General features: G+C 40.2%; 1 protein-coding gene and 1 long non-coding RNA gene across 3 annotated transcripts; one reads left to right on the plus strand and one right to left on the minus strand.

The window, feature by feature from the left end:
• Nucleotides 1-3,682: 3,682 nt before the first annotated feature.
• On the plus strand, nucleotides 3,683-89,580 carry LOC131576916 (uncharacterized). Its single transcript, XR_009277104.1, has 5 exons — nucleotides 3,683-3,768; nucleotides 54,530-54,661; nucleotides 67,941-68,124; nucleotides 69,494-69,631; nucleotides 89,304-89,580. It is a non-coding gene; the product is annotated as an uncharacterized LOC131576916 (long non-coding RNA).
• EPAS1 (endothelial PAS domain protein 1) lies at nucleotides 41,416-118,117 on the minus strand. 2 transcript variants are annotated; one of them, XM_058834047.1, is made up of 17 exons: nucleotides 117,372-117,541; nucleotides 79,579-79,670; nucleotides 76,268-76,458; nucleotides 65,870-66,021; nucleotides 65,189-65,273; nucleotides 64,566-64,684; nucleotides 64,272-64,474; nucleotides 56,071-56,177; nucleotides 51,338-51,485; nucleotides 50,368-50,576; nucleotides 49,861-50,048; nucleotides 48,904-49,014; nucleotides 46,745-47,229; nucleotides 45,443-45,566; nucleotides 45,240-45,357; nucleotides 44,520-44,705; nucleotides 41,416-43,757 (listed from the first exon to the last, which is right to left on the minus strand). In XM_058834047.1, exons 2-17 carry the CDS (start codon nucleotides 79,608-79,610, stop codon nucleotides 43,606-43,608), a joined length of 2,610 nt encoding a protein of 869 aa, XP_058690030.1. In that variant the 5' UTR covers nucleotides 79,611-79,670; nucleotides 117,372-117,541; the 3' UTR covers nucleotides 41,416-43,605. The 2 variants fall into 2 exon arrangements, with proteins under 2 accessions (XP_058690030.1, XP_058690029.1); XM_058834046.1 differs by lacking the exons at nucleotides 79,579-79,670; nucleotides 117,372-117,541 and adding an exon at nucleotides 117,855-118,117.
• Between the last annotated feature and the right edge of the window lie 26,062 nt (nucleotides 118,118-144,179).

The following is a 144,179-nucleotide window of genomic DNA, read 5'->3' on the forward strand; positions in this document are numbered from 1 at the left end:
CGACTTTGCCAACAATAAGCATCAGTTTGTTGTGGCAACACACCAGTCATGAAGTCAGCCAAAGGCAGAATCTCTGTGGTGGTTGTGTCCTGGCCCTTGAACTGGGACAGCTGGCTTCAAATTTTCTGTATGGAAAACCTGTGAAGAAGAGTCTGTTGCCTGCTGCCTACCCTGTCCTTGGACATTAATTAGCCACGATAATAACTTGATTTATTTTCTTCCTCTTCTGCTCCTCTTCCTCAAACACAATAACAATTTGATTTATTTATCTGAATCTTTTCTAAGATATGAAACCTATGTCTTCTACCCACTTCTATAAATTGCAGCAAGTACTATAAACCTGGAAACAAGAGGTTTGACTTTCAGTTCACATGCTGAAATGTCATCCTAGTTTAGTCAGTTAAAAGGATAGAACTAGCTTCTAGCTAATAATTAGACAATACCCTACAAGTTATGATCTGACTATACTGGAGGCAGGAAGAGCCCCACTGTCTAAAGTAGATTTCCATGAAAGATTTCCTTGTTTGAGCTACAAAAGGATATTGATTATGTTACATTTTAAAGAAGTGTGATACACTCTTCTTACTTCTGGTGGCCCCTAGCCAGCTCCTCAGGGAGTACTACATAAGGGATTGCTGACAAATTCTCTCTTCAAAAGACTACAGGTGAGATTTTTAGAAGATTTACCTACATACCCATATTCAGTATAAATTTTTAAATTCATACCTAGGCAAGGAACATGATAACCATAAATAAGAGTTAAGCTCCTAGCCACTTTCCTATAGGCTCCAGTATGCCTTGTATGTGCTTACATTATCCTCAGTCACTCCTTTCCTTAACCTACATCTTTGTCAGCACATAGATATCCCCATTCTGTTCCAGACCATCCTTGAAGACGCTTTAGCATTATTACAAAAATAAGAAAAAATGTTATTAAAAAAGGCAGCTTATTATACTGTCTTTGCCCTTCTTTTTCTGCTTTTTAATTATTTTTTCCTCACTACACCAATCATACGTAGAGGATTTCAGCTATTATACACACAGTAGTCTAATTATGGAAAATGAACTGATTTCCTCAAGAAAACTGTGTCTGAGCGACATCATATCACCAACATATTTGACATCATGCAAGGGCATTCATCTATCCAAATAGTTATGCACAGTAAGAAATAATTTTGGAATGTGTTCTATTTTACCTACTTAGATTAACACTAATCTAAGTTTACCTTGGGCTCACCTTTAAAAAAATTATCCAGGATTGATTTCAGAGCTGAGTCCATTAGCTTGAAAGGAGAATTTAATTTTCTGCTACGTGTTCACTCTCTTGCACTGGGCAGGCACCTTGCATTGCCTCAGGGCTATCTGTGCCCCTGGGACAGAAGTATTTGTGCTGTGCCACTCTCTCCAGTTACACGTGGTGTCTGTCATCAGTAGACCAGCAAATACTGGGGACCGCATACATTCTTTATAGCTGAAGTATTGTGAGATTTCCAAACTGATAAGGAAAGGTATCAAATACAGCCCAAATAAAAGGTATTTTGTCTAGTGAGAACATGACTGGACCCTTTTCATACAACTTTAGTCATTCAACAGAGGATATTTCCAGCTGAGAAAAGGTAAAGAAAGAGTCATCTACCATATGGTATGTCAGGGTAAAGTACATCTTAACAACCTTTCAGTGTTGTTAGCATCAGAGCATAATTCATCCATCTATCCTCATGTACATCCCTTGCTGTCTTTTATTTAAATAAGTCTTGTCTCAGTCTGCATTCTCTGTGCATTGTGTTTTAAACAGGAAAATCATTTTAGGGCCCCTCACTGCTTTAGTCTTTCTGTGGGAGGCCGTGATTTGACTTTATTTTTTTTTTAATTTACTTAAGAGTAAGACCTGTAAATAAGCTGCTTTCCAATCTGTGTTCTTCTCTCACTGAAATCATAAGAATGTCACCCAGACAACTGGGTGGCAAAGCTGGTGCTTTGTTTTTCTGCTGAATCTGACAATGTTTCCTGTATATAACCTGTATAGAAATATGATTTATAATACCATGAGCAACTTTGAATACTTCTTTTCATTGTTGGTAATCCCTGGATTTTCATCAGCAGGAGAGATGATATCCATTTGCATCTAATATTAATTTAAGTTCACAGTCACAGATGTGAGACCACTGAAAGTTTCAGAATATAGAGTTTGCACAAAAGCATTATTTTTAACACTCATTCAATTCTAACTTTTGGGGATGGGAAGAATGAATCTCTTGTATTTTAGTTACTGTGCACAGGAGGTAACACGAAATAGTCTTAAATATATCCCCAAATCAGGGAGGAAAATAGGTTAGCCTTTCCCTAATAGGTTCTTTCTGAGATATTGTGGGTACCCATGCTATACTTCCAAAGTTATTCCCATAATGATGAGAGTGAGATTTTTAATTTTCTTTTAAGTGGCAATTTCTGTGTAGCTGCCTAGCTTCTGGGACCTGCAGCACAAAAAGCTGTTGAAAATAATTGTTGATAAAGTAATGAGAAGTAGCAATACAGCAAAGGACAGAAAGATCCAAGATCCTCCCTAAATGCTTCAGGCCCTTCTGAGCTGTAATCAGTTCTTGCCCTTCTCTGGGCTGACAAACACCCCTTTTGAGTTGCCTGGCCATGCCCTGTGTCCTTATTTTACAACAGTAGGCACACTCATCACCAAGTGTATGGTTTCATATGAAACCACAGGAAATTGTGGTTTCAGCTTTTTTAAGCCTAAAAGTGGGCAGTATTTTAAAGCTGGTTTGATTTCCAGAGAACCACAGCAGGTAAAAAAAAAAGTTTTCTAACCTTCAGGGCTGTACCTTAAGCTAAAATATTGTAAGCCGCATGAAGAACCCCAGATTCATGATTGATAATAATAATAATGCCCACATTTTTGGCAACTAATTTGTGATTTATTAGTACCCAACTTGGGTATTACTGACCTTGGCAAAACAAAAAAGGTTGTTAATTCAGTCAAGGCTACATTTCACATATTTTATTTGGCATTCTCCCATAGGCTGCTGCAAATCAAAGGGCAAATCTGGAAGCGAGAGGAAGGCGCTGACTCACTAGTTAATTTGTTTCGAATTTAGCAACTTTGTTCTGGGGCCCTCCAGCCAGAAATTTCTCTAAATTCAAAGCTGGAGGGGGCTTTAGAAGGCTATAGGGTTTGTTGCCAAGTTTTCACAGACGACTCTTAGTGAATTGGTGACTTTAGCGCTCGGATGGACGTTTGGAGCCCAGGGTGAGCTCCTACCTCTATACAGGCTTTACAAACCTGATCAAAACCTTCCTGGCTTTTTGTATTTCTGCTGTGGAAGGCTACAGAAAGGGGACGAGGACAAGGGCAGTGCATCTGAAAGGAAGACCGTTCCAGAAGATCGCCCACGCTGTTCAGTCCCAGCGCGGCCGCGCTCGGCCGGCCGGTGCTCCAGCCGGAGCTTTGCCTCCCGCCGTGCCCGCAAAGCGCAGCCACAGAACTGCTGGCGTTCTTGGAAGGCGGGACAGCACAGCCCAACCGATCCAGCAGCTCCCCGGCTTTGCCAGCGAGCACCGGGGGCTCCGGGACTGCCCCAGGACAGGCGCCGAGGGAGCCCCGCCCTGCCCCGGCGGAGCGGGGCGGGGAGGGCAGGGCAGGCTGTGCCGCCCAGGGGCGGGCTGGCAGCATCGGGAGTGACCGTCGGGGGGACAGCGCCGGCTGGCCCTGGCTGCGGGGCACAAAGTAACTTTGGAGACCTTCAGTACCATACAAGGGTGAGTGATTCCAACTCTTCTGTAACAGGAAGGAGGATGTTGTGGGTGCGTTTTCATGTTCGGAAGAGTATAATGTATGTTAGTTTCGCTTATTTTCATCAATGCAATCTCAGAAGTGTTGCTCAAATAGAAGACCTGTACTAATTTGCCAAGAATGATTTGCAAGTTGCCGTTGTGAGGTGAGATAGGAAGAGAAAAAATTATTTCTGCCAAGCTGCAGCAGTGTCCCAGGTGCTCAGCAGGGCCTGGGTGCTCAGGTGTGCTCCTTGTCACCCTGAGCATGGCAGGAACAGGTGAGGAAAGAGTGTCAGAAAGGGCAGATGGTAGGACTCCTGCCCCACTGGTTTTATGGAGCAATTTGGCTGTGGCAGAGTTTGGCATACTTGAATATAGAGTTGCTGTGGGTCTCAGTTGGATGCTTTTGCTCCAAGTCCATTTGGGACTGGCCTAAAGGCCAGTACTTGTTAGCAGTTGTAAGTACCCAGCTTCTAGGTGTAATGTATGTACTCTGGATTTTGGGGGAGTGGGGAGAAGAGGCTCTCAGCTCTTCTGAGACCGCTTTTTAGATTAACATATGCTGCTACTGGAGAAAATATTTTGCATCCTGCCTGCTGCCTTCAGCTTTATAAACTTCTTTGTAGGTCTTCCAAAATGACATAGATTCCCAGTTGCATTACAGGTCTTAGGACGACTCTCCAAAGTACAATAATAAGGTGTGAAAAGTGTGGGTTAGTGCATGCAAGTTGCTTCCTCTCAGTGGTACTGAGTGGGAACTGAAGCCTGACTAGGTAAGTGTTTTAACCTGAGATGCCACTGATCTGGTCTGGACACTGATCACCAGGTCTGGACTCAGGCTCCTTCAAAGAGCCTCATACCTTAAGTCCCAGTGCTCTCTGTCAGCTTCCATTTTCTTTCCCAAGATCCATTTAACCTAAATTTACTGTAAGGTTTTTGAATTATCCTTTTGTCTGTGCTTGTTTGTATAAGGGCTGGCTTTGACATGTGTTGCATGTTTAAAAGCAAGATACTACCTTTCTAAAAAAGTAGAAATGCACCTGTCTGCATAAACACCTGTGTTCTTGGCTTTTCTCTTAAAAATAAGGTGTCTGTAGTGCTGTGATTAGGGTAATCATCTGCATTTCTGGGATTCCCTACTTGGTTGAAGCTTGGGAACTCAAATTGCTTAGCACCTCATGGACTCAAATCCTTTCAAGTGACTTGAAATACCCAACTTTGGATGTGTGGTTTTGAAACGGGGCTTTGGCTTCTTAAAAGCCGTGACATCCTAAAATATGTTGTTACTTTATTACTGCACAGAGAATTTTAAAATCCTACCTTGATGCTTTTGTCCAAGGACCTTACCATGTAGCACTGAGGCCAGCTTTCACTGAAGCCAGTGAAAATCATTCTGTTAAACTCAGCTGACTTAGCTCTGGCTTGTAAAAGCACTCAAGAGAATTATCTCTGTAGAGATCAGGTATATTATAGCTGTAAAATTTTGTGTCATTTCAGACACAAAACTTTTTGGGTCTGCACACTGAGCACCACCTTATATAAAAGTTGTTTGGTGTTTTCCATGGTGGTGTTCTCTTGCAGCAAAGGTGGAATTTGTTGCAGCAAAGGAGTATTTGTTTGTTTGGAGGATTTTTAGTTCCCTCAGTGAGGGAAGCAAGAAAGTAGGTCCTTGTGTGTTTTCTTATGCAGCCTTGAAATTACACTAAAGAAATTCAATTTTCATTAAGATATCTCTCCCCCACATTCATTTTTTTGCATTCTTCCCCTGAAGCTTTCACTGCTATCTGAAACTCCTGGTGACTCCCATGGGTCATGGGTCATTTCTTAGTGGAGAAAAAACATGGTGTGTGACTTTCTTCACCATCTTAGTGAAATTAATGAATTTGGGCACCAACATGAACAAAGATGTGAATGCTTTAGGGACAGAAGTAGAGAAAAAGTATGAGGTACAGCTCTGAGATGATGAGGGTGATTCTGGTTGAAGGGACAAAATTCACTGGACTCCCATTTCTCAGACTGGTGAACCTGTCTGTGAGCTTCACCACCTGCAGGGCAAGAGCAGATGAATCTCACAGGTGTTATGTGATGGTGTGCATAGACTAAAGGTCTTAGCAGGAGGTTCATGGACATGAATCAGGGTCTTGTTACTTAAATAATTTGAAGTAGTGCCATGCTCACAGCTGTTCCTCCATTCCTAGTTCAGTGAGCACTTTGCCAGTGCTCCTGAGGGACAGCCTGTGTCTCTCTCCAGTGCTCTGCATGGCTCCAACACAAGCACCACTGCCTCTGATACCCAAAGCTCTGGGTGCTGCTTCCTGTGTGTCAGCAGTTGGCTCTGCCTTCAACATTGTTCTAAGTTGAGGTAAATGGATTATACAGTTTGGGTTATTTCTAGCCAGGAAATAATATTTTTGTCTTCTGAGTGTAATCACCCAAAATGTGGTGTCTCCGTAGGGCCTGGAGACCACCATCAGTTGGTGCTTTGGCTGAAGTATTAATATTGAAAGGATGTGTCTAAAGTTTTGGAGGTGTGTGGAGTGGTGGAAATTAGTGGGAAGGTTTGCATCTTTCTAGAAGCCAGTCTGTTCACTGGCAAGAAAGAAGATACTGGGCTTTATTTGGGGGCTGACACCATGGCTTTGATGAAAAGCAGAAAAGGCTCTGCTCTGGTGTAGTCTTCTCTCCCCAGTTGTTTAGGTAGTCAAGCCTCTGCTCAGAAGGAAAAATGGACTGGCATAGCCTAGCTATCTCCTAGTGACTTGAAACCAATCAAACAAAAAAGCCTTGGAGAATCTTTGTCTTTGAGGAGATGTGTTACATAAATTGCAAATTTTAAAATAATCATTTTTGCTATGCTGATATTTGATCTTGCAGAATCTGTGTGATTGTACCTCACCATGACCTTGCTGCTGAGTAATAGAAGTATAGAAGCAAAGTGAGTTGGCTTCTATAAAATTGATGGTGTGTCTAAAGATGAGCAGTATTTAAAAGCCGTGTTTATTGGACTATTTCCATGTATGGAGCACTGTTCCATACATTACAGCATCTGTACAATGGAAATATCTCCCTTCCTTTGAAACTTGCAGCAGGTCAACTTGTAGGTTTTAGATTTTGATTTATACCCAAGATTTTTTGATGGATGGTGGTATTTAAACAACATGCTTCTTAGATACATACAGTAAAAGTGGCAGAAAACAGGTGTAACTGTAACACTTTCTGTGAATCATCCCTAGACTGAGACTGCCCTCTCTTGGAGGCCATCAGTTGTTGTTTTTTGTTTTTTTTTTTTGTTTGATTTTTTTTTTTTTTTAATTTTTTTTTTTCCCCCCCTGGAGTGTGGGCTTGGTTCTCCTTCTGGAGAAATCACCAGAAAGTTTCAAAATAATTCAAGGTACTTGCTGCTGTGTTCACCCGGGGGTAGACAACTGTCTTCTAGGTATTGGGGTTTTTCCTTAATTTTTTTTTTTCCTTTAGAAGCAAGGGAGATTGATGGAAGATTAGAAATAAATCAACCTTTTGAAGCATTTGTTTTGAATCTAGCAAGGGTAGAGTTCTAAGGATCCAAAGGGATTTAGATGACCAAACCTTGCTGAACTTTGGGAGGGGTTTCAATGTCATAGGATGTCAATGCCATAGGAAATCTTGCTCTGTCTTACTATGGAGTGTCCTAAGCACTGCATATATAAAAAGTGTTCTAGCTGATCATATATGATGGTTTTGAATTGCATTCTACTTAAATGTTTCAAGTAACATCTTTTTAGTAATATGGAAAGAAGATATAAGGACTAAAAGTTTTCTTTTGCTCAAATAATGCTGAAATATTTGTTTAAATTAAGCTAGGTTGACAAATTGGTCTAGACCTGTTTATCCAGCCTCATTCTGGTACCTAAACCAAAAAATATATATTTTATTAATCTGTCAAGGTTTTAAAAAAATCATTTTCTCAGGTGATTGAGCATGACAAAAACTTGATGTGGCTGAGAACACTCTGCTGTCCTGCTGTTAAAGCCTGAATTGACAAATTTTGGTGAGCTGCTTATTATTTGTTTTAGGGAGAAGACAAATTTTAATGTTTCTGCTGGCCTAGGAGCAAATCTATTTTACTTTACTACAATACTCCCCTGAAGCCTGATTTTTACCTAATTTCATGGGATATCCTGAGGCCAGAGGAGGGATTCTTGATATTCTAATCCATGTTCCTGACCAAATCAACATTGACATTGAGAGTAATCCAACAGGCTTGTAGTCAGACTTGTAGGAGGGAAGCAATCCAGACAGGGCTGAAAGTAGCTCAAGGAAGCCACAACAGCTCTAATTGGTTTTACTTCACTTGTTTTCAGGGGCATCTGCTCAGAGTGAGCCTACCTGCTTTCAGGTTGAAGACTTCAAGGGGCCAAGTTAGTTTTTTGGTTTCTCTGTGGTCACATTATTGGGCACTTCATAATAAAATCTGGACATCCAGGATTACCTCAGATCTAGTGTCTTTGCTGAACAAAGGTTCACTCAAGCCTTTAGCTGTCGCATATTCCCAGCAGTGCTCTTTAGCTCACTGGATTGGTACGTGTTGTTGGTTTTGCTACAGCAATTCCAACGGAGAAAATGCTTTCTCTTTTCCCAGGAGAAAAAGGAAATTAATTGATTAATATTTGTTGGCTCACCAAGATCGCAGCAGCCTTCAAAGATATCCAACTTAAAAAACAATATTCTGAATGTGTCTTTGTGAAGACTAACTTTCCAAGGATGAAATAAGTTATCTTCTGTCTTTTTTTCTGTGCAACTGACAATTCCTCTCTCTATTAAGACCAGAAAATACTTGATTTTTTTTTTTTCTTTTACCCCCACAAGTGGATATCTGAGAACATTCTCCCATGGTCATGGGAGCAAGTTCCTTCCAGAGCCTGTAGGGAGTGGAAAATTATTTTGGCCTCAAACCTTAATTCAGAGGTGCTGAATAAGTAGCTGCTCTAATAGCACAAGTTTTAAGAGCATACTTCCCTAAGATGCTTTAAACTTTTGGCTATGGTGTAACAAATCTTTTAAGTTCAGTTGTTCTCCTGAACCCTGGCTAATATCAAAATTGGAACAAACGCTGTTCTGATTGAGTACAATCTAGAATAGCTGCTGGAAAATTTGGCTTGAGCTTTGAATTTATGTGGGCTTCAGTTGCTTGTAGCCAGCATGGTATTTCAGCATAGAAAATGGAAATAAGTAGTCAGTCAGTTTTTGGTAGAAATTAACACATCTCACTGGATTTTGAAGACTAGGACAACTTGTAATGATTTATATAGAGGTATCTTGTGTTCTTCTAATGTTTCCAGATCTGGGGCTTGTGGCTTTTAACCAGTGAGCTCTCAGCATATTTCATGTAAGACAAGTATTTAAACTTTTCCTCTTGTCTCCCTTTTCTTGCTGGAGAGGAGAATCATCAACACAGGAAGACCAGGGTGTCTTTTAGCTCCCACTCCACTGATGTACTGGGGCTGGTACGGTTGCACCAAAGTTCTTTTTCCTCCAGTGCCCTCTTCAGCTTGGGGACAAGGAACAGGATGGAGAGGACACGAAGGCAGCAGCCTAGTAGGGATAGCAGCTGGGAAAGATTGCTGTGGGAGACACAGCAGATGACAATATGGTGCCTTATTCCCTTTGGTAGTACAAGGACAACGGTCAGGTGCTTTTGGCCTTCTGAAAGTCAATGCCCTTTCATTCTCCTTAATGGAGAATGGAGATAGAAAAGAGCCTTTTACAGGGTTGGAAGATAGTTTAGTTGGAGGACAGACTCCTGTGAAATGTACTTCTTGGCATCACTGCCCCCAGGGGCGCTACAGAAGATTTCTGCTGTGATTTGAGACTGCAGGGTTCCCTATTCGAGACAGCAAGTGAGGGAGAGGCAGTGTCAGTGCAAAGACTGTTCTTTATAATACATGAAAAGGGCAGGTCAGGAGAAGGATTTGAGTGGAGCACAGCTACAGATTGTGCTGTGAAGTAAAATGTGACACCTTGTTTCCTGTACAGCCCCTGTCTAATGGTGTGGCTTAAGTCTGGTTGCAGTCTGTCCCTCTGTGAGGTACTCAGGCTCTTTTTTTTTCCTGTATTGTCAGGACTCTTACAAGAGCCTAATATCCCTGAGTTCTCTGTCAAATTTGGATTGGAACTGGGCAGATATTTCTTTTAAAAGGGAAAATAAAACCCAAAGCCTCTTTGCCAAGAGAGGTAATAAAGGCATCAGAAATTACTGAACAATCTGCTGCTACTTCAAAAATGTAGTAAGATTATTTTTCTTAACAGCTTTTTTTTTATTTTTTTTTTCCCCCAACTCAGTGGTCTCTTTTGATGTCAGACTGCAGAGAAAACATATCCAAAAATCCTAAGGCAGTGTCTTTAACAATGATGTTTCACACCTGTTCCAAAAACACTCGTAAAAACACATGTGAAGAGTGGAAAGTACCTAGTTTTCTCCCTGTGGGCTCTGTCCCTGTGCATGAACAAGTCAATCACCAAAAGAGTAGCAGAGTCAATGATGATTTAATCCAATTGATCTCTGATCTATTTTGCTTCTTGCTTACCTACTGTAATGATCCCTGTATTTGCATGTCTGGGGTCAGCCTGGGGTAAAAGAGTGCTTGCAGTGGCTATTGGAGAGCCACATCCAGGGTGACTGGCTACTTCCAGCCAAAAAGAATCCTAGCTAAGTTCCTCCTTTGGTTTCCCTAAATGAAGCATTAATCTGAATGTACCTCATTTTCTCAGGAAAGCGAGTTGGGATTTTGGGATCTGAGGTACTTCCCCTTCTGTGAAATTTGATGGAGATCTGCTAGCTCAGATTGTATGAATGATTAGTAATTTTGAGATTTGAAAATACTAGCACCAGAGATGAACAGACTGAACAAAATATACGTTACTTTTTTAGAAACAAAGGAAAACCTAGCAGAGCTCAGACATCCTCTTGTAAATGTTCTTTTGTTTTTTTAATTTTTTAGTTTTACTGGAAGCTGAGAAATTAAAGCCATTTGATTCTGATATACATGCAAATGCAGAACCAAGCTTGGAAATTTATGGGAAAGGTGGAGCATCCTCTTTGTTCGGCCTCTGAAGCTGTTCCCCAAAAGGTGGCAGTCTCTGCTAGCAGGAATGTGTCTCTCTCTGGAAGATGGATGCTTTTCCTTAAGGTTCATTCAGTTCAATGTTCTGCATTGGCTGGGTTTTTTTCCCTTCCTCTCCTTCCTCCATAACCTTTATCATTCAAATGACACCAGCAGCTTGCATATTTGACAAGTATTTGTCTAGCACTGTAAATGCATACAGACTTAAAAATGACCTTTGAAATAAACCAGAGCAGATTCCCACACAAAAAGGAGTTAGTTTTAGTTAGTTTTTTTTCCTAAGCTGTGTAAACAAAAGTTATTAGAATGCATGCCATGAATGCTTTATCTCTGCCTCTGTGTCTGGGCTTCCACAGCTTTTTAAAATGTCATCACAGCTATAGCCATTCCCTAAAAAACATGCCAAAGGCTTGGACCTGTACTCTCCAGTTACAAGGAAACCTTCCTGGTTTATTCAGTGTTCCCTTAGCTTGGGGTGAGACCTGAAGGACTTGAAAACATCCCTGTGTTGTAATTCAGGTCCTGTGGAGCTGGGATTCTATGTTTTGCTAGTGGAGCTGTGTTTATTTGCCAGCCTGGACTCTACTTCTCCACAAGCACAGTTTTTCCTGAACCAGTGCTGGGGCTGACAGCAGTAACAAGCCTGTGGATCTTCCTGCAAGATCCAGCCAGTGGTCACTATGGAACAAGGGGGAATACATTTCACACTCTGATGTTTCCAATTCCTCACACACATGATTGAAGAGCTCAGTGAACCTAGGGAATGGAGTGGAAAATGTCTGCAGAAGCAGATAATTCTGTCCTTCCATTTGAGGACAGAAACCCAAGTTTACCTCCTGGGACACTCAAAGGTATGTGCTGGTTATTCCTTAAAAACAAATGGAAAAACAGACTTTCCAGAATGGATCTTCTGCATTCAGGAGCCTGACATTATATTTTAGGCCTTTTTTGATGTAGGGTTAAACTAACAGGTGTATTCTAGGGACGGTTTCACTGCGACTGAGCTTTCTACTGTGCAGGCACTCTAAAGTAGCTTTGTCTTTACAGCATGACAATTTCTATGCTGGTTTGGTTGGAATAAAAGGATCTTCATAATAATAATAAATCAAACTAGCATGGTACCATTAGAAATACAATTTAACTAATCTGTTTATAACATTGGGCCTGTTTTTGGATTGTCTTATCTTTTTTAAAAAGAAATTAATTGGTTAAAAAATCTGACTCAGCCTCACTAAAAAATTATATGACTTGGAATGAAACCTTGAATTCCTGGAATTTTATTTATTTATTTATTTATTTATTTTTTATGCAGAGGGAATTTGGGACTGTGGTATTAATTTGTTTTTAAGAATGCATTTATTTGTTTGCCAGACCCTGAGGAAGTGATGAGTATAAAACCCAGCTTGCCTCACTACTGATCTTTGGAAGGGTCTTTGGTTCCACTGTTTTCCACTGCATTAAGGCTTCGCAAAATGGGATTAGTAGTCAAAAGCCAACAGCACTGAAAATGTCTAAGGGCATCTGATCCACATCAGGGAAGGTAGATCAGAGCTAGAGAAGATTCAGATTGCAGAAACAGTAATTGTCAAAGGCACCAAACACCTTCTGTACAGCAAATAGGTTTGGGACTTCCTTTCTTGGGAAAGAAGCTACTAAGAAAGGATGGACAAGAGTCTTTTGGTGCCACAAGGAAGGAGAAGATGAAAAAGGATTTTCTTGCTGCTGCTTATAATCAGAGATACAGGGAATGTGAAAAATTTTAGTGTGTTTGGGATTTAAAGCAAGGGAACATGGTTTGTAATGTCATCTAAGCAGTTGTGCAGAGGCTAGAGGTACGAGAACTACACATGGGTTCAGGAGTGTGGGATTAATGGGTGAATTGTGCTGATCCTGGCAAAGTAATCTGGTGAGGTGCTGTCACATGCTTGCTCTAGTCTTGCTTTTTTCCCTCATTGTCCAGTATTTGCCAGTGTCAGATTTACCCAGGTTGCAGAGAGTGATGTGGCCTATCTACTGTGTATGTCAGGGATTTTTAAATGCTTCAATAACTAAATTTCATGTGGATAAGAATGAGTTTGAAAGCCAAATCTTTAAAGGTTCTCTTTATCTTTAGGCAATCATGACTTCTAAGTAACTTTTCTCCTTTCAGAGAAATATTTCACAGATACAGAAGGAAACAGGATGATCTGGATTATTTCATAATCACTGTAGAATTTGCTTCCATTTATTTTTACTCTTTCCCCTCTTGGCTTGGCACACTGCAGTTTCTCAATAGGGGTCAGGTTCTAGGAGATGAATATTCTAACTTCCACAGAAAGCTTTCTGGAGGCATTTGGCAGAGGAAAAAAAAGACCTTAATTTTTTCAATTTTTTTTTATTTTTTTTTTGGTGGGGGGGTTGGTTTTGTTTGGGCTTTATTTTTTTTGAGAGGGGGGTCCTCTTTTATTTTATTTTTTTAAAAACTGATCACATTCTGGAGTATTTACTTTGTTCATATCTGAATTTCACCAAAAAACAAGGATAAAAAGGAACATACAAAGAAAACCTCCAGCCAGTAGCTTGTTCCTCTCCTGTGGACAGAAGTACCATGACCACATTGGCCCTGCACATGTTGCAGAGATGCTTAAATGCAGACAAGCTCCCACTGTCATTAAAATAATTCATGAATGTGCTTCAATTAAAGCTTTTAAAAACTCTCATTGTCTTTCTTTCCTCAGTTAAATTTCTGGGGGTTTCTGTCAGCTGACATTGGGAGACCCATTCAAACACTGGAAACCTACTTGGTTAAATGCCATCTAAAACTTGCTGGAGAGGTGGAATGATCAGTTATCTTCGTTCTGAAGACTTTTTGTGTAAGCTGGATGAAAATTACCCTTCTTAAAACAATAAATAGTCCAAGAGCAAACTAACCCAGGCATAAGGCATTAATACACTTACAGAAGTATAACCTTTTGTTGTTTTATTTTTATAATCTACTAGGGAATAAATTTCCTAATCAGATAAGGAAAGGAATGAATGTTAAATGTGCACTGCTTTAAAATAGACCTGGAGTCTTAGTTTCTTTGGATCTCTGTTGCAAAGATGTTTGGATCAAAGCTTATTTCTTTAATGACAAATAAATTGCACTAAATAAAATTATATGCCTTTCATGAAGATTCAAAGACACAGCTTGTCAGCCATGCAAATATTTTGGCATATGCATTACAGGTTTCTTCTGGGCTGGGCAACCTCTAATTTAATTTAAGAAATGAGTGGGGGAGAATCATATTTATAATAATAAAATCACTGTTTTAGAAGAAAAGGATAGGAGCCTGTTTACTGTCTTTGGTGGGCTTTAGATCAGAAGCAAAATTATCACAGTTATCTCTAATGCCCTTAAAATTATTGTAATAAACTTCCTTTTCTTCTCTTCAGTGGCCACATGGAAAATCTTGTAATCTCTGCTAATTCTGAGGCAACAGTTTTCCTGACTTTATTAGAGGCTTTCCAGAACTGTGTTAATGAAACAATGATACAGGTTGGGTCTAATAATGATCTGCCTTGGAGGTTAATGGCATTTGGCTAGCAGCCTCCAAGTAATAGGGTGCGTGTGCACTTGGTGCCTGGGTGTAGCATTACTGATTCACTTTGGTTTACTCCAGGCCCTATGAGCATCATCAAAACATTTCGCCCTTCCTTCTTCAACCCCAGAGTAGCCCCAGGTGTTTGACGAGAAGCAAGATTTTGCCAAATGAGTGTAACACATCTCAAAACAGAAATGGGATGAGAAGAGCCTTTCCCCTGCTCTTCCTCCAGGCCACAGCCTGCCTGGCATGCCTGGTGCCATTCTCTTTCCTGGTGCTCTTCTCCATTCCCTGGTGCAAGGGTGCAGCAAAATTGTGCTTTGCTGTCCTCTCCCCTGGCCCACTCTCCTGGGGGAGTGGTAGCCTAGGCTGTGCCGCTTCTACATGCCAAGGAGAGCTCAGCTTTGACAATTAAACCTCAAGGACAAAGGAGCTGAAAGGCCATGGGAAGCAGGTGACAGCAGCCTGTTCCTAGGGCTTGGAGGGATTACAAATGAATTTGCTTCAGCCATAGGGTGAGAAGGTACAAGGTGGAGGCAGAAGCAGAATGACATGAGATAGCATGAGGCAGGACGTGTCCCCAGTAACACTGGTGTGGTTGTGGTGGTGCATGGCTGCATGCACCGAGGCAAGGTCCATTCACAAATGTTATGTTTTTTGGTTCTTGTATGACTATTGGTACTGCATAGAGAGGTGAATACTGAATACAGAGAGGTGAATACAGCCTGTGAATACTGAATAATATGGATGTGTAATTAGTTCAAACCTGGAAGAGGGGGCATTTTGTTTAGCAGAGGTATGCTCCCTCTGGAAGAGAAAGCAGCCCAGAGGCTCAAGAGCAAATTTGATATACAATTTCCCTAGGTTACAATTCAAACCCTCCCCCAAATCCTGCTATAACAGAAACAAGGAAACTGAAACACCTACTTATTGCATTGACACAGCCAGACAGTCTTGGGAGTATGAATTAGAGCACCGAGTGCATATGCTGCTGGGCGGGAATGATGCTGCTCTTGAATGAGACACCACTGCCTGCACTCTGATTTTCTGAGTTAAGGAACCCAAGCACTGCCCTGCATCTGGTAGAAAAGGGCCAAGAAGAATGAATACGGGTCTTGTTCTCACCTGATGAATTTTGCATGTGGGTAAACAGGCCTTCGATGCCAGCACTCATTTCAGACCATGCTGTTGTTATCATATGGAATATGAGGAGAATGAGAATTTCTGTACTTCAGTTGCTTAACTAAGAATGACTTCCAGGGTGAAATGTCTCCACTGTGCTCAGGGAAGGGCAAACAATAATTATTTAATAATAATAATTTAATAATAATAAGTATTGTGTTTGATGTTTTTCTAGCAGAGTGATTTCTTCTTGTGCTATGATTTTTGGTTTATTAGTGCTTCAAATGGGAGCTTAATTTAGAAGACATATAACAAAGTCTTGTGGTGATGTTGTCTTGTCCAGTGATTTAAAATAGCCTCTTACATGGGAGGAGAAACTATGAGTTTACTGTGAAGAACAAATCCTTTAAATGCTATCCAGGAAAGGACAGACAACTGATTGGGAGTGAAGAATATTAAAATGTCATCACTGTTGTGTTATAGGTCCTGTTCCAATACTTTCTCCTAAAACTTCAGTTCCTGAAAAGAGTAAAGATGCTGCTCCTGGGAGGCTGCTGCTGCTCTGTTCTTCAGATGCACTGATGTCTGAAAGGGTGTCTCTAGCCAAGACTGAGGTCTGCAGGCTAACTGCATGGGAGACCACGTGTGCCATGGGATGGAGGGGGCTCAGGAAGCCAGAGACTATTTCTGGCTTTGTCAAGGTTCTGGTGCATGACCTGGGGAAAGGCACTCAGCCTCTCCCTGCCTGTATTTCCTTTCCTGTTTATATAGCCTGCAAACCCTTCAGGCAGAGTATTCTCTGACTGCTTTCAGTGTTGAAAGTCTACTTCTCCTTAACTCTGAAGGAGGGCTATGGCCCTTAATGTGTGATAGTGGATAAATGAATAGATGTGGAGTCCTTCATGATCCCAGTCAGGGATTTGGCTTTGAACAATGAATACATTTACTCTTTCCTGTGAATAATAGACTCTCATGACTCTTCTTTTCCCCAGTTGAATTGCCTCAATCTAAGTTCCAGAGACTTATTAATATAGTAGCCATTGCATATTTTTTTAGAAAGTCAGAGTGAACTTGAGAAGGCAAGATGCTGAAACAATCATTTGTTGCATATAGGTACCTCTTGATTATTAGAGTGCTTTATGAAACATACCTGTGGTATGGAGTAGTGACAAAAATTTATGTACAAGTCATTTTGCCCCATCTGTTCATCCCAAATCACCTAAATCCATTCCTTTCTTCACCTCTGGTGCCTTCTCTAACATCCTGTATAAAGTTTTCTGCAATCCCAAGTTGCTCTGCCCCGGTATTCCACAATGTGTCCAATACTTCTGGGCAGCAACCCCCCTCCATCCAAAGGACATTCTAGTGTTGATCCATCTTGGTTGGTTTCATGCCTGGGTATGGGGCCTGAAGCCCTGCTGGGACAGTCCCAGCAGGGGTCTAGGTAGTCTCTTCTTAATTTGGTTTCCTGCCCTAGTGCCTCTGTATTCCTTTAGAATTGTGAAGATCAGGCTGTGATGAGCTCATGGTCCCTGTGACTAGCCAGGGCTGGCTATTACTTGGGCTTCCCCATCTGCCACCATGTCTCTATGCTCATTTGGGTGAGTACAATAGATTTTTTATCACATAACCTAACACTGAGGTTTTCTTTTCCACTTCTTGAATAGCTACAGGAAAAAATGTGAGTAAGCAGGAAAACCCAAATCTGTAGCTGTTTAATTAATGGCTAACCAATGTGCTTAGTGCCTGAGAAATACATGTATCACCCTTGTCAAAACTATATAGCAAAACCCATGGCAAACCAGCATAACTACTTTTCCGTATTAGCAATTCTGCTCTTCCTCGCTAATTTTTTTTAAACATCATTCTTCAAACTGAAAGTACAAAACCATAATTAGTACTCAGAGCAGATACAGCAACTTCAAAAACAGAAATCAAGCAATAAACCCTGGAGCAACATAACCACGTCTTGGTTATCACAAGCATGTTTTAGAGGCAGTAATGATATACGGAAGTGTATGGCTTCATGCAGAGATGAGATACAAGGCATTTATGAAGGTTAACACAATTTCTGCACAAAAATTGAAAAATTGATGATGATGGCAACAAACTCCCAGTTTTTTCCTTGTTGTGAGTTGGGTTGCTTATCCTGCTAGTTATTTGTCAGGGTGCTATTCTATGGCAAGGTGAAAGCTGCAGATTCCCTCTTTCACTTCTGTGTCATTTAGTTAGCAAATTCTTCTACAAGCTACCAATCTCCTTGTTTGCCTGGGCAAAAGCCAGACCTGATAACAAATGCTTTTCACCCTCAGCTTTTGCAGAGATGGCTTCTTTTCCAAATGAAAAACTGAGCTGGAAGAAAGACTCACAATTTTTTTCTCTTCCATGTGATGCTGGGCAGTGGTTGTATGTTTAGCACAGAGCAGCCTTTTATGAAGAAGTGCTTGCTTCAATTTGAGCTGCCTGAGCTGAGGGCTATGCCCAGCCAGAGCTTGTGCAAAAGCTCGGTGTGGACATACAAAAGAAGCAGTTGTCTGCAAGCCAGAATCTGATAATGACAGTTGGTATCTTTGGTCTTGTCCATGCTAAAACAACAACAACAACAAAAACCAAAAAAACAAAACCAACAAAAAACCCCCACAGTCTTAACTGTTCCAAAGTATTGTATTTTATGCAGCCCACAAATACAGTTGAACTGGTAGTGCCAGTATTTGGTATTAGGGTATCTTTCCCATTATATGGAACCATGAAGGAATATTAGTGGAAGACACCTAAATGAAACTTGGTACATGTCCTTGTAGCAATGGTCTCAAACAAATGCAGTGACACAGTTACAGTGACTACCTGTTAACCATGGATGACCCTGTGTGGTGACATTATGTACAAAATACCTACAAAGCCTTTGAGTGAAACCCACCCCAGACACAGTCATTCCCCTACCCCTTTGGTGGGAAAGGAGCTGAGTGTGCTGCTCAGGTAAGGAGTGGAAATCCAGCTCTGCCCCATCAAGGAGTCTGAGAAAGGAATGAGTGGAGATGAGGATGAGATCAAAATGTGTTACTTGGGGAGTAATGTAAACTATGATCACAAAATTTGATCCTGAAACATAACCTGGAAAACAAAAGCTATGTTAATAACAATGCTTTGAGGTACAAGGGAAAGGAGGAATGGGATAAATGACTCTGTTGTTTCATAAAAATCCAAACAAACCAAAAACCCCAAACTTGTATTTTTTGGTGATATTATTTTCCAAGTGCAAACACATAAGAGAGGCGTTAAAGCAACTCTGTGAGGTGCCCTGTGCCAGAAGCCTTCTGTTCTCTTCCTGAATGGGAATTAGCTATGTTGTTCTGAGTGGTTGTAGAGGAATACTACAGTCTTTGCCCTCAGAGAACTTGTTATTTGTGATAATCAGGGTAAAGCAACAGCTCTTCAAAGTGAAGATAAAACATAGATAAAGATATTTTTCCACCTGTGACCCTATTATCCCACTCTATCTTTTATTCTCTGTTTTGGCCAGGTTGTTTCTAATTGCTTTTTCATTCTTCTGATAAAATAATTTGTGAGTATAGTTGAGGTTTCTGAGCTGAAAACTGATGTCTAGCACTTTTTTTTTTACTTTTTTTTTTCCCATGAGAATGTCTTGCTTTGTGGTTGCTTGAGGAAGTTGAGTTAAGCAATTTAAAATGTAGTCGTGGCTTACTTAGAAAGAGACACTGGCTGTTAACTCAAAAATGTATGCCTAAATATGCCAACAGGTGTGAAAGCTGCTAATCACATGATGTCTGCAGGAAACCTATTAACCATAGTGTTTGGGTTAAAGACAGGTCATGCTGATAATTAAATACAGAAGGTAAATTTTTTTTGCCATATTTTTTCTTCCTCCCCTCCTTGTTCTATGTTCCTGTGTTCTAGAGCTAATATGAAAGGTTGTGACACTGATTAAAATCAGAGACAGTCATAGCTGTACTAGGAACAAAAATAGCGGTGTGAGGTTAAGCAGATGTCAGCATCAGTATGAACTTCTGTGCTCTTTCAGGTCACAGCTTTTCAAATACTTCTCTATGTATTGCAAAAATAAATCTCTTGAAAATGTATTGTCTAGAGGTCTGATGCAAGGCACCCCTTGGGTTTGGTTTCTAGGGCTAGGACTTTTCTTTCTCACTGTAAGGAATGAGCACACACACACAAAAAATCTTTAGTGTAGATTCCAGTATTAATATGGAGGGGCTCTCTTCTATACTATGTGGTCTATCATGTCTGCAGTCTGAACATGTAAGTACATACAGCCCATGTCAAAGCTTTGTATCAGCTGGGTAAAATTTGTTAGCTTTCTACATAACAGATTTCTGTAGGTTGAGGAAACCTAGAGATTCATCCTTAGCTGTGTTCTGAAGCATTTCACGCATTTGATATTCTTGTGCTTGCTGCTTGAATGTTTGAAGTGCAGGTTACCATTTTATTCTTGCTTTTCCTCCCCCAGTCATTACTTTAAGATGATATAAATTGCCCTAAAGCTGGTTGGTGCCATCCTGCCACTCTACCTAATTTGGAATCATTAAAACATGTTTATGCAGCACATAGCTACATCTGTTACTTAGTGTAAACATTTCTGTTTGAAGTCTATTTCCAAAGGATGTTAAGGGGAAAATCCCAGCAGCATTCTCCAGTACCTATTCTTCCCGGGACAGTAAGGACATCTGCCTGCCTATAGCATAGGCAGTGCTCTCAGAGGATAGGTCCACCAAGCCTGTGTAGCAGGCTTTCCAGCAACAAGCAAGCTTATATATGGGATTCCATCCTACAAAAGGAAAAAAAATAAGTGAATCATCTGGATAGAAGGCTTCTTACTGTGTGCATCTTCCCTCATCCCCAACAGAGCAAGATGATGTGAAGAATAAGATTTTTATTTTCCAAGATGGCTTCTGATATGGTGAGATGAATTCATCCCTGTCTGGCCTCTGCCAGTGTACCATTGATCTGAAATGTGCAGCTGCAGTTCAAATGCCTTGCTTCATTAGTCAGCTTGTGCTGCTGTCCATACTTTGAAGCTGTATGGGAGATAGAAGTTGCTGGGCATTTCCCTTAGGATCATAACCATCCCATTTCTTTCAGTATTATGGTGGAAAATTGATGATGAGGTGAAATTAGTAAGAAAATGTGTAATCTAGATTTAAGTGACAATTTTTTTTATTTTCACACTTCTGCTTGAGGCTTTTTATGTGCAAGGTTGGGAATATGTGAATCCCACTTCTGTAATGTAACAAAACTTTTGTCATCCTTCATTAGACTATTTCATTGGTGTAAAATCCCATGCAAAGTAATGCTGCAGTATACAACTAACCTCTGCTCATCCACTAGCTGGTCTTCCTCTTTAAATTGCTACTTAAAGATCTTTTTATTGTAGGTGTTGGTAAGAAGTGATGACCCAATGATTAAGGGATGGAGCTCAGCTTGTTCTGCTAAAATTTTTTTCTCAGGCTTCAACACATTAGATCTGTTTGGCTTTAGAGCACATCTTCCTTGACTGGCAAGATATCTTAAAATATAAGGATGATATGAGAACTCCTGCCTTGTAGTCAAGTAGTCTCTGGTTCTTCCTACCTGATTTGTCACCACTGACATCTCAGAAACTCATCTGTGTGTTGGATAACCCAGCCCTTTTAACGCAACTGCTTCTGCAAGAATAAAACTTTTATTACTGATTTAGTAAGCAATCACTCTTATTCTCTTAATTATTCCTTCCTTATGTTGCCTAAATGTTCACATTTGCATGAACTTGATTCACTTGATTCACTTTCCTGATTATTTTAAAGATTTTTCCAATGTGATGCTTCTGTTATTTACCTAAGGTGAAAAACATGTCTAAGGTAGAGAGTCACAGAATATTCTGAGTTGGAAGGGACCCACAAGGATCATCGAGTCCGAGTCTTAAGTGAATGCCCTGTAAGGGGATCAAACACACAACCTGGTCTTATTAGCACCATACTCTAACCATCTGCATCTCCTGAATATTCCTTGGAGATTAGAGCAGCATGTTTGCTTCTCTAGATTATCCATACTTCATGTGTCTGTTTAAAGCTGCAAGGCACCACTCACTCCTGGTTACATGTATTTTAATTGTGTAGCTTTAGAAGAAACTGTAAAGTGAGCAGAAGGGTGACTTAATGCTATTGCAGCTTATTCAGCTGTGCTCTCATGTCCATTACAATACATGACTGGAGAAAGTATGATGAAAGGCTCTGCATTTTAGAAAAAGCAAAAAGAAACAACATTTTAAGCTAAATATCACATCAACCACGGCGGTTTGTTGATTTTTTGGAGTGTTTTTTGTTTGTTTGTTGTTATTTTTGTTTGGGATTTTTGTTTATGGTACTTTTGGGGATTTTTGTTGGATTTTGGGTTTTTTTATTAGCAGAAAGCAAGGGTGGAAACAGAGTTATTGGAATATTATATCATGACCTGGAAATGGGGCTGATCCAGGCAACTGAAAAGTAAAAAAAGTATTTGCATTGCAAAAGGTGCACAGTCTTCTCCTACTCAGCAGTGTTGAATAAAGCCACAACAGATGCAACAACATGAAATCTGTTCCCCAGAAAGGAGGAAGCCACCTTTTTTCAGTAGAAAAAAGTGACAAGTCATGAAGGGAGAAAAAAGACTTAATTTTTTTTGCATTTAATCATTGCTTTTTGCTCCTATATCAGCTTTAAAACAGCATCCTACTGTTGCTCATCTTGCATAGCCCCATCTATTCTATGCCTGAGTGAGGAGCCCTTAGATTCCAGAGATACAAAGTTCTTGATAGCTTGAGGGAGGCTTTGAGGCTGGCTGTACCAAAAAGCACTAATCTGTGGCAACCGCACTGCAGCTTTCAAGGCAGCTTTACCAAAAGACCTATTGATATAAGATATGGATATTACAGAGCATGTGTATATAACTTGCAGGGGGCTGAACTAGAGCCTTTAGTTTCTAAATACTTGTCCATGTGTGAGGATTCACAGGAAGCCTGTGCAGAGCTGTTATTGTTGAGTCAGTATCTGTGCTGTGTTTTCCTGGAAGCACCTGAATAGCCTATCCATCTCTTTGAGTGTCTATTCCCTTCACTCCAGTACAGACCTCCATCAAATGCAGTACTTGGTATGAACTTCTGGAGTTTGCATGCAGGTTTCCAGCAAGCATAATATAAATCCTGGATTCAACTTAGATAAAAAAGAGATTGCACTTTCCCTGTGGGATTGGGGCACACCCCAGTGATATAGCAGATCTCAGCCCTCCTCTTCACTTGCTGTGTTTTCTTTATCACTCTTTCGTCCCCTATCTCACTTTGTTATTCCTAATCTTCTCACCAAGAAACTGAGCATTGAACAGCATTTCCTGAATATACAGCTTTTGTACTTCTTTTCTTCCCAGCTTGGATCTTCCTACCAGCAGTATTAGTCTTTCTTCTTAAGAAAAGGAAGCCCTTGGAGAGTTGGGGAAGGGACAGATGCAGCTGTGGTTCAGTCTGCAGCAAGGCAAACACCATGTGTTTGGAGATTTGTACAGCTCTCTGCCTGCCATGCCTGCAGCACAGTGGAGGTAGAGCAGAGGTTAAAAACCAGAACCTCTGTTGTGCTCTTGACTGCCTGAACAGTGCAGGAAGTCTGGATTGCTGGAGCTGAGGTCCCTGTTGTTCCTTGCTGAGAGAGGCACTGTGCTAATACAGAAAAGTCAATACAAACAGTGAAGGCAAGATAATATATTTGCCCTCCAGGAAAAGGTAAAATATTTTGTTACATGGCACACAATACTTGGTTAAGCAACATATGTGAGCCAAGAGGCATGGGACAGGTGATCTTTTAGGTGTGTGAGATGTGCCAGTGAGCCTGAATGTGGCCATCAGCATAGGCATGAATCAAGTTCACCTGGTTCACTGAAGATGAATCAGGATTGAGACATGAATACTAAAAGCAACAGATATATCATAAGATATGAAGCCAAAGCACAAGAAGTATTTGAACATTGCTATGGTGCTGTTGACACAAGAAAATGCCTTTGTGCTCTACTGAATCCATGCTATTCCATAATTAAAGGCAGAATTGAAAGCCACAAGATCAGTATCTGATGTTCTTGGTCCTATTGAGCTGCTATTTATTGGCATTTCCCAGTAAAATATTTATCTTTTGGGGGGAAAAAAAAGAGTTATTTCTTGTCTAAAATACTGAACTTCCATGAGATGGGCTCTGTGTTTGGAAATAACTAGATAGGCAAAGAGACAGAACACTCTGAAATACCTGACTTAGAAAGAGGTTACACAGGTTGACTGTAAACTGGAATCTGGGTGTGCTTCTCACATTCACACTTATTTTGTGTTTAAATCAATAGCAAGTCACATAGGTATTCACCTGGGTCCTGTAGATATGCACAATCAAAACAGCTTGAGAAGTATTTTTCTTATTTCACACTGACAGCTGCTTGTGGGAGAAGACTTTAGAATGTGCTCTTCAAGTTCACAGCTTTTAAATGCTTTTGGTGAATATCAAAGGTAGGAGAACAGTTGTACACTTTGTAATGAGAATTATTACATAGAGCACTTTTGTCTCTAAGTACTTTATCTTATTCAATAACAACCAATTGTTATTTTCACTTTAATTCCTGAAAAGCTAAAGCAAAGGCTATGTAAATTTCTCTCTGAGGCTACCTTGGAGCTGCATGTTGGTGTAAGGAATAAATTTCATTCTCAGAAGCAGAAGTCTGCATTAAGACATTTTATATTTCAGCTTATATTTTAGCTGTGGATTAAATAGAAAATCACTTGAATGTTGCTTTGGCCAGAACTGAATAATTCTTTGTTCAATTTTTCCATTAATGACAAAGCAGATAGGATTACTAATGTTAGTATCTCCACTATTGTTTGGCAACACTTACAAAAGTCATTGCATATGGAGACATTCTAGGATCAGTAAACAAAAGAAGAATTGCAAGACTAATTTAAGTGATATATAGTGTTGAAATGCCTTGTAAGGTATGAGAATCCCCAATAGTCAAAGGAGTGAAGGGGTTCAGTCTTCACTTCTCATTCCTAGCAAACCATGGTTAAAGTCCATAAATTCAAGCTTGAAAAATCTTGAACATAACCGAAAGCTCCAGGAGGTGAATACTTCAACTTTGCAAAAACCCCTAAAGTCCAGAGAAGTTGTTAATGGTCATACTTAACAAGAAATAATACAGTTTTAAAATTTGGCTAATAGGTCTCAACTCTGCATTTTTCACAGGATACATAGGAGAGAGTTGATTTAGAGTGGGAAAGAGGTGAAAGAATCACTCTGGCAATAATTTTACATCGTTTTGTCCCGCAGTAACAAGTTATATAGATGACCTAATGAATAAAAAGAAAGATGGTTTGTGGAGACAAGGTACCTGTGCATTCAAGACAGGCAAGCCTTTGGCCACAAACTGTGAGTGATGTTTGAGCCTGGTGAAGGATCACTTTTGATAAAGAAGTATTCATGTTCAGAAAAGATGGGAAGGACTTCGATAGAAACTTGCCTATTGGACAGAAATCCATGTGAAAGAGGGGAATAATTCCTACCTTCTTTATCTGCCAATAAATGTTAAATAATGTAACATGAAGTTATTGCCTGTCCAGCAGCTTCTTGGCAGTATTAGAAGTTCATTTACTCCTTTTCCTTCTCAGCCTCTTTCTCTGTCATAAGTTTGCTTTCAGATGAGAAAATTATCTAAACTATACTAAATGTTACACTGGGAACAGTTCACACTCTCATGTTCCAGACAGGAGAAACCCTGATTCTGATTTCAGGAGGAATGTTGGTACTAGTATGCCCTCAAAACCCATGGGACTATCAAAGTCACACTCCATGTGGAGTGTGAAAATTTTGAGATAGCAGAGAGGTTTTGTTCTGGTATGCAAAGGATGATAGTGTGAAACTGAGTAGGAAAAATTAGCAATAAATTAGCTAGTCCAAGGTTCTTTAATCTTTTTTTCATTATGACTGTGTGTTTTATCAGTGTTTTATTTACATACTACCAGTTAAAGACAGGCCCTTTCTCAGGACATTTCAGAGGTGGCTCCAAGTAGCCCTGTGTAATAATGTCTTCTGTCTCTTGTCACTGCCAGCAGAATGAACCAGGAGAAAGACTGGTATTCAAATAATAATGTTTGGTGGTTTGGCTGTTTTAAAATACTGTACCTAAAATGCATATTAAGTCACATCTTGAGATGACAGCTTTTGCCAGATAGGTCTAGAAGGGGGGGGAGGGGGGGGGTAATTTTTCTAGTCTCTATTCATGTCTGATAATTACTGTCCATTATATGGGTAAGAAAACATACCAGAAATTGTTATTCTTGCCAACATCTCAGGAAGTTAAGCATTATAGGTGATAATTAAGTTTCTGGCAACAGGTTAAGCCAGATGTTCAGAAGCAGCTGCTGTCAACCTGTTGGCAAAGTTAGTTTCTTCATGGTATGGTGCAGTGATTCTTGGCATCCTTCTAGGGAACAAGGGCATAAAATTGAGGGGAAATAAGACTGAATGTAAGCTGCAACAATATGCTACGGTGATAGAAAGGTCTATCAGTAGTGGGTAACACAGAATCTTGAAATTGATGCTAATGGCTCTGCAGAAGATAGAAAAATACCTTCTGGGCACCATTAGTCAGTGATTTCTGCTCATCAAAATTACTTTCAGGAGTGGCATATGGACCTGTTTCAAATAGTCTAGCTCTGGATTGTGGGAATATGACCTAGAGGCTTTTCTTTCATCACAGGTACTCGAAATTCAGGGACCTGAGATTTCTTTGCTAGCAAGTGTTGTTGAGGAAAGTGTTAGAGATGGGTAATGTGATGGTTGGCTCTCACAATTAAGGGGTGAATATTATGTATATGTTAAGAAAAGTTTTATAGATGTATAGCTATGTTATTATGTTCTCCTCATAGCTCTCTTTCCCTTCCCCTTTGTAGTGCTGTCAAAGGTCGGGGCATTTGGGGAGGGCAGGCTTGTTACTAGGAGGCACAGCATGGCAACACCTGACCTTCAATCAAGTTGTAAGACAATGATCTCCACCAATGGACGGCAGAAAAGGAGTTGACTGACAAGGCTTTGGGAGGCACCAAGAGTATAAAAAGCAGAACATCCATTGTGTAGAGGAGCACATGGTGGTTTAGTCTTATGCTCCCAGTGCTGCTCTTCTCCTTGTTCAGTCTTTTGTTGTATTTTGTTAATGTTTAGTAAACCTTGGAAATTTTAAAAGTGAGCATCATTTCTCACAAAAGGAAATAATAGGTTATAGTTGGAAGGTCATAGGTACTTCACCACAGGCACAGGGGTGTGGAAAGGTTTAATAAGCTTGGGTCTAACATTTCTTAAACTCTCACACACCACTATAATTTGTGATTCTCCTTCACAAACAGCCCAGAGAAGGCATCTTGGTGATTCTGGGAACAGTTGCAATGATGATCACTTGGTATCACAATGAGGATTTTATGAATTTCCCATAGATAAGTAAGCCATGTAGGGAAATGTTTTGGAGGGACTTTGGTGCTCTGTTCTCTTCAGTGGATTCAGAACTGAGTTTCAAAAACTTGTCTTTATAGATAGAAAAATGTAATGAGGTTTTGTTTTCTTTGCATTTCATACTATGACTGAACATGTTCTGAATGGGATGGTTTTGCATCTGTAAGTCTACTCAAAAGGCCATATTATCTTAATTGTAGATTTGCATAGATAATTCAGTCTCCAGAGCAGAGTCCATTTGTGTTTGGTCATCTCTGAGAAGGGTAAACAATTCACTCTGTCAGTGAAATTCATCTTTTCTGTGGTGTCTGGGAAAACTGAGTAGCGCAGCCAAAAAAAAACGTTGAAGTGTTTTTGCACATATAAAACTGAAAGTGGCCAAACTTTATGTATTGTGTGATGTATTGCAACTGAATTCAATATAATTTTGCTTTATGCAAGTCTGAGATTTGCTTAATGAAATTGTCAACATTTATATATGCAAAACACTTGATGCCTTCAGAAACCAAATATTGACTACAGCTGCATATCATTGTGACCAAGACCAATTTCTCACCATGGGAGTTTTAAGTTCCAGTCCCCAGAACCTCAGGTGTTAAGATCTTGTTTGCACAAAGTAAGACATTTGCACTCTAAGTACCTTTGGATGAGATCCCACGTTTCAGCCTTTGGTATTTATGTGCATGTTTGCACATGAATGGGCTTACATAAACCGGCATTTGTGTGCTTCATTGCTTCACTTTCCTTAGGTAAATGCTTATGAAAAAATATGCGTGCTTCTGGGAAGAGCCAGTTAAGAACGTGTCAGCAGGGCTACACTGTTTCAGAGATCCTTGGTAGATGATGGAGTTCATTTGCGTGTGTTTTACGGTCCTTCAAATGGCAATTGCTAAAGGGCAAGCTGTGTAGAAAAAGAAGGTTATTTTTCCCAGTGCTTCCTGGAGAGGCATAGAGTTTGTGTTTCTGACTCAGTGTCGCACAGTTGTTTTTATGAAGAAACATATGGCATAGTTGCACTGGTCTAGATGCTCTTTTCTGCTTATTCATCCCAGAAGGCTTAGACTGTTGAGATTATTTTTATTAAGTATAAACACTGTCTAACCATTGGGGAGACTTTGTCCCTGATCAGATCTGCTGATGTTAATGCTTCCTGGAGGAATGAGTAAGAATACTTCGGCAGCAAAAAAGTGGTTTTATATTGAGGAAAGACTGTAGATTAAAATATACAGAAGTTTTTGCTGTGTCTTTCCCTGGAATAAGTATGAAGAGTGGATGGGTGAGAACATGTTACGAAAACTGCAAGAATATATGAGATAACACTGTGAGGTTCCTTTATTGGTTTTGGTGTTAAACTGTGTTGGTGTGTTTCATAATGTATTTGTATTCTTCTCTTCCCCAAAAAGTAACTAAATTTGGGCTGTGTAAACTTTTTCAGGTCCAAAATCTCACCTGAAATATATGGGAGGAAAGGGTGAACCTGTCTTCCCTCCCCCTCTCCAGTTATAATCACTAAAGCATATTACACTATATATTTCCCACTGCACAAGTATTCTACCTTTAAACATGTTGTTTTAGATCTAAAGCAGTTGAGGGGGGAGATGGTAATCTGGGAGTTTGAGTGTTTATTTTTCTTTTGTTTCCAAGTGCATATACCCTTCATGATATTCTGTAGCATTTCTCGACAATTTCTCTGCAGAAAATATTGGGAAAAAAAAAGTGAAATAAAATTTAGAACTTAGCTGTATATATAATAGCTGTAGCTATTATATAGCTGTATATATAATAGCTGTAGCTATTATAGTAGTAGTACAGTATCTCCTGTTTCTTGCTAAGAAAGAGGTGGATAACAATTTAGGATGGTTTTAAGGTCGATGTTCTATGTTTCAATCAGCAAAATAGTCTTTCAGTCTTTCATGTCTTTTGGTTAAATTCTGAAAGTCTCTGTGCTGAGGTCAGACTCCACTATCTGAGGACATGGAAGGGAAAAATAATGAGATTGGAAGGGTTAAGCATGAAAAATAACCATAACAATGTGACCTTTGCTGCTGGTGAGCTGTTGACTATCATTTGTTCTGCAAATGATTTTGCTTGTCCAAGCTATGTAGGATTGTTAGTTTTGAAATGGAACTGAGGCACTGTTACTTAGTTTTGTTTGTCTTTGTTCAATTTGTGCAGCTGAACTTCCTTCAGAAAGATACCGTGGTTTCTCCAGAGTATTTAAAAAACTGCAAGAACAGCAGCTGGGCTGGGAGATGGTGAAGGAACATCTGCAAGACTGGGATTCTAGATGAAATTCAGCATTTTAACTTCACAGGGCAGGTCTGTTATCTTGCCTGGGGCAATGGACAGAGTGTCTGCTGGCTGCCTTGGTTCTTGTGTCCAGGGTGGTCAGTGCATCAGGCTGTAGTTTTCGTGGTTTAAATTAATATGTATTAACTGATACTGAGGCACTCAGCCCTGCCTCTCTTTATGATTAGGATTTGGGAGCTTAGCTGTTAGTAATTGCTTAGCTACAGTGACACAAGCACTGTAGACAGAAAGGTTGTCCATCATACAGGAAGAGTGCTATGCCCTTGGGAATGCAGGGGGAAGAGGGTGACGCTGTGATGCTTTCTTTCCAGTTAGGAAATGTCCTAGTCAGCAGAATTCTGGATTATTTAGTGTGAAATGCTGGTTTTGTAGATGCAAAGGAAGACAGGCTGGGCATGAAGAGGTAACCGAAAACTGCCTGGGGGATTCATATGTAATGCTGAAGTAATGCATTGCTGAACCAAAAAGAGGTGCACACCAGTACAGTGAAAGCATTACTGGTGAGTGGTAAGTACTTAGATGTGGAGGCTGATTTAAATACCTCCTCTACATTGTCATCCTGTGACTAAAGTTCCTCTTTCTTGCTTAGTATAATATATATATATATGGAAAGCTGTAGAGCCACAAATGCCTTCAAGGTATCATTCTTGGAGATACTTAGAAAACCAGCATGTAGCAGAAAATCCCTGCACCAGAGATTTTCAAATCTGTAGGGATCAGTGAGGCAAGGAGGACAGGGTCCCTGTCCCCCTTATCCTTCCACACCTTGGGAAGTGGTTCTTCCCAGGGTGGCTGCAGAGCCTCCTTCCTTCCCACAGTCAGCAGCCAGGAACCTGCTGCTCCCCGTGCAGAGCACCCACTCAATTTCTGAACCTAGCATCCAGAATAACCTTCAGGACCTCCCTCAGCACCCTCAGAAGGTCTGCAGACCTGGTGCTAAAATAAAGCAAAAGCTGCTGTTGGGGATTATTTGGCCTGGTCACTATTTCTCAGTTCTGCTGCTACAACTGATACTCCTGCCACTTGTCCTGGTGATTTTTGGTGCACCCAGGAGGCTCTTGTGGCCATGGAGAGAGAAGGTGAGCCCCTGTATCGTTCTGGGGTACAGACTTTCTAAGAAGAGGTGCGATGTTGTGGTGGGGATGGTGTTGTTCCTTCTCCTCTCTCTCCATGCTGCTTTTTGGCCTTCTCTGTTGTGCCCGCCATCCCTCCTGTGACAGTGCGTGCCAGTCTCCCCTGGCCGGAGCAGTGCCCAGCTGGGCCATGCAGCTGGAGCAGTGGGGGCAGGATGTGGGGGCAGCCCCCGTGCCAGCTGCACCCTCACACAGGAAGGTCTCCACAGGCTGTTCCCACATCTGCTGGAGAGGAGACGTGTCTGCCAGTTCACCAGTGGCGTGTGGCTTGCTGCCCTTACAGCTGTGCCAAAGCTGTGGGGCTCAGTCCTGTCCTCCCCCTGTGGCCCCACGGGAGGATAAGCATGCCTGGGGATGCTCACAAGGTGGTGACTATCTCCTGCTGTGCTTAGTGTGGGAACAGCATCCAGCAGCACAGAAGGGACATTCTTCAAGTTGGTAAAACAGATTGTGCCAAAAAGCAGAGACAAGTCAGGAGGTGTAGTAGGATGGTAGAGGCTGTGCTCCCTTGCCTTGAGGAGTGCCATCATCCTTTTCCATTGCTCTTCCTGTGTCCCTGATGGCTCTAAATGATATTGCATCTTCCAGCTTTAAAGTCGCTTGAGCGTGCATTGCCACATTTCCCACTCTCCAGCCGCACACTCAGTGAGCTTCCCTTGCAGTGCTCCCAGCACCATGACTAGTATTTTTTCAGCAGAAGGTAGTTTGTCTTAGGGGGGAGTATTTCTTACATTGTCTTCAATTAATATCTGACATCAGCACTGCTGAAAGAAAATGGATCCCACCTATAGTGCAGCAGATATAATGGGGCTTCTTAAACAGCATGATTTGGGAATAACCCAACTCCTTAATTAATGCTCTTTTTCTATGGTAAACCCAAGCTGCTCAGGCAGTTTTATTCTTTTCCCATATCTGAGAGGCAGAACAATGTTTAAGGACTTCAGTAAAGCTACATGTTGATTTTTAATGGCACCTGTGGTCTTGAGGCTGGTTGTGGGGGATCACTGTCCGTCATTAGTCAGGCATCTTGTTCAAGCTTCCTAACCAGTTTGTTTACAAAAAATACCACAGTTTTGGAAGAAATCTGACACCTTTTTGCTTTATTTCTTTAACAGATTAGTTTTCTTTTCTTCAGCTTCTGTGCAAAGGGCGTCTGCCACTCTAGAACTGAGCTCCTGTTCGAAATACCTAGCATATACCTATGAAATATTCATTAAAGAATTCAGGCTTTTTGTTTGCTCTTTAATTATTCCTAATTAAACATCAGAGGGTCATTTGAGACAGTTGAAAGTTAAAATTATTTTTCTGCACAGAATTCTTCAGATCAGTCAGCTCTCAGTTATTTTCCTGCCAAGGCACTGCTAGTGAGGCCTCAGGTTTGTTTCCTATAAAGGAAAACAAAAACACTTTTGAATGTCTGGTAACTCTGGGTGGTTGTAGGCTCTGGCTAATGGTCATGCACACATGCTGTGATGGTAGCAGCCATCAGATTTGTGCTGTAACCCACCGTGGACTCTTCCCCACATTGTTTCTGCAGCCAGGCTCCAGCTGATATGGAGGATGCTGCTATGTGATAGGTATTTTTGTTCCAGAAGTGGGAAAGAGCAGGAGGTGTAAAGCCTTTTTTGTCTTCTCACCAGTGGTGTTCCTCCTTTCCCTAAGGAATGTGCTGAAGGTTAACCAGGCAGAGACCATACGGAGTAGTGTTGGCTCCTGCCGTGCAGTCTGTGTAAATTCGTCTTCTGACATCTTCATCCCTTCTCAATGGACTGGTTGGGGGCAGGAAGGTTAGCAATTGGTACCTCTTAATTCCTAAATTCCTAAATCTGCACTAATGTTCTTGGTGATCTGTGAAGGACTTAAAACCTCTGTAATAGCCTGGGAAGTATCGTAGCAGGAATGTGTTTCTATGCACAACTTAGAGCTTTAGGAGGAAGTGGATTGCTTGGATTTTTTCTATGGATACTTTGCGCTTTGATTGGGACCATAGTCAGATGTAAATCATGGTGCTGTGCTGCTTGTGCTGTCATCATGCTACAAGCTAAAAAAAGGAACTTGCCCCCTCTCCATTTCCATGCCCCTTTACAGGCATATCCAGCTTCTTTCAGAGAACCCTGAACTACAGTTGAACCTTATATATTTATTCTGAGCAGGCCTAGTGACACTCACAGTGAACTTGGTGGATTGCTCTGTGATCCTCTAAGTGCATTGTACTTGTCACTTGCTCAGCATGTGGTCTGGGCAGCTCCTCAGGCATTTTGAGGACCAGAAACAAGCCTTGCTTGTATGTGATGTTAAAAAAAAAAAAAGCACAACCTCAGAGTGAACAAATTAAAGTCAAGATTGTTCAGATTGTGATTTCAAATTCATCAGAGCTGTTGGAGGGTAGATAGTGTTGCCTCTTGTGGTACTGTCCCATAATTGAGTGTATTCCCTTCTAGATCTCTTGGTGCATCTCTCTGTGTTCCCACTGACACATGGCAAAAAGCTCCAAGGAGCGCTGGTGGGTCTGTAGTGTGGCCTGGGATGCCTCTGTAATGAATCTCCAAGTAGGAATTTCCATTCCTCACCTCTAGCTTCTGTCTCATGCCGTGAGTTATCTGTATATGTGTGGTTGATGATTTAGATGGGCGTAGGAACCAGGAAGCTCCCAATCCCAAGGCAGGTCTTGGACATGCTGCACACAGGTGTGAGGGAATCAATGACTCCATGTGGGAGTGTGCTCAGCACAGCACAAATACCCTGCTGCCTACAGGCAGGCATTTACTCACTGGACCTTATTAAGCCCCAGCTTTGGAACATATAGAGCGTATTTGTGACCCTACCAAAGCAGTTAATAAAATTTTACTTTCATTTAAGCATGCTTACAAAATGGAAGACACTGTGACTCCCTTACAGGAACATACAGCCTGACATCCTGTAAATTACAGAGGATGTTGTACTGAGAAGGCTTTCTATCTTTAGGGTTTAGCACAAAAATTCTGTAATGCCTTTTTTTTTTTTTTTTTGCTATTACTTGCAAACAGGAAATGAATAAGCAAAGAAAGACCATTATATTGTGGTATCAGAAGCTGTTCAGTTTGAAACAAAGGGATTTCTTCACATTCAACCTCATTAGTCTGATTAGTGGGCTTGTAAAATGAAGTATGAAAATTAAACAAGACAGACATGAATTGATTGTACTAAAATCTACTCAAACTTCTGCTTGGAAATGAAAGGATGACAGACATCTTCTCTGAGCTGTTTAAAAAGTTAAGTTTTCAAAGTAGCTCATTTTCTCAGAGCATGTAAACTACATTTCTGTAGCTCTTAACAGGAGACACTAAGAAGCTGAAAAATTCAAACAAGCATGTCAGGTGATTTTTTTGGTTGGTTCGTTGTGTTTGTTTTTTTAATAGAGCAGAGAAACACAAAGATGTAATAAGTTATCAGTAAAAAGATATATTAGGCAGGAACACGCTATAACTGCATGGAAATGGATGACAGGCTACTGATTGTTCCCTTTTAAAAATCTGAGAGAATACTTGGCGTTATTTTTAGAAAGGCCTCTTTCTAGCCTGCTGACTTCTGCCTTCAAATGCACCGTCCTTTTGCCTTGGTTATTGTAAAAAATAATACCTGTTTGTTTGGATCATGATGGGAAATCCTGAAGGATTTTTCTCTTTCAGCATTAGACTGGCACTGGGTGATATAGGTACAGCAGTCTCTTGTTTCTAGTGTTACTGGATAACTACAACATATTATCTTGAAAATTGGGGTTTGAATGCCTAGTTTTATTAACAGATTAGTCCCACAAGCCTGTACGTCTTTGGGTATGAACTGATTTATTTCTGCATGAGTCTCATACTGTCAAAACTAGGTCTGTCCAACTGCAGTGTTAGTGCTGCACATGACTATGTGACTGTCCACGTCCTTTTTCTTATGTAGCTCACCATAAAAAAAAAAAAAAAAAAAAGTATGTTTCAGTGTATTTCAAAGAAGTATTTTGAAATACTGCTTTCAAAGATTAGTCACACTAGTACAGTTAAGATCCCATAACTCCTTTTGTAATTGTGGGGTCTGCATTTCCAGTAAGAGCATCTGGAAAAGGATTTCTAAATGCTGTTGGACATTGTGGAAAAGTGAGCTGGAGTTGTTTTCTCAGGAGAAGAATTTGCCATCTTGGTAGTGAGGAAAGGAAGGGTCTGGCTGGAGGGCTCCTGCAAATTGGAGAGGTATGTGATCACTGTGAAATATTGTGAGGGGCTGTGCACAAGTGTGCTTGGGGGACCCTGTCCTGCTGCTTTCAGCCCTAGCAAGTTGCTGCCATTATGGTTTGGCTCATTGGGAAGAACAGGGTAGGATATTGGTGTAGGAGGTGTGCTAAATTGTTGCCCTTTGGGCAGTGAAGCTTGGGGGTTTAGTGTGAAAGTAGAATGCATAGGGTTTGGAAATATTCCTGGGGCAATTTCCTGTTAGGCAAATTTTGCCATGAATGATGTTCTGTAATGCACAGCCACAAAGTATTTCCATGAACCATGGAAGTAATGCATTGCCAGGCTTATTTACCCCCTTGCTCCATACATAAGTGAATTGTGCACTATTTGCTTTAAACCTAAGTAGACCTGGTGTTGTGAAGGTGACCTGTGTTGGAAGCAGCACATGAAATGCAGCTTCTTCAGCTACTGTGCTTCTGGCCCACAACTCAAGGAGCAGCAGTGTCTGCTGGGCACAGCCACAGCCTGTTGTGCAGTGCTCCCATGCCAGGACCAGGAGTGCCTATGGAAAGCATGAGTTCCTGCCAAAGGCTGCAGAAGACCCATTTTTCAGCGTCTTGTGGATGGTAGCACCTTAGCAGCCGCTTTGTACCATAGGTTTTGTAGGCACATGGGATTTATTTCCTAGGCACGAGTCAGGACATGATTTTGCCTATAAGAATCAAAATACCCTTCGAGATGTTTCCATTGGAAGTGGGGAAGAAGGAGGATCACATCTTTGAGCAGGTTTTGGGACAAGTGTTTTGAGTATGGCCATCATGGCAGTCTGCCATCCAGAGGCACATGTTGTGGCTCTTGAGTGCTGGGCACGGGCACTTTTCACTCTGTTTTTTATTTTCAGCATAGGTTTGTGGAATTTGTGTGATTTAGCTGTGTGTGTGTTTGTGTTTCTAATACAAACCTCAGTGCAAACAAACCCTGCCCAGCAGGGACTGTTTCAGAAAGAAGAATGAGAGAGAGTACTGTTGACTTGAATATTCCCTGTTCCCTGTCTTTCCAATGAGTTTCAGATATTCCATGGGTTCCTGGTACCTCTGCTGGATAACCAGACAAGTATTTCAGTGACTTTAAGATGATTTCTTTGTTTTGAATGAGGGGAGGAGAATGTTTAAGGGGGGAGTTTGAAGGAGTCCCTCTAAAAATGAAAGTAGAAGTTAAACTGCTTATTAGGTATATTAAGATACCATTGATGGATAAAATAGTCAGGTTTATGTCCACTTTTCAGAGTGCTTGGCTGGCTGTTCACTGTGGATCTGGGGAAGGCAAAAAGGGATGCTGGATAAAAGCAAGCCCACCATGCTGTTGTTCAGGGTGTTGCCTGTTGTTGTTTAACTCTCTTTTGCAGAAGAGAGGTTTTAAGAGAGAAGGGGGAAGTTCACCAAGAATTATTCAGTGTCAGTGTCACGTTTATCTTTGAGATTTCTGTGGTGATCAGAATGGCTCTGAAATAGATCATACTGTGTGCTCCAAAAACTGACTAAAGATTAAAATGGGAGTTGTGAACAACAACCTGTGTTAGAAGGTGTAAATATATTAAAAAATAGCATTTCTATAGTTGAGAAAGGCACAGGAAAACTCATTGCGATGTTTGCAGCTGAAGTTAAAATAAAGAGGAACTTGTTTTCCCAATAAACTTCCACTGGTTTGATTTCTGTGAACTCCAGTGTGTTCTGGGGACTGCAGTTAAGGACAATACTATCTGTGCTAGCAGTAAAGCGATAGACACAATTAGTATTGCCTGCTCTTCCACGAAAAAAGCCAATGGATGTCATGGGATGGGTCTAAAAATGGATGGTGATGACACCCATTTTATGCTTCATTTGATCCAGTGTAATACTGTTGTGGGCTGCTGTTTGGAGGAGGGGCAGAACTAAAATAATATGTATTTGTATTGATCAAAAGGCTCATTAAATGAGGCAGTTTTTGTGGTTTGCCACTTAAAAATTTGTGCAACTTTTGCTACAAGATAATGCCAAAGAGCTGTGTGCTTTCGTCTGGGGGTTTGAGATTTGTGGGGTTTTTGTATTTGTGCTTTCCCCTTCTATCTCAAATTTGGTGTTTACCAACATCTTGAGAAAAAGAGAGCAAGGCTTTCAGGCTGCTGGGTTTGTTTGATGTTCTATTCCCACTAGAGAATACAAAATAGAATTCAGTTGCATAAACAGTTGTAACTGGGAAAATGCATTCCTGCCAATGTCTTTAAAAAGAGCTTTTTTCTGGAAAACTCTGCTGAATTGACGCTATAATCGCTTTCCTGTCATCCAGTGGATATATAAGTGGGTTTTAGTTTGCCTGCATGAATCTTAACCTTTGATTTTTCTGACTTACGGGTTATAACTAGACAGAGAAAGATCCCTATGGATCGCTCTCCTCTGGGACACCCCAGGGTACTCCAAATACTGGGCAGCCAAACTCTGAAATGAGTGTATAAGGGTTGCTCAGGGCTGAAAATACTGATGGATAAGTTGGACTTGGAAATCACACCCTTTGTGATCTTCTTGGTGTCTGTTAAGTGCATAGCAGCATTTGGCAGCTGTCTAACAACCATGTGTACCTCTCAGTCTCAGGTTTAATTCTTGTCCTGAACAAGCAAGTGTTTGTATGGGAAGAAGGTTTGGGGAGACACAAATATAGTGTTTTATTAAATAACTAGTGTTAGATCTGTGGTGCTGAGAGGACTAAAAGAGCAAACCCATCCTGCTCCTCTTATGGCTGGGAAATTGTTCTGGCTTTACAGATCAGAGTTCAGCCATCTGGGGAACATGTTCAACTCTGCTCTCATTTCCAAAACTACAGGATAAATTATGTGCACATCTGAAATTTGTTGGGATTTTTCTTGAAGCATTGTGTCAAGGGGCTGATAAAAGAGACACTATACTTTGTGAGCCAGCAGAACCTTTTTCATTCATACCCCACCACTGCTTGCTTGAATGGGAACAAGCTGAGAAAAATGTCTAAAATGACTCAGGGGTGGTATTGGAGCTCTTGGGAGGATGCGCTAACTTCTTGTGAGTTGGAGCATTAAATCTGCTTTCATGTCAGGGAAAGGATTGCCATCTATTACACCCAGTGGTTAGAGTGGGAACAGGGTATGGGCATCTTTAACTTGAGTTCAACCCAAGAACCAGAGAAGCTGAGGTTTGGGTGAAAATGGCTGGGAGTCTGGCTGACCATTCTATCAAACAGGCAGCCAAGGCAAGGACATTATGAGAAAGAACCCACACTGCAAGTCCCCAAATCCTTGCTGAAAACTGCTGCCTGCAATGAGGACTATGTAGAGTTGGGAGCCATTGGAACAGGTTTGTCAGGAAGGGAAGGTGAGCTGGGCAAGGGGAAGGCAGTGTGAGGCAGAAATCAGAATTATGAAACCACAGATATATGTATAAACTGGAGGCTAGTGGAAGGAACGGCATCATGGTTAGAGGAAAGGGCATGAGTCAAGACTAATTGTCTGCAGTTGCTTGCTGCAGCTAAGAAACATGTTCATCTGTTGAGACACCAGAGGATGAACAAGCCATCAAGATGGTGTTGCTGTGCTGCTGTGGTTTATGTAGGACCTTTGTTCTTGGAACTATGCACTGGAGGGGGACACCAATAAGCCTGGAGGAGGCAATGCTTGAGGTAGTTTTCTTCTGGTTTGCCTTTGCCAGTGCTGTGGAGAGACAGCTTCAGTCCCTAGAGCTAGTGCCAGTCCTTCAAAGATTAAAATATGCCTGGTGTGACAGTCACTCTGGTTTCTCGTGCTGGTGCCTTTGAGGATCTAGCTTGCTAGTTTTGTCTGTAATTCCAAGACCTAAACACAGACTTTTCAAGTGAGAAGTTTGGGGGATGTGGTTTTTGTTTTGTTTGGTTTTTCTTTTACTGAAACTAAAAGGAGTTTGGTTTTTTGAGATGGAACCCAAGTACAGTTAAAATGCAGGAATATCCATATCAGATTGTGCCCAAGGTGTGACACAGCTGCTGCTGCTTCCAACATGTCAGGGGCTGGTGTTGGTTGGCTCACAGATAGTCCTTGCAAGCCAAGCTCATGAATATGCTGCTGTTCCCTAGTCAGACATCCTAACCACATTCCTAACTAGGAGGCATGACTGAAGAGAATTAAGTAATTCCTTGATTACAGTAATTTAGGACTTCTTCAAGGAAAATGTTCCATGTGAGATCTGTGGCACATCACAAACTTCCAAAACTTCAAGCTGGCATTCAGTCAAACAACAACAACAAAACAGTAGTTAAGGTGTTTCTCACTTTTAAAAATTTTTTGTTTATTCAAATACATTTTTAATGCAAACACCCAAAACTGTGATATGTGATATTACTGGAACCTTCTGATGGTGCTTTTGTTCTATCAGTTAACTGAGGAAATATCAATGACTTGAGTCTGGAGCAGCAAGAATTCATGCCTGCCTCCCCTATGGGCATGGGTGGGATCAGATGCAGCCCCAGGAAACCAAAAGGCAGCCTTTGTGTGTTGGTTTGTGCTAAGGGAGCAGGACAGGGGTGTGTGACAGACCTTGTCCTAATAATAATATTATTAAGGACTTGGTTTTTTTCTTAGAAATTATTTCTTCCTCCCCTGGGAAGCCTATAATTAGGAGCTGGAGGGGAAAGAAAAAATAAGCTGTTTATTTAGATGTAGAGGAATGTTTCCAGTTCTCCAATGTAGCTCTTAAAAAAACCCCAAAACAACACCCTTCCCCCTCCCCTCACAATGTATGTGGCATGTCTGTGAATAGCTTTATAAAGCTCCTCAGGTAGAAGTAACAGATTAAACCTTTACCACCTAGAACGGGAGCATTTGTGTATTAGTTTTCTATGTGCTCTGCCTGCTGCTCTGAGTGAATGTGACGAATCACGTAGTGTCTGCAGATGTCAGAATGGCTTAAGAACCCATGTCTCCAGTGAAAAGACAGTTGGACTTTGTTATCCAAGTTCTCTGGGCTTTCTTATATTTTTATTAGTAATCACATATTGAGAATGTCCTACTGTATTTTGTTACAAGCATTTATTTTATAAACATCATGAATCTTACCTGAGTGAATTCTGTGTTCTAGGAAAAATGTTTGCTTGATGATTTTAAAAAGGTGATAGATTTGATAATCAGCAAGAGACTGAGACCGGCCCAAGTCATGAGAGTTTGGCAAAACAGGCTGATTTTTCAGCAGAATGTAATGAATGTTGAACAACATTGTTGGGATCAGTGCTGTGCTGTTAGAGATACAAAGTCTGATGCCAAGAAATGGTGCTTTTAAGCAGTGAAAGATGATGTATGCTGAATTTTAAGCACTTCTGCTGGCCTACTGGGAAGAAAAAAATAATTAAAAAGCCACCAGAAATCCCTGTTCAGCAGAACAAAACCCAGCTATTAATTCATAGGTTGCATTGTGTTTCTGATCAGGGTTTGGGTCTTTTGGGTATGTAAATTGTGCTGTCAGAGTTTTGCTGTCCAGGGTGTTCATATATGTAAGGAAAAACCAGTAAAACTCACTAACATGAGAAATGCTTAGCTTCCCCTAGTAGAGGGGGAAAGAAAAAAGGCAGCTCAAGGCACTATCAGTATGTTCCTTTTGAACGTGGGAATGGTGAATGCAGGACTCTCTTGAGTGTGTGAGCAATCAGCTGTTTGGACACCCCAAAAAATAATGCCTGACAGCACTAATTTATAGTAACAGTTAACTATTGCACTCTTCAAAAGATAGAAGGTGATCTTAATAAGTTAATCTCTATTTCAGAGATTTTTTTTTTTTTTTTTTTTCCAATACTCAGTTGGATTAGCATCTGTGGTGCTGAGTTAGTCAGGGGACAGTTGTACAAAGACTAAGGGGATACTTTAAAAGCAAGAATTTTGTAGAGTTAATGTTAATTACAACAGATTTAGAGGCAAGGGTTTTGTTTCTACTCCTATTAAGTGTCCAGTCTAAGAAAGGAGGTAATCGTAGCCCACTTTTGCAGGCCCTTCACAAGATTTGCTACTGCTTGAGCAGCTCAGTGGCACCTGTATGGGCACTGCATCTTTTAAAGGCAGTTATCAGAAGGGTTAAGCATTAACAGCTTCCACACAGCGCTGACGTTTAGGTGCACGTTTGGAAATTTTTTTTAATGTGTCTGTCCTACTATGTGATCAGTGTAATTACACAGGCAAAACCAGCATTTTCTATATGGAAAAGGACTGACCTGTTTAACAGCAGCATTGGGATTAATGACCACTGTCAGCATGAAGCAGAGGCTTGGAAGGATTTGATGGGGAAGTCCATTAGTCAGGAGCTTGCCAAGACTGCTAGAATATGATGGCTTCTGTTTCTCCATTAAAGCTCACGTTGGGAACTGTAGCAATTCAGCCTCTAAACTGTGATTTGGTGGACTTAATTCTCCCTTCTTTTTTATTTTTTTGTAAGGGTAGCATTACAAAAGGCACTCTCAGCTCCTCAGATAGAAACACGGTTTTGAAATGGAAGCAGCAGTCTGAGCCACAGGATAAGTTCCAGAAGGGCAGGGGTCTGCAGGGCATTCTTCATTTGAGTAAAAAAAAGCAAACTACAAAGCAGTTGATAGTATGGACCTTTGGCAGGCTTCTTCCCAACTCTCAAATATGGGTAACATTTGATTGTTCTTTCAGTCTTCAAAGATCAATGCAAACCTTTATTTTCTATAAATAATTTAATAAATACTTTTGTTTTACAATGATACAACAAATAACAAATTCATAGCAAATGAGTCACAAAGAATTTAGGATCAGTATACTTTAATAAGGTATCAGTGTCAAAATACATTTCCTTATCAAGTTAAAGTTCCCATACAGTTATAACAATGTCATTAAGAATTGAGCAATATAGATTATGAAATAATTATGATAGAAAGTATGATTAATATTAAGACATGGTATATTTTTTCAGAGTGTTTTAGTAAACTGTTAGGGTATAACATTTTTAATGCTGAAACTACACAAATAAGAAACAGAAGAGCAGTATTCAAGTGTCTTTAATCCTTGAAGCCTTAAGTCTATGCCACTGCAAATTTATCAAATCTGGATGGCCAATTTTCACCAGATGTTGATTAAAATGAATTTTTTCACACAATAGTAACTTCACTTTACGAGTAGATAATTTTTGGTAATGAACTCTTGAAAGACTGCCTACAATAGGGAGTATATTTTTTTACATCATGTACCCATAACAAAAGGTTTTTATCTTTTCTAACTATATGTGTGGTTAAAACTTGCTTAACACAGCGAACTCTGAAGTGCTCTACGAACCCAAGGCTCTCTCTATGCAAGTGTCAGTGCATGATATAAAGCAATTTTATACACCAGGCTTCAGCAGACTCAGAAGTCTTAAAAATATATTTTTGTTCTAAGTTTCTGGGCCAGATTTTTACCTTTTACCTGTGCCACTGTTTCATTTTCTTCGGTGAATCTACAGTGATTTATACCAGTGGAAGAAACAAGATGGATCCCAACACAGATTTAACTCTGTATGTATTTTAAAGCCAGAACTTCTCACCTGCCTTTTATTGTAATATTTTTTGCTGTTTAGAGATGTTGTAATTTAAACTTTCAAAACCCTTTGAAAGCATTCAAAGCCCTGTTTTTCAAATATGTGCATAACAATTAATGATGGTTGGAAAGGAGCTCTTAAAATGTCTGGCTGCCTTTTAATGACGTTTTAGCTACTGATTAAGGTAAGGCAAGTCAAAATGAGAGACCTCCCTGCTGGCTATTCATCTCGCTATGCAATCCCTAATTCTTTTTGTCTAATTATAACTGAGTTAGACTAATACACTGGGAAATACTATTTGTTGATTCAATATTGCAATTATATTGCTAGCTAGCATATTAAATGAAAACGGGTAACATTAATCAGGTGTTAGTACTGGCCACTGCTCTGATTCCTGAAATATCAGCAACATCATAACAAATACTACAAATTTCTAGCAGAAACAGCTCTTAAAGTAGTTGTGTCACAGAAATAGCAAAAGTACCAAGAGATGATTAACAAGTGACCCAGAGAGAGACAATAATTAAAAAAAATCTGTTTTGTGTAAAAAATAAAGGCAGCAACAAAGAACAAAACAAGAAACCTCAACGCAAACACAGGCCTAAAATCCTCCACTGGGGCAAAGCTGTAGGACTCCCTTGGCTGTAGAGCTAAGCCAGGTTAAGACAGCTGAGAATGTGACTTGCTTCTGAGGAAAAAAAGCTTAAAACGTGCAACTTTCACAGATACCCACAAACATTGCATTTCACCATTCACATTTCTTTCGATGAAGTGTATAAAAATGAAGGAAAGGGATGGGAGGCAGAAAGCTGGGATTTTTCCTTAGTATGCTTTTCCAGAAGTTATTAAAGTTACAATAAAATAAATGCTGGAAAACAGAAAGACTCAAAGGATTTTAATTTGGCAGATCAACAGAAAACTGTGGTTGGAGATCAAATTTTTTTCATTCATCTTTGGCAATAAAAATATATATTTGCAGTACTGCAGCCAAAGTATCACATGATGAGGCATTCATACCACAGCTTTTTATTAGCATGAAATTAAGAAAAAAAACCATTCAGAATATAAATTACAGGTAATGAGATAAGGGGAGGGTAATCAAACTCTAAACACCATTTTAATTGCAATAGAGAAAATACAGTAGATGTATTTTTTTTAATATGAATAATAAAGTGAGTAACTTCAAAGGCCACTATTTGGTAATGTGGACAGGTTCAATATCTAAGTAAAATCCTGTAAAAGTGTACTGGTATTAGAAATTGTCTACTTGCAAAAATATATTTAAAAACTGAAGCTGTTCTGAAGAGTATAGGCCACGGAACATTGTGGGATCACTCAGGTCGCCTGGTCCAGTGCTCGGAGCAGTTCACTGCCCTGCAGCAGCGTCGAGCTGCCCAACACCGGCACGTTCACCTCACAGTCATATCTTGTCAGCTCAGGCAACAAGTAGGGTTCAAAGGAGGGCCCCAGCAGACGACTGGTCATACCTGGAACACAGCAGTAAAGTAAGTTATGGTGCTGAGACCAGAAAGGGCATTTGTTTCCTCCCACCTCTTCTGTTTACACCACTTTCATTCTGTTTTTATGTCAACATGCTTCAAACCACCAGCAGTTCCAGGTGTTAGAGCAAATCTGTGCTCTGCCCTTCCTTGAACTGCTGCAAGGGTGTCACACAAACAAGTGAAGTTTTTCACCTCTACCCCCACACTGAGATTGTTCTGAGAAGAACTGTATTGGTAAAGACGAGGAAAGCTGTAGTAAAAGACATGGTTTCTGAATTGACACCACTCCTCTTATGTACTAAAAAGAACAGATACACGTCCCCTTTAGTTACTTATTTCAGCATTTAGAAGGCACACGTTAAGACTCTAACATACAAACTTCCATATCAATGCTGTTGGTAAACAAAGTTGTTACAAAGTATTGTATTACAAAGATGTAATAATCAATTTTGTCACAAGACAAGAGTATTGATGGAGGATGACAGGCCCTCAAGGTGAAAAGGTTTAACTGTTTAAAGTTTAAACTGAAATGAAGGGTAAAAACATTTTTTGCATATATTACAAATGTAAATGTTACAATTTCACACTAAACCACAAAACTAACTTTTTTTTAACACTAAACCACAAAACGAATTCTATATTTTGATTTTTATCATCCTCCACATTTTTTGTGTGGTTTCTCTTTTTCCATGGAATCAGTATTGGAACAAAAAACATTTTCCAATCTCTGTGTTTGACAGCTCTTACCTGATGCTTTATGAGCTGGCTGGACACTGTAGTCCTGACAATGGGAACTGTAAAACAGAGGGGAAAACGCTCCTGCTTTCAAATTTTCACCTGGACTGTCACAGGTGAGTTGATGCTGCTGCTGCTGCTGTTGTTGCAGTTGATTCATTGGCTGGCTCAGACCTCTTGAGTTACAGAAAAATTCATCTGTTATTTAAATAGTAGGAAAATAAAAAGTTAAATGGAGCCAGTGTAATAGTTATAGTAGACAATACTGATCCAAAGCAAAGTGAACCTCGATGTGACGATGTTACAGCATAGGCAAATCTGCATCTTATCACTAAGGAAGTCTAGAAACAGCCCCAGCTCTAGCAGCAGTACTGCAGTCAAGATATGCTTGTGTAAGGAAACACAGTGCTGTAGAGGAACAGTATCTGTTCCAGCTCTGAGATATTCACACCTTGGGTCAGCAGGAGGTAAACACAGCTCCATTAAGCTGATTTCTGTTCCCTCTGAAGGAAGTGTGTGGACATACATAAAACCAGCTAAATGGTATTTATCAAATACACCTTTAAATTGTTCAGCTCTTAGTGATACAACTTGATCTTTAATTTTAGCTTAGTGTAATATTTACAGAGCTTATTTACATTTCCTTTTGAAAGAGCTTTTTTCCTCTATTCGACCTGTCTTAAAATGGTGTTTCAATTTGTTATATTGGAAAACCACTTTCTTTTGTCTTACCAGTAAGAACACTTGTGCTGAGAGACTTCTTTTCTGTAATCAAGGAACAGTTTTCCCCCTTGAGAAATTTAATTCTCTTCCACATTAAGTGAGATGGATTAATGACAGATGGATCTCCCTAGAATAAGAAGGGAAGCAAAACAATTACACTGTTGACCATGGTGAATCCAAAGTTGTGAAGGGGATGCATTTCTTATGATTACCCCACTCAGCTGTTGCAAGGCTTGTTCTTCATAATCCAATTGTCGCTTCAGTTTCAAACTGTTAGACAAAGCAAGTCTTGCTGGGTTTACATCTATGCCTCGTTGTCCAAAAGCATCCAGGGGCCTGTGGAGAGTAGATCTTTGTATGTGCACACGAAGGCAAATCAAAATCCTGTGGTTCATTTATACAGATTCTTCTTTCATTTAAAGACATTTAAGGTGTCTGAGACTTGCCAGTGGACAAATCTCAAACCTCAAATGTTTTTATTTCCTTTTATTAGTCATCCCACCATCTTTAGAAACTTTTGATGTTTGGGATCAAAGATGTATGAACGTTGAGCATTAACAGCCTCTAGGGATCGATCTCCAGGCAGAGAAAAAAATGGTGTGGAAAAGAAAGTAATTTAATTCTTAAGAATGGGATTTGAGAGCCATGCATGGCCCCTCAATTTACATGCTAAGTATGACCCACAAGGTCTGACTGGGGACAAACCTTTTCTTTCCAGATGCATATTCAGACACTGGTATTTCTGCCAACAAGAAATCCCGAAAAGCAAACTGCACATCTTCATGTTTTAAAGTGACCATTGCTATTTTGTGTACTTTTTGAACATGTCAGTGTGAGCAACATTGATAACTCAAGAGCTACACAGAAACTTCTGGCTATGAGGCAACTTCTAGGACTGCACCCTCTGATCTACATCTCCTCACATACTGTTCACCTGTGTAAGAAAGCAAACAGGTTGTAGAAAAAGAGCCTGCAATTTAAGTCTTGGCTGTAGTATTTACATATGCCAGCAATAATCTACTTTCATTCCTTTCTCTTCCCCATTTTTTGTTGTGCATACATTTATACAGATTCTTCTTTCATTTAAAGACATTTAAGGTATCTGAGACATGCCAGTGGACAATATACATAGAAGGTAAGAAAGTACATGTGTGTCCCTGCTTCTCTGGACCAGTAAGTCTTTTTGGTACTGTTCTTAAATTGCCTGAAGTCAAGTATGCTTTGCAAAATTACTGGTGTAATTTTAACCAGACCAGCAGGAAATTCATTTGCGTATCCTTACAGGCAATGAAAAATTAGCCCACTTCTGCTTCCTCCAGACTCACTGTCACTGGGACAGCACCACATTAATTTCCCCAGAGCTGCAGTCTGATGCTTATCACAACAAATTGTTTCAGCTGAACTGAGAAAAATTAATTTTCAAGATTATGACCCTTCTCATTTCCCAAAATATTTTCTGGGTAAATATACATAGTTATATTATATATATTATATATACATAGTTAGTTACATACCTTTTTTTATATATGGGCACCCTCTGAGAAGTTATTGGTGGGCCTGAGGGAGAACTTGATAGGGATCCTGAGTATTTATCCATGAGTCTCCATTTTGCAGGAACATATTCTAATGGGGGATCGGGTGGCCACTGGGTGTTTGGTCTTCCTCCCATTGAAGACAGGGGAGTGCTGGCTTGGTCATGGTATGGTGGCAGTGATGACCTACTCATATTGTTGAAGAACACCGATGACAGGGACCCATGACAAGAGTTAATTTTTTCATTTGATAGTTGTGGGCAGTATTTCTCTGGGAGGAACTGATTCTGTGAAGTAGGAGCAAGGGGCTGGAAGATGGTAGTCATGCTACTTAGACTCTGCTGGGTATTTTGTGCACTTTCAGAGAGAGGACGTTCTTCTTGGCAGATGGGACTGAGCTGGAAATCTTCTCCATCCATAGGAATGTAAGGAGCCAAGGTTTCAAGATCCAGTTCATTAAAGTCAGTCTGTGCAAAGATAAAGTAAGTTCATAAAGAAACTATAAGTTAGTAATAGTTGTGGCAGTTACTGTGATGTGGAATACTAATAGATGCAAAGCTGAAAAATCAGTGTGCCACATTTACCTAATGAAACTGGTCAGCTCCTGTTTAAAGATGTCTTGTTTCTACGCTAGCATACATGTTCATCATATCATCAGTAGAAAAATTAGGATAACAAACTGAAGGAAAAAAACTCTGAGGAGCAGTATTTGTTAAAGCAGCTTGTTTGCAGCCTCCAGCATCACTGTGATCTGAAGATGATGTTGTTTCACCAAGCTTTGAATAACTTGTCTGCCAAGACTCTACAACATGTGGCATGTAGTTCAACCTCAGGCCTTTTCATGTTAAAATAAAAAACACAGCTTTCTCATAATCCAGCTGCATGAAAAAAAAGATGTCTAAAAAATGCGAGGGTTGAAAAAATTTAGCCAGAAGGACACTACCACACTTTAATCTGTATTCTTTCTTCCCCTGGAGGACTAGCCATACCCACACTCACTTCTCTTGGCATTTGACCAGAGCTGAACAGAGAGGATAATCAACACCTGCCCCCCAGTCAGCTCATAACACCCCTGCCAGCACTTTTATAATACTCATTTTTTTCCACCAAAGCAGCTGATGTGGTGGGACAGACCTGTGCAAGCAGATGCTGAATCTGACAATACTGAAGTTTGGACATATAATGTCTTGCAGTGAGTTTCATCCTGCCTCCACACTTGCCTCCTATCTGTCCACTATTGCTTTCATTTCCATGCCCAGACTTAGACAAAATTTCTTCAGAACATCGATTACAGCCTAAGCCTCCAAACTGTTGGCAAACTGAAGTACCTAATTTGGGCCCCAACACTCCAAACTTTCTGTAGGATTAATAGATAGAGATGAGTGTGAGGTCTACGCTACCAATCAGCAGTGCCTATTCTTTTCTCTCAACTATGAAGTATCAGCTCTTCACAAAGGCATTTCAAGTATCTAAAGTTAAGTAAGCTGAATCAGGCCCACACCTTTTACTCAGTAGCTCACTTGCTGTAATGTTATAATAGTGGGTTTATTTATTTACAAGGGAAATTTCTACACTTACATCATTATTAGAATGCAGAAGACTGAGACTATGTTACTTTATGTGCATGTAATTTTCAACTCTCTCTGAAAACCTCTGAGAGGCAAAAGAGGAAGCATGTATCTAAAATGAGTTTTCATTTTGTAGTTAAAGGACATATGTGCTATGAGGGGCATTCCTCTCTCATTTGGTTGTTTTGCAAGAATTGGTTTGTTTATATTTTGTTCTAGAAAGGATGTTTATTCATTAGTCATTTGGCTGGATTTAAAAACAAATTGCTGTTGCTTATACTCCTTATCCAATCTACAGAAGCCTCCAAATTTTGAAAGCTCTCTGGTGATCCTTTCTTCTTAGCACTGCCACCACAGTGACACTCCAAACCTTGTGTTTCAGAGAGTTAGGGGCAGCGATTGACCTGGCAGCTTTTGGAAGTGCACTGTTTTGTTAATGTGCATCAGAGATTTGATGTGCACATGCAAATGCAGTTTAAATGCTGCATCCCAATATCTGTACACACAACATGTAGCTGTACTGTCTACTAGCAGGACTGATGTTGGTGGCTTTTGGAAGAGAAAGTTCATTACCTGGGAGGTGCACTGACTTTTTGATTCTGTGTCCATGGCAAAAAGTTTTTCAATCACCTCGATCTTAAGATCTTCATCCACAGAAGTGTAATAATCTCCTGGGCTGCTGGGCTGCATGGAAATAACCACTTGTTATAAGCAGGAAGACAACCACAGCTCTGGCTGAGCATCGTGTCATTTACACTATGCTGTTATTCAGTAACAGATCTTTCCTATGAAAAGTGAATGGGAAGATGATATATTTAGTGTGCTCAGCACCCAAAACTGTCCACTTCTATCAGAAGCTTTTCTCTGACACAAGATTGTCAGTACAAAACATAAGCACCCATTACAGGAACCTAGCTGTCATCCTATTTTAGATGCTTTTTGGCAGCTTAGTCCAGGAACAAGAAATGTACACCATGAAATACTTTTGTCAAGAAAGAAGATGCTTAACAATACCTCCATGCTTTTCTTAAGACTGGATGCCCTCTGGTTCCAGCTCTTGAAGGCAGTGCCATGGAAACATGTTCATTTCTTCAGTGGGAAACTCCATGGAGCTGCTCTCAAAAGCCTGACTTGGCTAAGCTTCCTAAAAGCTACAGCTTCTACTTAACAGAAGGAGGATGGGTCTGGGATAATGATCCCAGTGGCCATACAATTTTACACTGGCTTTTTAGATAAGGCTAAATCCATGAAAGGTGGTAGCATGTTCTCCTACTAGTGGTTTTATATGTTACAGTAATTACTAAGGGACAGCTGGGAGACAATGAGGACTGCAGTGTGAAGCCAGGATATTGCTTCCATTTGATAGTTTTGCTGCTAATTCTTAAGGCATGATGCGGTATAGGAAGGCTAGAGATATTCTAGGCCTTGCAGTGAGACAGGACTGCCAACACAAAAATGTTGTCTACATATATTGATGGGATTTGCATACAAAACGTAACATGCTTTTAATGTTTTTTAAGCTCTTCTTACCGTGGAACAACTACTGTTGCTGCTTGCACTTGGAGTACTGCTGCCAGGTGCAATCTGAGGCATTGTAAAGGATGGTATCGTCAGTGTTTCACCTTGAGCAGGATGGCTTTTCACTTCCACTGGCCATGTTTTGTTTGGTGTCAAAACAGCATTGGTGAAGGCAGGGGCTTCCTCAAACTTCTGTGTTCCTGGATAGGAATTTAACAATATTAATGAATATTTTTAGCTGGTGCAGTGCTATGATATAACTGCAGCTATTCATTAAAAGTAAACACTGCTCCTAGTTGCCATGACAATAAGTTGGCATAGACTTAATGCACGTTATTTAGTCAGCAAGAAAGCCTGATACTCATTCACAGAAATTTTCCACTGGTGTGAGCATGTGGGCTCTTTTAGCCATTACTCCCAATTTGTGCACACAGCAAACAGACCTTGTCTATTAAGTTTCTAAATGTAGGTTCACATGTGGTTCTTTGTTGCACAAAAATAATTTATACAAATACTAACCAAAATCCAGGGAAATAATGGCATCACCAGGTGTTGGTGCCAGCTGAGCAAGTTCCTCTGGTTCTTCCTTTAGCTTAGTAAACAAGAAGTCACTCTTTTCTGTTGCAGGGATGCTGCTGTCAGAGGCAGTGTTCATTGTTAGCAGGTGAGGCTTGAAGAGTGATTCTGTTTGGTCCATGGAGAACATAACATCGTTCTTCTCAATTTCACTAATGAGAGAATAGGTTTTAGGCATTTTGCACCATAAAGATGAAAGATGTGGATAAAGTAGGCAGTACAAACTCTCTGAAGCTGGGGCTATAGGAGAATTTTGGCCTCTCAGTTGCGTGCCAGGCTCTTGACAGGCGAGGCACAGTTCCAGCGTTGCTGAGCACCACCATTTCGGATGACGCAGAGAGTGTGGTCAGGACTTCTGTGGGAATACTCAGGGCTTTGTTGCTCTGCTTTTTAAAGGGATGTAGTCAAGGCTATAATGACCCAGACTATCACTCAAATAAGTATTTCCTATTTTGGCCCCGACTAGGACCAAAAAAACTTGAGTTTTGCCAAATGAAGGCAAACCTTGTGATTGGTCGTGATTTTTAAGGCTGTAAATAGCTTCTCCTAGCAACATACGATACAGTTACTACTTCGTTTTATCTCTTGGTCACAGCATTAGAAAAACAAAACACATTAGCAGTTGTGTTACACAATAAAGTCTTAAAAGCAGACCTTATATTCTGTTGTATGAGCACAGCAGCCACTCTGCAGAGGAGAAAGGCTGTGGTGTATTTCGACAGCGTGTATGGGAACAGGCATGCCACATATTTTATCGATGTCTAATATCAGTAAACAAGACTGAACAAACATGACTAAACTGATTTTGGAACAACAATGTTGAATAAATAGACCCTTAAAAAGCTCCTCCAAATATTGCATTTCTCCAGCACATGAATGCACATGTGAATTTTGGTGTGTTCCCTGTACCCACCTCAGCACGTAGTTGACGCAGACAATGCACTGGGGCTGCAGGTTTCGGGTATTGTAAATCACCGTTCCTTGGGTCTCCAGCCATACATATCCCCCGTGCTTGGCAAGCATACGGTACTGGCCTGTCACTACTTGACCTTTTGTACACACTGAGAAAAGAGGGCAGAGATATAAATAATGCATCAGGACAGGAACACTCAGCATGTAACACTTGTTTTAAATACACCAGCTCCTGAGTTTTCATTATGCAGAAGTGCACAAGGCATTTGTGGACAAGGATGTGCTTACCTTCAGGGAAATTCAGCCATTTTAAACATGAAAGGGGCTGCTCATTTCAGGTGTCTACTCAAGACTGTAAATTTGAATTCTGGCATTTGAATTCTTGAGATGGTCTGAATGTTCAGATCAGAATGTGGAGTTTTAAAAATTTAAAAATAATATAATTTATAATTTAAATAAAATTTAATATAATAATCTCAACTCCCAAAATAATGCCTGCTGACTGCTGCCTACTGACCCTGTTGTAGAAGTGTCTCAGTGTGGGCTCCCAGATTGATCTGTAGAAAAGAGAATTTATTGAGGAAACTATAGTTTCCTTATTTGGGTAATTGATAAATATAAAAATCAGGTGATTTTAAAACTATATTCACTAAGATTTATTTTTTTTTTAAATCTAAGATCTCATGATAGTAATATCATTCTTAAAAAGGTATCAAAATTAAGAACAGTAAACAGGACTGCTTTGTCTAGACAAAAAGCTGAACTACTATATTTCTTCCACTGGTTGAACTGGTTGATCTGTGTTCTTCCAACCTCCATCCCAAGAGCTTGGAATTAGCAGCCTAGAAGAAACCAAGACTCACATGACCAAATCAAATAATGTTTATTTAACTCTGTTTTTTTAAACTATCTTGTGTTTCTCAAACAATAAACTGACAATAGTAGAACTTAGGTTTAAATATTCTAAATGATTGAAGGCTGAAATCTGTAGCCCTGCTACCCTCCAATATTTTGCAATATTGGCAGAGAATGAGTTTTCAGTGTGGAGCTTTGGACTTCTGAAATGTAAGGTTTTATGATGTCCTGTCTGTTGTAATTTAAAGCTGTCAGTGAAGGAAAAATAATGTTCATCAATGGCAAAAAAAATAGGGCTAGAGTAGACAAGCTGTACTTGCACTAACAAGAGCTTGTACCTGTAAGCAGACACAGTCACACTGAATAGCAGCTGAAGTGGGAACTGGACGAACTAAACCTTGGACCACACATTGACAGCCTTTCCTGTAAAACAGCTTTTACATCCAAAAGAAGTATGCCATCAAACTAATGCCCTAGAAATAATGTAGTTTGACTCAGGAGGACTGGAAAATTGATACCATGGTCTTTTTACAGAAAAATTCCATGTGAATGTGGCCATTAAAAGAAGCTGTTTATTGTCAGCCTCTCCTACATCGCCACTATACAAATGTACAAATCCAGGCCTGTGAAATACAACAACTGTTTTGCAGATAATTGTTGCTGTGTTTATCCTTCTATTTCTGAAGTTTGTTTGTTTTCTTCCTAGGAGTATTTAATCATCCTTCATTTAATTCATTTAGACAAAGTAGAACATTACTTTTATTGATTAAATACTTCTGGTGGAACAAAATCAAAAGGCTTTCATTTCAAAGTGTTTTAGTGACTGGACTGTTCTGCTCTGTTTGTGAAACATAATTATGCTGCTTCCTAATCATCAGCTCATCAATAAGAGTCACAGTGTAGGCGCCTGTTACATTACAAAGAAGCTTTTTACTGCTTTAATCTTTTTTATTATTATTATTCAAAGCATGTCATGTTCTGATATAATAAAGTACAGCAGAATCCCTCCATGGGGTAATCTCATAAATTACTAATACACTTGTAACTGCCGACTTTGTTATCAATGCTACATTTAAGGTTCTGCCTTCAGTGTGAACTTCTCACGTCTCTATTTTTTTACTTTTTATAAAGTATACATTACCTGTATCTGTACAGAACTAGTTACATGACAATGAAATACACTCCAATTATATTCCTTACCTTTGTGTGGAGAGAGGGGGAAGATGGGGATGAATTTAATAGAACACAAACCCATGATTCCCTTGTAAGGCTTGCTGAAATTCTGCTAACTAGTGGGCAGCATCAGAATTATGACTGCATTATTACAAGGAGCTGTATTCTATACAGAGCATATTTCTAATAAATATTATTGTTTAATAAATGCCAGTCTGCTGAACATGAATTTTGAGGTAGCTATTTCCAAATACAAAAGGACATGGCCTTTTTATGTTTTGTCAAGTCGCAGCTTGCTGTCACTTGTGGTTGTTCTCTGACTTGGTAAGAAGCTGATGGTCCCAGAAGACACAAGAACTATTAATCTTAGCAAAACTAAAGGGGTCAAATTTGATGGCGATTTAAACTGAGAGTTCTGTTGTGGTAAATTGCATTTATCACTGCAATAGACTTTGGCCCTGTGCTTCCAACAATAAAAAGGTAATCAATACTGACCCTATGCTATCATAAACAGAACTGTGGAACAGCTTGATCCTAAACATTTTTAACCTGTGCAGTGCCTTGAGGACTTTTGCTGGTGTAATACCACCCATCTAAGACTTACTCATACTCTCATTCTGCTTCTTGATCAGACCTGGTACCCTGCAGCAAGTTTGTAAGACATGGCCTTTTTCAGTGGGCACAAACTGTATCTGGACACACACTCTGCGCTACGTGAGGGTAACTGAATTGCTGGAGTCAGGAGCAACATGTATTAATGCCTGGTCACTGTAGATACTAGAAACTCTCCAGAAATCTTTGCATGGACAAGTAACTCAGTGCCCCCATTTCATTAACTAGATGGGGATAACCAACAAGGGCTTGCTCACCTTCCCTTTCCCATTACCAAATGGATTGCCAGCTCCCATTTTATTCCCTCCCTGGTAGTGTCCTATTCTTAGAAATCCAACTCAATGATTCAAAAGCACCAGTGCAGCACACCGCCCTGATTTCACAGGATGACTTTCAATAGCCCAGCACAGGATATTAACATCCTATCTATAAATATCACTTATTCATTTTTACTGGTAAAAACACTAACATATTGCCTAAAAAACCATTTTAAAAATTACATTCCCAGATAACTCTGAGTATGGGCTGATCTATTTTTTTTTCTTTTAAGCAGCTTTGGAAGCAGAATGATTCATATCAACACTGTTTTACGGTATACAACTTTCATCACTGCCAAACACTTTTTCAAGAAACATTTCAACTTAAAACTGTCCTGAATCTTTGCCATTGGAGCTAACCCCTTAAGGTGAGACAGCTATTCTTTGCTGCAACTTTTCTCTGGGAAGTACAGAAATACCTTCTGTAATTCTATTTGGTGGCCAATTCTCTATAGACATGACTTAAGTCATGGGCTTTTTCCTGAGGACAGAGGCCTTCATCACAGCAACTACAAGGTATATGGGGTTTGGTTTTTTATCTTGTAGGTTCCAGTCTAGCTGCTTTGCTTTGTTTCTATTAAAAGAGCATCTGCAGAGGTTTTAGTGATGTGCTGCTTAGAAGTCTCCAATAAGCTGGTTTGGGGGTTGTAACAGTCAAGGGTGGGAAATGTTACTCGTACATTAATGCACTAACTTGTCTCCAGCCAAAGCACTAACTCTTAAGGACAGAGACTGAAGATTTAAATCCAATTATTTTAAGACACCTGATGTGAAAGAGATGGAAATTTTGTGGCCTGCTGAAGAGAAGAATCTTGGATTTGATCTCTGCTCCCAGAATAATTCAGATACTTTACTTAAAGTACAGCTAAAACTAGCAGTTCCCATAGGCATAATAACAACAAAAAGCATCTGTTCCTGGAAGTAGGTCTTGTTTTCACAATGAATACCCCTTTAAGAAAATCTCCTTGCACATCTACTTTGGATGGGGAAGATAGTTGTTATTTGGTAGCAAAAGAGAGACATTCAAAAAAACACTATTTCCCTTTGGCTCTGTCTGCTGAGTCCAACAGCACATGAGAAAGATAATCACAGAATGGCTTGGGATCTTTAAAAGACTTTAAAGAGATCATCTAGTTCCAGCCCCTGCCATATGCAGGGACACCGTCCACTAGACCAGGTTGCTCCGAGCCACGTCCAACCTGGCCTGGAGCTCTTTCAGGTATGGGGCAGCCACAGCCTCTCTGGGCAACCTGTTCCAGTGCCTCACCATCCTGATATTGAAGACTAAATTACTAATATCTCACATAAACCCACCCTCTGTCTGTTTGAAGTCATTCCTCCTTGTCCTGTCACCACATGTTCTTGTTTTTCTTCTAGGCTCCCTTCAGATACTGGAACGCCACATATAGGTCACCCCAATACCTTCTCTTTTCTTTTTGAACAATTCCAATTCTCTGGACCATCAGGAAATGCCCTTCTCACCAGGCTAGAACTGCCTAACTCAGCTTTGCAAACTTTCAGCTGAACCTTGCACTATACCTTACAGAAATAGTGATTCTCCTCTCTAACATCCAAGTTTAGTTTTAGTTATGTCAAAACCCAGACCCCCTGGAAGGGTCAGCAGATTTCAGCTAGGCAAGCACAGTAATCTGGTGTAAATACTGCTCTTGGAGAGTATCTGCACACAAAATGCAGTTGTATTTTCAACTATGTATTGAGGTACACACAATTTATGCTTTACATGCAAACAACAAAGAAAAATAAGAATGTGACTTACAGTTCTGATGACTTTTGGTCATACTCTCTGAGTCCAAGGCATGGTAGAACTCATATGCTGAACGACCCAGCAGCTCCTCTGGATGGTATCCAATCAACTCTGTTATTCTTGTTCAAGAAAAAAAAAACAAGTATTTAAATTCAGGTCATTGTAGCCTTATGCTTACATGTGCAGGGCAGCTATCAGCTGAAGTCCTTAAACTAACAGAATTAAAAAAGCAAAATGAGAAGTTCTAAGCTTCCAAATACATAAGGAGCTATAGAGGACTTCCGATCACATTCTGAAATAACCGTGTTGAGAATAAACTGCCTTGTCCTACTACTGGAATAAAAATTCCTAAAGATATTAATGTGTGCACTGCAAATTCTCCTATGCCTATTGCATGCTATCTCTAATTGAAGGTATCAACTTTTGCTACTGACAGAGCTCTCAAGCTTCCCACTACATGCAGAAACTCCCAACAACCACCATTCAAAATCAAATACATGTGAGAGGGGTCGTGGTTACTGCCACTGTATGTGTACATTTTAAAAACATACACAAAATGGTTAAATCACTACTTTGGGCACTGCATTTAATAAAATAACACTAGGTGAGAAATTATGGGCAGTTAAAAGGAAAAAAAAATGCTCATCTATTTAATTTTTCCTCAATCATTTGAAAACTCTGGCATATGGACTAGGTTACTTGGGTGACTAATCCACAAACTAAGTAGGATTTTACACAAAGAAAGCTATGATCTCAAAAACTAGATCTTTTTTCAGAGTCTTTTTTTGAGGCAAGACAGGATTTCTCAGAAGTTCCTGAATCAATGAAAATAGGTCATCAAACAGTGCAGATGATTTTCTCTAATGAGGGGGTGAAAGAACAGCACTTTATTTCAGTTGGAAATACCATCACACACAGCTTTACAGGAAATGCGGTAAATTTTAAAAGTAGATAAAAAATTAATTCAAAAGCAAAGATTATCTTCTGGTTTACAAGACAGTGACACTCTTGGATACATCTTCCTACCTCTGAAATTGTTATAATAACCTGTAAAACAGAGAACAGCAGAAGAAAGGACACAAACTGATTGTGAAGCTGTCATAAACCTTTAAAAGCTGGAAGGTTTGCAAATAATGGTCACATCTTGCAGCATTTCACAACTGTCAATGGCAGGGACCAGGTTTTATGCCACATCACTAACTCACTCGGAATGGTTTTATCTGCCACCACCACATTTGATTTGTGGTGTTGCTACTTTTAAGAGGCATCCTCAGATTTTATACTCCCTGTAAGGCTAAGCCCTTTGGACACAAGCATGTCTTTACAAGACAGACATGTAAATACTGTAAAACAAACAGCAAGAGCATGGCATTCATCTCCTGCACCCCCCTACAGCAAGGAAGACACAAAAGATGGGACTATTTTGTGTATGGCTTGAACACCAAGGTGTTGAGTCAGCTTTTCCCTGCCTCTACCTCCACAGAACTCTATAGCTCATAGCCCCAGCACCACTTCGTTTTGTCACTCTGAAAACTACTCTCTGTCCTGCTTTCCACGGAACAAATCTGGGTTTATAACTGAGCGAAAGCTGTAGCTTGTATTGAGTTCCCCTCAAAAACTTACTCTTCTGTTTATGTTTCCAGTTTTATTTACATTTAAAATTAGACCAACAAAGGGGTAATGTTTGAATCCAGGTTTTAAAGAGTTTTTTTACTCTCTTCACTGACAAGCTTCTGAGCTTTTAAATTGTATCCCACTCAAATCTAACTTTTTCTCTGAAATCGCAATTGTTTTTTCTTTGTTATTGAAAAGTACTTCTCATAATGAATTGGTCATCAAAGCTGAATCATCAGAAGAAAACAACAAATACTGAAAGAGCCCTAATGAAATTAAGGCTCAAAATACAGTTGCTGCTTGCCTTTACACAGCCAGCTGGGACACACTGGTGTAAGCAACCAGATGCTTTTGCCAGGACCAATGTAAATGGTCTTTAAAATCAGAAACTATGGCCTTTGGCTATATAATGGCACAATACCATAAAGCCATTCCAATTAGTTTGGAGCTCATCAAAAGGGGAGGGATTTTAAAATTCAAGAAGTTGAGTATTTACTCTTAATCCAGTCATTGGGAGCTGAGAGCCAAGTGGGGGTTGAGCAGGGAGAGGGAAAACAAAATAAAAATAATGGGGTAAAAACAGAAGCACCATGCACCCAGCAGCAGCAGTGCAAATCCAAACCCACATTAGAGCCTTCATGGAAGTCAACAGTGGAACTGAGCAAACAAAAAATGCACTTTACAGCAGGCTGAGTGACTCTTCTCATATGGGAATTGTAATTTCTTCAAAATTTATGTATTCCAGTCCTGTAATTCCCCTCAACCTGTTCCTAATGAACACCCTCACCGTAAAATTACTCTTCTTGTCATTCCATGGCACAAAATGACTTGTGGTACAATCCTGCTGTGACAATGTCAAATTGAATTAGATCTAATATAATCTTGGATGGCAGTTAGCAAGTAGTGGGTTTTACTAGAAGCAACTGCATGAAAAGCTTACATTAAAAGATAAAAATAAGAGATAAAAAAATTACCCACAAACCCCTCAACACTGGCTAAGTTCTAAACCCATGCCTGGTAACAGTGAAACACTAATGAAGAGTAATTGTTTTAAAATAGTTATTTTAAAAAATAATAAAAAATGGCTAAACAGCCGCTATGCTCTCATTGACTGATCTGTTCATCTGTTAACACTATTCAGATTCATTCCACTTCTCTTTAAAGACTCCTCAGATTGACATGATTTTTTTTTAAAATATTGTAGAATGTTTCATTTTCCCACTCACAAAACCCCCCTAAAACTGGCTGACAGTGTTTCCTAAATACATTTTTAAATACCACTATTTTATAAAAAAACACTCTCTCTCCAATAGTTGTTACCTCTATTAGTTTTGGGTGCATAAATTGGCACTTCACACCCTCCTTTATTCCTCCCATGGTGCTGCTGACCCTGAAAAGCTTAAAAAAAATTTTGTAGGCTGCAGGCTGTGCAGGGCTGGAAATCAGGTTAGCATATTTTGTGCCACATTATGTGCCAGGGTTGAAGTGGGCAGGTATCCCTATACTTATCACAGCCATCCTGTGGCTCTCCCAAGATGTTTGTGGAAGAAGACTGGGCAAAGCCAAGAGCCTGACCACCCCCTGGTCCAGGAGGCAGCGAGTGTTTTAGCACAGGTCCTTCTACTGACCTCACCTGAACATTACTTTGAGGTTTGCCAGTGAGGTGCGCCCTCTAAACTCTGTGTGCTCTCCACACAAATCCTCTTAGCAACACAAGATGCCACGTGAACGCACTAGGCATTTAGAGGACTAAATGCAAAGGAAAAGGCACCCCATGGAGCTATGAGGAGGAGGAGTACGTAGCTAAGAAAGTCAGGAAAATGTCTTCATCCCACAATACCAAAGGATCATTTACAAAACTGAGTTCAGACACAAGACTTCTACTTTTGTTTAGACATCAGACAGAAAATTGCTCTTTGTGCAAGCTGCGGAATGACAAAATTAGAAAACAACCTGTATGGTGGTTTTAGATGGCATTCCTGTCATGGTAGGCTTTGTGTTTCCTTTGCATCTGTAGAATACTAATTAGTAAGATAATAATACTTTTTTGCTGAAGATGAGAGGTGGGCTATGAGGCTGTTTATTTTCCTATTACCAACTTGTTTCTGAGAACACAAATACCTTTGGGGGAATCTTAACTTTTGCCTGACTGGCATTTCAGTTTTCTAAGCTAAACTTGTCATGATATACAGAGGTCAAAATCTTAGAAATCTTAGTGAAGAGGTGGGCAATAGCCATCTGCAGTAGAAGACCTGTCCCAACTGCCTCCACTAAGTGTGTTTTGAGCACTTTTTCAGTTTCCTTTAAATATACAATATATGTAAGTATCTTAATATTGGATTTTAGGGACAGGGAATAAATGAAACTTTTGTGCCTAAGGTACGCAATTAACAAACAAGCGATCTGAATTCTATTTCTAGGTTTGTACAACTTTGCCCTATTTTATGTCTTTGAGACATAGCAAAGCAATCAAAACACACTGCTTGGAGGCTGCATTTTCTACAAGATGAGCTAGTCCAAGTATTTTGTTTTTTATTAAAATTGTGCTTTTCTGTCCCTTTATAGGAGCACAAAGCTTGTTATTGTGTACTTTTTCTTGAGTTAAAACAGTATGGTAAGAACCATCAGGACTGCAAAGTCAGGCCCTGTGGAAGACTGCTCTAATGTTTACTGCCTATGAAAAATAGCTGGGTGTATATTCATCGGGCCCTGTGTGGACTGTGTGTGAGGGTATGGATCACTTAAAGTCTTTCTGTATTTAAACTGTTACCAAGTTATTGATGTTAAATTGGTCTTGAAGGGAACAAACAAAATGAAGTTATACTTAAAGCAGAATGAGTTAAAAAAAAAAGAGAGAGAGAAAAAATAATAAAGCCTAATATAGACACTTAGGCCTGGTGTAATGCACTCTGTCAGCCTCCCAGAGTAGGCAGTGTGACAGTCTTGCCAACTAACCACATTTCCTCTCAAAAATATTCATGGCTGCTTCTACTCTAACCCTGGCCAATGAAAAATAAAACCAAAATGCAAAATCCTGGGACCTGGGGCCATTACTGAGCAGGATGGATGGCCTGGGAAAGTATATCTGCCCTGCGAGGCAAAAAAAATACTTGTATACGTGAAAATCTTCACCAGGACTGTCACTCCCACTCATTTTGTCTACCTAAATCAAGATTTTGTTATTAACAAAAGAAGTAGCTCACATTTTACTCTTAAATATGACATATACCTAAAGTCAGTTTTGTCAAATGTGGTTCTTTGGCTTCAGATATCACCACTTCACTTCTCTCCATACTGCATTTTTCCCTCAGCAGGAATAAAAGGACAGGAGGTCCATTCAAATGCTTCCCTGTGTTCTCATTTAACTTAAAAATATTCCCCAAGTATAGGTCAAATAGCAAATTGACTTATATCCTCATCCAAAGTCCTGTGCCTACATATTTCTTATTTACTGGGAGGTAACTGGAAACACAATAAAACTCAGTTTCCTATCAGTTGGGCACAGTCTGGATCCCACATGAATATTTATATGGGAAATCTAACTAGGACCGATACTGTAGCATTGTATCTTCCTGCCCCATCCTATTCTGATCACCACATATCCTCTGCTACTCTTTTTGTCTTCTTCAACTCTACTGTTAAAATGTCTCAGGGAAAAGGAGAAAAGGATATATAACTAATCGGGTTTCTAGTAACCAGGGACATACAATCCCCCACAGCAAGCCATGCCTTCAAGCAAGTGCAGATGCCACCAAGGTAACAAAATTGCCTTCGTACAAAGACATGCCTTTTCTTCTGACTAAAACACCCTCACTGGCAATCCTTCCTGACACAAATGCATTTTGCAGCTGAACTAAACCCTCACTTGGATTATTAAATTGTACCACTGATCAGCATTTCTGTATTACAGCTAAAATAATCCTTCCTCTAAACCACTTAGCCAAGATAAGTGGAGCAAGGGAACAGTTTTAAATCACTCTCCAGGAATGGCTGAAGCAGGCACTTAATAGAACAACCCTTATTTATTATTCATATTCATGAACTTGTCTCTACAGGCTCATCACCTTGCAAAAACTGTTTTAAGAATACAAACATATCCCACCTAACCACTGTCAAGTCATAGGTGCATATATATAATTTATTTTTGGAAGGCAAATTATTCGGGCTCTGTCTCACATGTTTTAAATGATGGCCAGTCTTGTCTGCTTCTTATTACACCTACCCTATACCCTCCTAAGGAAAAGCCAACTAGTTTATGTCACAAAATACTGTAAGGTAGCCAGCCTATATTTTTCATGTTGCTTTGTGACAGACAGAGACTATGAGCTTTCCTAAGGAGATTATACTCAGAAATCCACGAGTTTCTTTGATTGAGTGCATTGAAAATAAAAAATTAATGCTCCCTGGAAGCAGACCTGCCCACACCAGATGAACTGCAAGGAGGATAGCAGGACCACTGCAGAAGCCTGGTAGAGGAGGCACACCCCCCTCAATGATACCAGCCCTGAACTGGAAAGACACTGTCCCTTATGGAGTAATGAACTGTGCCAGCCCTGCTGCACTGCTGCAGAAAGGACAGAGTACGTATAAAAGAGTTTAGGCATTTGACTGGCACATGCTGCCTCCCTCCTCTGCTCCCCAGCCTGGATTTACATTCTTGGCATAAGCTGCTCCTTCAATGCAATTTGTCTAGCAGCACTGTATTTGATAAGAACAGCTGAGTGTTTTGCCTTTTTATGTGTCTAGTGATGTGTCACCTGCTGGAGAGAAACCAACATCCCTCTGGGAGGAAAGTGGGGGCCAGGTGGATCTGCTGTGAAGAACCTGAAAAGTTTGTGAGGTCTCTTCCTTCTCTGCCCTGGCTATCTTTTTGCAGCTTTACCAAAATCTGAATAATACAGGAATGAAACATCCAACCAAAACTATCCAGTAAAAGATGTGCTACTTTTTAGTCTGGTTTTAGAGAAAAAATCTCTAAAATCCCCACAAGTTCAATCCTCCAGAGGAAGCTGTTGTATTTCACTGCCATGTGAAACATTTTACCTGTAAATCAAACGTTCACTATTTAAGACAAGGCATAATATTTAATTATTTTTAAAATAAGCATGTGTATCTTTAATGGGATGGCATCAGTCCCTCTAATTCTCATTTATAATGGTTTGTGCATTAAGTCTTGCAGAGACATGTGAATGCTGCAATAAAGCAAAATCCTCTGCTACTCTCCTGTAGCCCGGCCACTGAATGGCCCCAGTAATTCAGAGCACATTGTTTTTAATAATGAGTCACTACCATATTGTTGCTTCTCCCTCCAGCAGCAAAATCCTATTGATAGCTCAATAGTTTCATGCTGAAAATATTACCATGGGAAAAAGTTTGATTGTGATTACATCAGAGACCGTTTCTAGTTACTTGCTGCTCGGTTCTCAGAGAGGTCAGAAGGTCAGTTGCAAGTTTGACACTTGCAATCTTGCTTTCATCCACAGCTGCTAACATGACAAGTTTATATGGCTGCTTCATCACATTGTTTACAAAATAATCTTAGCAGTTTAAAAAAACCTTCAAAGGTTGAAGAAATCAACAAAAATGTTGGTTCTGTGAGTTTCTGCATAAATTGCAAGCATGTGTATAACCTCACTGGTAACCCTCCAGACCCCAGAGGTTGCTAGCATCTCTGAATTTCAGGAGACCAATTTCTTTAGGCAGAAAAGTTCATCTTAAATTTAGAGATGACCTCATAAACCTAAACCCAAAACAAACCCTAAATCCGCAGCAGTAAAGACAGGACTTTCTGGGCAAATGGAGCACAGGAAGATACTTCATGGGGAGGGATCTCTGGCATGGATCACTTGCATGCATAGAAGATGGTTATCACAGTACACAGACAGGGAGAAGAGGCAGATGGCGTGAAATGCCATGGAGATCCCAGGACAAGCCTGGCAGGTGGAGACTAGAGGGACCTCCATTTTTTCCACTCAAGAGTGAAGTGTGGGGAGCAGAGGACAAGCCCCTTGCCTGATCCAAGGTCCTCCCCCTCCCCTTCATTTCGTCACTAAAAGATGCAGGGAGAAAACCAATAAAGGCTGTTTGCTTTTCATTGAGCAAGAGGCTGCAACTCCATTTCAGAGCAGCAGGTACTCTGGCTACCCTGGCAATTCTTGGTTAATGTAGAGCATAAAGTACTTGCCAGCTAACTGATAACAGCATCATGGGCCAAACCAACGGTAAAACAGACCTTGACTAAAATCTGTACAACATGCCATGGGACACGCTCTCTAAAACATGGGAACAGGAATCCTGTAAACCCTTCAGTTTGTTAAACCCCGAGAAGCTAATGTTTGTGCCTCCAAGTTGCCTCATCTTCTGCCAGTAAAATGGAATTCCCTACTTGGCAGGATGAGGAAATACAGCAGGAATAGAGTTTCACCCAAATTGAAATTTTTGAGGTGGATTAAGTGAGCCACTAAATAGCTGTTTTGGTAACAGGCTGAATTTTCTTCTAGTCCTTGCTGACCAGGTTCACAGAGGACATTTGGAAGAGCTGCTTGCTTTGTTCAAGAAGATAAAAACATCTCTGGAAAGAAAAAAGCAGAGCAGCATACCTGTCATCACAGTAGGTGAATTTCATGTCCATGCTATGGCGACTCAGGAAGGTCTTGCTGTCCAGGGGGATGTCAATGTTTGAAGGGTGCTGAATAGGCTCGCACATTATTATAAGGCAGGTGAGAAGAGGTTCCTTATACCCACAGAGAGTGTGAGGAGGGCAAGTGTTGTACACTTTGACTTGTCCAGTGCAGTGCAAAACCTGAAATAACAAGAAACAAAGGATGTATTTTCTCTCAACATCAAAATGTCTGCTAAAATCAAACCCACTTAATTTGGCTCAAATACTGTACCTTCCATGTGGCAGACTTGAGGTTAACAGTTCTGCCTCTGTTGGTAACAGTGCATTTCATCCTCATGAAGAAGTCACGCTCAGTTGACACCTCTTTGCTTTTCTTTCCAAAGCCTGGACCTGTATAAAGGCAAATTAAAGCAAATTAATTTTCTCATTTTCTTTCTTGATTTCTTCTACTTATAAACATGAAGGATTCAAGAGAAATAACAGATCAATTCTCAGATAATTTACCTGCAGAGACCATCAAAGATGCATTGACCATTGCAGAGCAGTTTGTAGAGCTCAGACCTAAAACTTTAAGTGGAACTTAAATAGGACTTTGTGCATTTTAAACCTATGTTTTAGCTTGCAGCACATGAATCTTTCCACAGTGTTACAATTGAAAACATTACACCTGTCTACACTTGATGAAAGGAAAATACTAAACAAGTTCCTTAGTACTATCATATTTAAGCAATATTTGGCAAAACAAAATGAATCTGCAAAGCACTGAATAACAGTTAATAATTACTGTAGGAATGAAAATTCCTTTTACCATGACAAACAGATCTCTGCTGATAATCATTTACTTAATTTGGTTATTACAAAAATGAACAGGGATTTTTGTATTTTCATTATTACCATTTTTCAGACTCAGATTCTCTCGAATTTCTTCATGGTCACATGGATGAGTGAAGTCAAAAATGCTATGTCCAGTGAGTTCCACCTGTATGGAAGTAAGAGCTACATGTAGCTAAATCAAAGCAACTGAAAGTATTTATCTGTTTTTAAATGTGACTGAAATTAAACTGGTCCCTAGAACCAAGTGCATCGACAGGATGCTTACAGACACAAATCCCATGACCCTCCTTTTGTTTATCCTATGCATAACTTCTCATTTTCTCCCCAGGAGGATTCTCTTATCTTTGAATTTGCACAGTGCAGTTAACAGTCAACACCAATACTGTTAATTTCGACACAGGAGAAAACTCACAATCCACAAAGCAGAAAAGGGGGGAGTCCAAAAGAGCAGCTCTGTCCCATAGTCTAAGGCACAAGTAGAATAAATGTTTTCTCATCTCCCCTAGTATGATTCTAGGAAGGCAACTTTGAAGTCACCAAAGACACTACAACTTGATAGGATGGGACAGGGAACCTAAAACCTTGTGTTGTCTGCTGTGCACAGTATCTGCCTGAGAAATTAAGACATTTATTTCCAGTCTTTTTTGCAGTGACATACTGCTGGGTTTTCTGCCTTTAGACATGAGAGTTGTTTCTGTGAATTGTATTACAAAGAGAGGAAAGCGTAAGGGAACAAGTTACCTGGGTAAGACCCATATATTTGTTGACATTCTCTGACAAAAAGATCATGTCTCCATCCTGTGTCACCACAGCAATAAATCCCTCCAAAGCTTTCAGGTACAAGTTGTCCATCTGTTGGTCTGCCTCTTGTTCATTCTCATTGTCAGCACATACTGAGGAAAAAAAAAGCAAAAAAAGCACTTCAGCACTTCAGCCAGCCTTTTTCAATGCAAGCACATACAATTACAAGGCAACAAAATATTTTTTTGCTGTTAGAATTTCCTTTCAACAAACCTCTTCTGGTGGGACCCCTGAACAGCATATGAAAAGGATGTCCTTATCTCTAAAAAGGCAGGAGATGCTGTTCTCAATGTTTTGGCAAATGCCAGACCCTCTCTTCACCTTTAGCATGTTTCTGCAAGATATGTTTTCAGTCACTAACACCTGCAGACACAAATTACTGAAGTGCATCTTCTTTGTGCACGTTCTCTTGGCCACTTGCAACATTTGCACCTCCTAACAGGCACAAGGTAGAGGGCAAGCCTTATAAACGCGACATAAATCTGTGCATCCTTAACATACATCTAACAGGACTCTTTCACTGGGTTAGGCTTTCTAAGAAGTTCAAATGCTGCTCCTACAAAACATGCCTAAATAGACCTCTTCACTCAGTACAGACACATCTCTTACCACTACTTTGGATAGAAAAAGTAGAAAACTGCTCCCTTGAAATAATTCTGGTTAAATCTCTTCATCATCCTATAAATCTCAGTATTCCTTGGAAAACCACAGATCCATCTCACTGATACCTGCTTTTTCATCTGCAGACTTCAGAACTTCCTATGACTCCATTCCAACAAAGTCTGACAAGTTTCATCACCCACTCACACTTCCCCTGTCCTGCCAGGAGAGCCTCAGACTCTGCATGTGTCCTAAATATTTGCTTATGCAGATTCATGAACCCAGTGCACCTTACTAATTTCTGGGAAACACACTGTTCAGCTGAAACCTAAGGCCATGCTAGAATATTTATTACAGCTATTTTTTTTTTTTTTTTGGTTATACATTTTCCTGGTACCTTTGGGCTGCAGTGCAGCGACAGTCGATGGCACCATGATGCCCTTACTGTGTGCTCCATGCAGCCCATCTCGTGCCATGGGAAGCAGCATATAGCAAAACTGCAGGTGGGGGGGAGGGGGCAGGCACTGCTCCTCCTGATGCCAGTCACACAAATGCCCATTTCCCTTCTATGTTTTTAAGTATGCCTCAGCTCCATGAATAAGAAGCTGTCAGGGAATGACACACAGACAGTATCAAAAAATTTCTGTGTAGGAGCTGGCCCATTAATTTCTTGATATGTTTTATGTAGAACTTCTGGAATTGTTTTGCAAAAAAACACAGCTATTGTATCTGGTCTGTGTACCTCAGACATGCTGTGGTATGCTTATCTTTACAGTTTTGTCAGTTAGCCTGCACATTAGTGGTCAGTCATTGCAAATGTCATGGTAAGGCTCTGATTTTGAAGGGGAAAAGCAAGTAAAAGAAGAAAAAAAAACCCCACCTTATTGTCTCAGAAAAAGGAATAACCAGCTCCAAGATGAAGGGCCATGGGTAAGACCCATCTAGATCGAAGGTGCCCTAGAGCCCACGGCAGCAAGGATGATGAGAGAAGAGCTGAAGTGATTCTGCTCTTTGTGCTCCTTCCTGGTGGCACAAGAGTGCCCCAGGCTGGGCCCACCAGCAATTTTGCTGTCTAGAGGATCCAACCATAATTGCATCAGCCTTACTTGCAAGAACTGTGCGACACAAATTTCTTGGAGGAGCTGCTCTTTGGTGGTTTAATGCTGCAATTTCAGCTTACAGTTCTGTATTACACATAACCATACATACACATTAACTAAAAATAACACACAAGAGTTAGCACTTGAGAAAAGTAAATAATTTTTGTTCTTTTCCTCAATGAAACAGCATATTGATCATATTCCTTCATGTTTCTTGTTGAAATACTAATTTTTCAAGAAGTCTAGAAGCAGGAATAGGGCATTGCTTTGTAAAACATTACATGGTTTGGGTTTGTTGTGTTTTTGAACAGGGAAGAGGCTGAGCCAAACTAATGCAGTTTTTACTTTGAAGCACTAATGAGTGATGATTAACAGGTAAGTTTGATCTATACATCTCCTGGAACTGCATCTGCTAGTGCCTGAGGATAGACTGCAAGCAAACCAAGAGAGATAAGCATTCACAATGCGGAACCCAGCAAGCACTGTTTGGAACAGGTAAGTGGTGACAAAAATGATGATGGCTGCTGTTGTTGCCTCCTCCTGTTCCTCAACATCCCGCCCTGGCAGCAGCCCATCACACAAACAAGGGAAGAAATGGACTCAGCCCTGGAACTATGGAGAGCGCTTGGTTTACCCCTTTGCCTCTCAACAAGACTGGTAGCAGGTAAGAGAGGACGCTCTCTGGGGATGGCCAGCACAGACTGGGGATTTATCATTTCATGTCCCTGCACTGCAATTCTAGCTACACATACGGGGGCCAGTTCCTCTTCAGTACAAAGCAAATTACTTCAGGAAATTACATCAAGACTAGCATTTAAAATACAGAAAATATACAATAATATATTTGAATAGTATGCACTTTGACTGAAATGACATTTAGGGAAGGAAGAAAAAAAAAAAAAAAAAAAAGAGGTAAGTGACCATCTGCTCCCAAGCTTGTTTCTGCCGCATAAAGAATGTCAAGGATCTTTTTTTACTTTTCCAGAAGCAAACAAATGGTTTATTCAGTAAGGGCTCATGGCTATTGCCCAAGACAATCAGCCAAGTGTGGGTTCAGAGAAAAAATGACTTTTCAGCTCTAACCCCAGACCCTCCTTTCCATTTTTTTCCCAGCTCATTAAGTTTGCATTAACAAAACATCACCATTCAAAGGCAGGAAGGCTATTCAAAGCATTTGTATTCTTAAATGCCTCCAACAGTGAAAGACAAACACTTTACATGTATTATCAGATTATTAAGTTTGCTTTTCCATGTATATAAATTATATTACTTATACAAACACACATAGAGGACATGGATCAGGGGACATCACATCAGGGCTGCAGGTTCAAACCCTTACGGTCCGAGCTGAGTGCAGCACTTAAAGATACAGTCAGTTTTAAAGCATGTGGTTACAGGGGTTTGTGGGATCAGAGTTCACTGTTTTTATTAAAATTATCTTTGTCCAGCTGGACGCATCTGTGATGTGGACAGGGAGGAGAGAGAGAAGATTGTTTGTGCTGCCACGCACCCCATCTAACCTAACCCAAAAGCATGACCAAGGTGTTTTGCAGACACACTCCAGCCTCTCTGGTAACTCAATAAACCTGAGTGCACCCCATCCTTTCTCCTCAGCAGCCCGGCAGCAGTAGGAAAGGGGAGCTGGCAGGTACAGGTTTCTTGTAGTACTTAATAGGGCGTGCTCACATTTCAAAGAGGAAACGGCAGGCACTATCAGGCACATAAAAGTGGATGCCAAGTACCTCCAGAGCCACTCTGCTGCTGTTGCCCATCTATTCCTTGCCTGTCCCCCCAGCAGCCTACTCAGTGCAGCTCAAGGGCTGGGGAACACACCAAAGGCGCTCATGTCTTGGACTGTTTCCAGGTTCTTTGCAAACACAGCCCCAGAAGGTGTCATCTGTGCTTACCCGCTGAAGCAGATCAGCTACCTGAGGATCCTAAGTCTGCAGTAAAGAAAATATGCTGGGCTGCACTGTGGCAGCCCTGCTATGCCCTGTATCAGGTAACTTGGTATAATTATAGTAATATAAATAATAAATAGGAGTCCCTCCTATGGCTGCAGTGACAGCATTAGAGCATGTTCCCCTTCTCTGTGGAAACCACTAGCTACTAATACACAGAGGATATACACACTTTAGGAGAGAAGAAATTCAGTCATTGCCACTAGCAAGAATCTGGTCTGCTTCACAAAGAAGCTATTTTGCAGATGCAAAACAAATAATGGCATGGCTACTGCAAGCTCCTCTCTGAAATCCCTATTGTGTTTCACTTTGCTTTAATTTGTCTTCGTTAATTTACCTTGGAGGTGAACTAAAGCATTAGCATAAGAAAATTCAGCTTCAAATGGAAAATAATTGAGAAAGCTGGGGCCAAATGGAAGTGGCAATGGAGGTTAGCATAAGTAGGTGAGAGCAGAACTTCAGCCTTGGGTTTACAATAGATCTGAGGTCACTTTATCCAGAGAGCAGCACTTCATGTAGACTTGACAGGTTTTGGCAAGTCTTGGGAAGTATAACAGTGAGACTCAGTTTCTACCGATTTTTAGGGGTGGGTTTTTTTTTGTTTGATTGGTTTTTTTGTTAGCATTGCATTTCAAAATAGCTGCTAGCTAAATTTTGAAATAAGGATGTGTTTCAGGGTTTTTTCCTACAACTTTTTCCACCTCACCTCAACTAAAGGGAGTACCTTTGTTCAGGCACCATGACAGTATAGCAGGGAGACTGGACTGCAAATATACCAGTTTAAATTAACAGCATATTCAGCAGAATGAAATAAAATTGTTGTTCATATTATAGCTCCTTGATAGAGCCCAGCCAAGACTGCATTCATGTAAAGCTGTAAAGTCTATACAGGAGAAGAATCCCTGTCTAGGGGACATTGGGAGATGTTGAAACATGTCAAAAAGCCTCATAAAACTGCTGCTGTGGCCTTCCTGGGACTGTCAGAGCTACAGGAAAACCAGGAACAGAGCAGTGGTGTACCATGTCCCAATATCTGAGGATAATCCACTGCTCACTTTGCCCAAAGGCAGTATTTCTTGAATTTTGATACAGCATTTTTCAATCCATGTCTCTGTCTGTATTAAATTTTGGTATTTACTTTGACAAATTTTCTAACCACCAAATTGAATTTATTCATTGATAAGAAACTTTGAACTGTTATGGCAAATGCTTTTTGCAGTGTTTATGATAACCTTTTATGCTAAAAATAACTTTTGTAAACAAGCTTTGATTAATTCTCACTGTCAGGATGTGCACTGTTCCCAAGTTTAAGAACACTTTTTCCGTAGATGCTTGCTCATTTCCTTCAGTCCAACCTCTTGGAACAAGTCAGAAGGCTCAAAAATCAGGCTTCTCCTTAAAAGAAATAACTACACAGGTATAAACAACCTCTCAGCAAACAGCCTGTAACTCCTCTCAACACCTTTGATCTAACTCAAAGGGGTCTTTCTGGTCAGTTCAGAGGCAGACAATGATAAAATGTATTTCTACTGGAGGTCACAATCATTACCTGCACAAAATTTTCCTGGCTTTTTCTCTCATCATACTTACATCTCATAAGTACCAGTAAGCTGCTTACATATTGTGCATAACTGACACCAGGCTACAGCTGCCACTCCAGAAGAGGGTTGTAAAATCTGCCTGATGTCCACAGGCAAAAGTTAGGGAAGATCTAACAGCAGCTTCATCCTGCATCAGAGAGAGCAGCTTTCAGACAAACTTGTCTCTTCCTGGTTTCTTGTTTTCCATCAAAGGAAAGTGACTGATTTTTTTCCCCCTTTTTTTCTGTCTTGACAGGGCAGTACATCCTGTTCAAGGGGATATTTTCAATGTGTTCAATAAAAGCTTTCAATTTAGATACATCAAGAAAAAGCTACTCTTAAACTTGAAGCTTCCTGAAGGGCTCTTATCTCCAAGTGCACAAGCAATCCTGGATAAAGAAAACACTTATGTTAGTGTTGTTTTGATTGCAGAGTTTGTATTTAGCCAAATCATTCAGATCCTACTCCCAGGAACTTGCTTGGAGTCCTGCAGACATCAGTGTTGCACATTGGGAATACAGCACCTCATCAGACCAGGATTTGAGTCCCATGGGACCTTTGGGTACACCTTCCCTTAAAAGGGACATCACTTGAAGCAGCTGAAGCACTCAGCACCTGACTCACTCTCATTCCTAGCAACATGGTTGGTATAAAACTATTTTTCCAATTTAATAAAAGCAATCAAGTAGACATGCTATTTTTAAAGCACTGTTTTATGCCACAATGGCCTGACATTAGATACAGCTTGTCCAGACATTCAAAAACAATGCCCACATCAGTTCTCCCTACAGTCTGTCCTCTCCCTTAAAAGCCTAGAGAAAAGCTATTTTTTCCCCTTCTGCTCCCTGCTGGCTTTCCGGCTCTGTTGTCTCCCTCCCTTGAAACCTTCACACTGGCTTCCTTGTGGCCTCCCTTCTCCCAAACAACTTCCTGTCTGTATCCCTGTTCCCTCCCCATTTCTGCTGCTGTCTGCCTGCACAAGAACAACTCTCAGCCAGTTTCCTTTGCTGGATTTCTGCACAGAAAAGACACCCGGGTGACCACATAATTGGGATGGGATTAAGGCAAGCCAAAAAAATTGTGTTTGCCTGATTAGCCTGATTAAAATGTCCGTAGTACTTGCACACAGAAACTCACTGCAGAGAGTTCTGGTTCCTGTAACACCTTTAGCATCAGCATGGTTCAAATAAACACTTAAAATTATTGGCACTGTGCATACAGGCTTCCTAAAATGGATTCTCCTCCTCATAATCAGACCAAAAGAGGATACCTGAGGCAGCCTTAGCATCCATCACAATGTTAGCTGTTAACCAAGGCAGCCACTCTTTAGCAAAAGCCATTATTTCTCTTTTGCCAACTATTAGCTTCCCAAGCAGCATTAGCCTTACTTACTAGCTATACTAGGAAATAATATGGGAAAAGTACTGCTAACAGTTTTTCTGACCACACTAAAGGACATAAGATCCCAAATCCAAAAGCTCCACTACTGATAAGCATCTGAATGCCTATTTTCAGCAGTAAATTTATGGGATCAAAACCTTTACCTGAGATGAACAAAGATCAGTTCTAAATTTATCCCAAACATCTGAACGTGACGATGGCAAAAATGTATTATGCCAACAGAATTAGGAGACATCTTGAAAAATATTTAAGATTATCATAATTAAATATTTCTACCTAGCATTCCAATTATATGGTGTACTGTTCTGTGCACAACATGGAAACAGTATTATAAAGCCATTGTTTCAGTTTGCTTCCTGTGATACTAATCTCAATCAGGCCGTCAGACGAACAGCCTGCATTTCTAAATGTTAAAGGCTTCCTCTCCAACATTCCCACACAGAATTGCCTACTGTGAAAATCAAAGGGAAATGTGTTACTAAGTAAAGCAGCAACTTTTATAAAGCAAAACCTGGTATTTTTTACCCTTTTGAACTCTGAGATATACAACCAGCTATTTCCTATTATGATAGGATCCAAGGGCCAAGCTTGGGCCCTGCAACGCCTGCAGGAGACATGCACTCTGCAATCCAGAAGTCAGGATTTTTCGAGGCACGTAGTGGGAGAGCTCTCAATGAGGGCTCAGATTCAGGGGCTCTGTCATTCACCTACTGGAAGAATGTGGGTATACATTTCCCTAAGTCTTGGCTTCCCAACAGATCATTATGCAGACACAGCTAATAAAACAGATCGAGTTACACAAGTGAAAAGCCCTATTCTGACTCAGGGAGTAATAGGAAAGGGCATGAGACACTAATGCCAGCATAGTGAGACTGGCAAGTTGCCTATCTTTGGCCATCTCCAAAATCCCACCTGGAGCATCAGCTTGCAGAAAGATGAGGGTACAGTCCTGGGAAAGGCCTTGTTCTCTCTACATCAGGCAAAATTGCCTTAAAACAGAGAGATGTGTTTGAGAATCATGCCCACAAACAGTAACACAAAATAAAATATGGTGTGCTAGTAGGTTTTGATAGCCTAAATTAGAAACAAACAAAACAGTGATAAAGCAGTAGTTTTTTCCCTATCACATTTTGAAGTGTTTCTTTCAAGCTGCAGCAAATGTTATTTCAGTGTCCGAATTACTGACAGAACAAATACACTCACTTAACTCCAGTTTACAGTGGATGTCCACCCCAAATAATCAAAACCATTTACTAAAGACAACATAAAGCAAAGAGGGTGTTTGCAGCCTGGGGTGGGCATTTGCTTCTATGCACTCCCACCTCCCCATTTCCCAGTTCATCTATCAAGAGATGACACAGTGTTCCCCAAGCTCCCTGACAGTCAAGTCAGACTTCTCAAATACAATAGTATATTTATGGTGAAATTCCAGGCTGCTAAACACATACATGAAACCTTTGCTGTAGCTTTGCTTGGGGCTCAGAAAGGGTCCAAAGCAGAAGCAAGAACAGAATGGGCACAAACATCACCCAAGCCCATGTTCCATCTTGTTTCACACTCATCAAAACAGATAAGCAGCAAACCTCTTGACCTGTAAGCCTCCAGCTGCATCAAAAACCTACCACTCTGAATTAAACTGGATGGCCTTCTAGTGAAAGCCAGGGTCCTTATAAAGATTGACATTATTCAGAGGTCTACAAGGATAAAAAATTCAATTTATATGTTAGCTATACTCAGATAGTAGAGGAGCAGCAGACAAGGTTTTCTGACTTGAGTTCTTTAATTATAATGTATTTTCATTATCAGAAAATAATACCCAAAATTTCCAGATAATCCATCCTTTTAAAGTACCTAAAGTTCAGTTCCTCAGAATAGAAGCATCTAAGATTTTGAAACTCTTATCTACACCTCTGGTGCCTAAAGATGCAGCCACAGCCAAATCTGCATTTGACTAACAACACAAATTTTAATGAGAGGATTTACTCCAAGTAAATACTTGGACTGAGGAAGTGAATGCATCAGATTTAAGGCTAAGCAAATAACTAATATAGAGAAAGCATGAAATATTAAAGCACAGCCTCTCGCTATTCTAACATTTTATTTCCAGGTTCTTTTCTCCTGCTGGGTACTGGTGGTACTTAAAGAAAATTGTAAATTGTCTACATGAATCACATTATTTTTCAAACACTGTCACAGAAATATGTCTCAGAAATATAGTATCTTTATGTGCATGTATGAATATTATACACATATACTGAATTGTCATCACTATCAAATAATGAGTCTAAGCCTTAACAGTATAGAAGCATCAAAATATATGTATTAGTCAGTAGATTTTTTCCTCACTGAGAAATGTAAATTAATTTGAAAAGTTCACTTTAAACTTAGCAGGTTAGCAAATGTATTTTTCTGATGATGACTGCATCCAACTATTTCATGTCAATTTTCACAGGCACGCACATTACTTATATTATTGGTTACAGCCTCTCAGAAGTTTACTTTTCGTATGGTGTTTCAGTCTTCAGTTCATTCTCCAGTTCATTCCATATAAATATTTGAAAAGCTGAGGCTGTGTTTTTATGAGAAAGTTACTAACAAATTGGCTTTGTTTAAGAACATTTACCTATTTACGCAACTTCTTCAAGTATTAGTTACACGACGGAATCAGAGATGATTTCCAAACACTGTTCAGCACATCAACTTCTCTTTTCACAGAAGTACATGATAAAACCACATTCTATAAGCTAAGATAAAATACCTACATTTTATACAGTGGGCTTCAGCAAAAGCCAAAAATGCTACAAGAAATTACCGAGCACATAGAAGCAGAATTGAATTTGCTGTATCTTTCAGACTAACCAACAACAAACCAACAGCAAATTCGACAACAAAATCGGATGCTTCCTAGTAACATTTATTAAAGTAACTGCTCTTGTATGACTCAACTTTTCTAAGTAGAGGAAGTGCAATCGTGACCTTATTGGGAGTCTTGCCATTAATCAAGGAAAAGACAAAATTCTGGGGTTACCATTCACAAACAATGCAAGCATTGTTTTCTTAATGTATTCTCAACACTCATAGGTCACCGTGTGAAAGTTCTGGAAACATCAGTTGTTTTCATTGATCTTACAGGCTACTCAAGCCACATATTTCCATCAAAGTGGTTATTCAAGTATGGGGCAAAATAAGAATAGTTCTAATTTTATCAGTTTTCATGGGCTATAAAAATTATGCTTGTTCACATTTTCTACTAGACCAACATGAGAGAAACTGATTGTGTAGAATCCACTCACATCAAGTATTTAGAAATTGTTTTAGTTATCTTAGTATAGCTACCTACCTACTACTCTTGGCCAGTATTACTCCTTTCAAACCAAGTACTGGACCTTCAGAGCATCCCAGCTGCTACTTGAATGTGCAGGCATGAACATGCTTGCCGCACCAAATCAAAAATTATTTGCTTCAGTATGGAAGCTTAAGGCATATGTTTGAATTCTGATTAAACTTTTGAAAACTCAAAATCTCGTAACTTGAATGTCACCACATTCAAGATGTCTCAGAGGTTTTATTTAGAGACGCAAAAAACCTGTGCTAATTATTCTTTTGGTAACCCTGTAGTCAGAGAACAGCATGCATAATCTTACCAAGCTGCCATCAGCCAGCCCAGACAACTAACTTCTTTTAGCCAGATCTTACCTGAAGACAAAAGCTTATGAGTCCGTAGGAAACTGATTGCCAGGCGCATTATGGATGCCTTGTCCAGGTGGGAACTGATGTTGTGGGGCAGGGGCAGCTCGTGTGCCAGTTCATAGAAAACCTCAGTCTCTTTGCTTCTTCTGCATCTTGCTGCATCTCTCGATTTCTCCTTCCTCCGTTCGGAACTGCTCCTGACAGGTAACAAAGAGAAAGAAAAAAAAAGCATTTCTTCAAATGCAATTCAGAGCTTGTGAGGCATTTATAAGAGCACATCTTCCCAGCAATGAATCTATTCTATCAAGTGTTTGAAATCAGTTGGCCAGGCTTTAATACCTATTTGTGCCATCTGAATAGGAATTAGGAGAGGACTGCCACAGCTGGAAAGGCCTCCAATTGCACATGAGTCAGCCTTTGAACGCCCTGAATCCCCATGCAGTACAACAGGATTGAAATCTGCCTTAGGCAAGAGATTCAAAATGAAACAGCAAACTACTACTTCTGGGATTCAGGAAACATTAAAATATTTTTGTTTCCCTGTTCAATCTAAATTTATTTATTCTGAGACAGAGTGGCAATACATTTTAATGCTAGAATAGTTATAGTGAATATAGGTATGACATAGATGCAACAATGTTGCGGAGTTTCAATGACTGCAATCCACATTAAAATAAAAGTAGTAATAGAGTACCAAATTGTGTTGGTCTTGAACTGTCTCAGCTCTTAATCCAAAACTTGTCCAGAAAGCCATCTTTCTTTGACCATGAAGAGCGCAAAATGGAAAATACTGCTGCTTGCAAGATAGCCCTTCTTTGGAGAAGCTGTTCTAATTAAATCACCATCTCTCCGTTGTCTAAGAAAATAGATTCCTTCTTGAGTATATCATAATATCATAACCATATTATAAATATCATAACCAACAGGGCCAACCTTCTTCAAAATTCATGAAGAACAGAAGGGCAGGAAATAACAAAGGGGAAAGCATTTTATGAAATAAGTATGCAAATTTAAGCCAGCAAAGGACATAAAGCCAAATTTAACATGTGAGAAGCGCAAGGAATACATTTCTAATGGTTCCGGGATAGGGCATTTTAGGAGTGATCTCTACTGACTCTAAGGTACTTTAATGAAGTACAATTCTTATTTCAGAACAGGAAGCATCTGAAGCCATTTAAAACCATGAGCCATTTCAACCCCACTTAGCTCTGCTGATACTACGAGTGCCTACACTTGCACTAGTTGAGGTTTTGCAGTTGAGGATTATAGTCACACCAACACAGAATACATTTCTTTTCAGGCCGACTCCTGCAACAGTCCACCAGTGCCACGTGACTGAGCACAGAACAGGGTGCTAAGCAGAACAGCTGCTCTGCTTTTGCTGTTTTGGCTGCACATTAATTTCCAGAATCACCAGCAGCATCTGTGTCCATTTGTGGGGCTCCCAAAAATGAAGCAGATTGCAACTTGTTTTTTCCAACATCAATAGAAAATAATTGAGCCTGTAAACCAAAAAAAGGACCAACCAAAAAACCCCAACCTATCAAAACAAGGAGTTTTAATAAATGTATTCTGTTGCATGAAGATTGAGGAAAACAAGTATTAATCACATTACTTAATCCTAGAAACTGTTTCAATCATGATCGGTCTCACGCAAAACTGCCTAAAATAGAAAAAGAGTATTAATCCATAATAGAGTATTTGTTTCTTGAAGACCTAGACAGTCTGCAGGAGCTTCTAGCATAACCACAGGAGGCTTCATGAATTACTAAGAAGTAGAAACAGCCAGGATGTGCATTAAATGCCAAGAGTAAAGTCACAATAAGGTATTTGCTGGGGCTCAACAGGGCTGGACACTCAACATCATCGCTCAAAGCAGCAGCAAGATCACAACAGATCAGCAGAGCCCTTGTTCTGTGAAACAGAAGAAGCTGGGCACGTATGTGGGATCAGACAGGTGCTCACTAGTGGGTATGCTAACAACAGGGCAGGAGGGCTCACATTCTTACAGTATCTTCTCAAGATCCATGATCAGCCCTCAGCAATCTTCTTTCACAATTATTTTGCCCAAGGTGATTGTTTTATAACATGGTCTCTGTTACAGGAGGTGTGAGCTGGAGGAAACTGACACATTCCAGTACATAATGGCAGGATCCAACTTCAATAAATAGTTCAGGGGTATTGCTGAAGCATCCATCAACCTACCTAAGTTTAAATCTAAAGGAAATGCACAAGGTGACACTAACTCATGACTTTTCTCCTTGCCAAGTAAGAGTCATACTATATCCATGTAAAAAAAAAGTCCCTTCTTACAACTATCTGAGAAAATACAACAAAAAATGTCCCATGTTTTCCTGTGGCTGGTGCTGGCTACAGGAGAGTCATGTATAATACTTATACTGATGGTACTTTTAGAAACACGTCTTGCTCTCTTCTAAAGAAAAACGTGCCTACTCTGTGCCTATACAGATGCTAGACTGGGAACAAATCTCAGTTCTAATTATACCAAGGAAATAAAAGAGTAGAAGCAAAAAATCCCAAACAGAACAAACTATGTAGCAGTATTTGTGAGCATTTCCAATTGTCGCTTGAAAAATGTAACTTCAACCATAAATGTTTGAGCTCTGTTCCAAATCTAGAGACCACAATTTTCACATTAGAACCAACTTGGGCAAAACAAGATCCAATCCCTCCTCATTTAAATATGAAGCTTTGGGAACCAAGGCCAAAGCCAGGTCACATTTTATACACTAAAAACAGGTTGTATAAGACAGGGTCTCTCATGACACTACTGCAGCCACAAAGAAAAATATTTAGTTTTCTAACCTCTGTAAATATAATTTTGAAGTGTGGCTACTGAGACAAGCTGGTTTCAATAACCATGGGTTGCTCAAGGTTTCTAATAATTAACACTATGAACAGAGAAAGATTTTCTCTCTCTCTCTGTTGCAGATGCTTTCCCTCAACACTGTTTCTGACTGTCCTGCTAAGGTCCCCTGCAGAGAGACATCGCCGTTCATTACACACCACACAAGAGCTTTCTCACATCAGAAAACAAGGGGAGTAATCAGCCTGCTTGGTTGCTTTCAAAAGACTTTTTTGCTCATTCATTATATTTTAAATAAACAAACAACTTGCCCATTAAGCATTTCCCCCTTGTGGCTTCCTGGACCTCAATTTTCCTCCCCATCTCCCCTCACAGCACACCCTTGAGTCGTGTTGCAATTGTAGCCAGGGCAGTGTAAGCCCACCAAGATCCAAAACGCCCCTCTGCCACCTCCCCACTCAAACCCTCCATCTACGCCTGCTTACTGTACCTCCCAGGGATGTTCGTGTCAAAGATGGTCATTCTGTGCTTACTTGTCCTGGTTGCAAAAGACTCCCAAAATAGCCGCTGAGTGACAGAACTCTGCAAAAAGCAGTATTTTCATGATTTTTGTTTGCAGACTGTAGGCCATTAATAATTCTCTCTGCAGTTACCCCCACATGGATTAGCATTTCACCCTGGGTGAGGCTGGACCACCCATAGCTGGAGAGTGGTAAAGTGACTGCACAGCAACCTGCACGACTGAAAGCCAGGAGGAAATAAAGGCTGACACTGAATCCTCTTCACACATCACCTGGGCAATAGAGAAAAGGCCTGGGCTCTGGCTAATTTATGAAACATTCCCTCCTAGCACATAAACCACCCACTTACGTGGCAGAAAAAGAGTACATGTGTGCGTCACTGCTTGGAGAAGCAACGCAAGCAGAAACCTCACTCACTCTGACAGATTTCTAAAAGAAAAGGGAGAGCAGAGAAAGCCACCACAAATGAAGGCACCCATATGCTGGTCCAAAGCCCCAGGGTATTCCAAGGTAAGCCTCCAGGGAGCTCCTGGACGCCTGCTTCTTCAGGAGTCCCAGGACTGTCCAGCAGGGTAAGACTCCACTGAGCTGCACATGCACCCTCACGCTGCAATCACAGCATAATTGGTACAAATAAACCAAGAAAGGAAAGGAGAAGCTCGAATTTCTTTTGGAAATGGGGAAGCCAAGTTGAGGAATATGTCTGGTGACTCCATTCAGGACTTGGCTACATAAAAGGAGACTTGAGAAGGAACAGGGAGGTGCTGCTTCCCAGCAAGGACTCTCCCAGAGCTGCTGGATGACGCGCCGTGCTGCATTGCTTATGGTCATGCAAGCCATTGGGAAAGGAAGAGTTCCAGAGGCACACGCAGTTCTGTGACACAGAACACAAGTACAGCACTGTACCCTCGGGACAGCTGTTTACATGATTTCCCAGTCCCTCCTGGTGGGTTTAGTTTGCACTCTGAAAATAGAATCTATGGGCCAATGCACGTGAGAATAGATGATAAACAACTGGCAATTATTTGCACTCCCAGGTGAAGCTTCCAAATTTTCATAAGCAGTTCTCCATGATTCTCCCTAGAATCCAAACACCAAACTAGTCCCATGCCCAGGAACAGAGCTGTTGATTCCACCAGGCGAAAACACCCCAGGTGATGTAGGAATGCATTGCATGGATCCCAGGAGCCAGATTCCTATCTCCTTGCTCATGTCTGGCAGGCCCTTGCAACACAGCTTCAACGAAATCAGTAGGAATGCCTGCAGACAAAGGTCTCGCACGCCCAGGGTGAAGACCATAATATAACTTTCTGTAGCCTCTCTTACTGCAGGACTGGAAACTCCAGGGGTGGCAACTTATTGGAAAAACCTGAAGCCCCACATAACCCACCTCATTTAAACAATCTTGCAAAACTACCATGTCAGCTTAGGAATTGCCTTCCCAGTGCCCACTGCTGTGACAGCTCTGGGCTCCAGCAGCCAGGAAAACAGCTGAGGCAGCCAGCCTCAACCAGGGGATGCACTGCTGCCACTGTCCTGCTGCAGCATCCTCAGAAGGCACCTCTGACCCAGACACAGAATCAGCACCACAAACAATGAGGCACACAGATCATCCCCCACCTGGGAGCTTTGGTACACGGAGTCACTCACTGATCCAAAGTTTGGTTAGGCACCCACACAACCCTCTCAGCTCAGCAGCCAGGACTGAGCTGAGGTTTCAGTCCTATTTCCACTGACTGTGTATTTGCTCTCTGCAGTTTCAATCCCACTAGTACTTCATGTCCACCAGTAATCCCTGCCCACCACCTCCACCCATACATCTGCCTGGTCCTTCCCGCAGGCTGTTCCAACCCCCTCAAAGCCCTCGGTACCCACTCAGCTGATGAGGGTGCCAGGCAGTCAGCATCAGGGGTCCTCCCTTCGGTGAAGGACATTGGTGGCCTCCTGTAAGCTGATGAAGGGGACTTGCCAGGACAGCAATCCTCTGTTCGAAGTTTCGCTGCTCTTCACAAGTCCACGTGGGTCAATACTCAGGTTGTATACACACACACACACACACACACACTTGTATAGAATTCAGCAGTGCAGCAACTGCACTGAATTACACTCCCACTGTGCAGGCTCCAGATCACAGAAGCTTTCAGAGAAACTGAAATGCACACCTTGCAGAAAAATATCTCTAAGTAACCTGGTAGCCTTCACTCATACCTACACTATGTGACACATCCTGACAGCACTTTGAATTACACAGTTCAGACAGACCCGCTTGAGTTAACTTCATGATTTTGGTGACCCTTGGACTTTGTTTCAAACTGCCATGTATGCGCACTAGTAAAACAACACGCATATTACTTTATATCCAATGGCTGGTTATTAAATGTTTCTAGCTTCAGCACTTTAGAGGTCAAGAATCCACAGTTTATTAAGTTGTCACATGAAATTTCTCTAGAAAATGCTCATTTCAAATAGTTAAAGCATCACATGCTAACTTGCAAAACAAGAAAAATACATTCTGTGAATGAAAAGATAAGAAAATACTTTACAGTTCAGATAAATGAAAAATCAGATGCTTAGCATAAAAAAAATTCAAATTAAACCTGTAAAAACTCAATAGAAGTATTTTAATAGGCAATATTACCTTAGATAACAAAAAAATACTTATTTCAAACTAGAAAATCCAGTTTTTGCTGAGTTTCTATTTTGCATTACTTTCTGTTTGGCAAATCCCTAGTTGATTTGAACCAGAATAATAAAAAAGGAGTTTTCCTGACTCTGAGGCACTCCACTGCTATCTCAGAACCACACCACTTGACTGCCCCAGAGATGTGCTTGCAGACACCAGGCAGCCAACAGTCAATGCTTACTTAGCCTTAAAATTCCTTTAAAAAGTATTTGTAACCATTCTACCTGACAAGCAGCTTATTCTAGATGGCATGCTGTGCTTTTGAAAGCTCCCTCTGTTAAAGTAATAAAAGACCATGGGTAAATAAAAAGTGCTAGAAGCAGAAATTTACTCACTAACCACGAATTCAGGCCAAACTATGAAAGCTGTGAAGGAAACCCATACAAAGTGCCATGCAGATCCCTCCTTATACCTCTTTCCAGTGAAAATAACTATTTCTAAAGAAGACACCAGATGCCTGGGTTCAGCACACCAGCAAGAACAAAAGCAAAAGGGAAAGGACATGGTTATTTTCAGGCAGATTAAAAAAAAAAAACAAAACCAGTTTGAAATATGTGGAGTGCTCATGGAGGGCAAGTGCTAAAGCAGCGTTGCTGCCCACTGGGATACAGTACCCAGTACACAGACAAAACAAACTCAAAGCATGCCAAAATAGGGAATTTGTTAATAAAGGAAATGAAACTTTGAAGGTAACAAGAAAGGCTACTAACAGAAGGGCTATTACAAAAAAAGGAAATTAAGTATCTTCCACCCTTCCTTTAAAGCTGCCCTAACTTACAGTAACTCACCACAAGCTCCTTGGCTTGTTTGAGGGATTTCTTGTGTTTCTGTACATACTCATTAAATAAAAAAATTCTTTTATTTAAAAGTTCAGTTCAGCAAAGCTTGGCACCTACTAGCATAGCAATATTAATGCAATTCCTTCACCATAGTTTAAAACCAAAGGTGAGATGATAGGAAAATAAGAAATTTGAGTGTCAGGGACAGCGGGAGGAAGAGCCTGCATTAAGAATGAGGAACTAATTTCCATTCTCATTAGGATGCTTGGCACAGCAATAGAGAATTTGGCTACTACAATTAGAATATCAAGAGATGAGGCCTAAATGGATATCAAGGTTTTGGTGCCTTCAAACATATTTATGATTCACTAGGTCCATATCACTCCAAGACCCTCACAGCTGACAATAACACAGCCAGGAATAGGTTTTCTTGACAAGAGATAAATTTATATGTACTTTAAAAGCACACATAAGACTATAACTTCTCTGCCTGAATCTCTGATTGTACCTTTAGTCATAATAATTAAAAGCTATTGGGTTTGTACTCTATTTATTTTCATGAACGTTCTTGGCACTGATTTTTGAAAATAAAAAGGAAAAAAGGATGGTACTAACACAAAAAGCATTATACCTATACAGTTTTAAAATGTTTATAGCCCTGGCATTATTTATACCACTAACTGCATTTAAAGCAGCTACTAAAAGAAAAACACTTTGAAAGAGCAATTTAAGGTATTACTGTAAATACTGAAGTTATCACAGCAACTATGTATCACTCTGGAAGTTCAATGTTGTAAACCTCACTGACGCTGCAGGAGCACTGACATTTTTTAAAGCATTTAGGTTCACAACATGTCAACAGAGTCTGATAAATTTAATCATAGTAAGCAAAACAATGTCTAAGGATTTATGTTCTTCCTTTTTTCCTCTGGTTTTATGAGTACCTTGAACAGAAAGATAAGTTAGGATTTCACAGCCATTAATCTCTTCCTGGATTATTTTACGATGCTGAGTGCCAGCCTGTCCCACAGCTGCCACACCAGCGCACGACTGGTACATCTGGCATCAGAGGATGTGCCAAATGCTCTGTGTCTGGGGCAAGGCACAGCCCCATGGAACCACCTGAGGCCCACAGTGTGCAGACAAGATGCCAGGCTGCGGATCAGCTGTTAGAGCAGATAGTGGCACTGGCTTTTTGCCTATATTAGGGCTAGATGACTTTAGTCTGGTTTAGTTTTCAGGAAGTGCAGTATCCTGCTCCAAGTCACTGTATGCTCAGAAAGTACCAGTGCTGCTCACAGAGGGTCAAAACAGCTCTGGGTGACCTTTGTAAAGCTGCTGCTGCCCACGTTAAAAACAAATCAGTGAAACACATCCTCCATCTTCTCAAGTACTAGGGACATTTGGAAAGAAACAAGGAGGATGGCATATGGTCAAATCACAGTGAACCAGCCAATCAGCCCAGGTCTTCCCTCCCCACACTGGTTTTGCACTGCTCTGCTCCACCAAGATCATGGATTCCTTCCCTGTGGCAATCAACTCTGACACCAGCCAAGACAAGGCAAGCTTCAGAGATAACGTGTAGACTAAAGCAGGCCCAGCAGCACTCTAAACAACACAACAGAAATGACTGTTTCAACATTGGCCAAAACTGAACTTTTAAATCAGCCCAATTTTTTTTTGTGGGTGATAAATGTATCACTCTGCTTTTCTCTCCTGGAATTGCACTGCAGTCATAGGGATAAGGTTAGGTATGACAATGCACAACCCCAGATGTCTATCAATGATTTGTGTTTGAGAGATTACAGATCCTTATCTTGGGGCATTACTTACAGTAATCAGTCAATTTTGACAGCTAATCTAGAGGTCCATACACATTGTTGCTCAAAGGCTCAGCAGGTATTGCTAAGATCTGTTTTCCGATAACCCAACTATTTACCTACTCTAAAAAACACATATGAAAGGATGTGCTTTATCTCTTCAACAGGGGCTAAAGCTAAAGGTGAATGAAGTGCAATTTGCAGGCTGGGGGGGTGGTGGGCCCCGTAGTTAAATTCAAAACCAGCCTCATTTTTTGATGGGGCACTGACCACATCCCCAGCCCTTACTAAATCACAACCAGGCATTATTTAACAAGATGGTGCAACTGCAGGTAAACAGGGACCATTTTTCAATTAGGCTTTATTTCAAGCCTAAGGGACAAACACTGCCATTGCATTACTTAGCTATCAGTGGTATGCGTACCTACGCTTCAGCCCCAAACCCACTCAACCGTAAACAGTTCAGAGAGTCATGCAGAGCATTGTTGACAAATCCCAAGGTTTAGATCTAACCCTCTGTTGTGCCTTGGGCAATACCCACCAACATTTGTGGGGGCAAACCCTGGGGCTTCAGCAGGCTTGGATCAGTATCTCATGACATTTTAGCTCGTTGTGTCGGCAAATTTGCTGACAGGTTCACACAAGGGGCCTTTGTGGGTAGGAACAATGAGAGAGGCCTGCACAGCACAGGAAAATGGGTGGTGACCACCAAGGGCTGGAAAAATGCCTTTCAAAGGAAGGTCTTTGGAAACATTCATTACACCCCACCCATTTCACTACAATATTTCAGTACATAAAAACAACACAAGGAAAATAAACAGCCCACCCTTCAATATGTTGTAGGTTCTCCAACCCTTGAAAAGAAATCAGCAAGCCATAAAGATGTAGAAATTTTCACCAAAAAGAGCCACAGAAAAGGCCATCTACTAAAACCTCCCTATATACCACCTTTCTTCTCTCATGCATCTCCAGGCTCTCTATGTAAGCTGTAAGCTAAGTAAAATTGAAATTTAAACGTGTGAACACCTGATAGCAAGCACTTATAGGTATTGAAAGGTAACTATATTGACAAAATTGAAAAAATTGCTATACAGTCCACTACAGTGCATTTCAGCTGGGATTTCTTTCCTACCAATTTCAGCTAGAACGAGTATTTATTATTTATTATATTATATATAATATATTTATTATATATTATTTAGTAAAACTAAATAATCCATAATTCAATGGGTCTCTGAAACCAGCAGACAGTTGTAAACTAGAAGCCTGTCTTTAGAGACCATGCTCTCACAGAGGCTTGTCTCCATCACAGTCAGTGAGGTTTTCAACAGAGCAAAGATCGAGCAGGTAAAGCCCCCAGCCTTGGGAACACAAAAGTAGCTCCTTCTCCTAAGGCTTTTGGCTGCTTTCTGATGATGCTGACTACAGCATCTTTACTCATAAATTCTGTATAGAAAGGCAGCAGAACACCTACAACAGAAAGTCAGCCACTTTGTGTCACCTTGTTTCAAGCATGAGGTCTCTGTGCTGGATGCTCTAAAGACTAAATTGAGGGCACATGCCAACTCTAAATGAAAATGTTTTGTCTCCTTTAGAGAACATTCAAAACACTAATTAAAATTATTTTGCAGCATCGTCTGCTAGTAAGTCATGCTTTGTCCTCCCAAAGTGACAAATCTTCTAATCTTCTAATATTAAAGTTAAGAAAACAGATCTTGCAATAAAATCTCTATTAAATAATGACAACCCTTCTTTACTTTTTGGATCTTAACCATTTTAGCGTGCACTTGAAAATGATGGAAGTTAATGTTTTCTCCTTCTGTACCTCTTGGTCATTTACAGGTATCCATGGTAAGATGATGGATATCCAGAAAGAGAGATTAAGCAGCCATTTCTCTGGCAAGCAGGGAATAATAATTTTTGAAAATAACAATACAGATGCTCTAAATTTTGATCATTCCTTGTAACACAGCTTCCTCCACTTCCTGCAACAATGATCAGGCATGGATCCTGAGGGCCAAGCTACATTTTTTGCCCTGGAGTGTGGGCTTTCTCTGTACAAACATGCCAGGACACAGCTCATTCTCAGCCCCAGCTTTCTCTTTGGAAGGATGTTATTTTATACAGTAGCTCTTTAATTGTCTCTCTCCTCCAAACTAAGTCATCAGGTAAACTGGAGCAGTGATAACTTTGCATGCTGTGATTTTGAATTCTCATTAGTATTCAAAAGTTTGCCACTAGTTTAAGTCAATAAAAATCAAAATTTAGTAGCTTTAGCTGGGTTAAATTTCATTCTTTGCTTACTACAAAGTAAAAACATTGATACCAAAGGGTCAGACTACTTCAGCTACCTGGCCAGAAAAGCAGCAGTCAATTCAGCCAAGTTAGGCGATTCCTCTAAATTTACAGTTAAAATCAGAGCCTGGAGTGATGTAACCTGGGGGCAATCGGTAGCCCCAAAACACCTTCAGCTCCTGGCAAAGTCTTGAGGAGTCTTTTCACTGCTGACCTGCCCCTCCACACCCACAGCTGTGGCAGAAGCCAGAGGGACATCAAAACTCCAGTAATTGAGGAGGAAACAGTTGTGGCTCCTCAACGTTCAACTGCAGTATTTCAAATATGCTTAAAAATTAAGGCTTGTTTCTCTTGGGAGTTAGCCGCTAGCTCCTCTGCCACATCACCCTGAATAATTAGTCGCTAAACACTAACTTTCAAAGGCAACTGATATAAAGGCAGTCTGTATTGCAACACAAAGTAAGGAACTGGATGCAGTCTCTTTTGGTGTTTCTTGCTTTATTGCTTCCCTCCTTCTACTGTCTACTAACTCCTAAACTGCTATGTAGCTACAATAAAAAAATGATTACTCTGGGAAAAGGAGAAAAAAAAATTATGAACATGAGAAGCAGCAAAGCTAGGAAGAAATTATGTACATACACAAAGGTAAATTCACATGTCCACATTTGTTTATATTTTCTTGGTTTTACTTCAGAGCTATGAATTAACGTACCAGTATTTTGGTTTTATTCATGTCTTTTGTTCTCCTCAAGTTTAAGCAAACAAGGCACATATGCATATACTGGGCCTGATTCTCATCTCCACCATGGTCCCATCACCCCAAGAGGGCAGGAGGCAGGAGGCAGCTGTAATAAATTCTGTTTATGAAACATATAGGTAGGAAGAACTCATTTCTTCCAGAAGAGAAACAGGACTTTTTGGTTCATATGATACCAACCACATTTGTCAGCTTACTTAACAACACATGACAACTAGACAGGTCCTGGAGATCTATCAGAACTCTGCATCTGTCAGGGTGTGGTACCTCAATACTCACTATTTGATTATAACTATACAGCAACCAAATTTCTGAGAGAATGTCCAAGATGCACATGCTGAAATGCATGCAACTGGATCAGTACAGAAGTGGCCACAAGAGTTACACAAAACAGATGGCATCTCCCAAGTCAGGAGTGACAGTGTTGTCATCCCAGTAACTACCAACACCGTTTTGTAAACCTACTTTGTTTCTCCTTGCTTGTGTTCTTGGAGAATAAAATTGTATTCTTCTCATCCTTTCCCTAAATTATGTAACTTAATCAACTGAACGGCACAATTTCCCAAAACCTAACCACTTTCTCAGAAAAACAAAAAAAAAAAAAAAAAAAAAAAAAAAAGAAAAAAATGAAGGAAAAAAAGAAAAGAAGCTGCACTCACTGCCAAAAATCATAGCTTTGTTATTTGAAAACCCAAATGGGATGGTACAGAGGCCAAAGCTAAGGTAGACTAAGAAACGTGTACCGCCACCAGCAGAAGTGCAGGGGAGGGCTGAGGCAGGCACAGAGAGAGCACCACGTACACATGTTGATACAAGCTGAATCCAAAAGGGAACATAACTTCTTGTGCTAATGTATTCTTTCATGTATTCTTTTGAACTGTGTGTGTTTGTCTGCCAGTGCAGTTAGCTACGTTTGTACAGAACATGCTGCTGTGGCCAAGGGTAGTTATAAAAAGATATATACCCCTTCATAGACAGGAAAAAAAAAAAAGTTCTTTAATACAGAATACAGAATGTGAATAAATATTTAACTCTTTTACTGGAACAGCTTTATGCTACTGTGAAATACATTTAAGACTAAGGCATATGGAAAACAAGAGTCATAATTAAAGAGCAAGCCATTGTACATCTAATGGAGACAATCTGAGTTGTACAAATATGACTTAACTTGATTTAATGTAGTTTTTAGTCAATGGTACATTTATAAAGTAACAAGCCTAGGAGAAATACACTTCATGTACATACTACTGACTTTATTACACATTTAAAAAAAATTAAAAGCCATTTTATTAATGACTGAATATAAAAATTATCTATATAAACTTTTCTCCATGGTTCTTATTATCATTTCCTCATACAGATAATGGACTTCTACGAATTGCTGTTGATTTTGAAGAAAACTTGAGAATATTGGAAGAAATCTTCAAGGACTCTAAGACAACAGCCATTAACAGAACAAACCCACTTTGATCAATATTTTAACCGAAGTTTCTCCACTTAAGAGGAAACCAATCTCTCAGATCACTAAGAATTAAACAGGCAATTTTCATGACTGATACTAAATAAAAAATTTTGTTATCTACCAATAAATGTTTACCATAGCTGAGTACAGGTTGTTTAGCTTTAACCAATATAAGACTGGCAACATCTTTCTAAAAACACAGTGAACAAAACCAATCCACCATGTAAGAAGAAGGAGCCTCTCCTCTATCTGCTATATTTTTGATTAAGCTTCAATTCATAGTGAGGTAGGCCGTAGGTCTGTGCCTCTGCAGATAAAGGGATATTGTTCATTGTGATTACAGCATGTTTTATTAAAAACCTGAATGAAGATTTGTTTTCCTGAAGTTCTAGCTTGCTAACAGCTCTGGGAAATGGATGAATGACAGCATCAAATCTCATCAGCCCAGAAATTTAGAATGATAACAACTTGCCTAACCTGTAGATCAGAGGTTGGAGGATTCACTTGAATTAATACAATTTGAATCTGAGCATTTCTTTAAAACAACAGTCTGACCAACTTAAGCAACTTGCAAGGATGGAGAACCAAAGCCAGCCCACAGCAACATTTAGAAACTTGCTCTACTGGTCAGTCAGCTTCACTGTCAAAATATTTGTGTAGATTTTATTTTTCCTCCATCATAATTTAGTTCTTGCTACCTATTTTTAAAGGCCTGAAGTTATTTTGGGCACACAGGTGTACCAATCTAATGCCATTTCACTTTCAGTCTGTTTAATACTGTGAAAACCTCCTAACCAACAGGTCATCACTGCTATGTTTTGTGCAGAAACTAGGTGCCAATTCAAACTCAACATTTAACATGAGAAAACATCAGGCCAAGCAGGAAAGAGCAAAGAATTACAAAGTCGAGTTTGGCCAGAGGGGAGTGGAGAGACAGAGAAACAAGCAAGATAAGCTGTGGGGTTTTGAGAGAAAAAAAACCACACACACACACAGACACTCCCCACCCCAGTTCCAAGAAAATCCAGTGTTCCCCTCTGGTGAATGCTACTTCCAATTCTGCCTTCCACAGGCTGCAGCCACAACAAGTCACTCCTCAGGTGCTTCCAGAGTCACTACACTCACTGTCACACACTGTCAGCACTCACTGTGCCAGGCACAAACATTTCTACAGACGGATTGCTCTGGACAGTAAAAACCAAAGAGTGGCTACAGGCAGAAGCTGCAAAGCCTGTTTCTGACAGCTCTCCCTCCCCAGTGTTTAAATGGGAAGGATGGAATGTCATAGAGCATACCCTCTGAGGTACAGTTGACTAAAACAAGCTTTGCAAAGCTGGTCTCAAAACATGTCTTTCCCACGTTTTTTATAGCTGCAGCTATTTAAATTATCATCTTGAAATATTAAACTCCTCACTTCTTTGTTTACACATAAAAAAACAAAACAGCAACATAACAACTGGGAAAAACATACTTGACATGATATGTCCCATGTCTGACCCATCTGAGTCCTGCTCAGAACAGGGATGCAATACTGACACTCATCCCCACACACAAACAGGGGACCCAAGGAGAGGAGAGAGCCCAAAAAACCACGTGAAGCTCCATCCAAACAACGATACTTGCAGTACAAAGGAAGAAGACACAGGGGACATAACAGAGTTCAGATGAAGGACTAGCTTATGATACTACACAGGCAAGTTCTACCCTCCCAAGTGTTTCTCTGAGGAATCACACTGCACCTGTCCATGGGATCAATTCTTACTTCATCACACTAACTTAAATGGAGTTATCCTGACTCGCACCTATGGAAGATTGGAACACAACTCTTCAAAGTACCTTGTATGTTTTCTTGTGTTGTTTTAATAACAATAAACAGGAAATATTTTGCTGTCAGACTCTCCTGGGACATGTCACACTCCTTACATCAGATCAGCTATTAAGAAGCAGCGACTGTTCAGCATGGGAAGGAACATCTAGATATCCACATCAGCTCTGGCTGATCAGTTACCTGGCTACCGAGAAGGAAGGATAAAGGTTTAGAAGAGAAAGTAGGTAGAAACAACCATTTTTGGAAAAGTTTAAACAAAACAAGGCCTCTTCAAGGAAAAAAAGTAACTCTATAAGCCTATTACAGAAAACAATGTGAGCTTCACATAATTCCAGAGGCCATGAGAGAATGAATCTGTAACTAGGCTGTGATGTACCATTTCCAATGCCTCAGTACAAATCTATTTCAGTAGAGAAAAAGAAATAAAATATTGAGGACCATTAAAATGAATACCATATGAAAAAGCAAGAAAGACCACAAACAGAGGTTCATTAAATTATATTCTCTTCCACACAGAAGTCTGAAACATGGGGAAAACTGGAAACCAGATTTTTATAAAACCATCTCTGGAGGAAGTAGATAACACAATTCAGAAAATAGGATAAAGATTTGGGAGTGCCATCAGCAGATTTAGGGAGAGGAAAGGGAAAGCACACAACCAAAAAAAAATAAAAATCCCATGAGTGTAGAAAGACTTCAAGAATATGGAAAACATTTCCAAGTGCAGACCTAGAATTAGATAAAAAGACAAGTCAAGAACTTTTCACCCCGTCTTGCTTCACAGAGGGGAAAAAGGTGCAGGTGTGCCTGAAGTACAGGAGCACCTGGACTTTGTCAAGTCCTAGTTATGCAAGCACTGATCATCTTAATTAACCAGGCTTTGAGAACTGTCAGGAGGACAAAGATTAATTCTGTTTAACTCCATGAATAACACTTTTTAAGAACAAAAGGGCTCAGCCTGCACAGTAGCTTCATCAAGAAAGATACACTTCTTACTCCCACAGGGGATAAAGAAGATGAAAAGATACTGCATAAAAACTTTAAAGATAAAAATGCACCTTCTATTAAGCAGTACCTTCATCCCTCAAAAAAACACCAAACCAACCCCACAACCCAAAAAACTGAAACTAGAATAAACCTTATGCCAGGATCTGATTTCTGTATGCTCAAGTATTTTTTCCCATGTTTCTGTTCACAAGCTTGCTGTATCCTCACCCATGGCAAGATCCCATGGCTATCTGTTCAGTGAGCCCCATGCTATCCCTTGCACATGCAAGGCCGCTGCCAGCCCTCATCAGAAATCTAAGTGCTCCCCTAGTGAGAACATCTGTCCTGTGAAGCAGAGTCCATTTCAATTATTGAAAAGGCTTTTCCAATTTGGCCTGAGTAAACCTCTTTTCATGGCTGCCTGCCCAAATCTCAGGTCTTACATGCTTTATCCCTGGTCCAACTGCTCACCTAAACTACCTAAATTAGCTCATTTTCTAGTGTGTTTCTGGCATTCACATCACAGGCTAGGAGCCCTTGCATCCTCCTCCCTGAAGGTGAATTGGAAGTTCAAACTATAGCTTAGTCTAAGACTAGTTGTTCTGAGGATTTCATTCGGCATCTCCATCTGTATTTTACAGAGTTTTCACCAGCGATGATGTTTCCTTTCATGCTGCTGTTTCAGTAGTTTTGGGAGCTACCTATTTCACTCATCATCAGGGAACTGAGGACCATTTTCTGCAGTGAAACTGCTTTGTTCAACATCCATTCATACCTACAAGATCACAAATAACTAAGTAAATATGACAAACAGCAGAGTTTCCCTGTATCTGCTTGTACAGTGCTATTCACGCTCCTCAGTTTTGCTACTCCATTTTGTTCTCTCTCAGGTTTAAACACAGTGCCAACATATTACACTGCTTTCTTATCCAGCCATGGTAATACTGCTTTGATGTTACTCAAAGTTTAACTTCATTGAAGCTGTGTTTAACATGCCATGAACAGAATCACCTTGTGCATCACATCCTGCCTGCCTGTTAGAAGCCAGAGTACACCTGGTACTCGACACTGCAAACAGACCTCTGACACCATACCTTCAGGTTATTGCCCTAAATTTGCATTTGTATCAGTCAACTAGAATTTAGGGTTTCTTACAATATGGCATTGTTATTACTCCATTGTATTGCTATATAAATATTACACCACTCAGTTCACTTTTGAAGACAACTTTCACGTATTTGACCACTATTGACAAACAAGAATTTATGTACTTGTTCTGCCATAAACACATTTTTAATAGCACACTACCCTTTTTTCTGAACACTTTGAAGCTGCATAGGGAATAAAGCATTACCCACAGAATGGGCATAATACAGAAGCAATGCGCAAAGTATTATAACATTATACATTTCCAAAAACAGTGTCAGCCACAATAAATGCTAAGGCACTACAGTACAATACAGACTCATATCACTTACAAGACTAACACAAAGGTTTTTGTCAGATTAAAGTACTTTAGAAAGTTCATACATATGATATTTGCTCCTACATTACACATGAAAATACGTATACACTAATGCATAATAAAATATTAAAACAATAGTGCCTTTGCATATTGTATTAGCCTGGGCCTATAAGGAATTATCTGACCAAGACCAGCAAGACCATATGCTCTAGCTAATAATCTGCACAGCTACATGCATGAAAAGACTTTCCTCAGCTTTTCAGGTGCCGTTGTCTTAGTTTTTAGGGTAAGGAGAGGGAGTTCAGATACTCTATGGACCAACAAGACCTAGCCTTCCCAGGGATTACTCTCCTTGCAGTCACACAGCAGAATAGAATTTGGCAGCAAGAGCTAGAGAAGGAGAACGAGCTGGAGAAAGGACAGGTTTTTGAAGGATGGTCAGGAGCAAGTCATTTAGGAATGTGAGAGGGTAACTGTCCTTGACATTTGCAAACTGGCAAGCACTGTACAGCAGTGTCCAGGCTGCAACTACAAAATACTTTAAGTACCACAGCTAGAGTTTAGCTTTGTTTAGAAATTAGATTCCCTATTTGATCAGTCAGAATTCAGTACTTTTAAAAACTACAAATGTACCAGTAAGCATGTACAGCTTTTGCAAGACACTAAACATCCTTCACATACCCCGTGGCAAATGTTCTACCCTGGACACTGGCTATCCATTGTCAATGTAATAAGAAGTCCAAACATTGAAAAAATTATGAGAGATTAGTCCAATTTACAAGAAAATAGTAAAATTAAAATTTGATTAGGTATGTGTGCACACTCAGACATGTACACCTTAGAATCATCATGCACACACAAATGCGTGGGGCTCAGAACTCTTTGCATTCCCATTTCTGAATTGTTGTGAGCAACTGGGACACAACTTCAAACTTCTCTGTCTTCAAATATTAAATTTAAAAAAAAAAAAAAGAAGAAAGAAAAAGTTGTCTAAAAGACACAGACATACGGAGAGACAGAAAGCTAAACATCTAAGCTAAACAGTTTAGCTAACAGCTAAACATCAAAAATGAAGACCTTCACAGTAAAGGATATTTGTGTAATTCATGGTAGGAGCTACCAGTGCTTCAATGAATATACTGAATAAATTATTTTCTCAGTTTTCATCATTAGAAGACACATTCCTCAAAGTGGGATGGGTAAAATTATACTGATAACTGCACTTCAAACTGTGCACAAACTTTGACTTGGAAATACTGTAGTACAGAAAAAGAAGAGGAAAAAGTAGGAGTTATCCCTCAGAAACTTACCAGTGCCAGGATTTAGTACACCCATAATTTTATTGCCTGAAGCCTCTACTGAAAAGGCCCTTCCTCACTCGGGAACGGGGAGAAGACAATAAAAACCAGAGGACAGAAGTAGGTTACAAGTTAACATTATCCATTTAAGCCGCTAATGGCAAGCTCTGTTGTTATATTTTTATCAATGCTTTTCTGCAAATTACTTTTATCAGTGATAATTTAGCTCTTATTTAATTATCCAGCAGAGCAGACAAAAGGAAAACAGATTTGTTTTACAACAGCTCCAGCACTTGTTCTGTCCATTAACATGGACAGACGACGGTAAATTAAAGCTCTTAGACTACATTTTCAGCATATGTGGCATTGAGGTCTCTGTTTCTAACCAATATGTGTTTCTAAAGGAGAACAGATTTCATGTTAATGCTTTTATTCTCTCCACACAGTTAATGCATGTTTCTGTATTTTTTCATATTTCATATTTTTTCTCCATTCAGCTCTTTTTACTTCCAAAAACATCTTTGGACAATCAGGGAGAATCAATATTTCAAACAAGGAAAATACCACATTTCAGTCCACTGAACACTGAAATAGCACTTTCCCTCCTTCCAGTTTTCTTAAGGCCACAAAACCACAGAGAAGTTGTGTTTGATTAAAATAATAAAGAAGCATAAAGAACCCTTGGAGGAGTTAATTTTGTTCCAATGCCCCTCTTCGTACTTTTTTTAGCAATGTTTTCAGCTATTCTACTTACTTTAGTAGAGCTAAACAGATTGCTTTATAACTTTCATCTCAAATAATAAACTTATTTATAGAAGCTAATGTAGCGAGCCAGCTGCTCTGGGCAAACAGAGGGCTCTCCATTTAAATGATAGTTTAATGGCTTTGATTACAAACAATTTTGCAAGAAAAACAACAAAATACTATTGACTGCTCTAAAAGTGCAAGTCATTAGTAATAACCATTCTAACTAAATAATATGGTCACTTCTGTTCTTTTATGAAATAAACTTTCACTTGGACTTTATAAAAAAAGCTATATTAGAAAACTAGAATTTCAAAGTCTGAACTGATAGCCAGATATTCTGGCTTTCTCTGAAGACTACCTGTGTTACCATTAAGTATATATATATATATTCTTTAATTTTAGATATTTAGGATAGTTCTAATTTGTGATATACAACCCAGAAAAAAAAATGCCTCTTTCTCAAAGGCTACAATAAATAATGTCACTACCAATTGTTCAGTCTGAAATTGCTGCCCTAACCCAAGCATAAACATTTATTAACATATAATGCAAAATTAAAAGCTAGAAACAAAGTATTTCAAAGAAAGAATATTCTGCTTTGTAGAAGCAAAATGAAAGAGCTCTACTACCAAAATTTCTTTATTGATTATTCAGGTTTGTGACAAATTACCCCAATACTGTCAAATGTCTTTACATTTTCTAATAAATCCCTCATTTTTCTCAGAATAAGATTATTAAAAGTCTCAGATTAATTTGGTTTTTATGTCTCTTCAGCAAACATTACATGACCAATTACAAACAAATGTTACTGCTGGGGCAGGTCACATTGATGAAAATAGGTTAATATTACAGCACATGGAAATTTGGAAGAGCAAGAAAATACTTCTTGGACTACCACCAAGGCAATTTAAAGCACAAACAGGAATATAATTTAATCATTTCCTTACAAGCAGCCTTCACTACAGGGCTCCCAAAGAAATGACAAATGAAGTGTTGGAGTATGTATTTTAAGAGGACCTTTACCAGATGGGGGAAGAGGAGGAACATGGTAGTTGAATATTTTTAACCAACTTTCCAGAGATGAGTCTAAATCAAGCTCTTATGAATCTTCCCTGTCATAACCCACTACAGAGGTCAAAGGTTGAAGCTTTCCCAGAGGTTCACTGTGCACAACAAACACTAAAAGTTCCTTAAATTTAGTATATATGTATCGGCCGTGGCCAGTGACATCTTCTACAGACCCATTAGTACTAAACAGGGCATAAGTAGGGCAGACAAAAGCACAGAATGGCCACATTTTCAACTAGTCTTAGTACTCATGTCTGTTCCAGTTAGTGTGCTTACAGTCTTTAAAATGTGCTGTGAAAGGATGACAAAACCGATCCCTTAATGCAGACAATGGACATATTTTGCCATAAATAGTGTATTTTTTTCCTAATGTATTATAATTATTTGTGAACTATTATTAAGCCTTACAAAAGGACTTGGGGGTTCTCACTTTTTGTTGTTGTTGTTTTGTTTTGAGCAGAAATCCAGTGAATAATTTTGATTAATTTGAGACTGTGAGCTCTGCAAGCTGGACTGGAGCAGTGAGTTCAATACCCTGTGGCTAACCTGGGAACGCCTGGCGGGAGCTTGGCCACTTGGCCAGAGCTGAAGCCCTCGGCTCTTGTGCTAGGCATCTGACCTATATGCTACTTCATGTCCATAATTTATCTTCAAACAACATCGGGGAAATCGGTAGCAGAGGGAAGGCTGCTGGATGTGTGCTGAACTGTCTAGGAACCTGCCATTCCAACTGTGCTTTGGACTCACTCTTCCTAATACTGTCTCAAATCAACCAATAAAATAAAATTAAAATTAAAAAAAAACCCAAACAAAAATCCAACAAAACATTTTTCCTTGAACTTTTTGAAACACTTTTTTAAAAAATGAGTCAATATAATGGAGGTGGTTCCAGGAGAAGCTATCAGCATGATCAAAGAGGCAAAGAGAAACTACTGAGTTTCACAAGACATTATCATCAGCAAGCTCAACATAAGACGATCTTTTTCTGCCCCAAGCTGTTCATACAGCACAGGGGAAGAACAAAGGGATATTAATGATGCTGTTGCACATACTGCACAGCCTGATCAGCATCAGAGAAGCGTTGAAGAGCCTGAGGCCACCAGTCTCTTGCTCCACCAGATGCCGTGTCTACAGCCACCCACCACCTCCAATGTCTGCTGCAGGTTCTGCAGAAGCCAGCATCAAATACTTGAAGAAAGTTGAGTTTTCACAACATGATTTAAATGTGAATTTAGCTTCAGCTGGTTTGTGAATACAGCTGCTACCCATAAACCTATCTTTTTTCACACTCAGGTAATCTTTGACATAACCATGCCCTACAATATATTGGCACATGACGTTTCAGAAACAAGAACAGCTTTGTAGCTGTGATTTTGCTTTGTATATAAATAGTGGTAACCACAAAACATATTAAAGGCGATTTGCTGTATATCCAATTTTATCAAGCACATAAACATCCCTCTGCTAAACAAAGCGTATCTGCCTTCATTAAACATCCTGATGTCCTCCTAGTTTTTTTGGAAGGCACATAACTACCTCCTCTCTTTGTCGCTCCCTGCCTACACCAGCATCCTCCTGTCTGTCAGTGCCTCACTCCTTCTCTTTTGACATCTCAAAAGTCTCCACCACAGACTTTATACTTTTTAAATAGTAACAGATGCATGGAAGAGTTTCAGCATCTGCATATGCTAAGTGCCTTCAGTTCCTCGCTGAAGTCACCCTACAGGAAGCAAATGCAAATTACTGCCATCTAGACATAAGGCACAGTCCTGGGAACCTTGTTATTAAATCATTAACCTTTGCCTTTCATTCTGCCTGTTTTAAGTATTCAAATGTTGCTTGAAACAGACAAGCTTAGTACTTCCCCATGTTGCAATTTGCTACCAAGTGCTTCACTCCAATGATTGAAGAGTGACAAACAAATGAGAGTACCAGTTCTCAAGTAACAAGAAAGTAATTCAGTAATTACTACAAAAGTTAACATTGGTGTTCCCCTAAAACCTTGCAAAAATCTGTTTATCATTCCTATGCAATTCCTAAACCAATATTTTCAGAGAGTCCTAAATACCATTTTCTCTGCCTTCAAAGCTATATTCTGCATCCTACTAATGCTCCAGTTTATCAGAAGATTATGCTAGCCATGGTTGGTATCTTATCTCTGTAATCCACCAAGACCAGTGTTGTGCTACAGGTATGTAAAAATGTTTTGCTGTGGAAACAACCACATGTAATTTGGTGATAAGCCTGAATAATTGGTATGTAATAATTATGGTTGCTAGTATCAATGTTTGTTTTCCTGAACCAAAAGAAAAAAACCAAAAAAACCCAGAATTTCATAAAAGCTCTTATATATATATTAAACACCACGCTAAAAGTTGGTTCATACATATAATTAACATATTAGATATACAACCAAGAGATGTCTGGTAAAAAATCATGTATGGCTACTAAAATCAGTGGGAGGGGGTTTCGCTGTTGATTTGGATAGAATGAAGGCACATCTGTTTCACCCCTTCATGAACCCTTTCTGTCCTCTCGATGTACCCCTGCTGACAGAGGAATACACAGCAGTACGCCTGGCAGGCAAGGTGAGAGGTTGATGTAGCCCAGCATCTTCCCATCAGCCTACTTCAATCACTGGACACTTCAAGGAGGACACAGAAAGCAGAGATGCTTCCCCAAAAAGTTCTCCCAGCCTCCTTGTCTCTCAGCCTTCCCCTGAGCACTGACCCCAAGAAAGTATGTTTGGTCAAACTTCCACCAGTGGCTACAGGTGCTTTTGATGACTGAAGTCCAGCACACACCCAAGCCTCAGCAGAAGCCTTTGAAACGGCCTGCTGTGGTAAGCCAGCATGACAACTCAAGAGTCAAGAACTGCTTATCAGCTTTCACAGCTTCTGGTCCTATCCTGCCAGCCCTCCCTTTGGGCTGGCAGCCTACAGCAATCTCCTCAGGAGATTGCCATGCTGCTGAATAAGAGCTCCCTCTGCAGGAAGGGCAGAGCCCCTTGGTTCCTTCTCAGCCCCTAGGCAGCATCGATGCTGCAAACACCACCTCCACCCAAAAAGACAACCTCACCAAGCCTAGAGGGGCTCTAGTAACAGCAAAAGTGCCTCATGTCCTCTCTTAAAGCTCCCTTTGCATTAAGCTCTTCTTTCAAAAATGCTCCCATACTTACTTATTAAAGCAAACAAAAAAAATTTTTTTTCATTTCCTATTTAGAGAAATTGAAGTGTGAACACTGCGTAAGATGTTATTTTGAAAAATGCAAACAGAAGAACCAATACACCATAAGCAACAGCTAAAATTTACTATTCACTTTTTCATTTCTGCTTGTTCCGACAGATCTGTCAACCAGGAACCTTTTCAGATCTCTATTTTTTGTAGTATGGCTAAGACTATATTTCCTCACCATAGCATATGCTGGATTTTAATGTTAATTTTACTGTTCTTTCATTTCACATTTTCAAACCACATACATTTAAGCTTTTTAAGCATTCCTAAAGATACAAATGCACTAATGGTTGTTATTAGACCTATCTTCTAAGAGCCTAAGTATACTGAATTACTACATTAGTCAGTAGGAGAAACTCCTTCTAAACTCCTGAAGTCCTCAGTACTTAATGAGACTGGATTTTACAGTATACATTAAAATTGTTGTTACACACATACAGCATTCCTCATGTGCAGAGGTCCCTAATGACAGCATACAGGTTACACTGCGTGAGACACTGTGTTATGCTGTAATGTCACAAGGTTGGCTTTCCCCACTGATAGACTACAACCTTTGGGCAAGTGCCATTAAAAAACTTTAAATTATAAGAATAAACTAAAATAAATATCGGCAACTCTCTCAACAGCAGTACCTGTATTAAAAGTCTCTCAAACCCCCTGCCCACTGGCTGTGAAAGGTTCACAGGTGTTGCCACTTGGCCAGTTGCAGCATAGAGCTCAGGAAAAGCACTCTAATGCTCTTTGGCATTGTGAGCATAGCTGCATTTCTGCTGTTCCCAGTTAGCCCTTATACAGACTCTTTCTTCCCTAGATTAAAAGTTTATTCCTGCTCCTGTAAAAGTTCAGCCTGAGAAACACTAAGCAAGCTCTTCAGCTTCAGGAAGGAGCAGGCATGCAGGCTGAAAATACTCAATGTTAGGCGGGCTGCTCCCTCCTGGTTTATCTGTGAGCACAGGCATTTTGAAAGTGTGTATCTGCATCTTACATCCTTCAAAGGAGAGCAGTATCTCCGTGCACCAAAAGCCGAGTGACGGAGGCTGCTGTACCCCCAGAGATACCTATCACTCCTGTGGCAGGACACATTTTGGATGGGCCATCAGTGTCTTTAACACAAGACTGTATGAAGCTCCAGGTGTGGCCATGTCCCCAGTGATGCAAGGGACACAGGGTGTTCCCAGCTCTGAAAGCAGATTAACGCGTACAACTGCATGCATGTTTACTTGACTGAGATCCACATTTAGACATGTATACAAGTGAACAATCCCAGGCTGTTTACTGGGACAAAACTCCCACTGAATGCAGCACGTTATCTGCCTGTACATCTGAGGATTAAACCCTCAAACCTTCTGCAGTGCCCATTTGCATATTTGTAAATCATCAAAGAAAAAGGAAAAACAAACATGCCCAAGTGACCACATATCTCTTCAACACTTGGCTACATTTGGATTCAAAGAACACGTGTTCCTTTTTAACACTGCTGAAAAAGGACTAAGGGTCAGCCTATCTTTTTTGAACAAGAGTTTCTAAATCTTGTTATTCTATATGCAGAGTAAATTTCTAGCTCTGACTTTATAAGGCAAAACAATTTTTCTGAAATCACTTAAAATTATGTACACAGGAGGAACATACACTCATTAAAAGAAATGGACTATCAAGTCCTAAAAATATCTCTCTAACTGCTTCCATTTGGAGGGAAAATCCATTTTCATTGACAGCGAACTGTGTTCTCCACCTGGCTGAGCAGTACTCAGCCTTTTGCAATTCTTATGCATCTTCCCTAATCTTAGGGCCAATCACAGCATCAGGCTTCTTCTACCATGCAGTTCATATTTGTATAGCTTATCCAGGACCCAAGCCCATCACTGAGGAGCAAGCTTGTTGCTCTTCATCATTGGTCAAAACATGTTGAGGTTAACCTGGTTTATTTGGCAACTATGCTGCTAGAACTGTTTGGTCAAGCCCTACTAGGATTTCAGGATTTGCATCCATCTGTCAAAAATGCAGTATATGTAATACACGCGCCCAAGAAGCACTCATATTCCCTACTATAAAATGGTGTGCTAGATGTCAGTAGTATCACTCACTGTATTACTTTGACAATTCTCCAAGTATGGTATCAGGTGGACTGTAGCCATTAAAATGCTGATCCTAAGAATACAAGGTAGTAAACCAGGCTACAGCCTTTAAGTGACCAGGAAAGCTGTCTCATAACACACATTAACCAGTAAAAGTTTATTTTCCATTAAATTAATCAGACTAAAAGACAGTGTTGCAAGAAGTCATGTGTAGGCAGCATGATTTTTTCTACGACAACTCGTTAACCTGAATTCATGGAAAAGATGATGGTATGAGACAATTTAAACAGAATCTCACATAACTGTAAGACTAAGTCAATTCCAATCCTTTCCCAAAAATGATTCTTCTGTTTCTTCAAAGCAGATAGTATTTAACTGGAAGATCATACATGACCTGGGAACTATAACAGAAAAAATCAGTACAGTCTATTGTGTAAGTTTACAAACATACTGAAGTTACTATTTTGTCATCTCTACTCTTCAGCTTTTCTAAGCCATGCCACAAACAGGTTTCCCAAAGAACATGAGTAACAGTTTGAAAACTGTGTTTAAACTGTGTAGAAAGTGTCAAGTTAGGTAAACATCTTTCTGAAAATGAGTTACTGACAAAGCTCTGTAAGTACACAGTGTTCTACGTATAACTACATGTGCAAACACAAATATTTAAAAAATAATCAGTATAAACACAGTGACATGGCACAAGTGGCTATGAAATACACTTTCAAAACATACAAATAATCTAGTAAGTAAGTAAATGGTAAACATTATTAAATACACTTGTTTCAACAGTAATGCAAAACCAATGCATATTTTAACTGCAGACAATTGCAGAAACAACTTGTGTGGAAGCATTAAAAACCATCAGCAAGAAAATACTGTTTTCTGAAACTCCTTCCTGAAATTCCTATCATTGTCTTTAATACTGGACACCTGGAGTATGTTCTCAAGGCACATTTTCAAGGACTTTTAACTGAGGGATTATTAGCAATAACAAGAGAGCTCTGAAAATGTGCTTTCATTGCACGCTGCCTCCCCCATCCTTAATCAGCAGCTATATTTGTTATAGAAATCAGAGCAAGAGCAGCACATATTTCAAAGGTGCAGTTAATCTGAAGTCGTGCCTCACGCTTATCTCATCACGAGGCTGCAGCAGCCAACTTTACTGCCTTCAGACATGTCAGCACTGACGTACACCCCTGCTGCTGGTGGTTTCCCCATGGAAGGGTGCTTCCATTGGCGTCACCACTGGGATGCCTCCTGCCACTGACATGGCTCAACTGCACGTTTGCAGGACTGGCCTTTTAAAAAGTCGACCGTATAAACTGGGCAGTGACCAGAATAAGCCACGGTTATACAAGAAGCAAGGAAATATTATGCAAGACCACAGGAAGTCAGAGGAGACAGCATTCTGGGCAGGCCTGGCAAGGAGTCTGTGTGAACTTCAACTAACAAGCAAAGCTCGGTCATTGGCGCCAAATTCAGCAGAGAACATTCCCAGTGCTGCAAAGGATAACACTTCCCATGCTTTTGCCAGTGGGCTGTATTCCAGGACGCCATGTACCTGATGAAATGCAGATAAACCCAGGTCCTACTTTTTGCCAAGTTTTCACTTATTTTTAAGGTTTGAAGCATATTTTAGTCCAACACTTGTTAGAAGTGGCAAATGGTTTATTTTCATGGTATTGCTAATAGATCACTTGCTCTTACACTCCCTGTAATTTCAACTACAATAAGTGACCTACAAAGAAAATGCTTAGCAAAAGGCTCATTTTTTCCACACATCCTGCCCATCTCTACCTCAAGGCTCTCTGCTAATAGGATATGTGAGGATTATGGATTCCTTTTCCCTTGGTATTTTGGAATGACCTCTGAAAATACACTTGATGCAAAAGGATTACACCCGCCTTGCACATAACTATACTATTTTAGTCTGTTTCAATGTCAATAGTAATTGTTTTTGGGGTTGGGTTTGGTTTTTTTTTCATTTTGAAAGCTACCTCACACAGGTCCTAATTGGAGAAGACATCCATTAAAACGCAGAAAACTTCACTTCCCAAGTAACTTAAAAAATTTGCCTTAATCTGGTAAGCATTCATCATCATGAGTTCAGAGAGGTTTTATGCTTTGTTCCAGGATTCACCTTTAAAACATCAGTGATAAAATGCTGGAGGTGGAAATCCAGTTTTAGGTTCACATACACATACTGCCAAATAAGAAACACAGCATGCAGAGTCTTACACAACACAAAACAATTACCAATTGTGATGAGAGTAGACAAAGCGTTCTCAAGAGAATCTATTTTATGTTTGTAATCTCCCTCAAAAAACACACAATAGCACTCTCCTAGCAAATACATAATACAAACAAAAACCAAACAGTAGCACTGTCTCAACTGGGGGAAGTGATACTGAGAAGTATAAGAGACCTTCAGTAGATACTGACTGCCAAAGCAAATGAATAAATTTTATTAATTTTCATTGTTACTTTTGCTTATGGGAACAACAAAAATACGCAACTCTTAACAGGAGATTCCTGCCTTCAACGTGGTTTGCACATGAAAGGTTTCCATAACCCACTGCTCTTGCAAAAATAATTAAACAAGCACTGCAACAACACAGGAAAGTGAAAATGTTAGTGGTGACAATGCTTTCATTGTTACTGCCAGTATAACAATGCCCAAAATTAATCATAACCCCAACAATCAACACCAAGGCATACACAGTTGGGCCTCTCCAACCAAAACAGATCTTTCTACAGCCGGATCCAGAGTTATAGCTGTTGAGAAGTGCAGTTGTTTCTCCGGTTTAAGTCAGAGATTCCTGTCTAGCAGAAACAAGTCTGCACCACTCAAGGCCTGAGTGAAGTACACACTGGTGGTTTTAACGTGGCCAGTCTACAATAGCCCACAGTATTGAGTGTTATTAATCATAGTAGCACAGCAGTTTCATCATCCAAAACCAGTAAGGTCTAAGCACACTGAAACAACTCGGAAACACCCAGAGAAAGGAACAGCATTTCATCTGTATCTATTTCTGCCAAATAGCAAGGCAAATAGCTCACAGTAAGTTTTTATCACACCACAAGGGTTAACTAGTGACCCACACTACAAAAGCAATAAGCTGTTGTGCCAACAAGGACACTAGCAAAAACACACTTCTCCAATTCTGCAGACTCCTGGTGGATCCTGGAACCTGTGGCACAGCAAGCTACAAGCATGTAGCTGTCTGGCGCCTGGACTTCTTCAGCCATAGGAAGTCTTTTGTCTCTAGAGGAACATGGACTTGTGGCTGAAACTCTTCCCTGTAGCCATTACAACAGCTACTCCAGCCATTTAATATCCTTGAGATCTCTACAGCTCTATCAGAAATGGAGGTAGACACACTATAACATGTAAACCTTGATCTCCTAAGGAAACAAGCTAGAAGGGGATAATTAATCTGAACACTGTCTCATCATCTATTAAAATTTCTTCTGATTTCCAAGTAGTTCACTGAGCTGTAATCCTTCTCCAAACTTCCTACGTGCAATTCATATTCAACAACAGCAAACTATAATATACCTACAACTACAAGCACAGTAAGGTATTTACTTCTTCTGAGGTGGAGGGGGATAAGTTTTGTCGCAGTAGCAAGTATATCTCTAGGTTGAGGCCTTCTCTTTTTTTCCTTCAGTACATTGATTTCATACTCCACAGCTTCACTAAAACAACTCCTGGTATGTCGGCAAACAGAGCACACTGAAATACATCTGCCCACCAATTACTGCTTCTTACAAGTGTAAATCAGAACTGACTTCCTATGCAAGTAACAGTATAAAAAAAGATGGTTGTTTTACTTTCCTCATACTTTACAAAGGTATTTCATTTGCTTAATCCACCAGCTAAGACCTGAAGTGAAATGATCATGACACCCTCCTTTAAGAGGGATGAAGGTTTATATCAAACACAGCTGACATTTTATTTTCACAAAACAGTACCCAGAGGTTTGAGGCAGGAACTGAAGTCCATTTTGATAAAAGTTCTAGATATTATGGACATGGAGGTTTTTTTGGTACAACAGACAGCGCACTCCAACTGTTAATTGAGGTACAAACAGAAACTTAGGAAACCAAATCAACAGGAGTACACAGCTCAACAAATGACTCAGAAGGCTCTTTCCATGGTTGTAACCTACTCAAAACACAATATAACATGAAATCATTTTGTATTTGCACTGTATTCATCACATGAATTATGGAATCTGAAGGAATGCTCTATAATGACTTCACTTTGGCAGTGTTTCTTCTTAAAAGGTTTTAACAGGTCAGGTAGCAGGCACTCTTCCTCTTTCAGCTCTGCCTTTAGATGGACTTCTGCTCCACATTAGCCATCACTGCAACCAAAATCCCTACTGTGACCTCCAATGCAGACTTTGCTCCCTGCTCATTTTATTCTCCAGTTTAGAAGAGCTCTGAAAAGTTCCTATTTGAATAAGCACCATTTTCTGTCATCTGCTTCCTTTAAAATACTTATTTTTAAAAGTGCCAGAAAGCAATAGTGCTGGTCACTCTGGATCATTTCTTCATATCTGCCCTTTGAGAAGCTGGAATTCAGTTACAGCAAGTTTAGTGACATTTAGGTTTGAGGGGCGGGGGATGTTGTCCTAAGATTTGGCAGGCAGAGGGAAAGAAGTGTTACACAGATAACACGGTTTCTTGCACCATCTTCTTCAGGGCCTGCACACAGCAAAGCTGCTAAGTCTATCTAAAATGTTAGGCTTTTCTCACTGTCTGTCCTTTACACTAAACACTGTGTGGGCTCCGTCTTCAGGCCCATCCTGGCAGTTGTATGCAAGAGAAGCCTTAACTGAATGAAGATGCACAGGCCTCAGCCACTGTGAATGCGATTGCGTATGCTGACCTCTAAACCCATGTCACATCAACTCTGTATGTCAGCACTCCTCTATTTTCTTACAGCTCTCCGTTCAAAGAAACTGAGAGCAAATGATGGCTGGCTGAAACCCTGCTGAACTCCCCATGTGCAGAAAAGACCGGTTTTGTTGTGATGGTCAAACCCTCCTTTTTTCACTCTTATTGCCCTGTGGGTTGCTCACCTGTTCCATGATGAAATCTGAAAAAATAAGGGGTTTTATCATCTCTGAGATGCTTTCAGGGTGTTGCAATCTCCTGCTGCCACCTTCAACACCCTCACCTTCTCAGTTGCTTGGGGCATCTAAATTGCATGCACATGGATCTTATATGACAGAAGGACAAATTCAAAGGTGAAGCAAACGAAGGCGTAGGTCACCCGTCAGCACGTGGGTGTAACCTACATATTGAGGGATAATATGGAGTGGAGCAGTAAAGAAAGCAATTAACCAGGTAATATAGGAGTGAGAGATAACCAAATTCCTTCCACTTGACAACCTCCTTTTGAAGCATTTTCAAGTTAGGTTCATTCTTCAAGCTTCTTGCCAACATATCTACAGCACTGTGTCAGGCATAGAAATAACAAGTCCCAATTTTCAAAAGTTTACAGTTTAAATATATAACATACACAAAGGGTGGAAGGAAGGGTATACTGCCATCCTAGTTTTCCAGACTGGGGAGCCAGGATAACTACAGTGACCAGTCACACCACACTGTCAAGGCTACATTATCAATGCAATGCCCAGCAGAACAAAGAGCCAGGCTGAGCAAGGGGCTTTCAGAGTGGGTGTAGAGGGAAAAGGAGACAGAAGAAGCACCTGCAGAGGCCAGACCCACTTGCTGAACTGTTGTTCAGCAGCCAGGTCAGCAACCAGACACGACTTTCACAGCCAGCTCTACTTAGAGTGGCGAACAAGCTCAAGAGACAGAATCCAAAACATGATTTTATTCAGCTTCACTGCATTTTGGCCCAGGTCCCCATGCCAGAGAGGCTCTGTTTGGGCCAGTCATGCAGCTGACAAACAAAAGTAGCTTGGGGGGGGGGGGGGTTTATTTTTTCTTAAATGGGAAATAATGGCTGTTTCAAAATAGCAGCATTAAGTTTCCCTCAAGATATCTGCACTCGATTCTATTTCATTTTCAAGCCAGCACATGCCTAAGCGAACAGGATAGTCCCCTTTTGTGAATCACTGGGAACATAAATACTGCATTGCTGTTATGTAAAAAAGCCAGTAGAAATGTTAAGACAACTTGAGCACAGAAAGGATGTTCCCATAAAAATGTCCCTCTGATTAGTAATGGCAATAAACACATCCTTCAAATAATTCACAGGGAAAAAACTCAAGAACCAGATCCATTAACACACACTGATAATCTTACAGCTTCAGCACAAAAACAGCCCACCCGCAGCTGAACCAAGCTGTGGTTCCTTGGTGAACATCTTCCACCCAATCATGCACATAAAAGTGCTGCATTAAGCAATAAAGTGGGTCAACATCACTAAATGTCTACCTTTCCTTAAAAGTGTAAATAACACTGTTTTGTTAAGACCAAGCATAATTATCTGTCTTGAGGCATTGGTTTCTCCCTCTGCAAGCAAAAGTCAGCCATCCCATGTGCAAGAAATGCTGAATTCTAGCTCTCTGCATTCTTCAATGTGCAAGACAACCTCATAGGACAATGGGAATTGTGTCTCCCAGGTCCATATGGGGATAACTGGAAGAAGTAAACCAAGAGCCATATTTGTCATGGTTTTCCCTTGCAACAGAGGAGGACTGGGAAAAGCCAGGAGTAGGCAAAGCCTCACTGTTCTTCCAAAGACCATATGGTGAAGGCAATACGCAGAGGCTATTTGAAAATGCTTACCCTTTCCCAATGGCTCTCCACCTTCATTGAATTAGACAAAAACAGAATTCTTTTCCAGAAGAATCATCAGGCAATAACTATCAGAAAATACCAAAAGCACTTTCACAATTTGCAATCTTCTCTCACAGATTATGAAACACAGTGGAGGCAACTGAGACCTTAAAAAAAAAATTTCCTGGAGTGGAGTATAGCTGTAACTGGTCACTGGATTTGTATTCTGGAGAAATCCTGCCAAAGGAGTCGTGGCATGATAAAACCATTTAGTGTTGAACTTCTTCTCACACATCCTCATATGATGCTGACATTCTATAGATCACTCAAAAGCCATTTTTGTTCTAAGCAAACTTCCTATCAGTTTTAAATCAATACTCGCCATAAATACCTATGAGTCTGAAGACACTGTCATTGCCATCAGCTAACGAGTTTGTTATTTCATCATAATGCTACACAAAAATCTAACCAGGAACAACAATGCTTATCATCTCAGAAGATACTTTGCTATTTGCAACGATTTTTGGATACAAATTGCACAGACAGCTAAAAGCTGGGCACATTCCTAGCAACATTCCCCATTTACAAATGTAGAAATTCAGAGTGGGGTGGTTTCTTAATGTCTCAAAGATCTTTGAAGTATTTTGACAATAAGTACCCAACAATATCTAGAATTTACTGGCAGAGAGGATAATACAATTGTGAATGAACAGACAGGGCCTGAAGACCAACAGGGGCCAGAGAATGTCCCAAACACAATGGCTGAATAGGATTGCTTTGTAGTTTATCATACAAATGCAACTGCAGACTACAGCTGTGATACCAAGAGTTTAAGCACCTTTTCATGGCAGTAAATACCTTAGATATGCTAATGGTAAAACAAAATACAAGGAATGTTCTTTAAGGCATACTTCCACCACCTTTTTAAAAGCTGCCTAATAACCATCCCACCTCATACTTGCTTCAGCTTATTACCTAAGCAATTATTTATTTTACAAGAGCATGACTATATCTTAAACAAAAAATATTACACAGTAATTTTGAACACCATCAGAAAACTTGCACCAAAATTATGAGCCCTTCATGGATTTTTTCCCATGCAGATTTTAAGACGTTCATAAGGCCTCTGACACAACAAATGAGCACCAGCTTTCCCATTTAAAAAGAGAAGAATAGGGCACATTTTTAAGATTTCATGCAACTTACTCAGGCCACTGACCTGGGTTCTTAAAATGAAACCATCTTCTGTGTATTAAATAATATATATTTAAGGGATTCGGAAGCTGACTGCCTAAAGAGAACACATGTACTAGGCCAAAGGTGCATATCATCTGGGATGACTATATTTCAAGATATTATTATATCTGCTACTTAAAGCAATAGCTTTCCTGGGAAATGCAAACATGCCTATCTCTCAGCCTATGCAGGCAGCCTTTTCAAGAACATGGCTCTGAAATTATCAGTCCTTTGAGAACAAGTTAGAAATTCTGTAAACATGCTGTTTTCTTCTCTCCCATATTTTGACTTTCTTGTCTGTCATGTCAGGAGCTAGTGAGGGGTTATGGAGGGACTTCATTGCTATGTTTTCAATTATATTACAGTCTTTAAAAAGCTGTTCACATAACCAAAGCTAGAGAAGACCTTTGTCATTGCCAAGTCACACTTCCTGCCTAACCCAAGCCAAAGACAACTAAGTATTTTCATCAGACCTGGTAACTTGTCTAAACAATTTCAGTTTTTGAAAGACTGGGACCCTTTTTAATTCAGGGTTTTAAGTGATGAGGGCCTTGTAAATAGTGTAAAAGAAATACTTAATATTTTAAGTTTAGCAGATAAATTTGAAGATTTCTCCTGAAAGGAAGACAGGAATCTGACTGAGGTCCAGCCACCAAACCAGACACATATATGCGTGTTGTAGACTTTGGTACAGTAAAGATCTGGAAAAAACCCCAATTAAGTCTAACACCAGAAAAGAAAGACAAAGAAAACAGAAAAATCTTTAAACTAACAAGAGACTAATAATTACTTAAGTCTCATTCAAATTAATTTAAAACATCTGGTTTTCAATAAACAACATAGTGCAACACAGGAAACCTTATAAAAATGAAGCCAAATCTAAAATGTTTCAGCTGTCTCCTTATGTCTTGACAATTTCTCAAACCAATCCCTTCCATTTTAGTCTAGCTAAAACTAGAACACTTGCTCTTGTTTCCCTTGTGCTTTGGAAAATTATTTTCCAAGAAAATATTTGTTTTTACAGGAAAGATTCACCAATGGCATTTGCAGCTTTTCCAGGGCTTGGTAGCCCATTGTTCAAAATTTGCACTTTATATCTTACCTTTATCTGCCTAACTAACCAAATATATTTTGACATATTAGAGAATGAGTAACAAATATTTACAGTAGATTAAGTTCATATTTCAGTAGTTCCAAATAATTTCTAAATGATCCCAGTAATCTTATTACACATACACCTTCAGACAGACTGCTTGCTATCAAGTACCGTAAGTTACACCCATATGATTTATCCATTAGGAGAGTTGTTCTGTTTAAAAAAAAAAAACAAACCCAAACACCAACCACACCACCCCTCCAAAAAAAAGTCACCATGCACAATGCTCCCCATATCACTTCTAATTTTAGCTTTTCCTTAGATAACACAATTTCCTGAAACAAAAAGAGACTGCTCATACTCTTCTAGCTCCAAAATGTAAAAGTAGTGTTATCTGCAGAAGTAGTTCAATGCACACAATATTTCATATACAAATATAAAGGGATGTTTCAGTGCTTCAGCCTTCTGTTCTGCCAGGGCTGTGGAGAAGAAGGTGAAAATAAACAGGAATTACTGATTTTTTTTTAATTTTTTTTTTTTTTTGGCAGGGGGGCAGGATTTAAAGAATGAGGCAGGCAACAGAGAGCAGTGTAGGACCCTCCCCTGATCACTGCTCTCATATATATGAAAAAACCAAGCAAACAAAACCGGACTTTTATGGGATTTGTCTGGGCGGTTCCCTCCATCAAATTCCTGCTTTACAGTCTGTCCAAGTTCTGGCCTGGAGGTTTCATTCATGCAGGTCACATCTGAGGTTTAGGGACACGCCTCAAGAAGTAGGGACTGGAGAACTTGCCAGGCACAGGCAAGATGCAGTTAGAGAAATGCTTCTTGTTGGAAACACCAATATGCTGCTGAAATCTCTTTGACCAAACAGTCCATTTGGTTCCATAGATTCTCCACAAATACTTGAAATTAAAACACATGCTACTTAATGTTTGTTTGAAAGCAAATCAGTGCATAAATACATACACAGCAGAACGAAGCAGCATTTGTAACTTGGGGTGGTTTAACATATTTACGTTAGGAATCTAAACCACTGAGGAGCTGTATTATCCTGGTTTTGTACTACTTGAGAGCAAAAACAAAATAAAAAAAGTGATTTTTCCACCTGCCCAAATGTACAGAATTTACAAAAATACATAAAGCTGCAATAAGCCAGTATTAATCATCCACCCACAGGCTAACATAAAGTATGTGTAAAGTTTCTGAATTTTCCAGACAATCTTCTTTGAGGCAACACCCTAAACATTCCCCTAAATCAAAGAAAACTGCTGATTCCACATATTAAGAGAGAAAGGGTCAAGACTAGGGCACCTCTTTGACTGAAGATCAGACATAAAAATTCAACTAAAGCAACTTTGCTTCATGTCTGGCAAAACATTTGATGAGTTTCAATAGAATAAATATTGAATATTTGCTGTGTCACATAAAGCAATGGACAGAGAAGCATAACGGAAATGCTATCTAACTCCAAATGCTTTGTAATAACAGTCAAGTAAATTAAATTGCAAGTCTAACTGTTTTCAGGCCCAAATATGCTCATTTAATCAAAATTTATTATTGCAGATTTTGTTTAAGCTAAATTTTCTAGACCTAAATAAAGTAACAGAGGAAAGAACCAAAATCATAATTAGGTTTTTACTCAAGAAACAGAGCATAATTAAGTGAGTTACTTTGGAATACTACTTATTTATCAGCCAATTGGTCAACTGTACTTTAAGCTACTTTCTAAAGGCACAGTAAAATAGTTTCCCATTTTACAGACTTTAGAGTCTCCATGAAAAGCAGTTCTGTAACTCTAAGAAATAAGTTGGTTTTTTTTATATAAGCAGTCAAGATTTTATCCTCACCAGATAACTACTTCATTATATTGCTTCTTAAGCAAACTGGGCACAAGAATAATAAATGAGAAAAAACCTGCAATATGCATAGTATTAATACTTGCACTGTCTCGTAATTTAAGAGAAGGGCTCTGTAAACCTTGTGCCAGCTACTAGGAGTAGAACTATTTATAACTATTAAGATATACATGCCACTATGAATACTGAAGTAATTAACACAATAACATTTCACAAATAGCTTTAGGAGAATAAAACCATTCCATGTATTTAAATTCTTTTTAAATACAATCTGCTCATTTCCTTACTCTAACATTTATCCTAATAATAGCAAAAAGTTCAATGCTTGAAGAGTTCTGGCCCCACCACACCTAACAGCAGCTCCTGCTTGGAACCCGAAAACAAAAATACTTACATGTTTATGAATTCATGATAGTAAAAAATATTAGAGAAAGATATAGTTTAGAGAAAGATACAGAGAGATCAATTTTTGATACTCATGACAGATCTGAATTCGCTGCACAAATGTAAAACTGGCAATTACCAGAGTACCTCAAATACACAGGACATTCCCAATGACCTACGCAAGATAAACGTGACAGAAGATGCAGAGAAAAGGACAGGACACAAAGACTGTGTTTATGAAGGGCTTACAGATTTTTAACTTGCTCTAGGGCTAAGTGCTAAACACAAGCAGAGCATCCCTGCAAAACACAAATCCTCAGACGCCCAGATCACTTTGGGAGGATGGTACACACTGGGAGACACTCACACTGCACACCATTCCCACAGCAAAAGCCTTTCAGTCTTCATCAGGCTGAGATACTTTGGCTCTGTTGAGATGAAACCACAGGAGCTGGGCAGCAGAAGTCAGGCGCTCCCAAGCAGGCAAGGTCGCCAAGCCAGAGCTCAGCCCAATCTCTGCTCCATGTCATGCACGCAAAGGCAGAGCCGGGGGCAGGCGTGTAGCCTGTCCTCCTTCACTACTGTACCCTTGGGCCACTGTAGAAATGCAGAAGGGACAGTGAGTACAGAAACAGAAGGGGCAAAATCAAAATAGGAGAGGCATGAGTGGCCAGGATCATTCAAGATGGCCTGCAAGCTATGAAATGCCTGAATTTGTGGTGCTAAAACATAAATACAAATTGCTTAATGTTAACACACCATAAGCAAATGCTAAACAGTCAACTTCAACAGATTATTCACCAGGAATTCAGAATTCCTTTTGGTAACTCCAAATAAGAAAAACTGCAAGGGCAGATGTGAACACAGAAGCAAACAGAAGTAAATAAAATATGTGGGCTATGCACAGGAACATGTTGGGCAATAATAAAACTTGAACTATTTTTTTTTTATGAAGCTGAGCAATCTATGAAATAGTCTGCAAAGGAGAGTGTTCAAAGCTCCATCAGCTAAAGAACACAAAGTGAGGTTTAAAAGAGTATAAGGACCAACCTGGGTTGGCAAGAGAATGGACAAGATCATCTGTCACTACCATCACAGATGAATGGCAATAGGGAATATACCTGGGAATAGTAACACACAGAAAACATACTGGAGAGAACAAAACTGAGACTGTGTGTTTCTTGAAATCTGAAGTTTAACACCTTGGCACATCCAAACGCTCACATTTCCTGGCATCCAAATTATATCCATTATGAGCAAGCAACTACCTGAGCTCTGGAGAGCTGTGCCATCAGGACAGCTTCCTCATTCTGAGGCGAAGTGGCCAAGAGTGACCTCAGCTTGGCAAAACTACTCTCCTGAAGGAAAAGGTCAGTGAAAATCAAGGCACAAAGCACCTCATTAGAGGGGCTCAACATCAAATAAAGGCTAAACAGGTAAATTAAAGCAGTGCATTACCTAGACAATAACTGGGGATGATCCCATTTCTTTACTATCTGGACCAGAAAAAGTTAAGCAGATTTATGAAACATTACATGGTTATGGTCACAAAATATATTGTGTAATTACATGGGTACCACTAGCACAGAAACACCCTGAGCTGCAAAATTGGTTTATTTTTCATACAACTGAAAATGAAACAGAATTCCCCGAGTAACAACACAACTGAAAAGGTGAAGCCAAATGATGCATCCTTCTGAGTGGTACTTGACTTGTCCTGAGCCTGGTTACAAACTTTTCTCAGACACTGTTGTCCATCCAGAACCATGGATTTAACGCAGCATTCATTCTTAACAAAATAACTCTCCTGCAAATCATTAAAAAACACACCAAGATATTGTATCAGACTGCTCTAATTACACTGAGGCTCACCTACTACTTGTTGTTGCACGGCACACAGATCACCGATACTTCTCCCTTAGCTTCTACTATTTTGCTAAAATGTGTTATGACCTTTTATTTTTCCTTCTCCCAGTTTCTAATGATCGGCATTCTAATGGAGTATCTAATACTGTGTAGATTTTTTTTTTTTTTAATTAAGTTAAAAGAATAAACATATTAATCTCAGCTCTGTATCTTGGACTGACTTTAAATGTGGGAAATCAGCCTATGGAAAGTGCCATAACATTTGTTCCAAATAAAGCAACTGCTCTTTTCTGTTGACAAACAAGAGCTTCAAATGGGGACCTAGGACATTCTTCAACTTAAATAGACCAATAAGAGAATCAAAGATTATCTTCCTTAGAACATTTGTTTAACAGTAAGAGAACTGCTCCTCAACATAGTTTCAGAGCTGCCTGGAAATCTGGTAACACCATCCCACTTTTTCTCCATTAAACTGATTTATAAATGCTATTAGCAAGTTAGGTTAGGGATCCTAGGTGCATATTTGGATAGAGATCAAGCAAACAACACAGTAACTGTCGAATACAAGGCAATAAACCTATTCTGTAATAGTACTGGAAAATTAAGAAAGCAAAATGATCTTGTTTCACCAGGCTACATAGGGTACATCCACAGTGCACTGCTGGGGGGGCTGCAAGCCAGCTATCTGAAATCCCTCACAGGACACTCTCCCAGTTCTTCCACAAACATTAATTTACACAACAATCCCATGAACTAGATAACAATTAGCCTACTTCTGAGAGAAATAGAAAAATTGTCACTGAATGTCACAATATTTAAAACCAGTGACAGAATCAGGATCACGGTTCAGACTTCAGTACTGTAAAGCCTGTGTTGTATCTGAAGACTATTTTCACAAACCACTTCAGTGTGCTGATCTGCAAGATTACACAGCCCTCAAACCTTCACTCTGCTTGAAAGTAAGAGGTTAAAACTGAAGAGATTAAGAGTGTCCCATTAAAAAGTGGTGATACAATGAATGCAGTCTATTTCCAATACAGACACTATTTAATCCTCTTGCCTTATATAGTTTTCTTATAACTCTTTATTCTAACTACATTGTACTGTACTATAATTTTTTACTTTTTCAACCTAAGACATAAAATGTATGTATATTTGTACTCTGCACTCTACCTAGAACAAAATACACTTGAGGCAACTGTTTAACCTTAATACATTAGTGTCTGATAAACTGAGGAAAACAGAACTACATGGAAAACATGCGATTTACACTACTATACCTCTCCTATTACATCGTCATAGGGTGACTCAATAAAAAAGGAGCTACTATACAAAAAAAACCCCAGGGTTTAAAGTTAACTGCATCATCATCATCTAGACAGAACGCATGACAAATAAAATAAAATTCTTAGTCTGTAAACTACATCACTCAGAATCTATAGCCAGGACAGTAACTCGTGCTGATAATCGACAGATCCTCGTGACTGCCTGCTGCACAAAACAAACTCAATACATATCCTTTTACAGTACTTCATAGACCTTTATTCACTTGCTTAGTTTTCCCCATGTCCGTGCCCTCACTCATCCATAGGAATTGTTTAGAGCTTTGGAGCAACAAGTGGATAATTCTCTTAATCTCCACTTGTAACTTCTGTGTTATGGACTACTGAGTTTTATTTTGACGTTTGTTCTCAAGAACCAACAAGAAAACACTTTCTTTGATGAACTACAAAACCACCAGTGCATTACTTTGATTTCCTCTGGAAGGGTCGCTCTGGCAGTGTAGGAATGTCTAGTTTTACATCCCTCTCGAAGGGCAGCAACAAACGAGGCGCTCGGCGGAGCTCTCGGTCCCCCAGGAAAACCCGCTGACAGCTGAAGAGCTCCATGAACCGCGGGAAATGCACCGCGGCCAGCGCCTCGGACTGGAGAGAGGTGTCGAAATATTTACATAGCAGGCAATTTCATCCGCGCGACCTTAATTATGAAACACGTTTTGCTGATGCCTTCAAAACCCTTTGAAAAATAGTCCTCAACTGCAAAATAGTTTCCTACTACCTCTGTCCTTGCTGATACCAAGCCCTGCCATGGCGTACATGACAGTGGCCGCACACCGAGTGGCTGGCCCTGCCTGCCAGGTGCACCTGCCCGCAGCCCGGCACGGCCGGGGGCCGCCTCCGCCGGCCCGGGACCGGGTGCGCTGCCGGCCGCGGCACCGCCCGCCGGGGCAGCTCCCGGGGTAAGCGCTCCTCAGCTCGGCGGCGGCCCGGACGGAGCTCGGGTTACCCCGAAGGAGCTCCCCTGCCCCTCTTCCCGCCCGGGCTGGGCTAACTAACTCACTCCCGTCGCAGCCGGTCCCCGCAAAGGCTCCGGGTCGAGCCCTCGCACAGGAGCCGCGGCGGGGGGAGGCGAGGCCGCGCCGTCCCGCAGGCAGTGCCCTCTCGGCCCCTGCCCGCGGGAAGTCCCGCGGCCGGAGAGGGCAGCCGCAGAAGGAGGACGCAGCGGCCCGAGCAGCCCGGCGTCTCGCCCGCGGCCCCTCACCTTTTCTTCTCCTTGTCAGCTGTCATCGCGGCGGCTGCTGCCGGCTCCTGCGCCGCCTCTCGGGCCGGGGCGCGCTCAGCACCTGCCCACAGGACGCGAGACTCCGCGGGCGGCGGCGGCCGGGGAGCGGGGTCCGGTTCGGCCGGGTCGCCCCCGAGGCGGGCGTACAGTCTCAGGACACTGCCGAGGATTGTACGGCCCGCCCGGGGGAGGCGGCGGTGGCGGCGGCTGCTGCGGCGGGACAGGAGCGACGCGGCGACGGGGCTGTGCAGGTCGGCGCCGCCCGCAGAAAGTTCTCACTTTAAACCTTGGGCCGCCGCCGGCCGCGGGGGCAGGGCCGGCCCCCTCCGCCCGGGACCCGGCCCGGCACGGCCCGGCCCCGCCGCCGCCGCCGCGCCCGCCAATGGGGGCCGGCGGGGCGCCCCGGGCTCCCCGCCCCCGCCCCAGCCCGGCCGGGGGTCAGCGGGGCCACTCCGCCCCCCCGGCACCGCTCCGGCTGCGGCGCTGCTCTCGCACAGGGGCCCCGCCCCCTCCGCCGCTCTCTTATTTTTTAGTTATTTAAGTTTTTGGTTATTCAACTTTCTTTTTCTTTCTTTCTTGTTTTCAGCAGCGGTATCTGCCCGCCGATGCGGTCCCAGGGCCACCGCGGCACCTGCCCGGCGGCCGCGGAACAGCTGCGCTGCTGCCCCGGCACCGAGCGCTGCTCCCGCAAGCGAGAGCCGCCCCGCCCTTCCCCCTGGAGCGCCCCCCGGTCAGCCCGAGGCAGGAGGTGTTGAGAAAGTAAATTTAACGAAAATAAAAGCCGCAAGACAGTGCGGCTTTGGGGCGAGGCCCCCGAGCCATGGCAGGTGTGCGGGGCAGCCTTGCTCCGGCCCGGTTGAGCTCGGCCCGGGTCGCGCACGGAGGAGAGGGAGTGTGGCGACGGCTGGGGGCACAGGGATGTGCAAGGAAGCAAGGGCTGTACTTTCGTCTCCCTGATGAGACTTCCTTCCTCTCCCTGTTTTTTCGATTTTATTTTCTGTGCTGTAATGTATATTTCAATTTCAGGCATTTTTAAAACTCGTGGTTGATGACACATGGTGAAGCGAGTCTGTGGCAAGAAGCACCAAAACTCATCTCATGCTAGCACCTGCTATGGCTTGCTGCAGTTAAGATAAATATAAATAATAAAAAAACCCTCTTGCTTTGATATCTGTTTATTTTTACACCAAAGCAACTAGCCTTCCTAGACAAAGTATTATGAGAATTTTTCCTGATATTGTCTTTCAGCACAGTAGAAACTTCAGCCTTATCCTCATGTTCTCTAAAGCTTACATTACATTTTTATGTCTTGAAACAAATGCACAACCTTTGCATAAGGCTGCATGAGGTTTTCTTTACTTCTGGAAAGTGGAAGTACCAGGCAACATGCAGGCAAACATGAGCTAAACAAGACTTATTTCTTGCTAATTCAAATTTGAGCGATTTCCCCTATGCCACTTCAGAGGCTGCTTTGTATACAATAGGTCAGAGGGTGTCTTCCTTTCTATTATACAGTATGAAAGTTTAAGGAAATGCATTTGGGTTTGAATTTGCATATTCTACTCTCGAGTCTGAAAAGACCTACACATGCTTACACAGCAACAGCCTAATTATGTAGTAACAGTTGGGTTTTTTTTCTTTTTATACAAGAGAACCTAAACAAAAGAAACCCACAAATATTTAAAACCTAAGTAAACTTAGTCAAACAGCATTTGTGTATGCAGGACTAAATTTAACCTTCTGGGAATACAAGAATGCAACAGGATCAAAGACCCAAGTCACTCATTTCCTAGATTAAATAGATCTCTTCATCCTTCATTGATCTCTGCTGATGTCAATGCTCCTTGCTGTATCTTAAAGCACTTCACTTGGATAAATAAGTTGCCTTCAAAAATCAGACAAGAAAAGCATTCAAACTGACTAAATCTAAACCACTCAGTAAATTTTAGTTATTTCACATTTTGCTCACTGGCCAGACTCCTGTTGGCTCTGCCTACATGGATGCAGTGAAGTTGATTAACAGTGCAAATCTCTTGCTCTTTTGGCCAGCAGGGCCTGAAGGTGCTTTTACAATGGGAGAACTCACATCTGAGTGCCACTCAAGAACCACCACCTGTCCTGTCCTCCTCTGTACAGACAGGTTGGTGGGGTTCAGCACAGGTCAGTGCCCAGAAAAACAGGAATCTTGCTGCTGCATCAGGAAGGTGAAGCAAACAAGACTGAGTGATTCTTACAGCTCCCTCACAGCTTCAGTTCTTGAAGTTGTCTATACTATTATTTCTGGCAAATGAGCTCTCATCTTGAGCATGAAAAAAAAAATGGCCTGTCCTATAGAGCTTACTTTAGTTATTAATTCACTCTCTTTCCAAGGACTGTTCAGGGAGGGGAAGGTCAAATGTATCTTTAATACCACTGTCAATTTACTAGATGCATTCTGTGGTGATAAGGGACCCCACAGCACCTTCAGGGAGGCTTGCTGGAGTTTCTCCTTGCTGGAGAACAGTGGGGAGAATAACATAATTTAATTTTCAAATGCATCTCATTACTACTTGAATTTCCTTTATGATGAGTCAGTATTTATTAACAGCAGTACCCACCATAACATGGACTTTATCTAACCTTATACTACTCAGAAGCTTCAATAGCAGCTACACACTTAGTGAGCACATTTACTTCTTTTAAAAGCTGAATGGAATGTCTTATCCATTCCATTCTGGAAAATATTGGAGAAGATGACCCACATTGTTTCTATGTGAATTTTTCTAGAGATGCTATAGGAACACAAGCTTTTAATTTCTAAAAACAGCCTTCATATGATGTATTTGAAAAGTGATTGACATATGCCGTGGTATCAGATGGGTTCTTGAAGGGTCCTTCAAGTCTAGAGGGGACCAGTTTATGTCATCTGTGTCTAGACTAAACTCTGGGGAAGAGAGAGACTTACAAAAAAGCCCCGGTGGTGTGAGAGCGGCTTTCACAGCCCACATTGAAGCTTAAACTACATTGAAGCTTAAACTACATTGACAAACTAGGAAATTTGCACAGGGTAGTGACAGGGCTCATGGGGAATACCCCATCACCCAAACAAGATGCTGGCAAGCTCCTGATTACTGCCACTTATTCTGAAACACACCAGTGATTTAGGACCAGTTATGCTGCATTGTTTTTTCCAAAGATATGCATATGTATGTAATCAACTATCCAAATCAGCACTTACACCAGTTTGAATGTGCATAGCCATCGTCAGCCAAGTGAAAGCACTTCCCATATTCTGGTTTATGTATGCTTGCTACTGGCACCTGTACTGACTGAAGAGTATTGGTAAAACAGAAGCTGACAGTGCTCAGCAATTAATGCTCCAGAGCAGTCAGAAGAAAACATGGATACTCCATCTTGTGGGGGGGGCATAATTTTTAAAATAAAAAACAGCTCTTAAGAACAGATTATTGAGAGGATAAAGTGTTTTATCTTCATTAGTAATCCCTGTCTAATTTCTTTCTTTTTCTGGCTCCTCAACACTGAAAAAGCAAAAAGTTAATGCTTGTAATAACAAATAATGACATGATGGGAAAGGAAGGGGAGAAAAGAGGGCCCTGTTTTTCAACACAGCTGATCTCTTGGAGGAAGGAGACAGGATTCTTCACTTAATCATACCAGAGTAAGTTAAAGCCACAGAACATTTATTAAGCACAATAGCAAACGAGACAGTAAAATTTCAAACTTTGGGTTAATTTTTTAGCAGGGGAACAGGGATGCTTTTGAAGCATAGATAGAATAGATAGAATACAATCTAGATAGAATGCATAGATAGAATAAGGTCTACAAGAGAAAGTAGGGACTACTCAGGTAGAAATAAAAAAATATCCCTGAACCTTGTGGGGGTATCATAATTATTATTAATAATAATATTAATAATATTAATAACAACAATAATAATAACAACAATAACAATGACAATAATGACAACAATAATAAAATTTGTTATAAAACAGGATACATAGATTGCCCTTACACACATACAGGTACTAAGAATATCTTACAGCAGCACTGCCCATTGCCCTAGGCAGAAAGCAATACACAGTCTATACAATATCGTGGATCTACCAGTATAAAATGTAGTTTTTATGGTATGAGACATTAAGATGTTTTTGAGAGCTTCCAAATACTGAGTGCACACCTTCAAGCAAGGCTTACAGATAAGCCCCAGGATTTTGAGGCATTGATTACTTACAGACACTTTCCAGACATTTCAGCCATCACAGTCTCTTGGAAAAAAAAAAAAAAAAGACACGATGGCCAAAATGTTGGGAATGTACCTGTAAATATTAGAAGGCTTAAAATTACTCTGCTTATCTCTTTGCCTTTTTCAAAATGACATACTGAGGATATCTTAGGCTTAACCCAAGGAAAGGTGGTCAAACAAAGTCTAATTAACACAGCAGTGTGTTGCAATACAATCAGATTAGAAAGAAAACCCATGATGAAGTACACAGAAACAGTCCTGTAATGATATAGAAAATATAATTTTGAAATTCTGAGAAAGTTCAACCAGGAAATCAGGGAGAAAACAGATGCAATCCAGCCTGTTAAATGGAGAAGGGTTTTGTGTTTTCCTCTTGACCTTCAATATTTTAGTATTTAGAAATACTATTCCAAGGTGGGCATTTTTTTTTTAATTGGTCCATACACAGTAAAAGCTGAACACATTTACTAAACAGGACCCCATCTCATCATCTAGAATGCAAACAAGATTCCAGCACATTAACAAAAATCCTGAAGAGGAGTGAGGTTATTCTAGGAGTATAATCTATTAATGGTTGCTTTTTGGTATAAAATGCAGTAAAATCCCATTTAATGAAAATGAAGTATGAAGTGGATGCAGCCTTCAGTTACTTTTCATAAATTCCTTTGCAATGTTTCTGGAAGTTAGGCACCCTACAGGTGTAATAGCGATGATTGCCTCCTATTCCATTTCAACCTATTTACGTCACCCTCTGTATCACCTACATGAGCTGTCAGCACTAGCTTTGGGCAGAAGAGGTCTGCAGCCTCTTGCTGCTCCCTGACAACAGCTTTGAGGAGGAAACATGGCTGCAAGACCAGAAACAGCATGTTTTACTCAAAGCCAGCAACAGTAACAGGAATATTTTAGAAAGTGGGAAGGATAAATGTTCCTCTAGGTGGATTTTAAAAGCCAAATTTTGTAGTAATGTTTTTAGTGCGTATTATCACCTTACCCCCAAGAAAGTTATAACCACAGAGGAGGTAGAGGAACCATATCAACAAGCACAAAAGCAGTGCATGCTGGATGAATGTTCAGAGAGAAGGGAAACTGTGATTGAAGATTTTTGCAATACTGAAGCCAATACCAATGCCTAGTAGTTAACATTCAGTCACTCATCAAATATTTATTTAAAGACAGTGTAACATGTGTGGTGCAGAACTCTGAGTTTTTAAAAAGAGACAAGAAATTTTGTTTTCGGTTGGTGTTTTTTAGGTTTTTTGGGGTTTTTTTGGGGGGTGGGTTTTTTTGTTTGTATGGTTTGTTTTTAAAAAAAAACCTTATTTTATTTTACAATCCTTAATACTATAGCACAGCTGTTAAATCTTTTAATCTCTGGCAATTACCTCTAGAGGGTTTGCATGGCACATAAGTGACACTCAAGTTTATGGCGGCATTCTGTAGAGCACTGAATTTCCATCATAATCCCAACGATGAAAATAAAGCAATGAGATATTTCTTAATCCCAGCACTAAATTCTAATTTAAGCCTAATTCAGGTAAATAGATTTCAGATTTGTTTTTATTCTTAGACAAAGTCTAATTTACTTTTAAAAACATATTGAAAAGTGTCTGTTTTAAGCAGTCCTTAAATTGCCAATGTTCAACAAAGCCACTGAACCCATTTACCCTGTGGACACTTGTTACCTAAAGAAGGTGACAAATTATTGTAAATATGCAAAGCAATCCTAAATTCTTCAGCCACTGCAATACTAAATGCCAAATCCCTGCCAAGGTTATGACCTTATCTGGGGTCAGAAAATTGTAATAAAAAGATAACTTCCTTATCACTACACCCTTTGAAATAATCACACTTTACTGCTGAAGCTCTCTGATTTCTAGATTTTTTTTTTTTCCTAAGGGAAAGTTAGTTCTTTGATAGTTGACGTTCTTGGTAATTGAAATCCCAGCCCAAAGGTACTGGTGTACCGCTCCCAAATGTATCCTTGGCACTCTGAAACCTTAACTGACCCGAGGCAGTCACAGATACTCACAGTGGATAACTGTAACCAAGTCTTCCTTTGCTCCCTCCAAGTCAGTGATGACAGCAAAACTTCCCTGAGGGTGTGACTTGTACCAATGTGTCTAACTCAGTTCTCAGAGACATCTGGGGCAGCCTCCACCCACCCAGCGTGCTCCTGCTGCTCAGGAGTGGCCTCCTCCAAGGCCCAGTGGTTACAGAAACCTGACTACCTACTGTGCTGGTCAAGTTCACCTTTTTCCTCTTGGTCCTGAATCTTTTTCTGTTTCTGAGAACCAGTCCAAAATTTGTTTGGCACAGGGTCTAACACTGGTTTCTGAAGAAGGTGTGCTCCTGGAAGTATTTATAAGCTCTTAAGTAGAGAAACGATGACATATTGGTAACAGTACAGTGATTCACATGCAGACAAGGAGTTGGATAGTCATCCCCTTCTTTTTCCACTCAAAGCCATTGTTGTGCTTTGTGTTTTCCTTCCATGTCTATGGACTCCATGCTTTGCATGAAGCATCTGTTATCCATAATGGCACTGTCTGTGCATACTAAGGGATATTTCTTGTCATAATACTGTAATATATAATTTATGACATGAAATTTCACCAAGGAAAAAAAAAGTAAGAATAGGAGGAAACTGCAACTATTATATCCCAAGTCATTTACTTATGTGGAGAAATAGATTTAATTTAATTGCAAGTTGCTTTGATATGGGTATGGTTTAATATTCCCCAAACCTTTGACCCTTGGGTTTCAGTAGTCATAAGAATTAGAACAAGAAGGACCATTACAACTTGCTCCAAATTAGCATTAATGATGAACCCAGGACAATTTAATCTAGTAGGGAGTTTGCTCACAACGCTTACATTCAAATAAGAGTGCATCATCCTATTTTTGCATATTCAAAACCAATATTAACCAATATTAACCAGCACACTAACAAGGGTAGGTAAATTTTCACAAGGTCAGATTTAGGGACTATATGGATACCTTTACATAGTCACTGATTCCAGATTACTCTTTACATTGCTACAGACAGCTACAGTCAGATTACAAATATTTGAAAATCCTGTTCAGCAACATGAAATCTGAGACACTGTTATAGATAGTTGGGGTTTTTTTTCTTCTTTCATTACCAGTGACAAAGGAGCTGGTCCAAACTTTCACACTGCCTTTCAAAGGTCTAAATTAATTTTAGAAAGTGCCAAAACCTTTGAATCTCCATCTCTAACAAGTTAATTAGAGCTCCACATCAACCCTCTCCTTTAGAACAGTTGTAAAATAGTTTTTGCTCAAACTATGTGAGCAGTTGACTAAATGATTTTATGTGATATTTTATGTGATATAGACAAGGTAAAGGCAGGAGCCAGAGGAGAGAACAGTTTAGAGCAGTTTAGAACTTTTTCTCAGACAGCAGGGCCTCGGGAGCACAGCTAAAACCTCCAATTACATTTTTCAAATAGCGGAGCATGTTAGACCAGTAAGGCCCAAAATCTTGTCCAGCCTGACAGGATCAGCAGGTTTTCACCCTGAATTGTGTCACCACCTCAGGGACAAGAACAGCAGAGTCCCAGACAAACCTTGCATCAGAAATTAATGACACAGGAACACCCTGTTCAAATTTTCAGAGATTCAGGTGGAAGTTTTGCTGCAAGAGTCCAGCAGAACACCCATGCAAATTATAAAACTGAGAGCAGGCCCTCCTGCCCAGTCCCTCAATCAACACTAAAGGCATCTACGGCAGTCAATTTGAGGTATTTCTTACCATCAGTACAAGTTTTTTTCATTATGCTTTTTCCACCAGTGATACTTGAGAATAATGTCCACAATGACACCCGTTTTCAATAAAATCATCACGACACAATTGCTGTTATCACAACAATTCAGCTCAAAACCATCTTGGATATTAAAGCTTTTCCAACCTACCCATTTCCAAACACTATTTACACAGACTCATCTAGTTGCCTAGTTATATGCTTTATTAAAAGTCTTTTGACCTGTGTGATGTAATGCACCTGATCCTCAGCAAAGCATTGGAAAATATGCACATATCATGTTGTCAGAAAAATAAAAAAAGAAAAAAAGAAAAAAATTATTATCGTTATTATAACTTATTATTTAATATTGCCTCCAAAGGCAAGGTAACAACAAGGAATCAGTGTCCTACTTAAATAAATCATGTTTTGTCCTGAACACAGTATAGAACTTAAGTTTCTAAGTCCTTCATTGACTGGATGCTCATGATTTGGTTTAACACAGGATGCTGGCATATTTCCATAGTTACAGGCATATAAATGACTTCAGCAGAGTTCTCCAACAAGCTGAATTAACTCAGTGTCCACATTACTAATGCATAATCCCAAAGCAAAGGTGATTGTGAATGCTTTTTTGATGGAAATATTAATTTTTGCAGTCTGAGTGCATGCAAATTCAACAGGAGTTTCTATTGAAATTAAAAGTTAGCTCACATTAAAAAATACTGAATATTTTGGAAGTGATTCTTACCAGAAAATACCCAATATCCCTACCATGAAACTTAAAAGAACGAAAACAGAGACAAGCCTGAACTATCAGTTCTGTAAGGAGGCTTAGAATTATTTTCCAGTAAAACCCGGCAAACGAAAGAGAGAATTAATCTTCTGAGAGATAAGTAATTTATGTTGATACCCTAAATTTATTTGATAAATAACAGAGACAGAATATGAAGCACTGAAATTGAAGTACTGAGGTTGGAAACTGTGGTGCTCAGCTCCTGTCATGAAGCATGTAGTGTTACAGGTAAGTGTCAGAATCAAAGCAGGATTAACAAGTACTAAGCTCAAAGGTTACTCTGTGTTTTCCTCTCACAATTATTTAGAATAACTTTCACTTTCTAGCTGAGATTTTTGATCTGTGAACAATAACAGGAATGGTTAGTTCCTATTAGCTTCAAACAGAAAGTGGGCTGTGAAATATTCCTTTTGTGATATGAAAAATTCAGTCACAAAGAGGAAGAGGACAGGGCAAAATAAAAGAGAACCACAAAGTACTGTTCAGGCTGACCAAAAGATTCCATACCTTATAATTGGGTTTGGGATTATTTTTTCTCTTGGAATTTCCCTTTTTTGCCCTGTGAAGTCTGAGTTAATTTTAATCTTCATGCTTTAGAAGATGTCCATGAAAGCATTCTCCAAAAGATTTAGTTCTGTGATTCTGGGAAGCGTCTAACATGTCTCTTCTGGAGTAACAGAGAAGCAAGTGGGATTTTCAGCAGTTTGGGGTTGTACCCAAGCTGGGAGGAAGCTAAGTGCTCTTTAGGAATTACTACAGCACTCCCCCCTTTCAGTGAAACTGAAAGGCTCCCATGTTTTTGTCTGCTATCTGACATTGTCAGTGTGGTTTCCTAACTACATGTTGTTCTGCAGGAATCTGCTGATGAAATTGCAGCTCCTTTATGACTTTCAGTCCTCACTGTTTCTCCTCCTTCCCTCTGTCTTCTCCCACAGACCCACCCCAGATCCCCATTCACAGCTTTTTCCCTATGTCACTCTTCATCCATCTCTGAAACTGACAATCCACTTTTAATCAAAATGCTCCATTTAAAGAGTCATTAAATCTAGTTGTCATAAATGCCTAGATATAAGCCAATAAACCAGCATATCACAGAGAAGTTTTATAGTATCTTTTAGATATTTCTTGGCAAGAATCCATTACAACTCATTAAATCCTCCCAGTTGAAAGCCTACAGTAAATATGAAATGTCCTAACTTCTGCTTCCTATAACATGTTACACATTTTCAAAAATCAATAGGATTTTTTTCAATTTAATTTCCTTTTGCCTGGGAGATATTCATGACCTGCAGTCTAGTCAGCTTCTATACATCTGCTTGACTCTTCAGGCACGTATTTTCTCCCTGTGGCACACTACAAGCAGTTTTTGGCTCTTTTAATTGTTCCCAGAGGGATTTCCTGGACCAACTGGAAGGTGCCATAAAAATATCTCCTGTGTAAAATACAGAGCAAGATAGGTTCTATTGATATTGCTGGAAACACTTTACTTCATAAATTTAAGGATCACAACAGTCTTTACAGTTACAAACATACCTGATACTGAGGTTTGGTTTGAGACTTTTCAGTCACATGGTTTTAACACACTCAGCATATTTTGCATTTAAATCAGGTTATTCTAGGTCCTAATGTAAAGTGTATGACATCAGTTGGAACGTTCAGAACATATTGCTTGAACACTCCTGATTTCTGGAAAAAAACTTCCAGAAAGGTTTTGGCTAGTGGGCACTATTGTGTGGTAACAAGTTCACCTGGCTCATTCTTTACCAGTTTTTATATTAGTTGTTCCATTCTCTTCTCCAGAACTAGACAATAATTTATCTTTCTGAAAATGTTGCAGCAATGATAAGGCTAGGTCAAATGTCTTAATCTTTTCCATGATTGCAAATACCTCTTTATGGAGGAAATCACTATCTGAGAGACTCATCCAGCCAGCTATTCTGAAACTCTTAGATGCAAGTAATTTCAGCCTGTCAATATGCAAGTCAGGAAATTCCTCTTTAGTATCCTGCTTTCTTATGAGTGATACTGAAACTGTTGATTTAATCCTGAAATTTCTAGATCACTGGGCTTCTGTCAAATGCAAAGCACAAATATATGTGTTCAGCCCTTCAGCATTACTGCTTTTTCTTCTCTTTTTACATTCAAGTGAACAAATAACATTTTCTTCATCTGTATTTTTAAATCCCTTGCAGCCTAGGCTCTACCATTCACAGCTCCACCAATGGCCTTTTTAATTTCCTTTTGTTGCATGTTCTCTACCACTGACAGCCTCATTTCCCTCAGTCATTAATTCTGCCTGCATGGGCAGCTTCCCTACTGCAGCTACCTGCAGTAGATTTTGAGCACCTATCAGGACTTCTTTTAAGAAAGTCTGAAAAAAAACCCAAGTGATGACTTCAGATCATCAATCAACTGATCAAATGCCAAGGAGGTCAAAGTGCCTAAACATCAGAAAGCTTCTGCAAAAATGAAAGTAATCATCAGGTAATAATCATCTGCTGGGAAAAGGGCAAAACTGAGACTAAGATTTCTAGAACACAAGTCTTCTAAAGAGTGGCTGAGGGGGCTGAGGTTGTTTAGTCTGGAGAAAAGGAGGCTCAGGAGAGGCTTTGTCACTCTCTACAACTATCTAAAGGGAGGGTATAACCAGGTGGGGGCTGGAGTCTTTTCCCAAGAAAGATACAATAGGGCATTTCTTTCCCAAGAAAGAGAAAATGGCCTCAAGCTGCAGCAGAGAAAGTTTAGATTTAATATTAGGATAAATTTCTTTGTCAAAAGTGTTGCCAAGCAGTGGAACAGACTGCCCAGCACAGAGGTGGAGTCATCATCCCTGGAGGTATTTGGAAGTCATTCAGATGTAGCACTTGGGGACATGGTTTAGTGGTGGACTTGACAGTGCTAGATTTACGGCTGGACTCTGTCATATCGGTCCTTTCAACCTGCATGATTCTATAATTCTATGAGATTTAAATTAATTATATAGACTTAGATTTTAGTAATCACTAATAGGAGTGAGCTGTGGATCATTTCCTGAGGTGCTGCCTTTAGTCCTGGTTTTTACCCTGCAGCTGGCATGGGAAGGCAGAGATTCAGCAGTATGAAGCTGGCAAGAGGTGTAAAGGGCACTACTGACTTGTATGAATGTAATAGAGTTAAAACATAATCAATGAACTATTTCCCCTCTATTAGTCCTATAATCAAAGAGGAATTACAAAGTCAGTTATTTTCAGAGATATATCATCTCTCCTCCCAAGTGGTAGGTACCCACCTGGAAGAATGTGCTCAGTCCCTGGAGGAGTAACAACCTAAATAGCTGTGTAGCAAAAGGATTTGGCAAGAAACATCTAAACAATTTACATATATCACTTGGTATGTTTTCAAAAAGATTTTTTGACATTCATGTGCAGTAACAAAGAGTAGTTTAGGTGAGTCAGGAGGTCTCTTTCAGTCTATGCCCTCATGACTTCAAGAACAGTGAAATGTTTGCTTCTACTGTTAATATCATTATCACCGATAATTTTTGCTTTGAAATTTTTGATTTAAAATCTCAGCTTTCATTAAAATAGATTTCTAAACCTCACTGTTTCAGAGGAAAACTTGCAAAGATGACACAAGTTAAATATCACAAATCAGGAAAAAAACAGCAGAGACAGTTTTACTGGCAAAAACTGTCCACCAGTGTTTTTCTAAAAGTAAGTAAATATGTTGAAGCCTTTTCCCCTATTGTTTTCAAAGCAGCAATTTATGGAGATAAGTTCTTGGGCTACAGACCAATGGAATCTACAAATAATGTGACTATAATTCAGATTATTTTGAAGGCATGAAATACACAGTTGTATGGAGACTGTTAAAAGTAGAGATTTCTGAGGCACTGAACTGGTGCTGGAACATCAGAAGAGCTATGCTCTTTTGTGCTTTTTTTATACATGTTGAAACAGGGGTTTGACAACTTCTAGCTTCTCTTCAAGTGGGCTGTGTGGTAGAGAACTGTACACACAGACAGAAGGATCTGTCAGTGTTCTTTGCAGCCTTACCAAGAAATCTGGTTGTTTGTGTCGGAGTGGGCAAGCAGGCAAACTTCAAAGGGGGAATAATGCTAGAAATAACTGCATGAGATAATCTAACCTTGAAATAATAACAACCCATGAATAGCCAAGTTGAAATTTCCTGGTTTGTTTTGCTAGGGGTGTCAGTCAGGTGCCTGCCTACTTTATTGCATATTCTTCCTTAGAATGTAATACCGAAAAACTGGTTTTCAAGGAAAGCAGCATGTGTCAGTGGACTTATTTACGTAGGTATAATGTCAACACTGCTGAGGGGACCTTGCCTCCTGGTGATAGAACACCAGCCTTTGACACTTCACAACTGGTTTCAGAGTGTCTTTTCTACAAAACTCCCAAAGATGATTTTCTATCTAATCTCATTTCCAGCCACCACAGCAGGGAGCACATCTCTCTGTATTGTAATGTGGCATATTCTGGTTTCCGTTCAGGCTATTATTTATTATTTCTTTTTAAATTCAGTGTATTTTGGGTCTTTATATTATTACTGTCTCTTGGTAATTATTACTGCCTCTTAATAAGCATTTCTATTCTCAAATGTAGAAGACTTGAGATCTGGGAGGCAAAAATTCCATAACATTTTGCAGGAAGAAGAGCATTAAAGTTTTGATGTAAATATCCGCAGCTCCAGACTCCACCTGGTCCTGGATGCACAAGGAGCAGAGCCAGCGGAGGGAGGAAGCCTTTACAGCTGGGCTGAGAGGAGAATCCAAGGGAAGAAAAGGCAGCAGTTGTGCTCAATTGAAATGCAGACTGCCTGCCAAGTTCTCCAACTGCACCAGGAAGTATTTTTTAATCAGTTAAAAAAAAAAAAAAGGAAAAAGAAAAAGGAGGGGGGAAAGGAGAATGATTATTAGAAACAAGGTGACTTCTTTATTATTCTGTTATTATTTTCCTAGAAGGATGGATTGTCACTTAGAATATTGTTTTTAATTTTCAGTTGTAAGAAAATTTCTCGGGAGCAGTTTAACACAGGTGTCTCAAGGAAGGTTATCTCTTGTTTACAGTACATTTTGGTACAGTCTTTTAGGTGCTGAAACGGTGACAAACAGGCATCTAAATACATGATACATGCTACCACAGTTTGGAGAAGTCATGAATTATTAACTATTTGCCGTCAACTTTTACATTGCATTAATATGCTTCATGCTGCACATCTGTCACACACATCCTCCCATTCAACTTAAGGGAAAAATAGATTTATACAGAGTTGCCCATCCTTACATGTCATCAACATAGCTAATGTTAAGATGCAACAGGTGAAATCTTCAGAGACATTATACTAGTTAGTCTGCCTGAGGAAATGGCCCTCAGTCTCTTCAGCTTGTCTTGTAATCCTCAGCTTCTAAAATGATCTTCATCACCCTATCACCTTTTTTTAAATCTTGTTTAATTTAGGTTAAAAAAGTCCAACTAGATGGAAAAAAATAATTTAAACTGATTCTTTATCACAATAATCCTTTGTTCTTTTGACTTGTCTAATTTAGGATTATTTTTGTTTCCTTACACAATCACCCAGTTATCATGGTAAGAGTAAGGGAATGCAGCTCTAACCACTTATCAAATGAAAATAATAGGTCAGAACATTCTTGTTGACTGCAGTGGGAAACAGACCAAACCTAAGGACTACACTGCAGGAGCACAAATTCCACAAGCAGGCAGCAGTGGAATGCTGCCTGTTTGATGGAGCATACAGACAGTACTAGTCGGTATTCTCTGTTAGCAGATACAGTTTTACACAAGATTTTTATTATCATGAGAAATTCTGACGGAGATATGGATTAGTTCCATGATAACACTTTATTTCCAACTTGATAAAAACTATAAATGCAGAGGATCCATTTAAAAGCAATGGCTTCCAGTAGCAATATGGACTAAACCTTTGTTCATGTAGAGCATTAACACAAAGGTACAAATTAAGTTAGGTGTCCAGTGCATATGGCTGCAGCAAAAGAAGGCATTTTCTTCTTTATTTATTTGCATAAGTCTCCTTTGCCAGTACCTGGCAGAGGAAGGCTGAATACATGCAGCTACTCAATTGCTGTAGATCAGGTGCCTCCTTTAAAGTCAGTAACCTCATGATAATTTAAATCAATTCATTTACAATAGGTCAGAATTTGCTGCCTTAGAAGAATTCAATATAAATACTTCTAGCTCAGTAGACTACAGTACAAATACGCGTCTTCTTCCTCCACACCTCTTTGAGCAGATACCATGACCTTCCCCTGTTTGTGGTGTCATAGGATGGTTTGGGTTGGAAGGGACCTTAAAAATCATCTTGTTCCAATATCCCTGCCATGGGCAGGGACACCTTTCACTAGACCAGGTTGCTCAAAGCCCCATCCAGCCTGACCTTGGACACACCCAGGGATGGGGTATCCACAACTTCTCCAAGCAGCCCATTCCTGTGCCTCACTACCGTCACAGTGAAGAATTTTCTTCCTAATATCTAATCTAAACCTATGCTTTATGTTTGATATACAACCCAAGAAATCAATGGAAATCACACAAGTATGCCTTAATATTATTTATTTATTTTCTATACCAATAATTTTATTTTTGCCCTGTGTTTTATTTCAGGCTTCATTTATGTTCATTAGACATATTAAACCTGACTTACTTGTTGCAGTGCCAAAAAAGCATTACAATGTACTAGAAAGGGGCATTGAACCAGAGAGTCTTCCTGCCACTGAAATGCCAAACTTTCTGCTTTTCAAAATGCACAAGTCTAAAGCATTGCTAGCACACAAAGATACCTCAGGCAGAAGGTCGCCATATTTGGTAACTTTTATAGTTTACCCCAAAGCTTGGGGTATTTTGGCTGAGGAGGTGGAAAAGAGACACTGACATTGAGTACTTCTCTGAATGGACAGGAGTCTCTCAGCTGCTCCCATCTTTGCATTCTGTGTACACCATCTGTGCACCCAGGTCCTTAGAGACAGAGGCCTCTCGTGTTTGAGAAATATTTAAAGTCTTACTCCAGTAGTAATCTATATCAACTAACTCCAAGAGCACCAAAATATGAGAGTTCTTACAAATACCCTGATACCATAAAAAATTTATTGTGGGTTTTTTTTGTTTGGTTGCCTTTTTTTGTTGTTGTTGTTTTGTTTAAATCATGTGAATACAGGGCAAAGAATAATAAGACAGCACCCTTACAAAAATAGGAAGTGCACACACATTCTCCAACAAAAATCCATCTCCTAGAATTGTCTTCTGTGTCATGAATCCTTTCTCTGGGGACAAACCAAGGTTTGATTCACTTTATCCTCAAACAATGCATGGAAAAAATTCTCAGTTAAACTTTTTAAAGAGTCTTTAATACGACGACATTGGTCAAGGGAATGTCCCTTTAGGGCACATGCCCATGGCAGATCAAAAGACTCAAGAAACCTATGAGTTTTTCAAATTATTACTTTTAAAATGTTACCTAAGGGTTTATGACATATAGCTATTCAGCAACAGTTTAAGAGATGGACTATCAGATAGTAACAAGAGCTCTGGTGTGAGTCTGTCAGAAGAAGGGGTTTAGTAGTTCTGATGGGGAATAACCAATCTGTTTGTGACCAGATAAGAGTATTGGCTGCTGTTAACCACTTGTACCACACCACATAGGGTTTTCTTTTATGTTGGGGTGTCTCCCACTCATCTGTAAGAAAAGAAGCCCTTTTGCCTCTTTGGAAGTACCTATCATTGCACACAGCAGAAATAACAGAACAAGGAATATGCATGTATAAAGCGAAAGGAATGAAAAAGGCCAGAATTGTGTTCACCCCAACAGCTCCCACAATTCTCAGCAAAGACAGAGGTCCTTCCATGGGCCCCTTGACACCAGCAGCAAGGCAAACCAACACACTGCACAGTACTTTTGAGATGGGAGAGCTGCCATCAACTTCCATGCTTTCCAGGAGGTCCCAAATCTTAACCCAGCAAGGTGGTTTTGCTGCTTTCCAGGGAGCACACATGAACCCCCTTGGCAGAGCCCTATTGGACTGGCAAGACCTTGGTGGGGCAGCCAAAGAAGAGGGTTGCCTCTGAACAGATGCCAGCAGCATCTGTTCCTTTGCATTCCTGTGATGGGTCTGTATTCACTTTTGGCCCAATCATTAGCCAGACACAAGGAGGTAATACCTTCTTTATTCCTCCATGAATGGAGCAAGTAAGGGGCTTACTTGCTTCCACGGATCACTTGGAGTAAAGATTACATTTTGGGTAGACCTACTCCTCATTTTCAAAAGAAGATTCAGGGTCATCTGCACACAGGAGTTTGTATATGTGTCTGCATCATTACATAGAGCTGTACTAGTTAAGTCAGGTTCATAAACAACCATTTCACTCTATAGGGGGAGAAAAAAACATCACAAGAAAAGAAAAAAGAAAATAAATGTAGTCTTGAATTTAGAAAGGCCAGCTCACTTTGCTCTGCTGCATAAAGCACATGCTCCATCTTAAGTACACGAGCAATTCCCGTAATGACTCCTGCTCGAACACAAGTGTGCACTTCAATGCCTGCACTTGGCTGAATCCTTAATTTCCAACTCATTTCTCTAAAGACATTTCTTAAGCAAAGGGAAGTTGTAAGAAATTACCTGCTTTTTCACTGCTGGGAAAAGTAAACAAGTGTAATTTCTCATTCTCTTACACCTCTGGTTTTAAGAAAGCCTTGCTCTGATTCATGACATTTATTTAAAAAGAAATGCTTTCAGGCCGGGAAAAAACAGTCTTTGTTTTAAAGAGGGAACAATACAAAATGGCATATTCAGCTCTTTTTCAATAATAATTATTCTTATTTTCAATACGAATATTTTTTGTAACAGTAGTTTACCATACAAGCAGTAGCACTAGAATTTTAGGTTCTTGGATTCTGTGTGAAGTCGTGCATGCAGCTGAAACTACCAGTGCCCTGAATGTTTCACAACCACATGACATCCTTTCACAGGCCAACAGCTTCCCTTTCTGCCAGAAAAACACACTAGAGATTCATTTGGAGTGAGGAGCTTAATTCAAAGCTTTCCTTGCATGTTCCTGTGTGAGAGGGTGTACTTGTTAGGAGGCAGGACATTAAGATATCTGCATTTAAGAAGAACATTTCAAATTTTAAAAAGGATATACCCTGAGCACTTCTAAGATAAAAGTAGAAGCTAGTTGGCAGGAAAGGGTTAGGAGATAATTTTAAAGGAAACTATAAAGTAAGAAATGCAATAGCTGAGGTTCCAACAGCAATTATTATCACATTTCAAAAATGTTTTCCTGAAAAATATATCACATATAAACGACCGCCTACTGTGGAAACTGCTGAAGCCTCTGGAACTTTGGGAAGAGTGAGTGGGTGGGTTGCTGCAAGTTACAGGCTTGAGAATAAATCATCAAACTGTGAGTGTGCCCAGGCTGTGTTATAAGACTGTAATTTCATGGTGACCCTTTATCCTTTCCTGTATCTTTCCATCTCTGCCCTTAGCATGTCACCAATGTCAGGCTATGGACTCTTCAAGGATGGAACACACCTTACCATATTTTTTTCCTGCAAGATGCCCAAAAAGCACTTCCCAGAGAGATGAAGAGAACTCCCAGGGACCTCAGCTAGGTGGGATGCAGTCACTGTGCAGGAGACTCACATGCTTCAGCATTTGCTAAATATGTGGCATAAAATTGATCGTATATGCTGCTGTATTAACACAGGTTTCCAGCTGTACGTTTTGCATGGGTTGATTCTGCCATTTCCAGATGTATAGTCTTAGCCTTGCACTACCCTAGACTAGATCTTGTCTATGTCTTGTCTATATTTGCAATATTACTTTAATATTTCAAAGCACACAGTTGGGCCTGCAAGTTATGTTTTCAGTTCCTTAAGTACCTAGCATTTAACAGGAATTATTCTGTAATAATTCTATTTAGAATTACACCAGCAATTCCTTGCAAGCTGCCTTTTTATGTTTTTTAACACCTTTTATTAAAAGTGATGTGGTAAACTGATTCTGTCAGGACAGTCATAGTAATTTTGGAAAAAGAACTGAATTCTAGGAACTTTGAGTTAAACAACATTCACTCAAATGTCTAATGTTTTTTCTAAAAACAAATTCCACCCCCCACCCCCCCCCCATATTTCCCCAAGCATAACTTTTGTAACACTTTCTAGCACTTCAGAAAAGCTGCAGGGTCAGAATAGGAGAGCTTCAGCAGGTGAGTGGAGGTCCAAAGGGGCTGAGGCTGGTGTGGACCAGCCTTTTTCTCCTGGCCTCCCTCCCCCGTTACAAGAGTTGTCCCAAGCAGTAAGGCCTCGATGCAGGAAAAATAATGCAGATCAAAATCAAATGTGCTGATCTAACTGTTCATCACAGGTGAAAAGTATTGTTTCCATCCAGCTACCCACACCCATTCCTCTCTTATATTAACCTATTCCTATCAGCCACTTCAGCTTTCCTATGAAGACAGGCTGAGAGAGTTTGGGGCTGTTCAGCCTGCAGGTTTTGGGGAAACCTTATAGCACCTTCCAGTACCTAAAGGGGGCTAAAACAGATCTGGAGAGGAACTTTTTTACAAGGAAAAACAGCAATAGGACAAGGGGAATGGCTTCAAGGCAAAAGAGAATAAATTTAGATTAGATACTAGGAGAGAATTCTTAACTGTGAGGATGGTGAGGCACTGGAGCAGCTTGCCCAGAGACGCTGTGGATGCTTCATCCCTGGGAGTGTTCAAGGCCAGGTTGGATGGGGCATTAAGCAACCTGGTCTAGTGGAAGGTGGCCCTAGGAATTAGATGATCTTTAGGTTCCTTCCAACCCAAAACAATCTATGATTCACCCAGAAGAAAGCAAACTGAAAAAAAAAGCATGTAAAGTACATAAATTTTTTCTAGTATTAAGTATCTAGTATCATGTCAAATAGTCCAAGCAGCCTGCAGCTGGTACAGAGGAGTGAGACAGACATCTTCTCCTTTGTAGTTAAAGATGGATGCATCTGCTTATTCCACCCAGCTTCTCACCTACCTGAGTGAGGGCACTCAAGGACTGTAGTTTGATTACTCCTAGGGCACAAAGATACTGTGGGATCAAGACTAAAACCCAACAATTGGCTAGGGATTCCAGCTACTGTAAAAAGAGCAATACCAGAAGTTCATGCTTGAGAGCGTATGTCTGCAGCTGCCTCCTCCACAGGAAGAGAAACAAATAGCCTTCTCTAAAACTGAATGCTGGGGGGGGAAAAAAAAAAAAAAAAATCACGACTTCTGGTAATTTTCTTGAGATCTTGGCTTTTGAGCTTCCTGGGATACCTCAGAAAATGTGGGTTTCCTCATCCAAACCAGTCAGTCTTGTAAATTGGTGCTGCAGAAACCATCAGCAGGTGTGGTTAGCTCATTAAACCACTGGGGAAATAGACTGCAGCGGCTCTCTAGCAATGGGATCAGTGTTTAGGGCATGAGAGTAGCCACAGGCACCACAACAAATTCCCTTGTCTCTGAGGGGAAAACGATACCATTCCTGATCTCAATCCAAATTACAGTACATCAACTAAAAGCTGATCTCATACTCGCTAGCTGCTTTTCCAGCATTTGTCTGGAATTTCTGGCGCATGGGACCACCAGCTCCACACTCTGCCCCATGCCTCTCCCAAAAGGAGCAGAGGATCAGGGGACAAATGCTCTTTGCCTTGACAGGCAGCTCTGGGATGCAACATCTATTTAAGCACACTTCAAGCCAGAGGAACAGTGCAAGAGCAGCAGCCTCGTCAAAGAGCACAGCACTATTCCACCAGGCACACTGGAACAGAAAAGGTGTTCTCTTGTACATTAATCCTGAGACTGAAAAGGAGGAAAGTTGTTGACAAGCTTTTGAAATTCAAAGTAGAAGGAAAAAAGTGATCTTTCCACAGAAAATCTGCATTGCTATGGAGTAGAACAAACATTTTGGGAGTTTCCTAATGGGATCTTCTGCTAATGGGTGCTATAGATGGGCTGCCTCTAAGGCAATAAAAAGGCTTGAGAAAGCTTGCTGCACCCTTGCTGGTACCTCAGTACACTCTGCCCACTGACAGGCAGTAATGCAGCACATGGCCTCTTCCACCATCACCTGCAAGTTTACTTCCTACCTTCATTGTTTTGTACTGCATTCATTCCTGGTCCTAAAGCATTTTCCACCTTGGACACTCTCTTTATAAAATAGATTCTCATAAAACCCAAAAATCTGAATGTGCTTCTATACAGAAGTGGCTGAATGAGTGAACTGAGAGTAGGTAAAGAAGTTCTTAAGGTACTCTATCTCAGCAAGTCAAACGAAAGAATTAACTGAAACCACAGTAAAAAAAGTTCACTTTTAGCCATTTACTGTATGCTATTTAACAGCTAAATTCATTTTCACACTGCTTTAATAATGCAGTCATCGCCTCTCTTTAAACACAGATGTCACATACCTGAGATTAGGAGGTATTCAACTAGATTGCTGAGAATGAAGATCACAGAGCAGTTTGTCAATAGTTGCATAATTATTCCATCCTAACAAATAGACTTTGTGTAGCTCAATTTCAGCAGAACAAAAACAAAATAACTCCGAAATGTCCTTATAGAACTCCTAGCCTGTGTAAATGAATGAAGCTCAAGATCTTTAATTGACACTTAGGCTGAGCAATACTGTAAGGAATTGTCTAGAACAAAGCTAATGGCTTTAGTTAAGCCATACAGTAGATGAACAAGAAGTGATGCTTCAACTTTTCAGGTTTTTTTTGTTGAATGCTATCTTTGGGATCAATGGCAATATCATTATGTGCTTCCAGAAATGGAATGAAGTTATGAAAGACCAAATTTTCGTCAGTATATATTATTATATTGAAAGCAGTTTTGAATGAAATCTTAATCATCATTCACAGATTATATGTTGAACAGAAGAGAGCCAGAAAAAGGTTAGGAATAAGGACAATGTTACATGTAATCAAGCCAGGGAAAACAGCAGCTATACATAGTGTTTGGAAGGAAAATAATTTGATAAATGTTAGTTAAAACACAGTAACATGGAATTGTGAAATTCAGAGCTGGTCTTGTTTTATCCCTGCTGCAAAGATGTGCCATTTAAATTCAATTTCAGAAAGAGCTGATTTATCCCATGCATTGAAATGAGGCACCACAACATGAGAATAACACAATCCACAAGTTTAGTCTTTAGAAGCCTGCATTTAGAAAGGGAAAAAAGTATTTCTTTGTAAGGCCAGTGACAATCCAGAAGTGTTTTCATCTGAACTTCAGAAAGATGTAAACAAACATGAAGGACTTTGGACAAGAGCTTGAAAACAATAATGTAGTTACAGGAACTGACAGAGACTTCTTCACAAGAGCTAAACATATGTAGTCCAATTAAGCAGTCTCCAGAAGCAGTGGGAAACTGACCTGGGAATTTTTTGAGTCTTCATCTATAGTCCAAAACATTAAGGTATTTACAGAAACACACAAAAAAAATGGGATAAAATTAATCACCGGAAAGTAAGCTGGCAGGGAAAACTATACTCCATTAAAAAATTATTCTGCTGTGAAATAAGTAGCCAGGAAAGCAGCTGCATGTCAGTCCAGATTAGCAGGTACTAACAACCAAATCTGATGTGGGTTATTAACTGGAATCACACAGAACCCCAGGGAGCAGCACAATTAGCAAACTAAAAAGAACCTAAAGACAGACTTCTTGGTGTTCTCCAAATTAAAAGTTTAAAGCACCTCCCTTCCTAAATTTTTAAAATAACAGCACCTTGATTATTTCAAGCATCTAAATGCTTCAGTAAATTTTTGATCCACTAGTTTATTCAGAAGGCTCTTCTTCCTCGGAAAAACAAAAAGGTTTGCTTTGACTGATAAGGGAAAAACCTTTTGCATGTATTAGTTCAGTGGCAAATCTATTTCATTTAATAATATAGAAGTCATTGGAATACAGCTGTCAAAGCATATCGATCACACCATCAGTATCTGAGGCTTTTTGGGTTCATAGAGCAGAGAAATGCAGGGCAGAGGAGAACCTGTAATTTTGATTTTTGCTATTTCTATGTCTGTAAAAGTGACTGAAGCAAACATCCACTTTTACTTGTTTTTGCTTTTAATTACATTAGCACACATGGGCACATTACTGGGTTGGTGTCTCAGGGGAGTCACATATTGGCAGGAGCAACAGAAAACAGCGATGTTGTATTTTTCAACTCTTAGATCTATGCCTTACTGAAAACTGGCAATCCAATTCCTGCATCTTATTCTAGGTTAAAGCAAGCCCTAATTGTGGTCTAAATCTTGTTGTCTGTTAACTTTATGGCACACAAATACAGCAATGTTTATTTTCTATATCCTTCCATTTATATTGGTGAAATGGTGAGAACCATTTCACATCAAATCTTCCTCCAGTTTCTCTGTCCACCCCTAAATTTCATGTCCTTGTCTATTTTCACTTTAGCTCAATATTTTTTCTCCTTTGGGAACAGTAACTGAGGTACAGAAACTTTCCAGTTACAGTTGTTTTCCCTTAGAAATTAAAATGATAGGCACTGGTAGGGGAAAAAGATGGCACAGTAGTAATTACGATCATGTAGAATACATCATTTGGTCTGTGTATTTTGGTTGCCTTCTGAAGGTCCTTTTATTTTAGCCCCAAGCCTGGTTTGGCTGCAGTAGGTCACATGTTTCTGACAGTAATAAAAATAAAAAAGAAGCAGCCCTGAAAGCAGCATTCTTTTTTTTTTTTTCTTTTCCCCTGAGGATGTTGTTTTCTAGCCCATCTCAGTTTCCGGTTCCCATGAACCAGCTTGTTGCTGCTGTGTTTGGATTTACTGCGCCATAGGAAAATGTTAAAAGGCTTGCTTTCTTTGAAGGCAAAAGCAAGACAGATGTTAATAGAAAGCCACCTTGATTTACATGCTTTTGAAAAAGCAAATCTAATTTTCCAACTTTTTTCTCCATAGTCCTACTTGTATTTATTCCAGAAAAATCCCTGTCATCTTTTGTAAGATTTGAGAGGTACGGGCAACTCACTTTCCCTATGGATGGTGCTGCTCTGACAGGAGATTCTCACTAGGATTATGCCCATTGCAACCAAGGTTTCAGGAAGTATGGTCCTGCCATGGCTCTGCTGTCTGGGTAAGAGTGAGAGCTGAGCCAGACCATTTGCATCTTCGGATCCTTCCCATCCCCATCCCAAAGAGGGAGATCAGGGCATAAGAGTACGACTGGTAACAAAAGCCCAAAGATTTTTTGCTGTGTGGCAACCATGGCTGGTGGAACACACACACACACACACACACACACACGTATAGTTACTCTCTAGTCTCGAGTTGTTACTGAAGGACTTGCAGTAGAAAGGATTTTTTTGCTTTGGTTTTGTTTTTATACAGCCTCATTTAATAAGCTGGAATACCTGACCCTGCTTCCATTAGTCAGTTGAAGTGGATCAACCAGTGAAATCCGTTCCAACCTGAATTATCATCCTATGACCCTAAAAGCACCTAAAGTCTCAGTCCCCCATGTCAAATAGCTTGGAGCTTGGCAGACAGTATTAAAAGACAATTAAAGTCCTGGGAGTTATTTTTATTTGGGGTTGGTTTGTTTGTTTGGGTTTTTTGTTAGTTTGTTTATTGGGGGAGGGAGTTTTTGTTTGATTTTTTTTTTTTTTTAATTATGGTAGGATAGAGAAGCAAGATGAAAAGCAGATTCCTCCCTCCTCCCCTTTCCTGGGAAAAGTAGACAGATTTCTTATTTTGACTGCTCTTTAGCAACAGCACATACATCAGCCTATTTCCTTCAGCTGTTTATGTCTGTGACTAAGATAAGTCAAAGACACCAGCTCTCATGAAAGAGACTCATTTTCCCCTGCTCAAGATGCCAGCTTTTCTCCAGATGGGCTCACGCCCTGATCTAGCAGATGCCATGGGGAAGTAATGCTGGTCCATAGCCACAGCTATGGGGCTTCTCTGGAACAACCAAAAGTTGTTCCACAAAGATACACCCCATATTCCTAAGGAACCACAAAATCCATCCCTTCTCCCTCCGAGAAAAGGCTTAGACAAAACCTGGGAAAGCTACCACATACTTTTGTGTCACTGGCACAGATAAGTTGCATTTTTTGCTGTAGTTTCATGCCAGAGACAGCTGTTACATGCTCTGACAATCTTCCTCTCAAAAACAGCCACATGTACTTCAGACTTCACAGGAACTTCAAGGTGCTCTCACGCCCTGGAAGGTTTTCAACCCTGAGGATAGGTTCAAGATTTGAAAGCAAGATTGGGCCCTCAAGTCAGCAAAACATCCAGGTTTCTAAGGGCACTATCTCACCCTGGGCTGGCTTCTACTGACAGCTGGAGACACCCAGCATGAGCCGCCCTCAGGGTGACAGGTGAGGAGCCCCAACTGCTGTGGCTGGCTCAGGATGCCTCCCCAGGGCTGTACTTAGTGTCAGCATCAGCCAGGCACCCAGCTGCCCCCAGGTAAGTGGATCAGAGATAGTGGGATCCCTCACCATAAATTGACATGCATTTCTACACAGGAGCCACAGGTCCCAGTTTATATCTCTTTGCTTCCCCTGATGTGGAATAAAATACAGCAGAGACTGAAAGGTTTAAGGTAGTTCTGAATATTTATTTATGTATATATTTATGATTCCTGCTAAGCCCAAACACCAAAAAAAAGCTCTTTCCCCTGACAGGCTGCACATGAGCATGACACATTTGAGTGTGCTGTGCATTTGACTCACAGCAGCCCAGAGACTTTGTCTGCTCTCTTAAATAATAAGCACTGTGGTAGCTGTGTATGTCTGGGGCACTGTACTCCCACCTCACAAAGCAGTATCACAGCTTGTTTCACAGCTCCTCGACCGCCTGTGCCAGGATTGGAGTGACCTGCATGCTGTAGTGTCATATTTGGGGCAGTGGAGAAGGCTGGGCTGCAGGGGAGCAGGGCTGTGGTGCAGAATGCCAGCTCAGAGCACATGGACTTTGGTGCCATCACGCAGATTAGGGGTGGGCAGGAAAAAAAATCCAGGAGGTATTCTCCATGTTCTATCATTCACAGAAGGACTATGAATGCTTGTTCTAGAAAAATCCTATTTGTGCTCATTCTGGGATCTTGGTTCCTTCAGTCTTGCCTGTCCTCTCCTAAAAAACAAAACCCAGAAACTAAGGGAGAAGGTGAGGGGCAAAGTCAGCAGACTGGTGGCAGTACTGAGAAATTGTAAAAGGACAAACTGGCACCTGGTTGTACAGATTAGTATTTCATTGATCCCACAGCAACCACATGTTGCACAAGGGCACAATTCTGCATGCAACGGAGGGCAGCACCACCAGGCTCACGCAGGCTGGCACCGTTCCGCAGAATTCCCGTAACTTCTTGGAAAGGTTCAGAGCTGGTTCAGGACCCAACCAGGAGGTGCTTGCTTTGCCATGCAGCCAGCCTCGTGTGACAGGACTGCAAAAAAGCTGTACACCCTGCTCT

This window comes from Poecile atricapillus, chromosome 3 (genome assembly GCF_030490865.1).
Source record: "Poecile atricapillus isolate bPoeAtr1 chromosome 3, bPoeAtr1.hap1, whole genome shotgun sequence".
NCBI classification, from domain to species: domain Eukaryota; kingdom Metazoa; phylum Chordata; class Aves; order Passeriformes; family Paridae; genus Poecile; species Poecile atricapillus.

Bases quoted from the DNA above. Each gene is read 5' to 3' on its own strand.
- EPAS1 (XM_058834047.1), bottom strand. From the start codon at position 79,610: ATGACCATCTTTGACACGAACATCCCTGGGAG. The intron at 76,459-79,578 runs GTACAGTAAGCA...GTTACCTGTCAG, and splicing joins GACACGAACATCCCTGGGAG to GAGCAGTTCCGAACGGAGGA. The intron at 56,178-64,271 runs GTATGCTGCTCT...TTCTTGAACAAG, and splicing joins TTCACCTACTGTGATGACAG to AATAACAGAGTTGATTGGAT.